Genomic DNA, 144,179 nt, shown 5'->3' with positions numbered 1-144,179 from the left:
GTATATTTCTAACTGAAAATGTTACAAATTATATTGCCACTATGACAAATCCTCTTAGAGTAGAAGTAGTGGCGTTAGGGTGTATAAAATAAAAAAATAATTATTTTTTATTTCTTTTGCTTGAAACCACTTTTTTACTTTACATCCATAGATCAAATAACTATTAAAGTGTTATTTTATAAAGATAAGTATACATTTTATCTATGTATGTGGTTTTATATAGTAACACAATGTCAAAATAACCTTGTGATATCGAACTCACATATTTACATTAATAATTTGAAGCTGTTTTTGTGTCTTAACACAATCATTTAATCTAGTGTAAAATAAAACAAATTAAACAATCAATTCTTCAGTCCAATAGCTGTACACTAATACTTTAAACTATCAGGTGTCAGGTTTAAATTAACTTGTGCCCAATATAGTGGTGCCGAAAAGGCCCAATAACTTCAATTTATTTAATTTTATTTTTTTTAAATCTCCATTGCTGGATGTACAATCGGCCAAGTTCGTGCTAGTACACTTCCAAACACATTTTGCTTGACCGGTCTAATGTCCCGAGATATTTAGACACGCCCCTGTCTCATATTTCACCAATTACGACAGTTTTGGAGATGTGCGAAAGGAACAGCAGATAACTCTTATTGTTTACTTTAGTTGGATTTTACTGATTGATGATGCGCACGCAATTATTGAGTACCATTTTGCTCACAATAATTTTTTCGTTTACGGACACCGATATCTTGCCACTACGTAAACTTATGTTCGTTTACTGGACTCTTGATTACTTAGTCGCCGACCTGTCCTGTGACTACTGCACCATGGATTATATATTCCGTGAATTAAATCTTACGATAAGTAAATCAGTCATACTATACTCGATAAATATTTTAATATTAATTTTATTTAGTGGACGTTAATATGCGTGGGAAAAATATCGTCAGCGCAGAGAACTAATAATTAAAATTTTCCAGTTTTGAGAATATCGCAGTTTATGGTTTTTTTTAAATTATTGGTCATCATAATTAATTATATTTAAAGCCAACATAAACCACCTCCTTTTCAAGCTCTTTTAAATATAATTATAATATTGAATTTTAATGAACCCTTATACCTTTAATTGTGTAAAACAGACTTCAATATGCTACTTATTATATTTTATGTTAATCCTTAAGTTATCCTATCTATCGTAGGGTCAAATATGATTACTGTCATTGGTGTGTTTTTTTTGCCACTATTAATCATACTTATAGTAAATCTATGTAGTATGTTATGTAAGATGCTTTACATATAATCGAATGTAAAAATTTTGAAAAGAAATACAACTGAAAAACTAAAAAGTACTCAATACGAAAATACACTACTTCGGCGGGTATACCCACTATAGTTATAGGTGTTATCTACCTTTTCTTGATCTCAGTTAAGAAGTCAGAGTTTTTGATATTGAAACCGCAGTAGCATTTAGCGTAACTTTTACCGTCGAGTTTTAATAGTAAACTCTAGTTTAATGTTGGGAAGATATTAAGACAGGCCGGTAAGCCTTTTAGTCCAGTCAATGAGCTCAAAAAGGTGTCAATTTATGTATTATAAAGATCCAAAACATATGAGGGATAGCTCATTCGATTTGGATAACATAACGTCTAGAAAAGTAGTCTTTAGGGTAATTGGGACTTAAAAAATACAATTGTTATTAAGAGGATAAAGAGGTTCTTCGATAACTTAAAAAATATTAATATTTAAGAACTAAGGAGGAAATTTCCAATTTCCAAGTCACGACGCCCGAAATTCTAACTCCATTATTAATAATTTTTATTTGATGCCAACAATATAGACGAGTTCAAATAATTTATGTATAGGCGGTAATTTGTTTTTATTACAGTAATATTGCAAAGCCAACATTATTATTGCTGCACATGTGCAGTTTAAAAAGTGTAAATATTTCACATAAAAAGGGTCTTTGTTAGAGCACGAATTTTTTTATCAACCCCGGTTCCACGTCGACGCCTTTATCGGGAAGCGGCGTCCATTGTTTATTGAATTTAGACGAGTTTAAAGATTTTAAGTATTGGTATTATGATTTCTTACTAAAGTAATCAACTATGTCGGCGCGTTTGTAAGATCCGTTTATAGACGTTTAAGTTCTACCCCGAGATTTCTGTTATTACTGTTTCTTTTACAACTACATAATATGTAGCACTGAATTAAAGTAGAACTACAATCCGATTTAATGCAATTTGGGATTTTTATCTCAATAAAACGTGTGCAATTATGGAAAATAGAACTGATTTTTTTTTACTTAATATGGATTATTTCGTACTTAACCCACGTATTTTGTGTCGGCCGCATTGGCGTTCTGCTCCCATATAAATTTTATTGTTTTGGCCTTGTAGTCATTACATTAAAATATTATTATAATAATAGATTTTAGTAATTAATATATAATTTAATTGTATTACAGAGAAACACTGTCTCTCGATGGATACACTAGGATGCGGATGAGAGCTCCATCGCTGACCGATCCAGTGCGCACCCTCTACTCAACCTGCCTACTGAGCGTGTCAAACTTGTAATGAATACAAATAAATCATATCACTGAAGTAACAAAAAAATGTGTTTTATTTATGGCGTAGCGATGTGTGCGTGACTACTATTGAAATAAATCATTTAATTTGAAATTTTTTATTTAATTTTTTTTTATCTAATTTAAATATTACACTTAAAATGAACTCTTTAGGAATATAAACGTTATTACATTTGGAAGGCATACCAAAAAAAGTTAAGTAATCAAAAATATTGTTTAGTTATCTCTGAAAATAATTACTGTGAATAATTTTTTTTTCTAATTTTCTTTTTTTTTAAATTTCCCTTTATATTCGCTAATGATAATAATAACGCTTACTTATGTAAAAAAAAAACAGGTAGTAATATCTTTTGACAAATCGTGAAATTATTGGATGAACTACTCAGCCATGACATTTCTTTCTTATTTTTCTTATAAATAAAGGGTCTAAAATTATTATTGTAACGACTCCAAGTTACTAATTTTTGGTTGGAATTGATTCGAAACAAAAAACCAGCGCCCATACAAAAAGTGGACACATCCTTTAAAAAGTAAATAAAATTTTCAAAAAAGCATAAAAAATTTGGAGAAAAAAATATAAATTTCTAATAATGTAACAAATAACAATGATTTATGATTATGTGAATGATTGAACGAAATAAATAAACTGAACTGTTTAAGTAATTTTTACAATTCAAAATTCAATCATAAGATGCAGCTATTAAATCGATAAAAAAATTCCATACCTGTAAATTGATTATAGATTTTGGGTTTTAACTGAGCGAAAACTAAATAATTGGCTAAAGAAAGTAACTAAAGTTTACAAACTGGACATGTGCAGTAATAAAATGTTAGCCTTGCAAATATTACTGTAATAAGAATTCAAATCAACGCCTACACTTATAATCTTTAAATGCCTCTAAATTCAAAAGCATAACAATAGACTCAGTTTAACGATAAATGCGTCCACGTAAGACCGGTGTCAATACAAACATTCATAAAAAATGCGCTCTTTAACAAACCATTTTTATGTGAAATATTTATTCTTTTCAAACAACATCTGCAGCAATAAAAATGTTGCCTTTTCAACATTACTCTAATAAAAGCAAATTACCGCCTACACATAAAATCTTTAAACTCGCCTCAAATTCAATAAGTAATAATCGCTGCATACCGATAAATAGCCCAATTAACTACTTCAAAATGGTGTTAACTAGTTCAAATTTGGATGAAAAAAGGTATTTCGTTATCAACTTAAAAACGATTCATATTTAAGATAAAAACAGATCATTAAGAGGAAATAAAAAAAAATCAATATCTCCAAGAAGCTAATTATTTTCGGTCAATTATCTTAACTTTAATGTTAATACATATTTGTAAATACAGAGATTGGAATAAAATGTTATCATCTAAGTTTTAGAAATTAAACAAAATACCAATTCAAATAATGAAATCTATAACTATAATTTACGATTATAATATGAATTATTGAATGAATTGAATAAACTGAACTGTTTAATTTTTACAATTCAAAATTCAATCATAATATGCAGCCATTAATTAATTGAGCCATTGAAAGTAATCAGACACATAATATAATATAAAAAAATTACGTAATGTCGTTTCCCATTTATTAATAGATACTCCAATCTCCAAACTATAAAACTTTTGTTATTACGTTCTTTACACTGACAATATGCATCTTACAAGTATAGGAATTATGATCATAGCATAGACGTGCGCGCATCAATTTTAATGTCGTTTTCTATTATACACTCAGCAGCGGTTCGATGGTATTACGTAACGTCATTGCTGGTAGCCAGCAGGCCTACAACTGATATTGATCTATGCATTCAATCCCAATCCCCGCCTCCCAAACATAGTAAAATTTTTGTGCCAAGTTATTTTGGCCCTTAAGGTGGTCGAGCTGGAACTTTGTTGATTGTACATGGAGCCTTATTACATATATAATTATTTGTGTCAGTTTTGGTTGAATGTACATCACCAAATTGATGAATCCACAGCTACTTGCAGAGCCCAAAATAAATTAGACAAAACAAGGTACACTAATTCTGATCCATTGGCTACCTTTTTTAAATAGGCAGCCAAAAAGATTTTTCAATGGAAACAGGAAAACAACACTTTCCCAGAACCTCAAGAATAGTGTACAATGATGTTGGAAATCAGTTTTCTTAGTTTCTTTTATCCTTGATACACTATTTACTTTAAACCGTATGGTTCTTGAGGAATTTTATATGAAATAAGTAGATTAATTGCACTTTGCTCTCAAGTCTTCATATTTGTTAGATAAAAAGACAACCCAATTTCTATCCCTTCTTAAAAACAATCCTCAGAAACACTAGCTTTTATGAGCCTGCTAGTTATAAGAAATACCATATATTTCACATTCATTTGCTATTTTACAAGATCCTCAAAGCTACAGCAGTTAGAAATCAAAATTAATTAATTTTGATACACTAGAAATAAAACATTTTCTGTGTTTTACATTTATAAAAGTACCTACAACATGCTAATTATTATTTTTTTACTTACCATAAGATTCCCTTACACCTATAACAAGTTGTGAATCAAATGATTCCCCATTCCTCTCGGCTTGAACAAGTTTCATAGCAGAGTCTTGTAATCTTTGTTTGATATCAACAAAAATGCTTTGATTCCACGAGTCCAACATAAGCTTGCGAACCAAACTATCCTCTATGTTGTTATTATTATTCTTTTTCTGTGAATTTGAAGTGGCAGCAGTGGTGACTTTACTTAAATTATTTATTGAATTTTCTAACTGGCGAAATGGTGTGGGTAGATAATTACACTGTGTAAAAAATCTGCCCCATTCAGCTATATAAGCTTTCAATAGCGCTTGGTCTTCTCTCTGAGCCAAAACTCGAACTTGAGCCTGTTTGATGTACATCATTATATCTTGTTGAAGAGCATCTCGCAACTTGTATGGACCTCTCTCGTCCCATAAGCACACCGAGTGTACAGCACCAAAAAGATCTTGCCATTCGGTTTGAGTTACCGGTTCCTGCTTCAGTAGCTTCAAAACTATAGGACGCATCGATGGCCATTTGTCCTCGAAAGTGACCTGCCCTTTATCCTGTAAAGAATTTACAAAAAACTATAAAACTGGCCTCGCTTGATTAATAATAAAACTAACAAAAAAAAGCACCTTCAACATGACTTAATCAAATTAAATTATTTATTACGAATCCACTTCTCATATTCTGATATTTTTTGTTAAGATTTTGATGACACTTGCTGTAGGGATGGACTGCCGACGAATAGCTATTGTTTACCGATGTTTTTTAAATAATTCAGATTTTTTTAATGATTTTCCGACATATTTCGATTATGACTATAACGATATTATGAGACCATTATCATTGTTTCCGTTTAGTTACCTACTCGATAGCGTTAAAATATCTGCAATCGATACTCTCAAAAAAAAAATGTTTAAGGCCTGGTTTACACGTCCGAAACGCCATGCTGAATTCAAAATCTGAATTAGAGCGCTAATATGGCCTACAACATCACATACGTGCTGAATTTTCCGGAGATGAACGATTCTGAATTTCTAATATTGATTTGAATAAATAATAAACATTCTGTTTATATATTGGTGATGTGTCGCGTTCCGGTTTCAGCCTGTGTATATCCGATTTCAATAGGGTGGCATAATTGCGTTGACTGCTGAGGGCCAATCATCTCTCGTCAGTCGAAATTCTATTGGACCATACTTCACTTATCGTCAGGTGCGGTGGAATCACTTTGCCGTGCGCGTATAATACATATTATACATGGAATTTTTGTTTTAATTTTATACATACATTCTCTAAGGTTTTTTTTTTACGTGTCTAATATCATCTCCCTTTCGTATTTTATTTCAGCGTTACTTAATACATCGAGTCGAGAAAGTGGCAATCACAAGTAGCATCACTTTAGAATTTAAAAGAGATATGACGCAAGCATTCATGATTCAGTCTGAATTCAGAACGTAATTCCGGATGTATAAGTCCGGGCTTTTAAGCTGTATCTAGGTAGTAGGTATCTATTCAGTCTGCTCTTGCGGGGATTTCAAAAAATCATCTCTGGCAACCGTGTCATTATTGTCTAATCATTTTTGTGATGTTTTGTGATTACTAAAATTTTACCTCAAAAAGCAAATATAAATTGGATAAATCTATAAATTCACCATTCCAAGAATAGCAAGAAAACATTTTTTTTATCAACGATTACAAAGCATTATTTGAATTATTATAACCAAAATCTATTTTCTGGGTTCCATATAATAGGGCTAGAGAATACATAATATAAATTTACTACTTACCAGGCACATACCATGAGTACTTTTGGAGAAATAGTAGAGCCTTCTAGCCGCAATGTTTGGGAAGATTGGGATGAAACTAATGAAGACATAAACATAGTTCAGTAAGTCGTAAAATATTTGTATTGGTTAACGCAGGCCGTACTGTCTTCTAAGATTCTATTAGAATTGCCTTGTCTCCCTGAGGTTTGAAACCTATCACAGCTGACGAAAATATTATGGATGTATGGTGTATGTATTTATGTACTGCTGCCTGCCTGTAAAAAAGGGAAAAGCCAGATGATTTTTGTTGTTATGCATATATTGATTAATTAAATCAAACATTATGCCGATTATTTTAATATTTATATCATAAAATATAGTCACTTATACGCCTTGTCAACCTATAAGTACCCCACTAGCCTACCACTCATATTTTTTCCTAAGTTGCAGTTTCTAAGTAATATTTAACAATTTACATAAAGTATATTTATATGGAATTTAAATAATTTGTTTTTCTTTATGTAGATTACATTGGAAAAGAGAAAATGAACCAAATCACATAGGAACACTAATTATATTGGAAGGCAAATACTTATTTGACTCCCTAAAACAAAGTGAAAATATGGATATGGTGAATTCAGTAACTGGCATTCATATGGACCTGTATAGAATCAAAGCATCAAGTGATTATGTTTGTGTGCTCAAAGATTATGATTTAGTTTTGAGCAGTCAAATAGTTGACCTTATGAAAACTTATATCACAGTGAGTGATGAAGTCATAGCAATATTGATAAAACCTCTTGCCACCTACCATTCTTCAGGAGACCAGTTACAAGACTGCATCATTAGGAGACTTTCCACTAAAGCTGATTCAACATCTATGCTCATGAATTATCTAAAGTTAGAACAACCAAACATAATATCTGGAGTGTCAGCTGGAGGTAAACATTAAGTTAGCATGTGTGATACCATTTGTGGATATACCCCAACAAACTTTATATATTGGTTCCCTAGATCTAAACATATTTAGCATTATTAGCATCTGAACTTGGGTTAATACCTGTTTTTATTATGAGGTCTTCCAGTGTTTCTTATTGCAGCAAATAAATTATTATCAAATCAGTAGTTCTCTACTGTATTTCGTTTTTTGATCGAGTATTGTGATAGCTAAGAACTGGTGCTGAAAGTGGCATGGGACAAGAAGCAAATCCCAAGCTGCATTACCCACTAAATGAATCATAAATATTTAAAATGAGAATTTGAATAATTAAGCATTTCAATATTTTTTTAAATTCTTTAGGGTAAAATATCAGAATTTCTTTACAGCACCAATTTTGTTACTACTGCCTATGTATAGGTCATAATCAACAATTATTACTATAGTTTTACAAATAAAACATTTAAATATGATATAGACACATTCATTTAAATATTTATTTTTTGTTTTCAGCTATTTGTCTAAGAGAAGTTCTCAACCTACCAGGATCAGCAGTTGTATTTTACATGGAACAACTTGAAAATAATGAAGTGAATGAACTTTATAAATTATTACGAAATCTTAACATTTTAGTTGGCAAACAAAAATATAATAGTATATTAAGTTCTAATTTGTATGTTTAAATTAATAACAAATTAAATGTTTTAACCGTTAAGTATATTGATTTTATTATAATCCTTAAGTTTCCTAGAATAGTGATGTGGTTGTGATTAAGTGTGAAATAACGCGACCAGTGTCTACAATGTTTTTAAATATAATACTTTTGGACTGTAATTACAGACTTGACCCCTTTCACATCTTGCGACGAAATACACACGGCGAAAAGTGGGTGCAATAGTTGTTCTCTACCTACAGCCTGCCTCTTCATGGATAGTCGCCATGTGACCATTATTATAGAAAACTATAGCTTCCATTGCTATGCTAGCACTTCCTTGGAGAATTTGGCATTGACCATATAGACAGAATGAGATCCTAGGTGGAGAAATGACAATAAAATATTAAAAACTAATTTTAAAAATACTATTTATAGTCTATTAGTCTTCAAAAGTTTTATGGTAGACGCTTTGGATTTATAAAAACTAAGCCCAATATTCCTGAGATCAACACATGAACAGTCATAGGAAAATCATTCTCTCATGGTAATACATTTATTCAACTTCAATACAAAGTAACATAAAATATGTAATGATTAGATTTTTTACAATTCATAAAGAAAATATTATAACGTAAGAAACTTATAAAATAAAATATGGATACACTCGTAATAATATACAAAAAAATGCACAGCCTATTGAATCGCAGAACAGTAGGATTTGGTTTTAAAAGTAAAAAAAAAAAATAAGTATATTAAGTACAACGTACATTCTCCAATAGTGCCTGGTCAGAAAATATAATATGAATTTGGGTAACATGATTGCAGTTACACATTTTACCTATCAAGGTATTACAGTGACACAATACAAAATGAGTTAGTTACAGTAAACCGTATGTCGAACTCAATCCAATAAGAAAAAGCTTATATGTTTGTTAGAATTAACGCTGAAACAGTTGAACGGATTTAATCCAGTACATAGTCTACCCGTGTGCCACATTTCATCTAAATCCGCTCAACTATTTCTGAGTTTACTTCTAACAAACTTCAAGACATACTTACAACTTTCGCACTTTTAATATTAATAAGAAGTACGATAACATAAGAAATCATAAATGGCCGAAGTCTGGAATGCAAAACATTCTTTGCTATTTGTCAAAAAGCTGTTTTTTTTAATTCGGTTACTATAATATTAAGCGTGCGAATATGATAGATCCTCCTACTCATATTTTAGCGCGAGGCGCTGAGTACGTAGATACCTGATTTTGGGCTGGATTTTATGAGAAAAAACAACCCGTAGTTCCATATAAATTTATGATACAATATTTATTCATATACTTACTTATATAAGGGTCTATCGTGGTGATCTGTAACATAAAAGTTACAAATCAAATGTGCGTTCTTTTATATTATGAACGTACGAATTGTTGTTACCTACATATATGTAGGTATTTCATCATTGTGAATGACAAAGTATGATTTAATAAAATCTCTTTTCAGCAGCAAACTACCTGTATAATACAGAAGTTATCACTCAATATAAAGAACGTACCTACCTTTCGTTACTAGAATCAACACTTGCGATTAGCAAACGATGAAATAACCAGTCAAATGACGCCATAATAATTACGAGATATCGTGGTCACCTTAATACCATCCCAGCGAAATATGTCTTAAATATCAAGCCAATTTTTTTCTGTAACATAGTGAAAAAAAATCACAACGATTGGAATGGAACTCCGTCATCAGGGATCGCACGACCCGAATGGGACAAGACAGACGATTGGTGAATGTACATTGTTATAATTCGCCAAATGTAAGAAACTCGTCCAACTTTCAATATAATTTGATACATTTCTTTTTTCACTCAAATGCCAAAACTATCTGCCATCAAGCCGCGAGTGTAACAATTATTATTATAATTAAAGGCAATAATACTACTATAGTAGCAACTGCCAATTGAAACTACCGACTACAGAATGTCAAACCGTTATTCGAATTGGGCCTTACTGCTTCTATACTGCAATATTTGGTTGTTTCATCTTTGATTACACTGAACATGATCAAAACATAGAGCAGTTGCAGCAATGTGTCCTATTTTTCTGCTTAGACGTAGAAGTCACAATGCACCGATGATTTTTGTAACATTGTGGGTCTTGAACGTATTAGACTTAGCTATAAAAGTATATAGGTAAACAATGAGTATTTTACGTCTGTCTGTATGTTATTACGCTAGATAACTATTAAAGATACCAAAATGTCCTATTATACCTACCTTTATTAAAAAGGGGCCTCACGTCGAAATACTACGTTTACTATAAACATTTTAGGTCTATAGCGCATTGATATTGATCTTACATGTATATATGAAAGTTGGACGTCATATACATATAAAATATTTGAAACAGACACATACTTTAGAAAATTGTATCATTAACTTAAGTTTGATATAAATGTATAACATACAGAATACAACACTAAGATATTTATTTAAATAACAAAAAGTCAACTACAAATATCTATATTACGAAGAACAATTAATTGCGCGTTCAAAATATACTCAGATACAAGCAATTTTATTTTTATTTTTGATATAGACTTAAACATTGTAAACTACCATATTATATTATTTAAAAAATATGCAGAATTTACCATACTTACATCATATTTAACTCAATATTATTTAAATGATTGGCAAAAATATTATTAATGAGGATATAACTACAATAATGAAATCTAATGTTAAATGAATATTTGCAGCATATTATGATTTTTTATAAATTATATACCAAAATATAAACACATAATTATTATAGAACAAATCATGCAAAACGATATAAATGTCAGGTTTGTTAAATGGGTATGTATAAGTTGAAACTGACAATACTTTTGTAAAATAACTGATTTTTAAATAGAGGTAAATGCTATTATTTAAACTTTGAATGTTTAGCAAAATTATACTATTTTAAGATATAAGTAACTGTGATAGTCTAACCACACCTAATAATAACATAAATATTTCATATATTATTGTAAATAGAGATAAGCACATGAGTCAGTAATATGACCGATCATTAAAAACAATATCAATGTAGTATAAAAAATTAAGCTTACAAGCAAATTCCTAATTAGGTACAGCTAATCACATCGTTAGATGTTTCAACACAGCTACAAAAAGTATGGCAAATGTGCGACTCATAATGAATATCCTTACTGTAATAACTTACTATCATTTTACAGTATAAATAAATATTATCAAATATTTGGGACCAAGCTATTTTACATAGGGACCCACAGGGCAGGCAACTCTTAAATTTTAATCTGATAGAGAGGGGGGCAGCGTAAATTTCATAAAGGCAGGCCCAATAGTAGTAGAAAACACATACAATAGTATGTACTTGTGTTTAATCTATAAGGAAATATTGGCTGACAGCCTACCCTACTCCCCCTGGCAACGTCCGTGTGGGTACCTACTTGTTTAATTTGTACTCTATATAGTTATGTACTATCAATATTGTATGTGGATAGTACATGTCTATACATATCCCAACTAACAGGCAACAATAATATCATCAACTATAATTTGCCAAATGAGAAAAGTATTTTATGCAATTTAATAAACAACTATAACAAATTATATTAGCAATGTTTTTTTAAACATTTGCAGCACATATCACGATCCGCGGACAAAAAATTTCGGAGGAAAAATTGTCACTATCGAATTAGTACAGTAAAAATAGGCACGAGTTTTAGTATTGTAATCTGCAAGCTCATGTAATGCTCCGAATACAAATAAATAAACAGATTGACTTGCTAATTGTCCATTAGCGACAAATAATAACTGAAGCTATTATGTTCCCATATAACGGTGTGGTAATCATCTATGCGAGTAACAATTCGAATGTTCGAGTATTGGAGCCGCGACCAGTAGAAATCGCTAGAGATTATAGACAAAGCTGCCATTAGCAGTCTTGAACAGGTGAAAATAGTTAAGAAAGAAAATTCGAGTATGTCGTCTGGAATCTAGATGCTCAATCGAAAGCCTATAGCTATCTGCGATTAAAACTACTGCGAGTGCTCATAATAATATTAGGTATGTAATACGGGTACCTATTTATGTCCATTATGCAGCTGACCGCCCAGAGTAATTCTTACGAAATTTATACATTATTTTTAGTATATTACAAACCCGAGATTAGTTTGTCGAGAATCAGTAGCACAATCCATTGCACAAATTTTTAACATTTGTTATATTTTATCCCAAAAACAAATTAAAATTTCGTCAAGCTTTACCTTTTGTATTAATAAAAATTCGGCGTATGTCGGTCGCTCCCTGATGCCTACTACTACAGAAAATGTTGTAAATGTACGCAATATTCATGTTATGTTAAATATAATCATTCTTTTTAATATAAGTATCCAATAATGCTATGCTTTGAATTTTTCCACATCGGCCAGAGTATTAGGCTTTCCAAGAAATTCATAAAAGGAAATATATACTTATAATTATTTTTAATTGTAATAAATTTACGACTAGACACAAAACACAAAGTATATTAAAAAAATCAAGTTGTTCATCAAATTTTAAAACCTAACAAGCAAACATATTTTACAATAAACTATGCATGTTATAAATATTAATAAATGTCTCAAACCCACTTTACGTTAAAAACTTAACTTTGTTAAATCTTAACATATACCTTATATATCTATTTATACTCACTTGCTAAAATCTAGCTAAGCTAGTCTGCACTGATTATAATTTATTAAACTTCAATACAATACCATGTAGATTAGTATGACCTGGACTCCATTAAAAACTTCATTAGAGACGATAACAAAAAAAAATGTAATTAGGTATGTATATTACCCTATAACATACACCATTATTATTAAAATAATAAATATATTAAATTACTAACAATTTCGGAAACAAAAGGAACCATTATAAAAACTTTTTAACGAAAAACAACTGACCCCGAAAACCACTACAATCCAAAAACTTTACATGAGGATTAATAACATATATTTTTTTTATCCAGTGTTATTATCTTCGTCCCAATTCGTATTTTTATGTCTGCAAAGGTGCCTAATTTGAATTGAATATTTATTCGAGTTTTAACTTCATATAGCTAGCATAAAATTACACCCGACTCAAAAAATAAATTGTGTGCATATAAATATAAAAACACGAATCGAAGAATAAATAACATTGCTTGTGTTTTAGTATTTTTTTATAAATCCATATACATATACAGTTCAATTATTTTTGTACTATAGTGATTTGTTGAGTCGTTATTTTTATATTAACAGGTTTATATTTTTTTCTTTTTTGTTAATAAAAGGAGTATCTCGAAGCTGTTTTGGACCCAAGAATAATGAAAGTCGTTATTATTTTGAGCAGTATCCCGCTGCATCTTCAAAGTCCTAGGTCCTATACCAATGAAATTAAAAAGGGACCATTCCGAACGTATGCGAAATCGAACACAAAAATAATCATAATCGGCCTACAGGGTTACAATTATCGCTGAACAAAGTAAAATAGAAAAAATATGACGAATAGACCTTCTTTGGAGCCAGTTAAAAAGTATTTGGGATATTGATGTATATATAAAATATTATTTAAATCCTTTCCACTTCACCGCTCAATTACCAACTTTTAAAAATAGACGCGCAATCCAACCTAAGCGAAGGGTGCGGCAGATGGTATGTTTGTTCGTTGAACCAATCGCAATTAGGAAAATATTTTTTTTTTTATAATAGAATGTAATTATCAAACAATTTCTAATAGAATAAATATTAGTAATGTTTCAGAATTTCATTCTCTTATACATATCTAGTAATAGATGTAATATTAACCCCAGAAAGACGGGACGACAGAATACCATGAGAGCTAATAAATGGACCGAGTTCGCAGAAATGATCCTACCTAGAAACTGGCAATCTAACTATACAAAGTAATTCTTTCAAAATGTTGATAATGATTTGTTATGTATGCAATAGAAACATATTTTTATTCCTTCATGGGGTTAGAACTGAATTACATTACTAGAATAAAATCACCAAATAATATATGTTATTTTTGATAGTTTACAATAAATATTTGAATTTTGACTACTTTTTGGGTATGACCATTTTTGCACAAGGTCCAAATGACACAGCCGCCTCCCTTGTCGCTCGTATACCTCAGGATGTGACTAGCTTTTGTGCACGGACCACAATATAAAATGAGGTGCACAACTAGGGTATTACAAAATAACACATTTATAGCCTATAGCATAAGTTCTACAATAAGTATATCCTATTTCTCAACTACTAATATGATGCAGATCATGCTGTATGAATGGATCTTATATTAATAATGGCAATTAAAAATATAAATCTAATGCGGTAATTATTTGGAAATATTATAAAACTGACTTATATAAAATATATTATATTTAGGCAATTATATTTGTATAAATATCACTAATTCAGAACTCTAATAATATGTATGCATACGGGCGATAAAGCTTATTAATAATATGAACCTTCAAAATAGACAGTACTGCTATATGCCCAAGACTCCGCGTGTAAAACCATGGTTTCGGATAAAGCGAAAACTATACGCGATTATAGAAATGCAAGTTCGCAATAAGATTTTATTATATATTTTTTTTATAATGTTTTCACTATTCAATAAACGAACCGCAAGCAAAAACTAGTTATACCTAATAAAAGTGATAACCCTAGCCTCGGGACTGTTTGGAACATTTGTTTCAAAAAAAATGGCACACCTTCCTTTATCAATATTTTCAAGTATAATAAATTGTAATAAAAAAATATTGAAATATCAATGCTCCATAGCAACATTTAAAGAAAAATTCGAATTTAGTAGATTTTGATGACTAATTTGTAAACTTATTTCACACATTTCCAATTTGTCGATTGGTTTCAATTGCTATATAAGAAACATTCAAAAAGATATAACTTTTTATCCATTTTACGCAAACAATGACGGTATGTTACTTCGTTTTTTATAATGGCTTCATTACACGATCACAGTGCCATTAAATAAAAATTTACTTGGTAAATTAACTTTTTATTATATCATAATAAGCATTTTTAATAATAAATCCCAATTAAATTGCTTTTTATATAAAGGTAACATGTAGAAACTTCGTTTAGCACGCTGCCGATTACCGAGGCTTTTAAATATATTGCTTATGAGAATATAATATTACATAATCGCCTACAATAAATGCTGGCCTAGTATTCTAAAAAATAATCATTATTGATTAGGCAATTTCGATTACAGTAATAAAGAATTTCAAACATTGTATTACAATATTAAATTTGGAAGTTATGTGGTTTACTCATAACATTAAATATAGTATCTTATTATCTATTTATTTCGATCCCGCGATATACGATTAAGCCGATGGTAGTCTGTAATCTGTATACACATTCAATGTGGGTAATATATTGATGTCACATCATTATTTAATTTTTGTTTCGTGTAGTGTAATTCTATTGAACGCCTACATTTTAAACAGAATATGACTTAAATCTATTTATGGTATTATCATCTATATGTTACAGTTAAAACCCTTTCTCAGAAACAATGCGTTTTCTCTAGTTGTAACTTAAAAAGGGTTTTAACTGTAACATATATAAGATAAAAACTTTAATCGATTTCCTTACAAAATATTATGGTTGCTTCAGTTAAGCGTCTAGTGACTAATTCTATATTACCATACAAAAATAAAATTGTCTTGGACAATTAAGCTTTCATAAGACGTAACATAAAACTCTTTTCTCTAAATAACTTTGGAGGTACATAGAACAGCCTTTCGTTTTTATATTCACATCTGTAATTTATTTTGTTTTACCTTAAATATCATTTATGCCGCCATTATTTTGACCCGATTTGACATTGTCCAAGATTTTATTAACAAACTCCGATGTCTTTCCAGCTATATTTACCTCTGAAATTAAAACGTAGTTATTATACAAGGTGTCCCAAAATAGTCAAAATTGTATGATGTTTGTTGTATACAGCAATTAAATAGTATGGAGAGGGATTATTAGATTTACTACCAAAATGCCAATTAAGTAACAGGAAGAAGAAATCTTGGCCTATGTCCAGCAGTGGACTGCAACATGCTGATGAAGAAAGCTCCACTAGTTGGCATTCACAACAGGATAATGATTTTAAAAAAACTAATCCACATAAAGTTGTCTTTCATAATATTACTAATAAAATAACATTATTCCAATATATGTAGGATATAAACATAACATATAATGCTGGTGCACACTAATGTTGTCACATACATCTATGCAGTTTTTAAGAAACAATCCCCATCTTAATCTTCAATCCGATTCCGAGAATGAACCATTAAAAATAAATCATTTGTAATCATGTTACAAAACCTTTGTTCTGATTGTTAATTTTTGTGTTAGACCAAGAAAAAGCGATTGGGATCGTGTATTAAAAAGGGCGTTTAGATACTAACAAAGTACAGAATAATCACGAATACCAGTGCTTATACAGCTTATTAAGGTGTTTTGGTAACTCGTAATTCATAGTCATATTAATACATTAATTATTCTCCAATAGTGTAATGAGGATAACGAAATACATTAACAAGTTACTGCAATATGTCATTGACACAATTACCATATAACTACTGTTATTAGACTTTAATGAAGCCCTAGCTTAAGAGAATATTTAAAAATAAACATACCTGTTGCTGTTTTGACGACATTATTTATATGGGAATTCCAATCAACATCATTTTGTGAATTAGTCATCCTGTTACTAATAATGTGTTTCATTTGTTTAATACCATGTAAAAGTCGCTCTAAAAATATGAATAAGATTTTGTTACTTAGTGCATCACATTTGAAAATAATAAATATATAAACTATAACATAGGGGAAACTGTAATGAATTTCTTAGAAACTATATGGCTTATTGGACAGTTTGAAATAGGTTTATTGACAACTTAAAATTTTATTTTGGGAACAAAGTGATTTTTAACTGATATGGCGATAGGTTCGCCCCCTACGATTATAAATGGTTATTTATATGGCTTTAGGAATCTACAGCCACATCATTTTAAAGTTTAGAATATTACATTTGCATTGTGCTGTAACTAAGGGGTGGCAAGACAAGCATAATGCCACTGAAATTGTACAGCTTCTGGGACCCCCAAAACGTTAAGTTTACAGTGTTTTGTGTATTGGGACCTAAAAAAATGATCATTGGAAAATCTTTACAAGTACTGATTTTTTATGTTACAAGAGACCCCATTCAATTAATTTGCCACAGGCTGTTTACTGTATAGTTACATCACTGCTATATTGGAATAACAATAATAAACTTACTGTGTTCTTGTTCTAAACCATGTAATTTTATTTTATTGGCCTCATGTTGTGCTTTCTTCTTTAATCTACAAGCACGTGAAGCCAATTTATTTTTCTCTTTTCTTGTTTTTGGCCTTATATTGAAAGGCAGCTCACTGACAGGTATCATATCATTTATTACTTTTCCCAAATTGTCCAACTCTTTACCTATCAAATATAATTTCCTTGGGTTTGGAGTCAAATCATTTCCATCACCTTTCCTTGCTTTGCCACTGAAAAATACACACAGTGAAATTTTAAAAGGATTGTTTTATTAAGATATAAGAAATAAAAAAATATAAATATATACCTAAATTAACAATTGCTAAACTAATCAGTAAACACAATTCAAAAAGTCTATGCAGTAATCTATGTATACACCCATACATACTAACTTAAAATGTGTGTATAACAAACATAAATCATTTACCTGTGTTTTATGCCCCTAACACTACAACTTGGGCTGAATACGGGATCTGTGACTGAATTTAAAATATGTGGATCCTCTGATTTCTTGTTCAAAACCAACCGCTGACCCTTGGGTCCTTTGGCTTGAACATTGTATTGCCAGAAAAATCTTTCTTTTTTGGCATTCATCCGTGCTTGCTTTGTCTCTGATTCATCATTGGAATCTGAAAAATAATAACTTGAATGAAGAATGAAAATTTACATATTCACAATACAATATTTAGCCCTTTACAATTCTTAATAATATAACTTCCAATTTTGGACATAATTAGTATTGAAAGTAAATTATTAAATTGCAAAATATTAAAATCTTTGATGTGCATCTCTATTAATATCTTGCAATGGAAGATACAAAATTAAACAAAATATTTCCATAGGACCAAGGCCTCTATCCTTCATAATAAACCATGTGACTCCCTATGGCTTCTAAGTAAGGAAAGGTTAATAGAACTCATCAAAATATATGATACAGACATTATATCAGTATATTATTACTTATTAGAAAGATAGTTCATTGTGACATTTGATGCTTTTTTACATTTTATAGTAATACTTGCATGATATGTAAGCTGATACACAAATTAATGCCATCTTCCCTCAAACTTACCATCTGAAGAAAGATCTTCATAACGGTCACTGTCATCATCAGATTCTACATCTCTATCATCCTCATCCTGGGAGAACTCTCCTGTACCAGGACTCAATAAGCCACCAGAAAGAGACGATGCAGATCCCGCCTCTGCCAGAGAACTTGTAGATAGAAGATGTTTACGTGGCTCACGACGCTGCCATATCTGTCAAAAACACAACACACACCATGCATAGTCTTAATATTTTAATCATATTACCACTACAAATAAAGGGACTATAATAAGTAAATATAAAATTCTTATTGGTAACATAAAAACTATATAAATAAAAATGATTAAATATGCAATTATTTAATTTAGACACAATATTAGCAATTTGAAATGTTGACTCAATATAATCATTGTTCTAAATATTCTTTATTAGATTGTTAAGGCAAGAGGGAATATAGGAGAGGTATTGTTGGATAATATTTCACTTTACTATAAAATTTTTCATGGTTCAAAAAGTACTATAAAATAAAAAGTGCTATATAATGTTATTTAAATGAATAATCATCAAACCTGTTCCATAGTGAGGTGAGTGGGAGCTGATGAAGACAGTTGTGTGTGTTGTGGCTTTACACTAATAGGATATGGTGGCAAAACTGTTGATGCAGGAACTGATTGTCCCAGTGCAATTTCACCGCTATAACCATCCATTCGTAGCAATAATTCTGGTAATTGATTCACAGGCTGGGCAAAGCTAGAAGAAGCAGAGCTGTGTTGACTTGCAGGAGAGAATGCAAGCTGGGCTCTGCCATAGGGACTGCATGGGCTATCTGCAGGTATTGTATTGTTTATCTGTACATTATTCATGCCACGGGAGCCACTCATAGCCCCACCTATTTGCACACAATACCCACTCTCTTCTGGCAGAAGCAAATCATCGAAATTTAAATCATCTAGAAGTGTATCTGGGTTTGCATTCAATTCTGCTAAAGTTGGCCCAAGAATTAAGTCAGCTTTGTCCACTTGAAATATATCATCATCATCCATTTTAAATGTGTCCATTTTGGAGGATGTGTCGCTTTCGAACTTGTTGTACTGCATAGTTGGTACATTGTGGAAGGAGCCTGTCAGGTTGTCCTGGAGGCAGAGGTCCAAGTCTGTATTGAAGTCGCCGAGATCGGCGCGCCGTTGAGGGATTGGCACCGAGGCGGTCATAGAGCCCAACTCAAAAGGGGACTCCTGTTTTATATCTACGCCTGGCTCGAGTAGAAAGTCATTTGTGTAAATAGAATCCGACATTGCACGTGTTTGCGTCGAGTGACCTTGACGTATAATAAATAGTCTTGTTGATAGACTAGCGCACGCGCCTTGAGACTTTATCGATTAATTCACAACGAAACCCACGTGTCAATATTTTGCTTATATTTAAATTTAATCATCGATATTACACACAATAACTCTATTCATTATCACTATTTTAATTTTTATTGCAGTTGCAACTAGATAACATTATTCTCTGGTCCGATTACATAACTCGAAAGAACACAAATCAAATAAAATTCATCACTTGGATTAATCACAATGACTTTCAATAATATGTATCGTATATAGACAAACAATAGTTTTCTCACTGTTTATTATTAATTGTACCTCGGAACACCACTCTGCTTATATGAAACTGTTTTACACAATAATGTGCAACTTAGAAAGAGAAGTTTGATTTTTGTCAAAACAAATCGAAAGTATTATCACACACAATAACAAAAACATATTTTGCTCGAGATAGTCGAAGTAAACAAAGATTTTATTATTATTATTCCGCAAAACCAAAGGTCATTGGAGTGAGACAATTAATACAAAAACGTGTAGAAAAAAAGAGACACATATATTTCACGATCTGAATTGGCTAGGCGGAACAGGAAGAACTTGAATTCTAGCGTCATGTTATACATTACACACACATCTTGCTCCTATGTATTTTGAACGAATGATTTTTTACAATATAAGAGAATGTCATGCCGTAATTGTCAATGTAATGCATTTTCGTTGTGGGACAAAATGTCCATCGTATGCATCCCCAAATCAGGTGCACCACTTTTTGTCATAAAAAGAAAAGATGAACGTTTCGTTCTTTTTTCTGAGTTTACATTGTACTACACTGAGGTATACTTTGAGCTCAAAATAAGAACAAGCATAGAAGGAATCTAAATTACCCTCATATACTTATCCTATTTTTTCAAATAGGCCAAAACCGTTGAAAAGAACGAGACAAATATTATGTTGCTAAGGTCGGCTTGCGTACACTTTAAAATAATCAAATGGTTACCTTTGGTCCTCTTTATGATGCCGACTTAAAAAGCAAATAAAATGTCAAATGTGCCCACTTGCCAACCTCAAAACAATGTCACAAACGCGCCCACACAATTTAGTTACGTTATACTTCAGCGCGTGCTTTTCAAAAGTGGCTACATGTTTTGTAATATTTTTGTTGTTAATTTTAATAAATACACAGTGTTTAAATAAAATATAGCCCTACGAACAAGCAATGGCTTGCGTTATTGTGGGATATAAATCTCATTCTTCTCGTAAAGAAAATGAAACTGAAATCACCAGCTTCCATCGGTGAGTAAACAAAAAAGCCAATATATTTGCTTAAACCCTCTACATAAGTGCAAAAAGTGTTATTAATTATACTTTATTATGCTGTAGTCATATTATAATCTGCTGTTGGCCATTCGATACAGTAATTATTAAGTATTTTTTATTTTTACCAATTTACGTAGTCGAGTTCAATAGTGTTGTGCTGCATATTCTGTCGATAACATAGATGTTAGTATATTGTAGTTTACTATTTTGCATAAATTGCCTTTTACTTACAATATACGGTGGTGTGGTGGTAAAAGCCACTTGGAAACCGTGCGCGAAGGCTGGGGTCGAGGAAACTATCTGATTTTCATAGTGTTTTTCATACAATGTGTTTCATTGCAGATTCCCCAAAGATGATGTTATGAGGAAAAAAAGGAACCCAATTGGCATTAGAAAAAACAGCACCGTGTTTGCTCTAAGCATTTCGGCAAAGTTTTATTAACATTGAAATAAGTTATCAAACATATGTGCCATGAATGATACCGCTGTGTTTTAATTTTACTGTCCCATTTTAGTAGCTTCTGTCAAATCACACCTCTTGGGTATCTTTTAATCCCTAAGAAAGTCAGAAAAGAACAGAAGGGGTGCTGGCTTTCTCCTAGACGAAATTCTTGCCGATTTCTTGTTTGTTACTTACAGCGGTTTCCATTCCTTCCGAAATTTCTAACATTTGCTTAATTTAATTATCTAAATGCTAAACCATTTTTGTGTGAATGACATTTCGGAAGGCATGAAAACTGCTGTAAATAGCAAATGAAAATTGGACAAAATTTTGTTCGAAGAAAGCCGGTAGTTCCATTGTTTATGTAATTTAACAGCTTCTTAAGTAGTGCTTTTATATACCCAGACTTCTTCTGGTACTTGAATACCAAATCAGGGTTTTGATATCTTTTTTTAGCCTTTATCTAAAATAGCAGCAATTTGCAGCGGTTTGTAGTTGACTGACCGAAAAGTGTTTATTTTAGCAGGTCTGTGAATTTACCATAGCCGATAGATAACACATCTATCGATATCGATAAGATGTCAAAAGGGATCGCAACACAATTAAATTTCTTGCTGTCTAAGACAGAGTACACTAAAATTTCATAGTGTTACTTCTATGCTTGTCATTGTTCTGAGACTTTGAGGGTACAACATGACACATTCCTCTATATATAGTCTATGAAACAAGTAAGTAATAGATATTCTGTGGTTAGAAACAAGAAATGTCGTAAATGTCGTAACCAGCTGAACGTCAAAAAGATAGTGACAAAATAATAGGTATACAATTCAATTATTATGGGCGACGAAAAATTAAATTCCAGTAACAAATGTGAAACAAAATATCAATACAATGTCATAATCATCGGCTGTGGTATAGCGGGACTATCCGCTGCTAATTATCTTTTAAATAATGGTATGGATGATTTTATTATACTGGAAGCTAGAAAACGTATTGGAGGCCGAATTGTATCAATACCAATGAAAAATCACAAGATTGAGTTAGGAGCTAACTGGATTCATGGCGTTTTGGGTAACCCTATATTTGAAATAGCTATGGCGAATAATCTGGTTAATATAATAAATATACCGAAACCTCATAAAGTTATAGCGGCAACCGAAGATGGCAAGCAGGTACCTTTTAGCGTATTGCACGAGATACACGAAGCTTACGTTTGTTTCTTACGACGATGCGAAGAATATTTCTTATGCCAGTACCTGCCTCCACCAGACATTCACAGTGTAGGGGAACACATTAATTTGGAAGCCACAATATACTTAGAGCGCCTACCAACATCGGAGGAAAAAAAACTAAGAAGGTTAATATTTGATTGTTTATTAAAGCGAGAGACATGTATATCTGGCTGTAACAGTATGGATGAGGTTGACCTTTTAGAGTTAGGTAGCTATACAGAACTTCAAGGTGGAAATATCATGATACCTTCAGGCTTTAGTTCTATTTTAGAGCCACTGAAAAAGGATATAAAACCTGAAAAAATACTAAGCAATCACCCAGTAAAAAAAATTATATGGGACACAAATGAACATGATTCAAGATCTCTGGATGATATGGGTGAAGAGTCAGAGGACTCGGACCAAACTGTGATAGAAGACATATCTAAAACTGCCTCAGACAAAATGATGAATCCGGGAGAGGGCACTTCACAAACTGACAATCTACCAAAACCAAAGAAAAAGAATCCTAACTATGTAGAAGTAGTGTGTGATAATGGAGAATCATATTTTGCTAATCATGTCATATGTACTATTCCTTTGGGTGTTCTTAAGGAAAATGTGGCTAGTTTATTCCAACCTGCTTTACCCCAATACAAAGTGGAATCAATAGAGAGATTATTGTTTGATGTTGTAGACAAAATTTTCTTGGAATATGATAGACCATTTCTAAACCCTGATATTACTGAAATCATGTTACTATGGGAAAGCCCAACTGTGCCAGAAGATTTAGCAGATTCATGGTATAAAAAAATTTATTCATTTAGCAAAGTATCAGAAACATTGTTGCTTGGCTGGGTATCAGGTAAAGAGGCTGAGTATATGGAAACATTATCTATGGAAGAAGTGGCAGCTACATGCACAAAGATTTTAAGGAAATTTTTAAATGACCCATTTGTTCCAGAGCCACTGAATTGTGTTTGGTGAGTTCTTGCAATTTTATGGTTATATAGTCCAATATATATGTATAGCAAGTATATTATACTTTTTTAATTTTTTTTATGTTTACTGACAATGAAATGCACATACAATTTTTACAATTATAACATTTTCAACATTTTATGTCGGGAATAATTAGAGTAATTTATTCTTGGGGAGCTTGTGCACCAGGGTCTGAAAAAAATATGTTGTACTTACAGGTTCTATAATTTGTAGATTTTACATATTTGCTAAATATGGAGCTATGTAAGTAAGCATCTACACAGGCCATAGATGTTTACTTAAATTACATACAAAAGTACAACAACCATTATGTTGTCTATTTAAACTAGGCTTTCTCCCTATAAAATCCCCAATGACGCATCATCTATTAAAAAAATTAGATAAAATCTAAAATGATTCCCATAGGAGCTAATGATCATAATAAAATGTTTTTTTATAATAATTCTGTTTCTATATTTTAATCTAACATGATCTCTGTAATAAATTTTATTTGAATCCACTCCATGGTCACTGTGTTTACTACTAACAAATTTCCAAAAATTTTCACAAACATTCATACTTATATTAATGTGGTAAGGAGAAAGATAACAGACAAGAGTGTAATTAGACATTTATCATAAAAAATGACAATATTTCTGTTCATATTGTTCTAGTACTAGTTGGAAGAAGCAGCCTTATACTCGGGGATCTTATACAGGCATCGCAGTTGGGGCAAGCCAGAGTGATGTTGAAAGTTTAGCACAACCATTATTCAGAAATGTTCATGACAAAAAGGTATGTTTTCCTTACTACCAATACTTACGAATGTAACAAAATAATAGGGTTAGATGTAAAAACTTTACCATCATACATACATAGCATCACACCTTTTCCATTTCAGGGATAGGCCAAGGTTTAACACATCTACATTCTGCCAAAAACTGTTAGGTTCCATGTAATAGGAAACAAGTCTTTTTTTCCATTTACCACACACAATTCTATACTCCCTAGCTGATAATGAGCAAAAAAAAACAATATCATTTTGCCCAACCCGGGTTTCGAAACGATGTCCTCAGCGTGGTAGCTATATCGCATACGCCATATAGTTGTATTAATATGTTAACTGCCTTTGTGGCGAAACTTAACCACTAAGGCAGTCACCATCATCATCCCTAAATTAAACATGAATATATACAGAAATAATTGTGTATATATATATGTCATGGCATAATCATATCTTACACATATATTTTGACTATTGTGTGAAAGTCAAGTACCTGATGCCTGAAACAATGATTCTGAAACTACGCCGCGTCTTGTACGAAAATGGTTACAAATGTATGAGTTTGTAACACTCCCCAAGTCTTTGGGATCAACACCTACAATAGGTTTCTATTAGAACTAGTGTATGTAGGGTCATTAGTGACAAAACAGACGGTGACATAAGTATTAGTAAAGCTGTAATGTAACTGGCATTAAAACTAAGATGTAAAAGCCTGATTGTGGGAATCCCCTATTACACACTGACTATAGCTCTTTTTCAAGCAATATTTAAATATTTTTTTTAATGTTTATTATCACTATAAAAGTGCCCCCACCCACACATGTGTTTTAAATGTTATTTTTAGGGTTCCGTACCTCAAAAGGAAAAACGCAACCCTTATAGGATCACTTTGTTGTCCGTCTGTCAAGACCCTTTTCTCAGGAACGCGTGGAGGTATTAAGCTGAAATTTAAATCAAATACTCAGGTCTACTATCCCTTGGAACTGTGAAAAAACCAAACTTCTAAACCGACGCAATCAAAAGATACAGCCGTTTATGTCGCAAATTTTCGAAACTCGCAAGGGATACAAAACCTATAGGGTACTTCCCGTGAACTCAGTATCTTGAAATTTGGTTACGAAGCATCGTTTTATAGTACAGATAAAAGAAAAATTGCGAAAACCGTAATTTTTTAGTTACATCATAATATAATAAAAATATTTTTAATAATTTTAAAGTTACTACCCCTTTCCTCATGAACGCGTTGAGGTATTAAATTGCAATTTATATCAAATACTCAGGTCAATATAGACCTGACCTTTAAGCTGTAATAAAATCAAACTTCTATGTCAATGCAATCAAAAGAAACAGCAATTTAAGCCGCATATTTTCAAACTCGCAACTTCTCGTTATCTAAGGACGGAGTAAAGCTGTGATAACAAGTCTGTTTCTCACTGTCTTTTTCTATTACGCATGTGTGGGAGCCGGTTTAGAATAAATTATAGCGGAAATCAAAAAATGTTCAATATCAATTATACTAGAAAACATAATTACATAATAACAGCTGTTTCTTTTATTAGAATTTTACTGTATGATAATATATGAACTGATCCTTGATAATTATATTTTCAGCAAGTGCTGCTCTTTGCTGGAGAGCATACACATAGTAGCTTCTACTCAACTGCCCATGGAGCATATTTGTCTGGGCAAGCCGCTGCTCGCCGCCTGTTAAGTCCAGAAGAGTCTACTGAAAACTTTCTTGAATGTCCTGGTTCTGCTGATCTCAACTCTTGGATACAGGGTATTCAATTAGAGGGGTAACATACTGTTAAAATTAGTTATATGTTATTACATCTGCTTAACATGCACAGAATTTAGGTACAATTTTAGTTCATTGTATTTATCACATTCATGACAAAGGCAGTGCCTCTTTTGTATGATTAGAACTATTTATAACATTAGGATGTACATGATACTTTATGTATTAATTCTTCTATTCTGTGTCATAAAGGCCTTACGGTACAATCAGTTCTGGATTTGTAAATATGCCGTATAGGCCGCGACCTATGGGTGGCAGATTTCAGAGGATGCTCACTCGATTTAATTAATCATTCGTTTATTTAACTTTATTGCCTTCCATGATACAAACAAATGGAAACTTATTCAGTACGTTAGAAACCTACATATATACATATACCTACCTACACGGGGCGGCGGAAATAAAGTTGCCTACATTCATAAAAAGTATAAATCCGGCACTGGGTACAATCCTGGGACATATAAAAACTAACTTTATAGAATTTATGTCCATAAAATTAGTCTAGATGAAACTAAAGTAAATTTTTTAATTCCTCAAATTAACATAAGTAAACTCCTACAAGCAGTATTGATTGTCTAAAAAGATTGATTGTGTAAAAACACTGCAACTGAATTTCTCACCTTAGTATATAAATAGTTCTAATTGCTCTGTTTCTCTATAATTTTTAAGGTTTCAAATATAGCCTTCAATGAACAGTTAATTATATATACTCTCGCCGTAGGCCGCTTTCAATAAACATTCCAATCACTATTTTCAGATCGATAATAAATATGGATCAATTAGTATGGTTTAGTCTTGGATTGGCCCGAACTTGGCGATTGGTATCGTTTATTCTAATCGGCCATAAGTGATGAGGAAGGGCAAGGAAGGCAATATAATTATTTCATTTTTAATTTGAAAATGACTATATTTATTACAACGACTCGAGATTTCGGATATTTGTACGTTCTGTTACAAAAATGTAACAGGATAGTTTAGACAGTATTTATTTATTAATTACTCTGGCTCCGTACGAAATTATTACCAGTTGGGCGTAAAGTATTTAATAATTCACGAATAAAGGTACCGATTATATATTACTACTGGGTATTGGATAAAGGGTGGCAAGTCGAAGAGCATAAGTTATTATATTATAACAAATACTTACACAAAGTTAATAGCCGCTATTTTGCGTTTAACTTATATTTTTATTTATAGTCGTTCTCAATAAACGGTCCCAATCTTAATCTTCAATTGGATTCTGAGAATGAACCATTAATAATAACCCATTTCATGACAAAAAAAACTTTGTTCTGATTGGTCCATTTTCGAGATAGATCGAAAAAAGCGACCGGGTCGTTAATTGAAAATGTCGGTTAGATTGACTAAAAGATAAAAAAAAAACATTTTCTATTGTTCACATGCTTAAACACGATCACTTGTAGGATGTCATTTCGTTTGTGATCCTTGATCTAGTACATATACATATGTAAATTTATACTTTTATTGATGATTACATAAATATTCATTTGTTTAATACTTATTCAATGCTATCAACCGCTTAATCAGAGGCTCGATTTTAGTGATTATATATTGTAGATTTTTAGAAATATACTTTCCATAAAAGTAAGTGCTATTATGGCACTTTGCAAGAATTTTCCCAAGCTATAAGTAATGCATTAAAGCTAAATATTAATATTATGTTCATGTAATCAAGCAATAAACACTAAAGAAGCGATCATAATTAATTTTTTTTTGGTCTAGGGGCTGATATTTTAATCACTAGATAAAATACAATAAGTATGTCAAATTAAATATTAAGTACTTACAATAATTTTGTGAATAAATTATGAAATTCTCTCCTTTTCTAATTTTGTCAGGTTAAATACTTACCTTTATTTTATCAGCAGTATCACTTTTATCTGATGATTAAAATTCAGCTATACTTACCTAAATTATTGAAATATGATAATTATATAATATGGTTAATAACATTGGAATATTTTTTGTTCTAATGTTAATTATAATTATTTTTTTTTATTTTACACATTAGAAATTATGTTGGTAAAGAATGTAATGTTCATACAAAATATAGTGAAACATTGCTTGCACAAAATTCTGATATGAAATTGTACATTATATTGTGATATTTACAAATTTGAATGGTTGCCAAATTGAATGATGTTTCCAGTGTAAGCACTATGATATTAAGTATTTTACGGAAGCATAACATAGGCAGATGTGTTATATTTGTTATATCCTGAAGTTTATCGGATTTTTGTTTATTCTTATTGCTTTATAGATATTCAATGTATAATATACTAGATAGCATTGGGATCTTTTTACAATCTTGGGTTAAAAATGTAAATAAAAATAGCAATTGAATTTCAATTTGTCATTATGAAATTGTATTACAAATCTGTAAAGCGATATAATTTATCTATAGGTAATATCAATGACACAAGTGAATACAATTATGCACTTCAATTTTACGTTACACAGAAACACTACCTTATTAAAAATGTAATAGATGTATAACTAGGTTGTATTATTCAATTTATCTAGTCAGTGCAATGTTTTGTATCGCTTTAATAAATCATCCAAAATGTTATTTCATTTTTAATACTATAATAAATATGCTCCAATTGCCGAATTTTTCGGTTTATAAATTAAAATGGTGTCTTGTTGTTAGTACATTATACTCTGCTTATAGTTGCTCAGGACGGTATTCAATCGTGCTTTATCTATAAGTATGCATTCTATGAATAACCGCGCACACTAAGCTCGTTCTATATACCTAAGTTTAAATCATTTTCGCTGTTCTGTCTATAAGACAATTTTTTTTCAATATGCCCAAAATGTATTTAATAAATAATAAAATCTTGAAAAGCTAAATATTAATATAGTGCTATCAGTTTTGTATTGATAAAAGCAATACAGTTCACTATGCAATAGATAAAATTTACTAATGCATTATACTAAAGGAAAACCAAAAATAAATAATTTCTTTAAAAAAGTTTATTAGTATAATTTGTAAAACAAAAAAAGAAATACTAAATAGGTATTTAACATATTCTTAAACAACAGTAGAGATTACAATAGGTAAATAATAGTAATTTATATAATTACATGCAGTGTTGACTTTAGGAATGAAAAAGCTTTAGATATAGGGAAAGACTGAATTTCATTTTTAATTTCATGATTCTGTCTTAATGTGATAAGAGTACTGAGCTGGTAAATATAAAAACAAATAGAAAAATATTTGGCATCATCTATTTTATTGATTCAACCTGCAAAATGTCTGTTATTAACAGACCGCTTGTTATTTATGGGACTGTCAATATTTATTATCTGTTATAATATTGCAATCAAGTTTCAATCATAATTTGTTATCTGTCAAGTATTATAATAATTTGCCACAAAAAGCATACTATACAATACTATAGAAGATTTAGCTCTTGGTTAGTTACTGCACTCGTGTGTACAAATTTTATTAAAACTACCTAATTGTTATATATTGACAATAATTATAATTTTAACTCTTCACACTTTGGGTATGGCATTTTTTTAACTTTGAATATATTTTTATGGAATCTTCGAATATATTTTCTTTGAATATATTTAATTTGTGCTTAACGAAACAATTGACTTTCCAGTGTTTTTACACAAAAAAATTAAATGTTTCCTTGAAAAGCTTCTCCTTTGGTTTCAAGTATCCCCATATATTCAAAGTTAAAAAACCAGTCTACTTTTTTTCTACATGACTTATGTATAATATTATGTATCTGAAATGCAGCTCATAAAAAAAAACACAGAAAAAATTTATAATGCCATTCTTATATAAATTGTAAAAGAAATAGTAAAAATAATTCCAGGTACACAAAAAGTAAATTACCTTAACTGATAATAGATTATATATTTTTTTAAATCATAATACTATCATATCATGGACGGATTATCATATTATTAAATAATTCAAGTAACATAAAATAAATTGAGACAAAAATTAAAGCTATAAAATTAAAAATAATGGAATAAACATTTTGCTCAGAGCAAATATTCATAACAAATTATGTGATATTCATATCAAAATAAGATAAGATCTGAAAGTTATTTGTATTAATTTTACGGGGAGTATTTTTGTAACACATTGTATTTTATACAATGTTAACGAACCACATGTAATTCTACTGTGGAATATTTTGTGGTTATCATAGAGAGCAGCTTGTTTTCAGTATCCTGTGACACTTCTTGCCAAACACATTTTCCAATCAATGGCACTTCTTCCAGTGGAGACCTGAATGCAACTAGAAGGGTGAGGCAACAGCCATCTGCAGATGGGTCTGCCTCCACATTAAGCAGTCCCAAGGGCCTATGTTGACTAACATCTGCACCAAACATCTCCACCATAAATCTTCTCAATGTGGAATGTACACTCTTAGCTGGGTTAATTTCACACATCGGAAAATGTAATGCAGCTTTTTCACTTAACAATACATGTAATTTATTTGTACTTCTTTTCTTTATAACAACTATGAGCCTCAATAGATCTTTAACATGTGGAGTTGAAGCTGGCAAAATGTCTTTGTGCCAAGTTCCAGTTGATTTGCTTTGTTTGTATAGACGGGCCTTTTCTATAAGATGAATGATGTCATTTGACCTCAAAGTTATTTCTTGTAAATTACCAATCCATTTTGCTTGCAAAGATTCCTTATCAGCACTTGCAGGTGTCTTTAGTTCTCCTCCAATCACGTCTCCAGTCAAAACAAACCGGTACCACATTCCGCCCGCAGTTTCCACAACCAGGAGAGTTTTTGGATCGCACTGTAATCCGGTTTCTTCTAAAACTTCTCTGATGGTGGCTTGGACAATAGTCTCTCCCTTCTCCATACGTCCTGCAGGTAAATACCATTTACCGGCACAACTTTCTTTCGCTTCCTGCATCATCAAAACTTCATTCGATTCATTAATGATGACACACGCGACCACATAGGTGACGTTGCCGCCAAGGACAGGTTTAAAATTTGATGGAGTTGTGGGTGTTATACCCTGAGATTCTGCAACTGAATTTTGATCGGCAATAGTAAAATCACAAAAATCATGTTCGTCCCCTTCTAATCCGAATCCATCTATTAATCTTGCTAAACTAAGATCTACTTGGCGCGACATAGTTACCCAGTTTCTAAAAAACGTCAAATTCAGGATATCACAAATAAAATAAATGTGTCGATAAAATGAATCTTAAGTATGTCCACAATTTAACACAATAGCAAAAGGTAAAATAAATGTATGTATGAACAATTTTGCGCCAAAAGTATTTTCATTTATTATTTTACGCATTTGTCAACACACAACACCATACACGTTGACATTCACTGCCACACCATAGAGTAAGTACCAGTAAGTAATACTATGTACTATGAGTAAATGCCGAGGTACCTACTTACTCTAAGACTACTTTTCGTGTGTAGTACTAGTATTGTAATCATCGATATATATGTACTACGTACTAGATGTGGCATTCCGAACACTCACTGTGTTCAACTGAATTGACCTGCAATCCACTCAAAGTGACTAGTATCGTCACATCGTGTCAAAATTGACAGTTTTTAAAGCGCTTTAGCGCTGCATGTTTTAAAAGTTTGGTTATACGACATTTGATGTTTTGGCGCTGCAGCGAACTTTAATTCTAACTCTAGATTTTGAACAAATACTTTATATGGACGTCTGTGTCAATAGAATATATTTACGTCAATGATTTTTTTTTCTCTCTCTCTGGCTACGTCAATGATTGTAATGCTTTTTCAACTTTAAAGACTAAGTAGTACAATAAGAAGAGGCGGCACTGTGGGCGGCACTAAAGTTAGATTTTGTTTTATGGCTTCGCTGTTTAATTGCATTCAACCAATATGAAGTTATTTGGACAAGATACGATCTTGAGAAACTGTAAGAATCTTGTACGATATCAATCAAGCGGAGGTAATAAAATACCGAAATATATAAACAGATCTATCCGGATTTTTTCCTTTTTTCGTATTTTTCTGGAGCAACGTGATTTACTATGTATTATGAACCAGCCCATAAACTCCTAATTTTATGGGCTGGGTGATAATACATAGTAAATTACGTTGCTTTGCTCTGTTACTAAATTACGTTAGCGTAATTGACAATATATTCTCAGTTTTTCAACATACAAATACTAAGTCCTTTAGGTTACGAGTTTATTTTTACTTCTACGGATATCACTATTACATCGATAAATGAATAATCTTAAAACTTCATTAACAACAGAGACTGAAATTGAGGACGTAGCCAAATTAATAACCACGACAATTCAAGAATGTTGCTGGATGTCTACACCAGAAGTCACCTAACGCCCATTACAGCGTAAAACTTACTCCGACACTATACGGTCCCAAATAATGGAAAAAAGGAGACTTCGACGAGTGTGGCACACCAGTAGACATCCAAGTGACAAAAAAGCATTTAACAGAGCAATCCAAGATTTAAAAATTCTAATAGCCGAAGCTAATGACATCGTCCTGGAAAAATACTTAGAAGGGTTATCAGCCACCAAAGCGTCTAACTACTCATTATGGAAAGCATGCAAAAATTATGATCGACCTTTATATCACAAACCACCACTTCGTAGACAGGACGGAAAATGGGCTAGAACTGGACAAGCTAAGGCTGAAGCTTTTGCTGACCACCTTAGCAGAGTTTTCATTCCAAATGAAGCTAGACCAAATACAGACGAAACGGATATTAATTATATTCTTGACCAAGACCTTCAATTGGAATTACCCCTACAAACAGTAACTCCCAAAGAGATCTTTAGAAATATAAAGTCTATGGGTAATAATAAAGCACCGGGATTTGATCTCATTGATAAAAAAGTTCTTCAACAGTTGCCGCGCAAATCAGTAGTGTATCTTACCAATTTATTTAACGCCATTCTGAGAGTGGGGTATTTTCCAGACCTATGGAAAGTCTCCCAGATTATAATGATTCACAAACCTGGTAAACCTGCTAACGAAATTACCTCATACAGACCTATTAGCCTACTCCGAGTTATTTCCAAGCTTTTCGAAAAGACCTTACTTACGAGACTAAATAAAGTTCTTAGAGAAAAGTCTATAGTGCCCAATCATCAATTCGGATTTCAAAGAGAACATGCCACTATAGAACAAGTTCATAGAGTGTGTAGGACCCTCAAGGTAGGACCATAAGAAAAGCTTTTGAAAAAAAAGAATACTGCTCCTCTGCATTTCTCGACATACAACAGGCGTTTGATAGGGTATGACATAAAGGGTTGCTGTGCAAAATAAAAACTCTGCTACCACATACGTTTTATGGAGTATTGAAGTCGTACATTTCTGACCGAATATTCTCAGTAAAGGAAAACGACTGCACATCAGAATTCCATGCAATATCTGCGGGCGTTCCACAAGGCTCCGTACTTGGACCAGTTTTGTACACACTATACACATCAGACTTACCAAATACTCAAGACATAACTGTCGCGACCTTTGCTAATGACACTGTCTTACTTGCTTCGAATAGTTGCCCAATACAAGCTTCAGGGATTCTACAAAAAGGCCTAAATAAAGTAGAAAAATGGGTTACCAAATGGAGAATCGCTGCCAGTGTGTCTAAATCGGTACATGTCACATTTACCCAACGCAAAGAAGACTGTGCACCGGTCACACTGAATGGTACACAACTTCCACACCGCAACACAGTAAAGTACCTAGGAATGCACTTAGACCGCAGACTTACATGGAAGACGCACATTGAAACAAAGAGAGATGAAATCAATCTAAAGTACAAAGGCTTGTACTGGCTGCTGAATAGAAATTCAAAACTAGCAATAGACAACAAAATCCTCATCTATAAAACAATCGGAGCCATTTGGACATAGCCCATTTGGACATATGGCTTACAGCTCTGGGGTTGTGCTAGCAATTCCAATGTGTTGATAATGCAAAGGGTGCAAAACTCTATCCTGAAGCAAATCTCAAATGCACCATGGTTTATTACAACAAATGAAGTCCATGAAATTCTCAACATACCACTAGTCAAAAATGAAATAATGCTATGCAGTGCTAAATACAAAGTACGACTACAAAAGCACCCAACCAACTCGCGGTACAACTCACCATACCCGAAAGCATACGTCGGCTAAAAAAGCAGCGTGACATCTTTGATAAGGATAACCAGTAAAACTTAAACATTCCCAAGAAAGTGCTTACTCCACTGGGGGTAGCGCCCTATATTCCTCCGACTCTAACATCTCATCAGCTCATAGTCAAAAGGATTGATCGCATGATAAATAATAAAAAAAAAAAACATCGATAAATGAAATATTGGGGATCATTATTTCCTAATCACCTAACAAAATTGAGAAAATAGACTACGTCGAAGTATGAGCGTCTTGAACTTCCACTTTCCATATTCTACTAAGTAATATTATAAATGCGAAAGTTGTGAGGATGGAAGTATGTATGTGTTTATTCCTCTATCACGCATAAACTACTGAATGGATTTGAATGAAACTTTACAGTAATATTGGTTATACATCCGAATAACACATAGTCTAAAATTTTAATTAATTATAATGATTTTGTGTAATTTTTTTATAATGATTTTGTGTAATTTGGTCATAATGTAATGATACATATTAAGTAAGTCGGAAAAAAAAATCCCGGTAAACTCCTTCGCGCGGGCGAAGCCGCGAGCAAAAGCTAGTATATTATAATTCTCTTTGACTACCACCCATTTGGCAACACTAACTGCATCTGTGATACTGATCTGTCACAAAGAGCATTTCTGAATATCTGTCATCTATGGTAGCATTGACGATTGGCAGACAGTAGCCGATCGAAAATTCATAGAAATTTCGGCAATTATAAGAGGGTTAAGAAAAATCAGAACCATGTCTATGATGAAGGGAAATATGCTGGTAAATTTAATTTTTTATTTAAATATTTTTCATGTTTTTGAAAACTTGGTTTTTATATTACGTAATGTTGTCTTTAGGTGCGTTCCTTGAGCACATCGTCGGCCACCGCTCAGCTCATTAAGCCTCCTGTACAAGTTTTTGGTTTGGAGGGAAGGTACGCATCTGCCCTGTATTCAGCGGCTACAAAATCGAAAGCTTTGGACTCCGTGGAAAAAGAATTGTCACAGTTCCAGCAGTCTTTAAAAACGGACGCTAAACTTAAGGAGTTCATTGTCAATCCTACACTCAAGAGGAACCTGAAAGTGGATGCATTGAAGCACGTTGCTACTAAGGTATTAATATTGTATTTTGTCTTAATAACGTCAAAATTTTGCATATTTTCATAAGAATTTTCAATGTATCTGATATCTACTCACCCACACTAACCCAATTAGTGTAGGATAAACGACGTCTTAAAGATTACTCAAGAGTCAGGAAGTTGTTGGCATGATATTCCCATGCCTCAGAAAGCATGTAAGTCTGTTGATTGTGTACCTGATTTCGTTCTAGTCATGTCAGACTGCTATTGCATTCGACCTTGACATTAAAGGAACAGAGAGTGACTCTGTGCATTCTGCACATACTTTGGCACTATAATATCTCATCAACTCCAAAACTTGTATAAGAGGGGGAAATTATTTTCTAGTTTTCAAAATAGCAATAATTTTGTACACTAATATTTTAGTAAAATTTAAAGAATTTATGTTTTTTTCTTTTATAACATTAATGAAAATACTTTTAGCATAAAATATATTAAGTTTTTAAAAAAATCTTGTATTAAAAAAAATCCAGATCAATCTGTCTGCCACCACAAGCAATTTATTGGGAATCCTCGCTGAGAATGGTCGCCTGGGTAAACTGGAGGCTGTGATCAATGCTTTCAAGATCATGATGGCTGCCCACCGTGGTGAGGTCACCTGTGAAGTCATCACAGCCAAGCCTTTGGATCAGGCTCAAAGGCAGAACTTGGAAGCTGCTCTTAAGGTATTCATTTAAAAGGTGTTGAAATTAATAAACCTTAGGAACATAGTTACCAATAGTGTTCATCATGCTTAGTTTTGTAAGAAAAATTTATCTCAAAATTTTCATAACAACTGCTATCACTTATTTTATTTTGATTATAAATAACCCATTTTTAAGTGTCTGGCATCAACATGAATCATATTAATTTGATTACTTTTTTTTACTTTAACTCTGCTTGCTGTGCTACAATACATAATTAAAGTCAAACACACTGGCAGTATAAGGTTGCTGGTTATATTCCAGGACTGACACACATAGTATATACTGTATATTTCAATATTAGAATTGAGAATTAGTGATTTACAAAAAATACCTGTAAGAAGACATCATCATAAAGACTTTGTTTAATTAAAAATATAATTTATGTGGAAATTAATATTAGTGTGATGTATGAAATGGAATGAGCAAGAAGAAAGAACAGTTATAAATAGATATTTTAATTTTTTTAAAATTGTGTACATCAAAGATGTGGGATTTATTTGTTGTTGTAGTGAAGTTCCCCATGGTAAGTTTTTATATGAATAATAATGATTATAATAAATAAATTTATACTTACAGAAATTCCTGAAAAATAATGAAACTCTGCAACTGACAGCAAAGGTTGATCCTTCATTGATTGGTGGCATGATTGTTTCTATCGGCGACAAGTATGTGGACATGAGCGTGGCCAGCAAAGTGAAAAAATACACTGAGCTCATTAGCGCTGCTGTTTAGACATCTTTCAAACTACATACATTGTGCACTAGTAAAAAATGTTAAATAACTTGTAATTAAAATCCTTGTTCACTAGAAAAAATTTGTTTCAATACTACAAAATATTGTAAATAGGTACACACTTACGAGTGGATAATCCATCAATGCAATTTGTCTAGAGACAGGCATCTTGTCCTTCACTGTCATTGTGAGCCTGAATTTCAGCATGGTACCACACTATTAGCTTATGAAAAAGTATGCTAGAGTCATATCCTGCATCTGACACAATCTTTACTTATGATCAGTAGTTTCTCATACATTATGTAGGTACCAAATGAAAATAATAAAACACATTGGTTTATGAAATTTGATACAATAGCTTAAAGCTTTAGGTTAAACAGAGGCATATGTAAGGATGTTTTTGATTGAAACCTAGAGCTTTAGTCTTTGATACAAGTAACAGTATCAATCATGAGTAAATTGCCTATTGTTTGATGTTTTTTCAAAACTCGGTAATTGCAGATCATGGAGTATTGGAGATTTGGAGTATTACTTACTCTGTGATCTTAATTATACCAAAAAATAATGACAGTTCCTTATAGTTTTTTGTAGCTACAACCTTGATGCTCAATCTTTAAATTGCCATCTGTGAATGATGTGGTAGTCATCCACAATAAATATGTTTTCTCTCTCTTGTAATTGATGTAAAATCTCAACAAATGAGAATTATCATAGGCTTAGAGGATGGTGAGGGGGGGGGGGTATTTTAGTTTGTATGTAGTAGGCTTCTGGTATTCAATATGTTGTGTACTATGGTAGTGCTTCAATTCGCAATTAAAATTTTTACATACTGGACTAGTATTTTGTATTGTTTTTTGTAATAGGGGGATAATACAAGGAGCTAAGTTTGAAATATTTTTTAAGACACTTCACATTTATGTAAAGACAAAATAAAAATAATCTGTATAAGGTTTGTGGGCCTGATAATTTTTTTTCTTATTCCCTACATTAAAAAACTGCAAGAGTTCTAATATTGATATGTTCAAAAAACATATAAACCCTGTTATTGTGTGTAGTGTACATTCTATATAAGTATGTATTATGCCAAGAATTTGTTATATTCAAGATATGATTACAAGTTGTAATAATTATCAACTCAATTTATTGTACATTTAGCAATAAATCAATTACAAATAATTAACCAAAAAATTTAATTGTGCATTCATGCACACACATTAAACATTCTCATCCATAACAAAAATAATACTCTGTCAGTAATTAAAACACTAAGTTCTTCTATAGGAATAACAATAGTTAAGAGATCAATAATATTAATGAGATCTTTTGTTAGGATAACCATGAGATGATTATCCTTCTGTCGGAGCGCTCTCGCCTTTGAGCAGTGCATTTTCGGCTTCGAGTTCTGCAATGCGAGCTCTTGCTGCTTCTAGTTCGTCGTCGCCACTATCAGTGCCCAAATGTTTTCGAACATATTCTAATGCATCTTCCGGCTTATCAGGTTCTTCATAAAGACTGACGAGAACTTTTGTTAGTGCGTCCATAACACCAGCTCGTTCTAAATAACGTCTAAACTCCTCTCTTTTTGAATCAATGGGCTGAAATATAGAATGTATGATATTGGTTAAAATATTAAACTAAGTAAGTATATGTACAAATTTTTGCCAAATAAACTTATTAAACTATATTATAGTGTAACTATATTAAAAAATACAGTTTATTGAAAAATCTAGTATAATCCACATAATGCAAACCGGGATCTAAGATGAACATTGCACAATTTTGATCATCATTTCTTACCTTGTATGAAGACATTGTGTTGTTGTTATGTAATTATGTTAATTTTAATTTATTATCAATAATTTCGTATGTTTACAAATTTTAATTCTTGAAAAACAATGAAAGGACCGTCAACTTCACCGCTGCCATTAACTGTGTTGCCAGATAAATGGCCAAAGAGAATTATAATATATATGGATGAATGGCGGTCCAATTCACCGAAAATTTGTTACGAAGTGTGTAGTCTAAAGTCGGCTAGAGGCCCCTGCAGCTGCTCTGTGTAAAAAGACGAACCAGAAAGTAGGTATTAAAAAAAGGATTTACATTAGGGGACCGGACAGGTATTACCAAAAAATCTGAAATTCAGTTTAAAGTAAAGTTTGTAATATTAAAAATATTATCTCATATTTGTTTTTGTAAAAGAGTTGTGATTTGTATTTTTAAATCAATAAATAAAATACAATAATTATAATATTTTTAGTCTATTCTATACGGCAATGGAAACACCAATCACGGCGCATGACGTCACACGTGGGTAAAATGTAAACAAACAGACGTCATCTGGATGTCATACGTTGTGTTATTTTAATGCTTTAAAGGTGTTTTTTGACACAGAACTGCTCTAATAATTAATATTAATTTATACGGGACGTTGTTACTATCTTCCAGCTTAACGTTTACAGATTGTTTAATCGTTAATCATAATGGACCGCAAAAAATATCGTTGGTGCGTCGTACCTGAATGTAACAATACTTCTATATCTTCACCAAACAAATTATTTATTGATGTACCACGAAAAGCAGGTATACGAATAAAGTGGTTGCAGTTAGCAAGACGAAACTACGACGGAATGTCTGCAGACTCACCGATTTACTTCTGTGAGGATCACTTTGATGTAAGTAAATAAAAATAGTGTTTCGGTTTAAAATAAATCGATGAATATTTCAATTAATTAAATCATTTGTACACCCAGGGAGGTTATGGTCATGAGATGTATTTATTTATGTTTTAGCTGCCACATGATATGGAATAGAATATTTATTTATATAGAATTCTGGTTGCTAGACAGTAACCTGAGATTGCCCGAGATTAACACGGTCTATGCAGTGTTGCCAGATCATAATTTCTCTTTACCCCAGGATTATATTGGAATTTAAAATTTTACCCTTAAACCAATCATAAATAATTCGGTACTTTTTTTTCTATATCCTTATCTATGCAGACGCCACTTCTTTCTTCACTTCCACTTCAATAATTATTAATTTAATTATCTCATTTTATTCGGAACAACTAGCTGTACACGAAAATTGTATTGAATAAAAAATTATAATTGTTTCATGGCCTACAATTTTTGTAGGAAACATCTTTCTCTAAGCTAAATATTTATTACAATACCGTGAAACAATAGCTTTAATACCTTAACTCGTAGAATTACCCCAAAAATTACCATAAAAAAAAAATACCCTGCTGATTCAGTTTTACCCTAAATTTAGGGTAAATAACCCTAATCTGGCATTATTGAATCACTGTTCAAATGACAAGACTTGTCAAGTTGCTTTATCCACGTATGACGTCACACGAGACGAAATGACATAATGTAGCGTTTGCGCGGGAATTATAGCTATTTAACATTTAGGCATGGTTTTATGTACTTTTTAAGCTTTATTTGTGCAAAATACTATTTTTCTTGGCTATTTATATCCACAATGATCAATTTGAAACACCTGAAAATTTGTCCGGTCCCCTTTTCCCAATTTATATGTTAACGCATGGTATGTAAAAATTTCAGTAATAAAAAAAACAGTTTTTTTTGTTGGAGTAAAATATTTTTTTCCTTTTTTGTGTGCAATAATACACATCTAAAGCCAACACAAAAAATCATTATCATCCTATTTTATTTTGTGGCGTTGAAGGTGGAAAAACATTTTTTTTATTATTAAGTATACATACACGAATGAATGATTTTGGTGTTGGCGTGTAGTTTTATTTATATATATTGTAGACAAAGTAGACTCCCTACTTCTTCTAAGATATTTATTTTTATTGTAACATTCTGAGATTGTAACTGTTATAATTTTACACTTCCTTCACGATGGCGTCTATAGTGATGTGCCCACACTACTATTGGTGATGTCTTGACTGCCTCGGTGGCGTAGTTGTAATTGTACACGGTACAAGCACGACTACCGCGCTGAGGTCGTGGTTTCGAATCCCGGGTCGGGCTAAAATAATTGTGACTGGGTTTTTCCATCTTAAAAATTACTCAGTCGCAGCTCGGAGTCAAGAAATTGGCGGTGTGATACTCTCGTGCCTTGGAAAGCACGTAAAGTCGTTGGTCTTGCGCCTGACCTCTCTCCGGTAATGTCGGCTTGCCGTCTCACCGAACTATGAGAGTGAAGGAACAGAGAGTGCACCTGTGTATTGCGCACACACTTGTGCACTATAATATATCCTGCGTAGCTGGCTGATCTCCGTTGATATTGGCCGCCGTGGTCGAAATTCGGCTAGGAGGAGGGTTATTAGTGATGTTCTTATGTTTTTTGGTTTCCCGGAGAAAGTCCCTTATTACTACCGCCCAGCCTTCGCGGGGGGCGACTGAGCGGTTATGCTGGGGTAACCGTGCCTTACGGCCCGACGTTGAGCCGCCCGGATTTGATGACGACCTTCGGGCGACCGCCGGGCCGAGTCCCTAACCATATGTACAACTTAACCTACGCACGGCCAACCAGCTAAAACTCCGCGGTGGCTCTCTTCGGCGCATTTGGGACGGCTGCGGGCATCCTCTGACGTTGTATTGTCTAAGTCTACGACCGCAGCCGTCCCTGCGCGGTGCCGCCTTGCGGCCTGTCTCCTATGGGGGGGCTCAGAAGCCCCCGCGCACCAAAGGACGCCCTCGGCGTCTACGGCAGTATGAGGCCAACAACACACTGCCGTCCATCCCGGGGGTCCACCGAAAAATGTGCAAAATGCACAAAAATGCACTAGGGCGGACAGCCCCCTGCTGCCCGCCGACGACCCCCTTCGTGGCCCCTATTAGTCGCCTCTTACAACAGGCAGGGAATACCGTGGTGGAATTCTCCAAACGCCCTCAAACAGCCTGAAGCCTGCAATTTGAGTCCGATAGGCTATTGCCTAAAAAAAATATTCTTTTCCACAATACGATAGGAGGGTTGCCTCCTATCGTATTGTGGAAAAGAATATTCACAACGAAAAGTAAGTCAATTAGTTGCGCGGTGTTCTTCCTACCTTTTCAGAGATAAAAAGGCATCTATAGGTATGTATATTCGATAAGTATTTTTTAAAGTACCTATATTGTATTAATACCAGGAAAATAAAATAGGAGATTTATAATCAAACCCCCTTATTCATAGTCATTATTTATCTAATGACGAAGTATTGCTGTGATAACAAGTCTATTTCTCAGAGCTGACGGCATGGTAGTGCCTTCGCAGTGCGTAGACATAGGGCCGTTGTGATTGTCTAATATTGAGATACAACTTGAACTAGTTCTCAGATCAAGAACAAGCAACTAGTTGGCTGTCAGATTAACAAAGCTGACAAACAGCAAGCTGTCAGATAAGCAAAGCCGGAAACAGATTTGTAATCACAGCTATGCTCCGTCCTAAGATAATTAACGTCTATGAATAAAGGGGGAAAACACATTATTTTGATTACACACAGTAAGGAAAATAATACAAAAATGTTTAGTGTCATTATATTTATTATTTCAAAAAGGCACCTTATTTCAGTTGCCCTTGTAAAAACGAAAGTAAATCTTCGCATTAATACTTGAAGTTGTAAATATTAATTCAGAAGCTTAAGCATTAACAAAACAATTTGATGAAACTTTTAGTGACAGATTACAACTAAATTGGTATATTCCACCAAGAAATAAATGTTATATGCACATTCAAATCAATATAAGTTAAAAGTTATTTGTGAATGTATATTATTATCTATTTTATTTCATTTTTAATCTTCATCATTATCGGCTGGACCACTCCTAGGTTTCGGGCCGCCCGCCCTCTTGGCCATAATGATCTGGTCTACCTTTAAAATAGTTGTAGCAGCACCTACTGCATATTTAAGGCCCCAGTGCTTCAATAGGTATAAGTCCAAAATTCCTTTTTCTTTGGCATCACAAACACCGTTATTTTCAGAATCAATGTCAAAGCCATCATTCTTGTTTCCATCCTATAAAATACGAATAATTATTTTGTTAACATATAAAACATTTCTTTCTTATTTATATTATGTATAAAAACAAAATATTACTTTGTGTGCTTTATAAATGTTGTTAACAACTTCTGTGGCGTTGGCACCCGAGTTTTCTGCTAAGGCGCGGGGGATGCTCTCAAGAGCGATAGCGAATTTTCTAACGGCATACTGCTCTAACCCAGGGAGCGTGTCGGCATATTGTAGGAGCTGCTCTGCTAATTGAATTTCAGTGGCTCCAGCACCTGGTACAAATCTGAAACGAGAATATGAAGGTCTTGATTTGTGTTTTTTTAAATACACAACAAAGAAAATGTCATTATAATAATGCTACGGTTATTACCTTCCATCTCTTGTGATTCCTTTGAAAGTGTTTACTCCATCATCAATTGCTCTCTCAATATCATCCATGAAGTTATCAGTGGCACCTCTGACAATAATAGTAGACATTCTAGACTCTGAGCTGTCCATACGGAATATAACGACTCGCGTATCGCCTACTTCTTCAACACCGACAAAATCGCAATAACCTAGCTCTTCACTTGTAGGTGTAGTTAATCGAGGGAGGACCTGTAATGCAGTTTCATTATTTTACTTAATATAAATCTTAATAACATAATATGCCCTGACAGGTTTAAATTTTTAAGTCTTTTTAGAATATAATATAGTGATGGTCACTATAGATATATGTATATTATAGACCTATGAAACACACAAATAATGTTATTATGCAAAAGATATCTGAAAGCTTAAAATATTACATTTAAAGTATGGTTATAAAAATAATTTGATTCCTCTCTGGACAACTTTTTATACTATTTGTATTCCTCTAAATAAATATATGCAATGAAATAACAAATTGTTTCGATTTTTTCTATCTCATAGCTTTTTTGTTTGTGTAAGTACATCCTTTCTATCAAATGATATATAGAATTAAGACAAAGAAAAATCAATAGCTCAAACAGAAAAAATCATGATATTATGCAAAAAAAAAATTGTTATGTAAATTTATTTCTAGGAATACTTATATACCATAAAAACTTACAGTAGCATTCACAGTTTTAGCCAATCGTCGTAAATCAAACTTGGAATTCAGACGGACAGCCATAATGTTATATTTGTTCAGGAAGTGTAAGGCCATATCGCCAAACTTGGCTCCTGCCACAATAACCTTCACACCAGCATCTGAGATTGCCTTAATTTGGGATTCCAAGAGTGATTCTTCTCCACGGCTGAAGTTTAGCAATTCATCTGCAGTTTTAATGAGAACTGTGCCCTTTGTCTCAGTCTGAGTGATGTCAATAGGGCAGGAGTACACAGCAACTTTACAATTTGTTGCTGAAGTGACATCTCCTTCAATTTCACGCTTGAACACCATTCCAGAGAGAACACTGGATTGAAGCAATCCTGCTCCAAGAATCTGAAATACAGATAAAATATATTTTATTAAAATTAGATTATAAAAGAATGTATTATATAAGAATATAAACAGTAATGTGTTAGGTAATTAAAATGCCAAATAAATTCATTGAAATTAAATTATATTACTTACTTTGCATATTCTGACATTGTCAACATTGAATGTTGTTTTTTCAGGTAAGATAGCCACACTAGCTTTAGCAACAAGTTTTGAGATAAAATCTTCATATCCATACTGTTTAGACATAATGGAAGGTATGATAGCCTTGGTTACTTCATCAACATTTTTGAAGTCCTTTATTTCATGACAAATAAGGCTTGGGAGGATTTCAATGCACTTATCAAGAGCTCTCTCATATCCATCGGCAATTTCACTGGTGGTTACACCTAAACGAAGAAGCTCTTCGGCAGATTCTAAGAGTGCACCAGACAATACAATTACGAAGTTTGTGCCATCACCAACTTCTGCATCTTGCATTTGACTGGCCAGCACCATCAGTTTTGCAGCTGGGTGTTCAATATCAAGTTCCCTGATGATGGTGCCTGCATCACTGGTCACAAATTGTTTGTCTATGTGATTGATAATCATCTTGTTCATACCATTAGGACCATATGCAGACCTTACACTTTGTGCAAATTGTTTGCATGCATTTATGTTGCGATATACCGCTTCCTCCAAACCTGAGAACATCTGAAATTAATGAAAGCATATTTTACAAGTGAGAATATTCATAGGTGGTCAATCCTAGGAAAGAAAAATATATATTATATTGCAATATTATATTTTATAAAATTACACATCCAAGCATTTAAGCAATTCTTTATTGAGGTAAATAAAAGTTATAGGGTCATAAGAAGCAACAATTGTCACAATAAATGAATTTATGTAATTATTAATTTTAATAAATTCTCTAAGTAAAAACACATTACAGTAATTGAATTGGTAAATCATTTTTAAACATTATCAATATATAATTAGAAACCTTTGAATAACAATTTGATAATTCTATCTTTGTAATTACCAGGCCAGTGTGGTGGATTAAGACCTAATCCCTATCAGTAATAGAGCATACTGCATGCCCAACAGTGGGACAGTATATAATACTGGGCTGATCTTATTATTATTTGTGTAATTATAATAATCACAAGAAAAGTTTTTCCTCATCATCCCCAACTGATTCTGAATTCAAATTCTATGCCTATCACTAAATACTTTTACTTTACTTTGTAATACATTTTTATGACTTGTTGAGGGTAACCTGAGTTATATGGGATTTCTAAGGCACAAAATAAGTTCATTTAAATAATGTTACAGAAAAGAAGATCAATTAGTATTGTATATAAGTAAGTTGCTTAATCAATTATTTTAATGAAGCCTAAGATAATTCTTCCTATTTTTTTTTTAAATTCTATGAAGGAATAGGACTTTACGAGAATATATGATTTTGCCCCTATTTATTATGTTCGGCAATTAAGAGGATCTGATTAAACATTTAAACCACACTTTATGGATATAAGATGAGTGTAACAATAATTAAACAAAAATCCATCATAATTTATAAAACTATAAAATATAAAATGAATGAGTAAACAATGTTGAGTCATCACCAATATTTGGACGATATCAAAAAAACATCATAATTCAAAACCCAAGCATCATGATACATTTATATTCGTTTCCACAAAGCGGATAATGTGCTCATCACAAAATAATAAAGTACAGTAAAAATATAATGTGTTTATTTGTTATCTTTTAGGATTGCAAAATTTTATGTTGTTAGAAAGTAAAAGTGAAATGCGAATGTATTTTCAAATAAATTAAAAGCATTAAATCACAAAAAGTAGTAGCATTTGTTAGTCACACATGACACCGGATAGTAAACTTTGGTTATGTGTAAAATAACTTACCCGGGCACCATCTTTTAACATTTGCGGCACACCCGGCGCTTTCGGTACGTGTAAAGCCATTTTTAAAGTACTTTCAAGTTAAAATTATTAGAAAATTTCTTTAAGTATTCCGCGTGACCACCGATAAATCCAAAAGGCGAAATGACAAATTGAATGAATGATTTATGGATTCTAGAACGAACTACTATAGATTATAGTAGAACTTGTAAAAGTTAGTTCATTTGTCTTAGTAAATACTTTTAGTTCAGGTACTTTTCAATTCTTATAATAACGTTTGAGATGTTTGATAATGATTGAGATAATAAGAGGGAGGTATATGGCACAAATTACGGGAAAATGTGTTTATTTACGAAACATTGACATATTACAAGAAGCACATTTTTTTTATCTCCGAAAATCTAAATATTTCCCCCAATTTCGTCCATTCTCTCAAATCTGGTATCACAGCTCCAAATATTGCCATTTATTATTATTACGAAAATTTTATCGCATATTGTAACAAAATTTCTATTTTGCATTTTAAAATTAATAACTACTAAGTACTGTTTGTGTATCTAATGTAGTATGTAAAATAATTTATGTATGCGTCTGGAGGACTGATATCCACGGACAGGAATAAATAAAAAAATATTGACATTTATTTGTGGAAGGAGTAACGCTCCAAATACCGCACTTTAAGATGGTTATATATTAAGCATAGATGTTCTTTTATCTTAGTCACACCAAGGTAAAAAATAATTGTACTGTTTGAAATAGCTAACATGTTAAGAAATTGAATACTTTCTGATTCAATCTGGGATTGGAGCAGCGTCAGGTGTCTTTGTTTTCGTTATTGCTTTGTTGTTAGCTGTGATTTAAATTAACAATTTCGGAGAATTACAGCATTTACACACAATAAACAACCATGTCGGGCTGTGATACACAGAAAGCAGAGACTTCAAAAGATAATATATCTACTAATTCCATTGATGAAGGTCTACCTCGGGAGTTAAGTCAGTTAAGTCTTTCAAGTGCTTCCAGCCAAGATGAATTCTTTTGTGACAAAGGACATTCGGAGGCAGCTTTAAAAAGTATATACGGTTATTATCAGTCTCAACAACTATGCGATGTGGCACTTATTGCAGGCGGATGCAGGTTAGTTTATTTAAGCTATTTGTGCATATAAAGCAAATAATAATAATAAAAATTGATTTTCACAAACACACCTTTGTTTCGCTTAATAATACTATGAACTTGCAGAAATCATAACTCGCTTCCACATAAAGGCATCCAAGTGACTTTATGTTCCACTCATTAACTTGTGTGTTCTAAGGTAATTATGTTGCATTAGCTTTGTGATGAACATTATGTTGTTTACTTATACAATTTTAGGATCCCAGCGCACAAAGTACTATTAGCGTCATGCAGTGAATACTTTGCAGCTATGTTTACTGGCTCCCTGAGAGAGGCCCAGCTGACTGAGATAACACTTGAGCGTGTTGACTCACAGGCACTACAAGCTCTTGTACACTACTGCTACACAGGCACTATTGGTTAATAATCTTTCATTTATTTTACTTCTAATAAAATACTATTCTTGTTTAAGCTAAATATACTGTTTCTTATAAATTTCTTTAATTATTTTTGCCATCACTGTATTCACCCTTAAATTAATACATGACCATATTGTAATTTGCTTAACTTAGTTTTTTTTTATTATTTTCTTTACATTTTTTTTCTTTTGTGCATGATTCTGCCATCTATGCTACACCTTTTTTAATATTTTAATTCCTCATGACTTGCAGAATTAAGAGAAGAAACAGTGGAGATATTGTTGTCAACAGCAAGCCTTTTGCAATTGCATTCAGTGACAAATGCATGCTGTGCATTCCTTAAAAAACAATTGGACCCTTGTAACTGTTTGGGTATAGCTTTATTTGCAGAACAACAATCATGTTTGGATTTGCACAAAAGTGCTTTGAAATATACATACCAACATTTCATGCAGGTACAGTTGATATATAATATAGGATTAATAGAGTAAATTTCTCCTGTAGTTTCTAATTACTCATTCGAATTACAAGGTTGTAAAACATCAAGAATTTTTGGGATTACAAGCAGATCAGTTGGCAAGCTTACTGAAGTCAGATGATCTTAATGTTGTCACTGAAGAGAATGTGTTTGAAAGCCTCATGGCTTGGGTGCAACATGACAGTGCAACTAGGGAAGAACACTTGCCAACATTGCTAAAGCTCATCAAACTACCATTATTATCTTCTGAGGTATGTAATATGTACAGTTGCATACAAGTTCATCATTATATTCACATCCCCATAATTGATATATTGTGTTTACTATTACATAGTTGACTATAATATCATTCAGATAGATGTGATAATTATAGTATGTAATATAAACAAAAAATCATAATAAGATGGATATAGTGTGATGAAGATTAAAACCTGGATTAATTAAAATATTAACATACATATTTAAAACATATGGCAACAATTCATTGTAGGTAAATAATAATGTAGAACTGTTATATTTGCAGTATTTGATTGATAAAGTAGAACAAGCTTGCGGTAATGTACCTGAATGTCAACCATTGATAATGGAAGCAGTTAAATGGCATCTCTTACCTGAAAGACGTTCCTTGCTGTTCTCACATAGGACAAGACCGAGGACATCAACCATTGGACGGCTCCTGGCCATAGGAGGAATGGACGGATATAAGGTTGTAACTTGTTCTATTTACAATTTTATTATATCCACAAAATCCACCATAGAATGACTTTAAATTTTTTAGGGGGCTAGTAACATGGAGATGTATGATCCACGAACAAACACTTGGACTCCTTTTATGAGAATGGGTGCACGGAGACTGCAGTTTGGAGTAGCTGTGATGCAGAATAAACTTATTGTTGTTGGTGGCAGAGATGGACTTAAAACTTTGAATACGGTAACATTTCATACATTTATTCTTATGATTGAAATGGTGCAAAGTATAAGGTTCTTCTTTATGCAAATCAATTATCCAAAGCAACATACCTTTGCATAGTAAATTATATAAATAATGATAATTCTCTTCAAGATAATATATATTTGAAGGACTTTATTATTTATAGTGGAAGCATGTTTCAGGTGGAATGTTTTGATCTGACGTCACTCAGCTGGAGCACATTGGCGCCCATGAACACGCACCGACACGGGCTTGGTGTGGCGGTACTGGGTGATGGTCCAAACTCCCCGGTGTATGCAGTGGGGGGTCATGATGGATGGATCTATTTGAACTCTGTAGAACGGTATTATATTTTCTATCGCATTATTTACTAAACATAAGACCTAAAATATGAATTTCCCTAAATCTTCTTATTTAAGTATATTCATGTAAACTAAAAGAAAAATAGAATGTAGCATCCCACAACATGGTAGGGAAACAAAGATATTGATTATAAATCAATCAATTGGTCCTTTGTGGTCCCTGCTACAAATGTGTACATTTTATATTAAATGTTTCTTATGGCTGATTCTGATAAACGGTCTTCATAGCGAAAATAGACCAATCAGAATATTTTTTATTGACATGCTTACAGATGTGTTATTTTAATTGGTTTATTATTAGCTTTAACGCGTCTTTAGCGGTTGGGATAGTTTATCGGAACCTGTTTAGAATGTGAATAAAAGTGTTTCCGTAGTTGGGACGCCTGCTCGCGCACGTGGACGATAGTGGCGCCGATGACGGGGGCGCGCAGCACGTGCGGCGTGGCGGCGCTGCGCGGCAAGCTGTACGCCGTGGGGGGGCGCGACGGCGGCGCGTGCCTGCGCTCCGTCGAGTGCTACGACCCCGCCACCAACCACTGGACCAACTGCGCGCCGATGACTCGACGCCGCGGCGGCGTTAGTGTGAGTACAGTCTATACTCTACATGTTTGAGACGCTGCTATTGTTTTACTGTGCCAAATTCAACGACTTGGTACTGTTCATTGTGTTTTAGGCTACGGAATAATAGTTACCTTAATTTAATATTATTATTTGCAACTGACATAAGCCAGATATTATGTTAAGTGACAGGACTGGCCATAATCGTTATGGGTCAAATATATTTTTTTTAACAAAAGACCCAAGACTATTGCTTTTTTGTTATGCGCGACTACTTGTCTTTTGTTGATGATAAGTGATTGACATTCGAGTCTACTTCCGCCTACGACTTTTCGTAGACCCTTCGCTAGACCGTTGGCGCTCGGAGGCCGCTCTCTGGTCACATGGTAATACCTCGTCAACGTCATCGTTCAAAACGGGCAAGATCTTTAGCAAACAAGGCTGCGAAGAATGTTAATACTTGGTTTGTAGGTATGTGCGGCAGGCAGCTACCTGTATGCTCTAGGTGGACACGAGGCGCCCGCAAACACAGTGGGCGGGAGGCTCGCGTGTGTCGAGCGATACGACCCCGTCGCCGACACGTGGGTGTTACTGGCGCGCCTGTCCTACGGCAGGGACGCCATAGGATCCTGTTTGCTGGGCGACCGGATTGTTGCCGTTGGTGAGTGAATCGTTTGTATAATTATTAATTACATAAGTAGAGTGTCACACTTGGGAAATATTCCGATACTTTTTATATTATGATTACGACACAGCCTCTTCTTTTTATTTGTATTTAAGAATTGCGATGGATGTAAGTTTTAGATACGAAATAATAATCTAGATTGTCTCAGTCGGGGGTTCAACCCGGTAAAACTGTTCAGTTCATTATGATAAATAAAGTTTCAATTCAAATCTTATATTGAAAAATATATGTAGATTTTCTAGAAGACGCTTTATAACTTTTAAAACGGTAAGATCGGAATAGTATCGTCAGTAATCGGCGCGCATATGCATGTAATTTGAATTGAAGTATTGCTTGGAGGTGGTTACGACGGGGTGCAGTACCTGTGCGTGGTGGAGGTGTACGACTCGGGGTCGAACTGCTGGCGCAAGCTGGCGCCGCTGAGCACGGGGCGCGCGGGCGCGGCGGTGGTGGCCGTGCCGCCGCCGCGCAACCTCTTCTGATACACTCACCACCAGCTGCTCACATACGTCTTCAGCTCCCTCGACACCACCGGGGCTCAACTTCAACAACACAATGTGTGGGAACACTTTGCTTGTGACGATTTATAAGTGACCATCGAGGACGCGTACTTAATAATATTAAGCAACATAGTTCCAAACCGTACACCTATTGATACGATTCACTTTCTTCGTAAACGTACTTTGATGGTTTATTTCTACGTAGTTACCCAGTGTCGACTACGATGTTCCAGTGTCAATAGAAGTAGAAGATTAATATCGTAAACCGTGCATCATTTACTAGTTATAATCTTTATATTTTTTAAACATGTATTCCACTAATCTGTATCTATATGTTTTTATATACAATTTAGTACTTAACGGTTATTATTTTCCATTTTTTAAAATAATTGTGAATGTAGTTAGTCATTGCAATATACGTACTGTATTTTGAATCAATTTAGTAATTGCAATGGAAGTAAACATACCAGTGGCAAAGAGTTGCTATAACTAACACAATGCCTCCAGCTTTATATCTTTGGAAATTTATTAAATAGTAAATAATATAATTTGCTATTGTATCCTATAAATTATGTACTTAATTAAATATCAATTGTGTATTTTATTACACGTAGGAAAATAAAGTAAGCAATTTAGAAAATAATTTTCTTAATTGACGTTGTTGATGCCAAATTGCATTAATCCTCTCTTATAGTTTTTGATGTTGACTACAAACCTGACATTATCTAGATTCCAGAAGCTCGTCACGTTGGTTATGGCGACAACCAACCGATGTATTTTTTACTGTTATCGGGAATAAAGAAATTATTCACAAACAATTTTGTTTTAGAGCACGTTTCACTTCAACATTTTAAATTCATTTAAATGTCAATGCTAAAATACAATATATGTGAACTTTTAACATAATGTCCGTGTTTGTTCATTTATAGATTTAGATAATACAATTTCAATACTTGTGGAAACTTTGAAATGGTTTTTCCAGTAGGAATTTTCAGTATCTGCTAATGACGGACAACGCTGCCGATAACTCATTGTGTATGTCACAAGTGGGACGTCACAATTATTTCTTTGTAATCCTTTACACGTGTAACATACATCGGCTTCTTGAAGTCATCATTATCAGTAAGACAGCCGTAAGGCTGTTCGGCGTAAACGGCATCCAAAAGAAACACCCGACACTTGAAGGGTGCATTTATAAAATAAATACGTTTTATATAAGAACTAAAAATATTTTTATATCAAAATGAAACACCTTCGACCAGATTGGTCCTTTTAGCGATAAATAATTTCATTCGGTTATTGATCTCAATATGTATAAAAAGTATGTAATGATATGATTAGTTTTAGATTTTTTATCAAGGACTCTGCTAGTATTGGTGTCCAGTATATTCTAGTAATTTTGTATTAGATGTGCTAGAACTTATTCGGTGTAATTACCTGTAAGTTTGTGTCTGAATTTGTAATATGTATCCGTGTAGTAGACAAACTGTAATCCATTAAATATGTTTCAATTGTTTTTGTTTATATAACACGGCACTATTTTTGATGTTATATGGCGTTTATAATCTAGGTGAATACAACCATTTATAATTATTTGTATTTTGACTACCACATTTTCATTTACCATCCGCCTATAATGAGATTTATTAGAAAAAAAATAAAAACGATGTTAAAACTATCTTGACGTGATATTTTTTAGTTTAAACTTATAACAGTCAAGGCTTATATGTTAGGTAATTATATTATAATTCAGCTACTTAATAATCAGTATTATATAACTAATACGTGCATAATATATTACTTTCATGTACTGTATTTTGTGTTAGCGAAGTTTAGGGGACCATCCTGTGATGTTAGTGTTAGAATAACACTAAGAGATACTATGGATAAGTATGGATCATATATATTAAATCAACAGTGAAGGAATTAAATAATTTAGTTATTATGTGTTTTTCTTTTTTACTCCCCATAAGCTGGCTTAATAATACTAGGTCCTATGCTTATTTTTATTTATGTTGTAAAAAAGAGGTAAAGTTTCCATGTTGATAAAAAATAGATAACACACAAATGCCATGGTTCAGCTTTTTATGTATCTTGCAGGGTTATTGGAATTTTTATTGACAAAAATATATAATTATATGATAATGATATATATTTCATTTAATTTGTATAAAAAATATAATATAGAGCCTTGTAACAGTGAGCCAGCCATATGTAATATATATCTAAATCACAATAATTTTGTATTCCAAACACTAAATCAAGTAATGAAGTGGATATCTTAGAGGTGTAGGGTTAATTTCTGTGCATCTACCTACTCTCTTTTGTATTCTTTTTATGTTATGAACGATTTATTTTTCACCTGTTTATCTATCACTAAACTGAGCTTTATCATATGTTATTTATGGCAATGGAAATATGTAAATGTATTGTTACTTATAAGTTATTATCAGTGTCGTAAAATAGTAGCAATTGTCGCGGTTTGAACGAGTACCTTTACTGCGACAAAATTATTCTCTCTTTACTTTTTCTCCATGATGCTTCTTTAAAAGGGAAAGGTTTGTCAGTTTTCAGGGAAAGTCAGTATTTAATTTTATTACTTAGAAACGCCATTGCATATCCAAGGGCATCTACATTGATGCATTTGGCCGTGTTTTGTTTTTTGATCACAAAGTCATATCCTTTTTATAACAGGATGTAAACAAATTGACTTGGTGATAAATAATCAACCGCCATTGAACATCCACTCTGCCAGAAGACTTGTAGTTGCAAATGTTGATAAACTGAAGTTTACGCCTTAATTTCCGCGAGCCATTGACGTGGTGATGAATGGTAGTATTCCGCCCATATTTCTCCGGGCGACTCAAATAATTGACGAGTAATTTTAGTTGCCCTACTTGGGAGTTGAACTCACGATTTACGGTTTACTGCCCGATTACGTTGTCACTAGATAAGACAAAGATATTTTGGATATATTTGTTTATAGATGTAGAGTCATGTAGTTAACTATAGCATGACGTTAAGAATTCTGATAGAGAGCAGACAAAAGTCTTTATAAAGGTCATCACGATGACCTCTCTTAGCTAACGTTCGGTTAGATCGGAACATTTGGCATTACCGGAAGATCATTTATACACACACAACATCACGCTTTTATCCCCGAAGGGGATATGCAGAGGCGCAACCAAGGCACCCACTTTTCGCCAAGTGTGTTCCGTCCCGTGATGTTATAGGGGGCGAGCCTATCACCATACCGGCTACAAATTCCAGACCCCGGGCTGATACTGAGCAGAAAAACCCAAATATCACTTTGCCCGACCCGGGATTCGAACCCAGGACCATAGAGCGCTGTCGTACCGCGCATGCAGTACAACTACGCCACCGAGGCAGTCATTAATATCATTTATGATCAGTATTTATACACCTTATGATGTTTCTAAGCACAAGTTTAGGAACAAAAATTATCGATCTTAAATTGTCAACTACTACATCGTAATATAATATAATATAATATAATATGTATTTTAATAAGCATGGGAATATGAAACTAAGAAATAATTATATTATTTTTTTTTTATAAAGGCAAGGATAGAGGATATTTAGTGAAATCTTGGGCACTATTTTGTTTAAACCTAAACTGTATGATTAATTATTCAAAAGGTAGAAACCTAAAGGTGTGTGATTAATACAGAATTTAATGAATTTATAACTGTTTTTTCCAGCCACTATACTTAGGATAATCTGTGCTAATCCCCCGTGCTTAAATAAATTTTGACGGTCACGAAAAACTACCTTAATTACACGTGCCTATTTTAAAATAGGGCGGGTTCCCTGGTCTAGCTCTGTTAATAAAATAAATAGAATTTTAGTAATTCTCGAAAGCTTTCGAAGTCGTATCGCTTTCGTTTAGGAAGAATTTACCTATTGGTACATTAGTAGTGTGCAGAATCCTTCACCAATATGCTTCCATTGAACTTTTCCCCTTGTCATTAATAAATATAGGGTGGGTAATGTTTTCTAAATAATAGTCACCTAACGGACAACGTTACTTATAGCACGTTAGTCATTAATTAATGTCTATATTGACTGCTAACTGGACAGCATGTTTTGTCTTGTGCCACGTATGTGACATGCCTGTTTTAAGAGAATAAACATAGACATATATACTTGCTAAGTCAATAAAAGGGGCTAACTTTAAAAACTGTAGGTAGGTGTAGTTTTTTTTTATTAATTACAATAAATAATCATTTCGATTAACCCACCTTCCCGCTCGCATCTAAATCGGTCGTTGCGTCCCCAATATCCGAAACTGAGTCATATAAATAAATAAAAGGGACGTACCTAACTTATCACACCAATTTTTACGTTAAGAACGTTTTGCTACTATGATTAATATTTTTATCTTTGTTTTGTATGGTCAGTGCAGCGGCATTGTCATTTCGTGAGGCTCAACGATGTATGCTCACAGATAACCTCCCTGTACTTTTCCTTAATTTTTGTTATAAGCGATTGCGAAGTACGAAACTGGTTCAGTAGTAGCGGATTTGTTTAATGAGCTGTATAGGCCGCAGCATATTTTAAAATAATTAGGGACGGCACAGTTGTAATTATTTATTTTGCTGCCCCTTCAAAATAGGCAGTCGGATGCATACATGTGAATGCAAACTTAGTGGCCTATTTTTAAAGATGGTATAAATCCGGAGGCGTTGTTCAGGGCGGAGTGAGATGTTTATGGGAGTTATTCACTATCACGACCGCTTGCTCTACCCTCAAGTAAAAAAAATGCAGGTATAGGTTCTAAATTATGACACTAAAACAATTTTCCTATCTGGCTGAGGCATTTATTAACATTTATTTTTATTTTTCAATATTTTATCTTAAATACAACATACATAGTAATTAACAATACATAATAAATAGTCCAAAAGTATATTACGCCTACAAAATAGCGTAGTCGTTATAAGATTATCGCCATTTGAGTTGCTCATACATGTTCTGCAAAATGTCAAGGCAACTCCATGACCCGGTTGAAAAAGTGGGAATACTCTCAAAGAGAACTATGGTAGGCATCGCCTGTTTGTGTATAGTATGTTTATGCATTAAAACTATTTAGGAAAGTAGGGACGTTCATATTATTATCCAGATACTGTAACATTCATAAGTTTTAAGTTCATAAGTTATTTTGTTCGCCAAAGATAAATATAGACAAATACTTATGAACGTCTCTTTACATGAGTGAATGAGCAGTATCAATTTCTCTTAGCGTTTATTCCAGTCTGAACGTAAGCTTGCGATGACTGCTGAGGTTTGCTAGTTCTGTCTCCCGGCTACCAACAGATTACGTGTACCTTTAGTATAGTAAAAACAGATAATGTGTGTTTCTTTAAAAAAATAACACTTGGTTTGTGCGGCCTGAAGTGGATCTTGTTTGCAATTTTGGCAAACATAACAGCATGAGAAAATATATATGTATATATAATGTAAATCTCTATCTAGTGGTAGTCAATCAAATATATTTATCTACAAAAATAGTTGCATTTTTAAATTAATATATATCGAGAAAACAATATATGGTGATTACTCGGTATCATTGCATTTACGAATCGAGGTCTTAGAACAATTAGATTCACCATGCAGCAAAAAAATTACGAAAAACTGTACGTGAACTATGTAATTGACCAAAGAAACAGTAAGTATTTATTTTATCTAGTGTTATAATAACTAACTACAAGTGTGATCTCTAAAAATATTATATTCCAACGGTAAATATCGTTGAAATAGTACTTATATAGTACACTCTCTTTTGTGAGCACGGGTTATCATAAGTTAGATATTACAATATTTGAACTGAGTTCGGAAGATCCAACCAACATCTGTCTGTTGTCATATCTTCGCAAAGGACCAACTATTATCCGTTGTATAACACTGCGAAACCGAAAAGTTTCTAGAAACAATTTCATACTCTTTTTAATATGTGGGGTTTATATTTATCGACAAATTGTGCTCATAGTATGTGCTTACATATATGGTAACAATAACTACATATAATATAGGTATAGGATTGTGAGGGGTGCGCTGAAGTGACAACGAGGACGCATGAGCGGTTACAGTAACAGCGACAAGCTGGTCCGTATCATCTATGCTCCAATGTGAGTAAAGAGACACGGTAAACAACGATTAGCATTTTAATATCTTACATACACATAACTATAGGTACATCTATAAAAATTGACCAAAATTGCTAATGTTTCAGAAAATTAAAGGAAAATTAACTCAAAAATTATCGGTTTCAACGCAACAGGTGGGAAGTGTTGAGAGTAGATATAAAAAACACAATATATAGAGGCTAACTTAGTTTGACATAGATGTAATAAATAGATAATTATAATTATATTATTAAATAATAATAATCACATTGATTGATTGATAGTCTATTCCCGAGATCTTGATTTGCACCTTAACCTATAGTATTTAAAATATCACAATAAATTGCAGTGCACATACGAAACAGGCAAATTTTTAGTGCAATTACATTAATTTATAATAGATAGTATAATATTATTTTTCAATCTAATAAAACATGTAGATACTTACACAAGAAATAATTTGTGTACCACAAAACGAGTAAGTACAATCAATAGTGTTGTCGAATAGTTGTAGCATAATTGATCTTTGCGGATTTGAACACGGAAATCTCTCCCGCGGGCGCGAGACATGGAAACGTTATAGTCAAGTTACACGTGTATTGCCTGTGCAAACTGCAGACTATCCACTCGCTCGCTCGGTGCGCGCGCGAACTGCATCCGCCACTGTACGCGGTACGCCTGTCGCCTAGTCAACGCAGAACACGATACTCATCACTCAATATTCAGGCGATATGACACCGCTGCACTGCATGATGCATCCGTGCTGCGGAATGAAACGACAAAAACAAAATTTCACTTTTTAGCATACTATAACACACTTTAATCATTATTAAAATTAAATGCACGGAGCGGAATGTTCATAAATATATTGCCTGTAGGTATTAAATAACTTTTGGCTTATGAAGTCTTAAGATAATTCATTGGCACATAACTTTCATAGTATCTATTCAGCTAGTTTGTCTGTAAAACTCTTGTTTAATTAAAACACAAGTTCATACTAGGAAAATATATAAAATTCAAGATTGAATTAACTATACTGAAATAAATTAGAACATAATATTTTGATGTATTTCATTGACGGATATTGTTTTAAGGGCATTATATTTATATTGACGTCCATGGTTATATAATTTATTTCATCCAAATCAATGTTCTATTAAAGTTACACAAACAATAATACTAAGTAAGTAAGTACATACTTACTATATATTTAATCAATGATAAACAAGTGCAAAGTAAGTACTTATAGTGTTAACTGTATTATGAACACGTTTTTGTAATATATTTAAAAAATGATTAAAATACAGATACCCACTGTGTATAAAATTTATGGTTATGTAATAAATAAATTTTTGGCATAACGTATAACGACAAGAAATTTAAAAAAAATAACTGCTCGCTTCAGATTATACGCTAATAGATTTATTAAATAATGAATAAATTAATAGATAAAACTTTTATGAGACTAAACCATCAATGCAGTAAAAGTAAAGCATTTAATTTGGGATTTATTGCTTTTTTTAATGATTTATCCTTTATTACAAATACCGTAGAGTCTGATGGCTCAAGAACAAATGTTCTAACAGACTACTGCGGTGTTTGTTTGAGTTTAATATCTGTTATAACTATTAAATACATGATTACAATGAGGTACAAATAAAAATAATGCGTTTGTTGCTTTGATGAGCCTCCTAAGTCTCATACTAGATTTATCTCGACGCTACAGTTCACATCCTGATAATTTATTTGCCTAATGTAAATATATTTAACTACACTAAAATCTGTACTAATACCCACACATGCATATAATATTGAAAAGAATGCAATTAATCTAACGATGTTTAATTTATAGTTTCAATTGATCTAAACTACCATATAGATTAGTGCTCAAATCTTAAGTTTAAAGGGATGATTTTATGAAATACGTACCTACATTCTACTTCTAAATATGTGATACATCTATTAATATGGCATTTCTAAGGTGCATCTACTCTACATTAATATCTTATAACACTACTCTAAAGTACATAAACATTTCATAAAGGTAACCATAAATTTTGTGTTTAATATGCACTTTATGTGCATAAATGTGTTACTTTGGTGTATTAATTTTAGTTTTTATGACTTTTTTAGTTTCAAGTATATTCTTAATATTTTGGCTTTAAAATGTACATCGACAAAGTTTTTTTCCAACAATAGTCCTACTTATATAATATTTTTATTTGCGGATGTGTACTGTAGCCATACATTTTAATTTAAAAAATAGCTAGCATGATTAAATAAATATATCAAAAAACAAAACAAAATCTAATTTTATAAACAATACAATAAAATATGCGTAATAATACCATAAATATATGGCGGCATCTATATTTATAATTAAATTATTCGTAATTAGTTATTTTTATTTTCACGTTTTTATAAAATAGAGGATTTAAACGCCTGGGTTCAAATTTTGAAGGGCCTTGTGTGTTAAATTGATTATGCGTAAGTATAATACTTAGTAAGTATATGCCAATGAATATCCTTTGACTGGTTAAAAAAGGAATAATTAGAAATTTATAATACAACGATATAGTATAAGAACTAATTACATAATTGCTTGTGTAACAAAAATTATGCATAAATAAGTATTAATATTATACTAATAAACTTATAGGCGGGCAGTAATTAACCAACATTGCGAGAGAACACAACAAAATAATCTCTGTATCTCTGCAGACAGTTAATAACATAGGAACTGGTTGTGACTAGAATCAACTAAATATTAATGAATTTCAGACTTCTGCTAACGACAACAACAATTATATTCAGTCAAAATGCTAACTTTATGTAAACCTTGCGAAAACGATTGGTAACTGATTAAAATTAATAATAATCCAGGAAAATAAATCAAATAATTTTAGTGACACGTAATATTAAAGATTATTTTTATAAATACACAATAGCTGCCTATAGTTGAGATATTGACACACTTTTTGATCTCACTTCTTAAATTATATTTTTGGAATAACATTCATCACAGAAACATAACATAGGAAAATCGGCTTCATCGGCTGTGACTGAAGATGCGTAGAATCGTCTTAAAATTTGACGCCAATAGCCGCTTAATTATAGGCCGACACATTAATACCCAATTTCTGAAGTTCTTTATCAGTAGTGTATGTATTCGACGGGGTTATTGATTCCAAAACTTTAGTATATGTATTGCAGTTATGAACACTTATCTTTGTATCGAAAGTCTTGTTTTAGCATTGTTCATCTAGCATTGTTGAATCAATAACTAATGAAAATTTGCTATCAGGTTGCTACTTTCAGAAACCGGGCATAAATGAAACATAAATAAATATATTAGGTATACATATGTACACGTTGTAGATATTTCTTATTTACTTTACAACCCTCATTATAATAAGGAATGTTTGTAACTTAATGTACAATTAAATACATAATATGAATAAGTACAGTAACAAATCGACATAAATATTTACGTTCGTCAAATTAAGAACTATTACACTAAAATATTTATGTATATGTTCTAAAGACTAACAATGTCGACTACCAGTCTCACATTTTAGTTTAATAAATGCTAGAAGGTACGAATTACATGGAAAATAAATCAGCTGCGGAGAAGTATAATTGGGACGAAACCAGGTCGTATCACTTCCTATCGTCGACGCGTAGCTGCCGAGTGTTCGCATTTCGGCGACCGGCGTCTGCGTCGCGCCTGTAGCTCTCTGGTCGCACACGCACGCAGTTGGAAACCTTACACTACACTTCACGTGGCCAAGTTTTTGGCATCGGTTGCACCACTACTTGATATGTTTTATTACGTTCAACTCATGTACAAGTAATTATGACTGGTTGCGCCCGAATATTATTTGTGGGAGTTCGCAGCTTTCACTGGTAATTTATGAGCACAAGCCCGACAATTCCAGCATCTGTTTAACTGAAGTCCGTGTAACACTGGCGGAGTATTGGAACGGTAAAGGGGTCAGGTCCGGGAGGAATGCGGTTATTAGCGGCCGCGCGCCCACCGCAACAGCGCGTCAGCCAGAACGTCCAGGTGGGCCTTCGTCTGAAATGTAAGACATTAAGTATTATTATAATGCTGTACAAAAGCCTTTCATGTTAACGGAGATGATTTAAGCAGCTATAGTGAGTAAACTAGTTTTCAAACACGCTAGATTGCCTCGGTTATGATGGAGTAAGTAGTTATATTGTTCAGTTAGTGTTAGTGATTGTTGTTTATACATGATAGACACGAATTACCGTTTTGTAGAACATGCATGCCTGCCGGTCTTCATCCTCGCCGCTGGGACAGTCAATGAACCCGTCGCAGAGCACGTGGTCGTCGATGCATCGATACCGGCCTTGTCGGTCCGGAGTAGGACATGCAAACCGCTCCATGCCGTCGGCCGCCGGTGGGCACTCTGTAAAGGTTATGGCATCTTCAGAGTTGCCTGGCCATGTAGTAAATATACTTGATAATTACATCAAATATATACTTGATAATATATGTTTTTTTAATACTGTTGTAGACTGAAAAGGTTTAACGTCACAAATAAAAGTAAAATTTATGGATTTAAGATTAGTATTGCAGAAAATGTTGTATGTAAATAACGATAGAATGTTCGCCAGACGAGATTCTAGTGTGAAAATACTACAATTTCTATTATATGGGTAGATAAAACAACAAAATGCTTTTAGCTCGTTGCCTAGACTTAAGTTAAAATGGGTAGGGAACCTTAGCGGATTCGTTTTGCAAAGTCGAGCTCAAGGTTTGACGACCTTTGTCCTCTGGGCAGTCATTGTATAGAGTCACTTTTGACTTCGGATATTTTGTATTCATTCATGAGTAGCGTTCCGGAGGGCGGCTTGGCGACAGAGGTTTAATGAGCTGTGTTAATTGTGCCTGTGTATTGTTTTATTTTTAACTTGTGTAATATATTAATACCAGCAAAATCTGGCCAGATATATGTTCCCTAAAATTACAGGGTGCTTGGAATTTATAACTGCAAAATACTCCTAATTTTTTATTCCTTTTATTTCTGTTCAATAATAATAATTTAAATATTTTATTCCAACAAAAAATACTAAAGTGCCGCGAGTATGATGCGTACAGTATCTCAATTGTATGTGTAAATCGCTGTGCCTTTAGACTGTTACGGCAGTATGGCAGGCCAGTCAACGCGAGCTTCTATTTTTAGCTCCGCGCGACGACCGGGCCGGGGAAAGTGAGGCCCGCAGCTCGATTGCGCGCGCCCTTTCAACAGACAGCTATCTATAGCCTACATCTATTCACTTTGTGGGGAGGCAGGGACGTCTTGTGCATTCTTAAGTAGCCTTTGCGATCGTTCAGGTAAATCGGATCCCAAGGATTACCTAGTAAAATAAAATTTCATAGAATTTAACAGCTTAGGGTTTTTAATTGGTTAGATTTGTTTATAATACACGTAATACAATATTTCGGTATATTGCTTTGTAGTTATTTAAAATTGAATCTTATTTATTACCCACAAATTCTAAATTGTAAATGTATCATATACCTATATAGATGTTAGTTCAGAAGCTAGTTACTTCGTATCATTAACGAAGTAAATTTGAAATTATGTACAATTTTTTTATCATCCCTGCATTGCCGAGAAGGAGCGTATGAGATTGCAAGGATTACTGGTCTCACGACACAAAGTGATCCTGTTGTGTAGACGCTGTAAATTTGCCACCAAAAAAGTGATTCTCGGCAACAAGTATTGAAATGCTACAAAACTAAAGTAAGCCATTCAAGAAGGATTTTATTTATATACTATGGCATAACGAGAATAAAGCACTGCGTGGCACTATACCGAGCTCGTCGTCCGTGACAAAAGATGATAAATCTCATGTTCAACTAAGAAAATTTATCCGGATAAAGGATTTCACGGATATTACATTAATATTTTAGCGTTTATAAGGAATATGTAAAAGTATGTGTTGGTTAACTACTTAGTACATTATATTACGATGTTGATGAATACTTGTACAATTTTTACTCTCCATCTTACAAGTAGATAAAAAATAAAAACTAATATGCTTGATTTAATCTCAATAATATTTAGCACAATATGGTTAGCGGTTTCGAATATCAATTATCAAAACCCTCATTGTATTTCTATCCTTAGGAATTGAGATATAAAAAAGAAGCTATATATATACGTACCCAGATTTTAAGTTCCCTCAAACCAAACTGAGGCTACACGTACAAAGTGCTGAAAATGATATTACGTATTCAGGACGAAGAGGGATACAAAACGTCCCAACGAACTTTAAACTGCCTACTTGTAAAATATTTGCCGCAGTTATGCTGTTAGACCTCCTGTTTCACGCATAAAACTGATTCATGTATATTTTCTACGCGTTGAAAAGGATATCACTTGTTCACGTTACATTTTCAACACGTTCGCTATTTTTAGACGTCCCTCACAACGCGCCACGTCCTCCTTTGTGCGCTTTTAGCTCCATCTTTGTTGATAAATAAATGATTGTTACGGTAATATAATAGGTATTAAAGTTGAGATGCTGTTGTATCCTAAATTAGTTTTCTAAGTACGTGCTTTACTGTAGGTGACACTACGATTGCATAAGTCCAACCACACTAAAAACAAAAGCTGTAGCAAATTTGGCTACAGTTCATCACTAGAACTTATAAAATACGCATATGTTAAAAATTAAGGTTTCTGTTTTTATTTTACTGATATTGTTTACATACTAGAATAAGATGTATTTATTACAAATGTTTTAACCTACTTTAGCTTGTAGACAAACAAAATATTTGTTGATCTCAAACCACTGGGTTTCGTCATCTTACTCAGCCAATTGAGGCTATTTGATGTATCTGCTATTTGAACTTATAAGGACATGAATAAATGGATACATAAACAAGATGTGGGCGTTATTCAATATTAGTCATGTCCGTTGGTGATCTAGTAAGCGGGCTCGAGACGCTTTGGCGACGCCGAGCTACGAACACGTCACACTATTGGGACACAATAAATTTTGTTTTTATCTCGTTCTCGTGGAGATAAGTAGTGGAGATAAGTATGAATGAAGAGATTTTTTTATCCCCTAATAAAATTACCTAAAAGGCAGTCTGATTTATTGTAGTATTAAGGTGTGTAGCTTGAGTAAGTCGCAACCCGAATGATACAATATTCAATAATTGAATACATCGAAATAATATACCTACATCAAAATAGTGTGCTTAAATCGATGAGTAAATGACACAATGAATATTTCTCCGTAAAGACATGAAATAAGGAAGACAAATTCAGTGAAAAACATCATGATTTGAAACATAAAACCATTATAACCGGTAAATGGAAATATCTGTAAGTATTTTTAAATATAAAAATCGATATAATTTACGCGCACTTCAACAATCCTAAAGCGTTGTGTTTTGATCTTGCAACTTCGGCACGTAATTTGGCTTTGCAAGAACTTTAAAGTTTTATAAAAGCTCAATAGATGTATTCGCAGTTAATGCTTCTTTAACACCTTATTTTGAATTACTTTTGGTATATATTAATTAAAATTTAGAGCTATGCCTTGAAAATATAGCTAAAAGAAATCGTATGTATTTTTAATATACACATTTATTTACATTTTTGTTTGATTAACAAAAGTAAATAGCAGTTTTAGTACGTATCTAGAGTAGGGTTATTCCGTTTGAAAATACGCGCTTTATATTCTATCGTCTACACATTAAAAATATTGTGTAATATACTGTATAAAAGTAAATTTATTCTACTTTTATTGTTTAATGAGTCTTTGTACATTGCTTCATCAGTTTTTTAGCAATAGATTTTAAATGCAGCATGGAGAAATTCTTACACCGGAAATGTGGCTAAAACTACGCAAGGATGTGTCTAACAGTTCAAATACTGGGTAAGTGTTCGCACGTAGATAAACTACAGGTATATATTATTTAATCTTACTCTATTCTTGGTATAAATATTGTAAAATAAACATTAACTGTACCCCTATTTTAGGTACCTTCAACTTAATTAACAAGATCATATAGAGTAATATTTGTGATAAATAAAAAAATATAATTTATAATATTATAACATAATGATTTTCAAAAACTATTATAGTTATTAATCTGCTGTAATAAAAGCGTTTTTTTTTCTGATAGGAGTGCATTCCAAACGAGTAAAGATTGGAGAATGAATGAGGAGTGAATGAAATTAAAAACGTGTAACGACATTGGAGAAGATTTCCTGCAGCACGTAGATTTATCTAGTGTTTAGAACCTAGATATTGAAATTTAGAAATAAAGTAAGACAAGAAAATAGGCGTGTGGTAAAGGAAAAAAGTGCAGTCAGCGCGCGCAGATTTCGGCGCTGGTGAATGGGTAACATAAGCATGGAGCAATAGGAAGAAACATAATATTATTACCAAGCCAAGTTTAGACTTGTTTGTACCATAGAAGTAACAAGAGTATCTGTTTGTAAAAGTTTGAAATTTTAAAGTCAATATTAATACATAAACTACAACAGTTGATAGTTGTTCATACCATAATATTGCGTTTCAAAATTTTGCGGAGTAGGGTTTTCTTTCTCTATTTTTATCTATATTATGTTAAAGTAAATCTAATTATTATTTATTGGTACAAATCAGTTTAGTAAGAACATCAATTATAAACATCCTACCTACAAATTAATACTTACAGTCATAACGGCTACGCCCAACAGTTATAGGTAATATAGTATTATATTTATTTTTAGGCATACCCAAGCCCAAGTAAAAATGTTATGATACGATTTGTAAAAACGGCAATTATCGCACATATTTAACATAAATATTGAATGCTACGATAGTCGGTTGTTCGGAAGGTGACGTGGCGCTACGAACGTAGCACCTGCGTAGGGCTGTAGACAAAAGTTGCGTAGCAGATTTATAAACAGCTTGGAATTGTCCCTCATATTTGGAGCAATAACAATTTACAGTGCATTATTATTAAAAAACGTATATTGTAGTATTAATGGCGAGTATTTTCTGTATAAAATGGTATAACCAAAAATATTTATCGGAAAATCTATTATTTGCGTGGTTTATATTTTATTAATTTTATCAATTATTTTGTGTATAGAATTCATGTGGATATATATTCATGAGTATAGAGGCGAAAGTTTAAGCTGTGCGTTTCAACGGTTATATCGTTGTATCTAAGCGGTGTTAAACTTTTATTAATGAATCTGTAACACTTTCTTGTAATATGTTCAGTGGTTGCAGAGATATCACTTAAATACAAATGTGTAAACATAGTTCTTAATCATAAAGTATATGACTGTCCTTTTCAATATATTGTAATTTCAATCTTTATCCCCTAGTCCCGCATGAATCAGCTGTTATTTTTAACAATAAATAGTTTTTGATGAATGTTGTTGTTGGAGGTCCGTTTCGATCAAGACTTACTACTAAGCGAGTGGGCGTCGGACGGAGGTTACGAGCCCATTAATCATACTACGTATACTTTATTGGTTCAATGGAGCGCCAATATAGAACCCGTTCAATGTTGCTGAATGGGGTGAACGCGAACTCGCCAGCCCGGCCACCTCGGCCGCCGCGCGCCGCCTGGCCCTCTCGCCTCTTGTGTTCTTGCACTGTTGTATGTATTCACTCACACTTTTTGTCCGCGACCTTTATATTTTGAATAGCATGCCAAAAGAAAAGCTGAGTATAATTCATAAAGTTGCTACTTTTTGGCTGGGGGAGAATTGTTAAATGTGACCATGGTAATCAAAAGTTATGGAATGAAAGGCTCTTGTGGCAAAGAAAGTACATTATTTGGCCACCTGTGGGAAGGGTAACAATATATTATTTTCAATAAATTTCAGAAATCTAGTGAAAAATGAAAAATGTGATTTGCGGTACCAAAGATATGCGTAATAAAATAAAATATTTTTTGTAAAAGTAATATAACGATTAAAGCTTGTTTGATTTTTCAAATAAATAAATTATAATTAATACATATTTTTTGTATTAGAATACTCTACATTAAAAAATAATATCTTAATTTATTAAATACAAAACTGCTGTAATGCATCTCTCAATAATTTTGATAAAATTTCCCTCTTCATTTTCTGATTTCTCTATATTCAATGAAAATTAATGACTACTTTGTAAGACCTCATAACTTGACGTCTCATTCTTCGGAAGAAAAGATTATGTTTTAATCTAGGAACCCCTTGTTAAATTTTGTAATTTAATTGTTTTGCGAGAGTCTCGACCACGCAGTTTTCGCAGAATTACTTATTAATAAAATGTGCCAAAAATTGTGGTATAGTTCAACCAATTCTTATTTATAGATCCTGTTTCCGATTTTCAGAAATGGGAAAGTTTGTCGCATATTTGATAAAATTATGTCAAACAATTTATAAGTCACAACATAACGCGTTCGATGGTAAATCTAATCACTAAATTCTATTGCTCCCAACACAGAATGCCGGAAATTGATTTTAACGGTTTCATGTACTTTTTCATATCTAAGTTGACATGACGGCGAAAATTGTGAATCGAAGTTAAAAAGTTAAAAACAATGTAGTGTACGTACGTACATTACATTCCCATGCAATGTAGTAAATACAGGCGAAATAATTAGTATACTAGTGAATCTAATAAAGAAAAGATCACGTCAAGTAAAATATTGCATGATTTGAATAAAAGGTTATATTATTCAACTTAAAACGAAAATATTATATCCGTTAAAAGGGAGGTAGCTATATAATTAATTATTATTATTAGTATTAAAAAATACAAAGGAGTGATGTGACGTGATTTAAGTATTCTTTTTAGGGTCTGTTTCACAACTTCTGAATACATGCTACTCGTCACATAAATGTACGAGTATAAGCCGACCAAATACAAAGAAATACTCATTATTTATGTTCAAATCAATGGAAATAATATGAGTACTCTCTACGTAAGTTGTTTAATACGATAACTGTCACATATAATTTATTTGTAACTCGTAAAATGGCCTTAAAATTAGTGTAATTAGTGAGTTGCTTCATGGATTTTCGTGCCTTTTTTCAAACAGCTAATTCTTATTTTATTAAGAAAATGCACATGTGTATTGCGTACACACTGGTGAACTATAATATATCCTGCATACCTGGCTGATCTCCGTTGAGATAGGTCACCGTATAGGAAATTCGGCTAGTAGGGATTAATAAATTTAGAACTACTAGTAACTATACACAGTCTGTAGTACAGGAAGCTCTTAGTAAATCTTCATAATCTACAGTGATTTAAATCTCTTAATGTGAGTTTTCTAAAGATACGTTATTATAATACTTATATAAAACTTATATAATACATTGATTTGAGAACTATGCAGCGGACCATATTTTATAGACTTATATACGCTTTTCTCTTATTTTACGGAAAGTTTAGAATGGGAAAGCTTTTGACATCGATCCCCTACCAACGCACTAAATTATTTAGGTTTCTTACAACCACTTGGGGATATTTATATCGACGAACCGAGCGTAGGGTCATGTTAAAAACAGAAAGGTCAGTTTTATTTTGATGCATGAATGAGGGAAAACACGTCAACGATGAACTGTATAGTTTGTGTCACGTTAATACACATTTCATAATTAATATGTGTTGATGGAAATACATTACGCGTTTATCTACAGAGGTTGGGTTTTTGTTGGTGTACCGAGTAAGTCAATACCATATTTATTGAGAAATATCATAAACCTAAGAGTAAACGAACAGCTTACATACCGCTTAATATTATTATACTTATTTGGTTATTACAACGAACTTTCATTAGATAAAATAGTTTTGTCTGAAATGGACTGCTGCACATGTGACACAACAGCACAAAACTCACTATTTATGTTGACTAGCTGTATAAATAGACATAAAAGATGGCTATGCTACGAATATTAAATTATTAAATCTACGTTATCTACGCTTCGTGTTCAGGCTCTTTGAGAGATTTCGTTTCCGTAATGGATTATATTATACATCCATGGATTAGATGTGCCGTACCACAAACATAAGGTTATTTATTTCTCTGGCAATACACTGAAATATTGTGTAGGATTCGTAAAATACGATTACGAGGCGTATCGAAAGACTATACATCAGGAAAATGTTACCGCCGAGTGCTGTAAACCTTACGAGGCTCGAATATATTTGATTGTTCGCAATAATTAAAGTCGATAACATTTGACAAATGTAGACAATTGAATGGTTATATTTGGAAACTGTGCATTATTATCCATATATTATATGGGAAAAGTGCTTAAGCTGAGAGTGCAGTTGTCGGCTTTGTGTTAAAATCCCATGCCAAGAGTCAGAGATGCCAAACAATAGGCAATATGCCGCCGTGGCTCTATATCTTTATTATATTTCCGCCTATTGCGCTGTCGAACTCCTGCGCCGGAAGTCGTTTCGTTGCATGTGGTCGCGAGCCGCGGCCTCTCCCGCCCGCCGCCGCCTCACCCGCACACATGAGCTGCCTGCCAGAGTGCCAGCTGTCTGCATTAAACTGCGATTACATTAAGAGTCACTGACACCAATAGTAGCCATTCCTCACAATAAAGTATTTTTAATTTCGCCTTTAAATATTTTGTCATAAAACGAAATGACAAAATGTGAGAGTTGATAAGTTACAGTCTGCCTCTACACACAAACATTAACGCATAATACTTCGTAAATACACGAGGTCTAATACCGTGTCGGTCGGTGGGTAAGGTCTTAAAACGGGGCACGCACACTGCTCTTGCAATGCTATGAATGATTCGGCGACTGAAGTATATAATTTGGTATTGTACGAAATATAAAACCCTTTACTGCTGAAATATATTGGACTAATTTTATTAGGACTAAATTGCTGAATGATACATGAAAAATGTATGTAAAATAATAGTATTTAAACATTGTGATTTCATATTATATTGTTTTACTGAAATGTACCTACCGACTTAGTTTGAAGCCTGCTATCGTTTTAAGACTATTATTAATATGAGGAACAACAAAGAAACTGTCATTAATGCTGCACTGTGCCTGATTACTTACTACACGTTTTAGTTTTTTATGTGATTATGTTTATTTAGGGAAAAGAGTTGCCCACGAGCAGTGCGATGAACAATATCAAGTGTTTTTTTATATGTTGTAAGTATTTAATTATGTATAGCAAGATTTATTTTTCAATATATATTTACGTCAGACGATTAAAACCGCAACGATCTACCTATAGCCTTGTGATTATGGGGTCCGAGGGGCGCTCTACACCAGCAATCAGATGTCGCGCGATCCAACTCGTCTGTTGCCTCTAGGATGCCTGTTTCCGATTGGATCAAGAAATGCAATATCTTTAGTATAAAATAAATATTTTTCGAATTATATTGTATTCGTTAGGCATGTTATTGAACACTAGAAGTTGACGATTTTTTATATAATGAATAAATCATCTATACTAATATATAAAGCTGAAGAGTTTTTTGTTTGAACATGCTAATATTAGGAACTTCTAAACCCATTTTGATTTTTTTTTACTATTAGCAACCTGCGTTACTCCTGCGTGCTACAGACTACTTTTTATCTCAGAAAAATATACATTCCGGAAAAAACTTCTTCACGCGAGTGGGGTCGCAGGCAAAATACTTAATAAATAATTATAAAACAAAGTTCCCCGCTGCGTTTGTGTATCTGTTTGGACGCGATAAACCCAAAGATTACCAATAGGATTTAGATTAAATTTTGTTCGCATATATTTTGAGAGCTCGGACCCGACATATTAGGGTACTTTATATCCCAAAAAAACCTTGTTTATCGGGCGAAGCCGTGTGTAAAACCTATTCATATTTATAGAGATTTGTTTGTTTCGATGTAGGTTTCATTACTCATGATTGCCTATTCGGATTATATTTTATAATTTTATAATAGTCTTAATGTGTATAAAGAGTCATTTTTTCATATACACGACAATAGTATAGGCATTAACTCTGACGTCTTCATAATTTTGTAACATTATATAGAAAATAGTAAGATTGTTATAGAGTTGTATTGTATAATATGTTTTAACAGCTGGCATTATGTATAATTGGGGGAAAATGTAGTCGGATTAAACATTAAGAATCAACCAAAAGGATGTCCGAAGCATCTGGCACGGTACCATAAAAATAGTGAAGCGAAAGATTTATTAATAAGAGTAACTGTAAGTGAAGTTAAATAGCACACTTATTATTCTTGTTGTTAGCGAGTTAGAGTTAACGTCAACACTTGTTTTCACTTTCCCGCGGACTCAGTGAGTATAAAGCGAGGGCAGTGAGTGCATGGCAAGTGAGTGCTTCACCGCAATTTATGCTCGGCCGCGATTCACCGCCACTGGCTCCAGGCCAGGCGGCGGCCGGCGCGTTCGTTACCTCACCGACTCTGGGCAAACCTAACATCTAATAGTTTTGTCGTCTTTCAAATAATATTTAACCAGCTTGTGTGGATTTATCACTGGAACTGAAGCATGTGATTAACAAACTTTCTGATGATGTTTATAACACATTATTTCCTTGTTTCTTAAAATATTTTTGCTCTGTGTTTATTTTATAACGTAGTAGTTGTTGCAGATCATGGACAAGAACTTTTAGGGGTAGGGAAGCAATCGAAACAAAGGTCATTGCGTCTCTGGTAGACTGTTGTTAATCTGATTTACCTTTATTTCTCGTATCTAGTACTATTTCTTGCAATGTAATGCAAAATTGATAGAGCTGATGGATCCATTATTTTATGTGACAACTGCAAATTAAATATATAACATGGATCATGAACATGGCTTAAGAATATGACCTCTCTAGGTATATTGTTATTGGTACATTTTTTAACGGTTTGCATGATTGTATAGATTGGTGACAGGGCTAGGGCCTAATTTATCGGAGGTTTTGCTCGCTTACGGCCTCTAAATCGTGTAGTTAATTACGCAGATCGCAGCTTACACCGTTCTGTCAGGATTTAATTGGGGTTTAAGGTGTAATCGTCGATCGCGAGATACGTGCGCCACGCCGCGCCGAAAATAAACTTTATGGATGCGTGCGTGAGAACGTTCTCCACAACAGAAACGGTATAGAATGAGGTCGTTTCCCTTTCGTTGCTATTCCTACATTTATTTTTACTTCAAAACAATAAGTTTTGAAACGAGGGCTACGAAAAAATAAACAACATAAATGTTGCTCTACTAATATAACATCGGTATTCGCGGCCGTTTATCGCTCTTATTGCACTTAATAACTTATTCAACGAATTCGTAGCGGAAAATCATATACCTATATATGTATATTCATACTATATAACTCTGAGTAAGTTGCTAGAGGTAGGTAGATGGTTTTATATCTCGACATAAAAACAAACTTACGCATAAATAATTTCATATTGTTTGCTAAAATATTCTAAGGATAACACAAGGATAGATACAGCAGTACTCATGTCTGGGTCTTATATCTCTTATAGACTAAAGCAATTACCAGCAAAAGACAATAATTGGAAACGACACCCGAAGTAATGTCATGAAACGTAAAGATTTTATATCAAAAGACGTCGACGACTACCTGTATGATACATGGTAATATCTTGTTTTATATACGGAAACCAAACGTTACGCACTCATAAAAGTATACAGAAACAAGTCGAGTGGTCTCAAAGTTTTGTGAAACGAGGCATTTTAGGAAGAAGTAATGTTTACCGAATAAGAAATAAGCAGGCGAGAGCTAGATTAAGAAGGGCGAATATATTGATTGGGGTAAGGCGAAGGATGTAAACGTAGCAAGATAGAGTAAAAATTCATGACAGCCCACAACTAAAAATGTTTAGATCGTGATATAATCCAAAAGAATTTGCTAAAGTAGAGATATACAATCGGGTAGTTCTTATTAATTGCTGTAATCAACTACAATAAGACAGGTCAACTTTGGCAAAATAACATCTACCGTATAGGATAAAAACTTTCAATAAAAATAAACATTTAAGAAATTTCGAACGAGAACAAACAAACTAATATAAAATATCCACCCATATTTCAGTTCGGTGCCTCTGGAGATGCAGTGCTGTTTACTTGACGTGCAACCTTACAATGTCGCGGTAAAAATAAAGTTGAACCTTATTTTATGATGCGCACGATAAATTATGAAATGTTGTCGTTTTTGTAATAAAGCCTTGTCCGTAATATAAAAGTATATGTTGATTATTTATTGATAAAATCCTATGACATTATTATTATATTAAAGTATGTGTTGATTATTTACTAAATAATTCCTATAATTATTTAATGTATGGAAGAATTAGAATGTAGTGAATTTTGATTCCGTGAATCGATTTGAGCGCCAACTGTTGAATGAATGTATATATGTTTTACATATTGTATTTGCTAGAAAAAACGTCGGTTACTTCAGTCATTACGAGCTAAGAATTACTTAGTTACGAATACAAATTTTATCGACGTGTGACTATGTGTGTACCGGACTTTTTATAGGACTCACGTATGACTACGACCTTGTTACCTAATTTCCATAGGGACTATTTATACTTTCGAAGAATTGGATTATTAAAATGTGTCGTCGACATTCAAAATTGTATATAATTATGTTTATTAAGTCCTTCATTCAATTAGTGAAGGCCGTGAAGTTGTAAAAGCCATATTCATGTTTAAGTGTCAGATTAATATTAATTTATTATTAAGCTGCTATGGCTCGGTGGAGCATGAAATGGATTGCTTTTACAATGGTCTTAAGTTTGTTTCCGTCACTGGTGCTGGCTCTCAGTTCAGAGTTTTTGAAGTAAATGTGTATTCATAATTAGTAATAGTTTTAATAGCAAAGTGACACATCGTGAACGTACATATTGTCGACCGATAATGTGCTTAAGAAGGATCTTCATAAAAATTCAATGAGTAGTGGTGACCAAGACCATCTAGCACCAAAATCTATACACACGTCAAATGATGTAATATAAACATTAACATCATATCTAAAACGTCGGAATTTTTAAAGAGCGAGAAATTTCACTAAAATTTTGAAATTCAGCTTTGAAATTGAAATGAGTAAACTGATAAAAAGCGCACTGGTGCGTGTGATTCATATGGGGCGCTAAAACCGCATATTTCGATTGTGGTCGCTGGTCATCATAATGATAATACGTGTCGATAATTTGTTTAAGTTGAACGGGAATGTCAGTAGTGGTACGAGCGGCACCCGGGCTTTGGCTCGGGAGGGTTTGGGGGGTGGAGCACCTGCGCAGGATGCACCCGCGTGCAGCCGCCGCGTGCAACCTCCGCGCCAGCCAGTCTGGCGCCCTCTAGCCGCCCAGCCCTGCCGTCGCCACCTCCGCCGCGCCGCCCCCGCGCGTCGCCGATATTCGCCTCCCTTACTACTCCCACGTTTGTTTTCAACTTTGATTGATAATAATTTGTTATTGAAGTGAGTCTAACATTTCGAAAACAGCAGTTAAGGCGTTATTTCATTGTAACCAATCTCTTTGACTTATAATTTGTAATCTTAAACTTAGTGTATCTTATGTAAAACCTGCGTAAGATATGAAGATTCAGGTTATTATAAGATACGCAAATTGCTCGATTGATGAATGATCCATGTATTTTTTTATATTTACCTATTTGATGACACTACAAGCATTATTAATATTTTGTTCCTACGAAACATTAAAATGTATTATCATAATGCTTACTTTAAAATAATGCATAAATGATACTAACAAAATACTTACGAACGGGTAAGTAATGTATATCAGATACATATACAGGTACTTAGAAATTTCTCGTGAAGGATATAAGGTAAAGATATTATATAAGGTAACAACCTGTAAGTTAGTACATGTGTTATTATAATCTAAGGCGGACAGGTGGTCTAAAATAGATAGTAGTACAATTACTTTTATCTTATGAAATAATTCAAACAAATTATTTGAATTGGTGCGAAGAAAAGTAGAGCCATGAAAAACAAAAATACAATTATTTTGTGTGTCGTAAAGTATTTTTAAAAGAACATTAAATAAGTATTTATTTTGTTTTAAGTAAAATGTATTTCATATAATGAAAATAAAATGCTTTACCTAAAACATCATTTTCAGAAAAAATACGACGATAAAAAGTAAATAAGCACGGTATTATTGAAAAAAGAAATCTATTTCTATTTCGGAGAAATATATTGTACTACTAAAATAAATTGCCTCTTTTGGCTTTCATAATACAGCGTTCTTTTAGCTTTCTTCGTAAACGTACCCAACTTCAAAGCTTGTACTTTCATATGGTTCATTCAATATTGTGCAATGTGCATACGGTTCCACCGGGCGTCTATACTCTTTTACGAGTATCAGTTCTATAAAATCTCATTCGTGACTCATCGTAAGAGTACCTGACCTATTTATTCTGATGTTGGAGTTACGTGATTCATTTGTTATGATACCGCTGCTTAGCAAAATATTAATAAATACATCTACAATTGCAAGCTGCGGGAAGTTATTATCTTGTAGGTTGTTAGGGTTTCAATACATAATCTTTAGGTCTTCTGTCTGTTCATTCGCATAAAATATTTCGTCAACAAAAATTACTTATCTTTGCTTTATGGAATCGTGTATCGACGAACATTTCTTAATTGGTGAGTGGAAGGACTAGTGTAAGTATATTAATAACATTTTGCTGATTCATACCGGTTACCAGTAATACGATAAATTAAATATCTATACAAAAATTTAAAGGACTATGTAGCTGTATCAAAAACATAAACTAAAACACAGCAGAAGATAAGTATCCAATGTCACTACTGTAATCACTATGGTAAGTACGTTATTTTCAACTTGAGCATATAATGAGTCACTGAAAATATCTTAAACTGTAAGGAACGCTTTTCAAACTTAATCAACTTATTTTAGTAGGTATACTGCAGAAAACACTACAATTTGATTAATTAAATTGGTGGTGGTGTGGGAGTCACAGTGTTCCAGTCAGGGTTAGAATAATGACGATCGATAATTTTGCAATCCCTAAAAAGTTTGTTTTTAGGTACAAGTTTTAGTGTTGTTACGCATGGTAAGAAAGTTTTAGTTTTTTTAGTTCCACAAGTGCTTTGTCTCCTTGTAAAGATTTTAACTTGGGAATTCGATGTTTAGTCACTCCCAAAAAGGGTACGTAATTTTAGGAACTACTTAGTTCACAGCACCTAAATTTACCAAAATATAGTCTCAATATTTCTACACTATTTCTTATGAAGTACGAACACTAACGTTTAGGGATCGTTTGAAACAACTGATATTTAATGTTCACTCTATGCCGTTCCCACGCCACAGTAATATAGTAGGCGGTAAATCCTTATCAAATGGGTAGTTTCATAGAAAATGGAAGGCGAAACGAGTTGCACGTGTCGGTCGCTCATTAAACGTGCACGCGCTGGCAACTTGTAGTGGGCAAGACAGGGCTTAAAATGGTAATATCATATTTGATTGGATTATAGTAATATTACATGTAAAGTTAAAAATATTACGTACATATTGATTGAAGTAAATTATTGGCAGGATAGTCGAATTGGCCTCAAATTTTTAGGTTCCGAGGGCGTTTCTGTACTTGTCGCTGTGGACAGACGGCGTTCAATAACGGAAAAGGAGACTGATCTCGAAAGTATGATCATTTTTCCATGGGCCCACGATGGAGAAAATACCTTATTGTTACAGATCAAAGAGCCGACAGTGTCAGTGCGGCAGATCTACCATCTCACAAATAGAAGAACTTTATACTATGGTACTAATTGCACAGTCCCGCAACAAAAATCCTAATCCATGTCCGTATTCTGCTGTAATTATTATCCTTGCTAAATCGGTACTTGTTATTAAAAGGCAAAATTGCTACAATTTGACCTCTTTTAGTTCCAATTAATTATTAAATCCACACTGGTGTCTAACATAGAGGCTTTGTATAGTACGAGGCCCACTGTTAAATAAAATTTTAAAATTTCAGTGTAAGCATAAACAATTTTATGTCAAAGTTAATTTCATGTGAAAAATATTGTTGCTTTTTCATTGTTGTGTGCCAAATAAGTGTTATTACCTATTATTATTGAGTGGATGCAGAAATAAATCAGATATGTAATAAAATTATAATATTATGTTTAGAACCAATAACTATATAACAGTTGGGGGATAGCGTTGGAGGTTTTACGTATGAATTTTTGTCAAAGATATTCCTATAATAATTGCCTCTAATTTTTTTAAAGAGGTATTAATAAGATACGTATGTAACGAAGCATTAAATCACTGAACACGGCGTGCGGAAACGTTTCACTGATGAACCCTATTTGGCCATTCATCGGAAACCGGTGTTTAATCATTTAGACTTCTGCGTAGGTGCGGTCCCGGGATAATGGTTTCGGGGAAGTTTTCACAATGCCTAATAACTACGAATTATTAGCAACAATTCATCTTTGTCTTTACTATCTTTCCAGTGAGTTAGAACATTTTTAATGATTGAAAATATACCTCGGATTATAATAAGACGAAGACAGATAAAATGAAGGTCATATCTTAATTTTGCTTGTAGCATCCAATTTTTTTAAAGGCTTATAATAGCAGTAATTTAAAAAATATACATTTATAATCTTAGGGACGAATCTAAAATAATTATACGATATTTGCCATTGTGCACATTTTCGGAATAATTATAATTCGCTTAATCCTCCACTTGGTCATTCTTTGTACCAAATGTCAGCCGAATGCATTATCCAGTTTTAGAAACATACAAATATTTTTACTTCTTGCGTTTCAAACGGTGAGTTAATTTTTAGAAGGTGAAATCTTTCTGCTTTACTTGTTAATCCGTATTTACCAGTACTTGTTATGTGACATCGTGGCTGTTTAAATGTCGGGGTATCATTTAATACCAGATAAATTACGTGCCTGTTATAAAAGCAAGAAGTAAAAACTGATATTGTTTTGCTGGAGAGCGTACTGAAAGGGCGGCGCGGCGTGCTGTCACTTCACCTGTCACACATATCTCAAATAATTATGAATAGTAAGAGTACACTTTCAAAACAAGCTTTTATAGTCAGACATGTACGTAAAAAGTTTGACAATATTCTATTTTCATTGGTACAGTCAGCAACAGAAGTCCTTGAACATAATTTGTTTCCAATATTTCCTAATCATTATCATTTACCATAAGTTACTGATTAATTTAAATACAAAACAACTTGACATAATTGAACTACAAAAGTAGCTGAACGCCGTCAAACCATTCACTGCTAAACATTACTAGCAATTTTTTATGATCTGTAATAAATACAAATGTGGCTGAAATTAGCAAATTCTTTGTTTTACATACAAACTTTTTTCCAACAGTCCAGAATATCAATTAAATTGTTATTTTATAACATACTAGCTTTGGCTCGCTACTCCGCCTGCGTGAAAAAGTTTTTCAAGGACTAAAGTCTTGCTTTATATGTACCTGGGATAAAAAGTAGCGTATAGCGCTGTAATGTAGCTTCCTATCAGTGAAATATTTTCAAAATCGGTTAAGCAGTTCCTGAGTTTAGCGCATTCAAATAAACAAACTCTTCAGGTTTATATTATAGTATATATTGAAGTTAATAACCAGAATTATACATTTTTAAGTATGGACAAAACATCATAATACTTTAGTAAGTAATATCATAACATTAATAGGAATAGGTTAGTTACATTTTAAACATCCTATTTTATAGAGCACTGGCCGGTTTAAGGAACAAATGTGTAAATTCAAAATTATTCTGGCAGTAGATTCTTTTCGAAGGATTCAACGTAAACGTCAGTTTCTTTTTCATATTTTTTCAGCCAATCCTTTACTTTGGAATCCATATTGAAATGATAACCTTAAGGTTATAGCTTAAGGTCCATTTTTCATACATTTTGTTTCACCTTTAATCTGGGTAACTAAACATGTATTGACAAGTAAAGAATTTAAATTCACGTCTAGTTAGTGATTAGTTCTCGCAGTTGAAAGAAAAACGTAAAAATAAATAATAATCATGGATATTTCGGCCTTTAAAATTTAATATGACGAAATTTTAAAGGCAGAAATATCCATGATTATTAATTATTTTTACATTTTTCTTTCAACTGCGAGAACTAATCACTAACTAGACGTGAATTTAAATTCTTTACTTGCCAATACTTGTTTAGTTACCCAGATTAAAGGTGAAACAAAATGTATGAAATATGGACCTTAAGCTATAACCTTAAGCTGTACTCTTCTTTGGTAAGTGATTTATGGTCCGTTTCAATGTTCAGGTGTTTTGTAAATTAGTACTTATCTGTTCATCGAATTTTTTTGCTGATCGTACCGCACACACGGATGTTGACCTTAAAGTGAAAGTATGGCATGTTGTCTTGTATTTCACATATAGAACATCGTTTGTATATAATATGCTAGTATAATAATCTCTTAAATGCCGTAGCGTATTAGGATTTGATTTTAATAAGGTATTATGATAAGGTATACAATCTACACAGATTAATGGGAACGTAATTAATATTGTACCTACATCATTTAATTATGAGTTTGAATTGGTTCCTTAATCCCGTGATGGTTTAAGGAACGATTTAATTTGACTTTTATATTTTGTCTGTGGCCCCTTTCGCGTAATACTACGTTTATAAAAAAAGGTTAAGCACATTGGACGTGAAATATATTTGACAATTATGAATCAGTATTAAGGGCGGTGTAATAAGAAATTAAAGTAACCTGTTTAATCAATTTAATTAAACTTTGCGCATCCATAGGTTTGATGTGCGATACCTGTTTTTATTAACGGCTAAGTGGCAAATATACGATGAAAGCAAACTGATGACCCATTTTTATGAAATTGATTACTGAAGTATTGAAACACCTTTATTATGAACGGGGTCCTTTTATCCCCTAAGCAAATGCGCGTGCAAGGTTATGTAAACAATTACAGAAACTAAATCTATAGTACTTGGTAAGAACTTTGTCAAAATTTTTGCTTATGTCACGTGTATAATATAAATTATGCCCTCATTTCTCTGTGTAGGCGGGCAGAAAATTATTATACGCATCTTGTTACCATAAATTTACATTTGTAGACTACTGTATCTTTTATTGGAACAAAGTTAGAAAAATAGCATAATATATTTCGCGGTCATACAATAAATGGAATTGCTTATTAGTTCACTCAAACTGAATCTTTAGATGACGTCACAGAGAGTGACGTCAGGCAAATATTTTGTACTCATTGCCAAAAGTGTCTCAAGCTATTGAGTCTGTAAAGTATATTTGTCCAAATGATTACTGTATTATCTCAAATGTACTCTTAGCTGTTTAGATGTTGAGGAAAAGTGCAAGTCTTGTAAAACGTCTCTAAATATGAGTTTATAAGTGCGAAACTGTGTTGAGGATTCTTAACCTTGTACGGTACCTTTACACCTTTCTGTAATATAAAGTTATACGAGTATATAAGTTTTATGACAGGAGCTACATGTCCATTATAGGGCAATTTTATAACATCAAGTAATCAATTGGCTGGTAAAAGAGATAACAGCGCATAACATTTCACTTTATGGCCGTATAAATGGCATTGAAAACTCATTTGCTTTATACGTTAATGTATTACTTTTTTAAATATTAAACAATACGAATGCGTTGAGTATTTTCGTATCTATGCATATGAAAATCAACCACTAATTTTTGACTTTTATCTTAAACATATTCATTACATAAATTAACAGAAGTCTTAAATATAATTTAAACATATGAAAATAAATGCTAAACTTCAATTTGCTACGTATTAAGTGTTAACATTTCATAGTTGTATAAGAAAACCTCCAACGCAGTCAGTGCACTCAAATACCAGTTTCTGTTAGTAAAACTTTGGTCAACAGCGCTGTACTTGAATATCAATTTAAGGTTAGAGTGAATAAGTCGTTGACTATGTTACCCAATTTTAGTTTGGTAAGTTAAATAAGCGGTTTTGAAACTAAACGTTTCAAAACAAAGCAACATGCAACCGCTGTTAAGTCTGTAACGGATTAAAGGTAATAGTGCAAATATGCTACGGGGCTTGAATGTGTTATTAAGACCCGTATATTAATTGCTATCTGTATATGCAAATTAATGTTAACCTTTAGTAATTTTAACTATCCTTACTTTATGTCGCCCACTAGTCTCCCTGCGTAGGCAATATGTTTAACGTAATAATAATTTTGTCAAGATAAAACGATACCATGTGATTGACGCTAGAAAGTTACATTTAAAGAAGGAGAAAACTTTTTGAATATTTAAATACGCGCAAGCTCGTTTCATTTCAAAAGTAAACGATGGAATCGTGAAGTTTCTTCAAGAATTGAAAATCTTGTAGCGGACAGAATCTATAACTATGACATGAGAGAAATTGTTTTTTCTTAGCCGCTAATAGAGAGTGACAGACGAGTTGCTTGTTGCAAACGTTTTCCCGCAGGATATATTTCTTATAGATTTTATTTATTTTTATATTATTTATTGACTAAGATAGTAGTTTTTGGTGAAAAATCTACATGTGATTGACTATCACTGCTTGGCACACAAAAATATTTCGCGGCAAATTGAAATAATTAAATAATTTTTGTTCGGTTCTTCATATATGTGATCTCACACTTATAAGGATTAAGCTAGGAAATATAATTTTAAACAGTCTTTAAGATGCCAAGACACTTGAGTAGACTGCAATATCTGTCTATTAAAGCTTAGCGCGCTTGAGTTTGGAAAGGGTAACCAATAGGATTGCAGAAAACATGTGTCATGTGTGTTTTGTGAAAACCTTTTAGAATACACAGAAAAACACTACGCTCTTTTCTATGTGCAGCTGTGTAGAATGATTTATAAAAATTATAACTTGCAGTTTAATGCACATGACATGTTTTTTACCTAAATAAATAAGTTAAATAAGTTAGGTGTATTATTTATCAAATATGTATGTGTTGTTATTGCCATTAACAACATAATATTTTCTTTAATTTCTTGAAACAGAAACAAGTCTTATGAAATGGTATATTTATTTTTTTAAGAATTTTTATCTTTAGGCAATCCAAGAATTAAAGATGATTATTTTTATTTACAGTTAATACATTACTCTTTCCCGCAATAAGCGCTGGCTAATTAGATAGACGAGTTTCTTGTTACTAATAATATTTAAATAAGACAATGATATTGAGTCGACAATGAATAGAAGTTATTTGTTGAGACAAAAATATGAATGGTTGTACAATATACACGTACAGCTGTTTACGTCTAGTTTATCAGAGACGAGAATTAATTTGTGAATGAAACCTCTACATCGCCTTCCATTATCTAACGTAATGTGAGTTAATGTGCATAAGCAAGTTCTACTTGTTTGTTTTTAAGGGAAACATGATTTTGTGTAGTAATTATTGCTTTGTGAAGTTTCTATTTCAAATCGTAAAACACAAAAGCGTAGATGGAAATGATGGAATCCTATTATTTAACATTGTCTTCATAATTGAATAGAGAATACTTTAGGGTTTAAATATGTAACATACATATGATATAAAATGTAAATATAGAGATATACGTGTCATCGTCTTCTCGATTTCCGTTGCCAAATAACAGTGTAGGTCTTCTATTGCGCTTTGAAGGTCATTGTTACCAGAGTAAATATTGGACATTGCGAGATTTAAGAAAACGTGTGGGGAGGTATGCAGCTTGAAATCTAGGTGTAAAAAATATTCCTTTGAGAATAGATAAAAATATAAGGAGTACCTTCGTACGTCACCGACATTTTTGTTCTATGACGTCATAAATAACAACTGGTCGTCACATCGGATATAAAATCCCGGATAAAATATTATGTTTTTATAACTGAATTATATTTACTTTATTGGGACGCCAATTTATTTGGGATCAGTGTTGTATTTTTTTGCATTCATTCTCTTCGGTCGTCATGTTTAAATACTCATAATGACTGAAAAGCTTCCCCATTCATAAATACTTTACCCAAAACATTTTTTTTAACATAATAGTGTTGAGAATTTATTTGAAACTGTGATCACGTGTGACCGTTGTAATCTACTTATATACGTGCGAAGAGTACACGCAATATGACCTCAGGTAGGCAAATAAGGAATTAATTATGAATTAATGTCGTCACTACGGTGAGGACGGAATATACATTTAATATTTATGAAGCTAAAGCGCGCCACTTTTACTGGTTTTCTAAATGAAGTTGTAAATTTAATAAATCATTACATTTAATAACTGACGAATTTTAGACTTGGTTTGATGTATAACTAGGTTTTGCTCGTGGCTTCGCGTGAATGTTTATCCGGGATAAAAGCCCCGTTATATGATTTCCCCAGGATAAATAGTAGTCCATGAGAAGATGGAAGAATCTCAGTGTTTTGAACTAACCCCATAGCAAATTGAATCAAAATCTTCTAGTTTTCAGATTTATCATGTTCAAACAGACAGACACAAGGGGGATTTTTTTTATACAGTATGTAAGGTTTTATGTATTGGTATGTGTTACTTTTTCTTTGTGCTTTAATCTTATGATTATGAAGATATCTATGCGTATAATATATAATATTTTATATTTAAATAAAACTATTTTCCGGATTTTATCGTGGTTTTTTTAAATTATAATTTTCTTCCCTGATGGAAATTTTATTCCTCAAGGGGTCGGCATCTGCGCAACTGGTGCACCAGTACATAAATATGTATTCCGCCCTATTATGTGATAGGTAGTGAGCCTATTTTCATATCGAGAATAAATTTCAGACTCCGTCTTGATAGTGAGTAGAAAAATCCTATATCACTTTGCCCGACCCGGAGATCGAACCCGAAGCCTCAGCACTGCAGTCGTACTCATTTTATTCAAGTTATTTGAGTAAAGGCAAAATAATCATTGAAATAATTTTCATTTTCAACGACAGGCATGTAGGCAGCTATATTATAAACCCAACGCATTTCATTATTGGACTAAAGGAAGGTTTATTTTTCTCATTCTTCTAGCTTTAGCCGTAATATATTCATATTTTCGGAGTAACAGCAATTTTGAGTCTCTGAATGGTTAGTTAGGAGCTCGGGTACTTTAAGATTTTATTTCAAATTTTAGAAATGTAATAGAAAGACTGGGAATGAAACGAAAACGTCTTATTATGAACGCAATCTGGGATATAAAATGTTACATATTATTATGTAGTAATTTTCATCTTATTCTTTGGAATAATATTTTGTATTCACAGGCATATTATGTATCAGTATTGTGCGTGATATATTATTTCCAAGATTATGTAAAGGTTTAAAACTTTTAAAATATGCAACCTAATATAACTCAATAACATTAATCAATTATCACCACCCCGTAGCCGCATCTGCAATGTAGTACTGCCTACCCTCGTTCGATATTGCTACAGTTGAGACGGCGTATCATGTGATTGTTATCTGTAAATTCATTTTATTAATCGGTTACAATACCAACACGATCAAGTTGCCGTCGTTCACTAACACGTAATATTCAGACATTTATCCAATTTATACATATATGTATATCTATTATAATATTGCTATCTCCAATCATTAGAAAGAAAGAAGATAATTAAACTTGATATCCACAGATCCTTATCTTCATCATCATCATTTCAGCCCTTAAATCGTCCACTGTTGGACTTAGGCTTCCCCCATTGAGCGCCACGGGGACCGGTTTTGGGCCGCCCTCATCCATGGGACTCCAGCGACCCTCACCAGATCATCGGTCTATCTCGTGGGGGGCTGCCTACGCTGCGTCTCCCGGTTCGTGGTCGTCACTCCAGAACTTTTCCGCCCCAAAGACCATCAGTTTTACGAGCTATGTGCCCTGCCCACTGCCACTTGAGTTTCGCAACTCTAAGGGCTATGTCGGTTACTTTGGTTCTCCTGCGAATCATCTCATTTCTGATTCGATCCCGCAAGGAAACTCCGAGCATAGCCCTCTCCATTGCCCTCTGAGTGACTTTCAATCTTCTGACAAGGCCCATAGTGAGCGACCACGTCTCACTTTCATATGTCATCACTGGCAACACACACTGGTCAAGGATTTTTGTCTTGAGACACTGAGGTATTCGGGACGAGAAGATGTGCCTCCCGAACGCTGCCCAGCCGAGTTGGATTCGACGAGTGACCTATTTCTCGAAGTTGGACCTACGTAATTGGACTGTTTATCCCAGGTAGACGTACTCGTCGAAAACGTCAAATGTAGCGTCTCCAATCTTGACAGGGATGGGTCTGACATGGTGGTTAGACATGACTTTTGTCTTATCCATGTTCATTCTGAGACTCACTTGTTGGAAAACGCTACTGAGGTCATCGAGCATTGCGTTAAGGTCTTCTAGGGTCTCAGCCATGACTACAATATCGTCGGCAAATCGAAGGTGATACTTGCCGTTGATGTTGATGCCGAGTCCTCTCCAGACCAGAAGCTTGAAGACGTCTTCCAGTGCAGCGGTGAACAGTTTCGGAGATATTACATTTCCCTGTCTCACGCCATGCTGCAGCTGGATAGGTTTAGAGTACTGATCCTGGAGGCGGACTGACATGGTGGCGTTTTCGTACAGGCACTTCAACGCTTCAATATACCGATACTCAATTTTGCACCTCTGGAGAGATTGAAGCACTGCCCAGGTCTCGAATCGGAAGCTTTCTCATAGTCCACAAACGCTAGATAGAGGTGCCGTTTATACTCCTTGGACTTCTGTATAACCTACCGCAGCGTGTGTATGTGGTCTATGGTAGTATAGCCTTTTCGGAATCCGGCTTGTTCGTGACGCTGGAAGTCATCGAGACTGTTAGCAAGACGATTCGTGATGACTCTCGAGAACAGCTTGTAGACGTGACTCGGGAGCGAGATGGGTCTGTAACTTTTTAAAAGGGTTTTGTCGCCCTTTTTAAAGAAGAGGACCACTACGCTCCTGTGCCATGCCTGGGGCGTGGTACCCTCGTGAATGACGGATTGAACAATTTTTGGAGAGCCTCTAATATAGGCTGACCGCCCGCTTTTAGAAGCTCTGCTGTTATTCCGTCATCACCCGGAGTCTTGTTGTTTTTCAGCTGCCCGAGAGCCATACTAATCTCGCACAGATCGATGTCCGGGATTTCTTTGGTATAGTGTCGGATTAGTGGGGCTCTTGGATCTGTGGCCGCACTGCAAACAGGTCGTCGTGTTGACGTGTATAACTGTCCGTAGAACTTCTCTACCTCATCCATAAGCTCTGGTCGGGGAGATATAATCCTGCCGTCCTCGGTCTTCAGTTTGGTCAGGAGGCTTTGCCCAATGGACAGATCCCTGGCGAACACCTTATAGCCCCTGTTCCGCTCAATAGCCTCTTCAACTCATTTAGTGTTGAATTGGCGTATATCACGATTCAGGGACTTAGAGATCTGTCCATTGAGCCTCCGGCAGACTGCCACGTCACCAGAAGATTGCAGGACCATCTTGCGTCTTTCTACCATGAGCTGTAGGGTGGGATCTGAGATCTTTTGAGTTCTTTTCGGACGCTGGGTCTTAAAGAACTTAGACCCAGTCGTCTGGACAGTTTTCACGAGCCTGTTGCTATACTCATCCACATCCCCGCACTCACCTAAGCACTCGAAGCGGGTCCGGAGTTCGAGCTGAAAGCTCTCGGGGTTTTTGATATGGGCCGATGTTGTCGGAGTGTGGACTTCATCAGTCGAGACCTCTCAAGCGATATGTTAAGATTCAATGTGCCTCTTACCATTCGGTGATCACTCCCCGTTTTCACCGCATTGATCACAGAGACATCATTGAAAATACGCCGTTTGGTCGACATGATGAAGTCAATCTCATTTCTGGTAGCACCATCGGGACTAAGCCAGGTCCACTTGCGCTGACTACGCTTTTTGAAGAAGGAGTTCATCATAAAGAGTCCCTTCCTCTCCATGTAGTCGGCCAGCAGCTGACCCCGCGCTTTCCGTTCCCATACCCAAATTTCCCCATTTTCAACTCGTTGCCGCTACGTGTGCCCAGTTTCACGTGGAAGTCCCCCATAACAACGGTGAAGTAGGTCTGGGAGCTATGTATAGCCCGAGATATATCCTCGTACATAGCAGTGGCGAAGGGTGAAATTTTACAAAAAGGAATCCGACAAAACATAATATAGGTATTAATATGCATAAATGCGATCTGTAATCGTTGTAATGATACTTACATTTTGCATAAAATACGAAAGGGAAGCCGGTAGGAATCGGGTTGTATGAACTCTTCGCCACTGGTACATAGCCTCCACCACATCATCGGTGTGTGCCGAGGTCGGGGCGTAGACCTGAATAACTTTCAGCGAATACCGTTTGGTGATTCTGAGTATCAGGTACGCCACACACTCGACACACTCTCGATCTTCACGACGTTGTTTACGAGGGATTTGTGAATGATAAACCCGACATCACCTTGGGACTGCTGGTCGCCCTCCCGGAAATAGAACAAGTTACCTGACTTGAGAATTATCGAGTCCTCCCGGTGCCTTCGGACTTCAGATAATCCTATAACGTAACCTGCTCACATCTTCTTCCAGTTCGACTGACTTCTCGTCGGACCGCAGTGTGTGCGTGTTATATGTTCCCAGGGCCAGTTTTCGTCAGTTGTGGTAGCCTGGTTTCTGCCGGGGATTCTTAGCACCCCTTGCCCCGCTGTTACCATGACCGCTACCGTAGCCAGGAATAGCGGGGCCGCCGGGGACTAGGGGCCAGTTTTTATGTGGCCTTACCATAGGGGGGGTTTTGCTGTAATCGCCACGCTTGGCAGGCGGGTTGGCGATCGCAGTGGCGGAAGTCTCATCACAAGACGCTGCTGCCCGTCTTTTGTCTTGTCACTTCCTTCCGCCATGTTGGAATGGTTTTACCGCCATTAGTCGGTGGACTATTTGCACTAGTGGTAGTGAGTACCACTAGTGCAAATATCCTTATCATATTGTTAATTAAATTTCTATGTACGGCTAAGTCTGTGTGTAAATCTAATTCGCCTTGTTAGCAATCTTTCGTTTCGTGCACAAAATATTTACGTTTACGGTGTAAGGTTCATTTATTTTGTGTATTTAACGCATTACCCAGCTTCATAACAAAATCCAATCGTGTCCAAATGTTTACCGTATCAAGGAGTTTGGTATATTTGACATACATTGTCGACTACTGAGAGGACGAACTTTGAACTTTATTTTACTGTGAAGTGTTTCATATAGTACGTATTTCACGTTAAAAGCATTTAATCGCCGTTGACATTCATGGTTGGTTTATTCATATTTTCGATCGTAAATCACGGATTTTTTATTAACGCGTTTAATAATAATATTTTTTTCCATATAAGTACAATGCTTATAGATAATTATTTATAAAAAAGCTCTTTTTTACTTATACCAAAGTTGATACGTGAATCATGTCTAAGGAATATAAAAATGTAAATTTGAAAAGCACAAACAACGGACATGTACTTAGGTAAATTTTAAAATCTGCGAATTTCCGTTCCATCTTTGCTACGTTATTCATAAAAATTTGCTTTTCATAACCAACGACCGATTTTGCGGCAGCGGACGTGTAAAAATATTGTATATTTTACAGTTTTATGCATTTTGTATGTGGCCTGCCTTTTATTTTTCTTTTATATTTGCGATATATTTTTGATAGGTTTACCAACAATAAAGTGAACTCTGATGGCCATTTTAAAGAAACAATGTATTTTCATTATGTACATTCTCCTTAAGGGGGCATTTTTGGCACAAACAGGTTTTATTTAGGTGTAAAGTAATGGAACCACTGATGGCCCACCTAATTTAAAAAATTCAAAAAATCATTGTTGGCATAATATAAACAAAAACCTTTAATTTTTTACATACGTATTTAATAATGAAACCAATCAACCAAAAAATCGTTACGTGTTTTTATATTACAAAAAAAGTAAAATTTTCTAAAACATGACTATGTGAAACACCTTCGTGTTTAACATGTCCCGCAATATTATATTTACGTAACGATATTTACTATCGACATATATTGATACTCAGTATTAATTTTCATCGTATAAAATGTTGTCATACGGTTATATTTGAAAAAAAAAAACAAATAAAATAAACAAAACAATTAAAACTTGGCCATGGCCTATAAAAATTCAATGAATTAAAAATATTAGGCAACGATAAATCGGATGAATATTCGGTCATTCGTCTTTTGTTTGTATAAAAAACTTGAGATAGACCATAAGTAACATACTTCACCAAAGATCAGTAAAATCTTGTGAAAAAGAATAATAAGCAAAAGAGGATAAAACTTACTTATAGCTCAATGTGGAACAGATTTGATATGTTGTTGCAATAGTAAAAATAATGCAGTGTGCTTTTATTTTATTTTTTATTTTAAAAGTTTACTTTATATAAATATGTAATAACTTATCTACTGTCACAATCCTCTTGAGAACAAAATGGCAGATATTTTCAAAATAGCTATGCTTTTGGAAGTAATAGAGGCAATTTCGTTTCTGATCGCAGACGCATAAAATACATATTTTTAAGCAATAAAATCCGGGGCATTTTAAAACATCTCGGGTAGACCACATCCTGGATTAACACAAACTTTTTATCCTAATAATTTGCTCCCATGGGAAACAATGGAATTTTTTATATAAATAATGGATTTTTAAACAGATGATGCTGGCGTCCTACATGTGGTGTTATGAATCACTAATAGTGCTTTAGGGTCTTTTGTAGCGGGACAGGCTTTTCACACAAACGAAGTCGCGAGCAAAATCTAGTTGATAATAAAATCTAAGAGAAAAATAGTCGGGAGGCTGAAGCATAATCACAATAAAAAAAATGTGTTTATGGGCGACAAATAACATAAATTATGCTAATTTGGTATCTAAATGAATAGAGTGGAAGAACAGGAATAAGATCGTTTATTGTGATATGGGATTTTTCTGCTAAGAATCGGCCCAGAATCTGAAAATGTTAGTCCCATATTATATGGAACCTAACATAGCTTTGGGTGTGTTCACCATCTACTTATCTTTAAAAGGGGTAAGGGTGTGTTGCTTTGTAGGTTTCTATAATATGAATAGAAAACAAAGTTAAGTTTGTCACTTATTTTTACAGAGGCTGCAGCTACTGACTACAATAACGATATTTACAATAGAAATGAATTCTAAAGTTTCAGATTTCTATCTGTTATGCTATTGTTTAAGCAAAATACAAAGCCGTTTCTCGTTTAATTTCTCAGATTAAATCTAAGCGGTTGCAACTTGCAGGTATTCTGAGCTCGCGATACCGCCGCTTTATTTAATATTGTGGAAAGCTGAGACTTTAACTAACTCGTTAACGGGGTTAGCTACAAAGGTCAGATGCATTTTTTCACAAAACACACTTTTAAAAACCTGTATTTACAGAAACTGTATTTACAGTTTACGTATCGTCGTTGCGCCTGTACAGGATTATCCATTAGCAAAATTGACCGGGCGTGACAAACAAGGTTCCCGGTTAGCCGTTGTCAAAAACACAGCCGTCAATCCATTTCGATTCAGTTAAGCGTAAAATATATATTTTTGAATATTATTATGTATAATTATTGGGTTAATTTAGTTCTTATATATAACAATTAATTTATTTAAAGTAAACACAATATAAATAAAGTGTTTATATGCTACGCCGCGGGAAATAAAGTCTTATTACTGTTTGAATTAAAATAAACATAATTGTCAAATTAAGACACAAAATATATTGTTACTGATAATATTATACTCATAATACCCATGCCCGTTCAGAGGCGTAGCATGGCTAGGCGCCATTAAGAAAAATATACGTTTGTATAATAAATATTTTCTATGAACTAGGCTTTACGTCAATTGTGGTGCTTATCAGTCAGTTGTCAGTCACGATTCATAGAAAATTATGTGCGATACACATCGTTTGGTTCCGCCACGGCAAGGCGCTAGTAGAGCGCGAATGTGTTGTGAAATGTAGGTAATATAATTAAAAACCAATTTGGTAACAACGATACTTTCATTGAAATGAATTATTATAAATAAATGTACAGCTATATATGAAAAGCGTAACTGATCGAGTTGAATGATTGAATAATTGTGACCATTTAATATATATATTTTTATTGCTTTGAATTACGAGACGAGCTTGCCGTTCTCTTGATGGTAAACGATACGACCGCCCATAAATAGTAGAAACGCCATCCAACACCTTGATTCAGTATATACTGTTTGGTATTCCACTGCGCTCGCCATCCTGAGACATGAGATGTTATTCTTATTTTTTCCAGTAGTTACACTGGCTATAATGTCTTTCAAACCAAAATACAACAGTAATTACACACTGCTACTAGGCGGCAGAAATAGATATTGCGGTGGTACCTACCCAGGCGTATTCTCACATATGAGCGACCAACAAACTAACAAATAGAATTGTTTAGACGAAACACTATTAAATTTTCAATGTATAATATCGTAATAGTTATACCGCGTTTCATTTTAAACGATAGATGGTTTGAGTTGCGGTCTTAATGCTGCAATTTCTCATTGTAGTAATACTATACAAAGGAATGAGCGTAAGCAGGCCGGTGGTGGCACTCGCGGCCCGTAACAAGTGGTCGCGTGCCTGATGCAGCTGGGTCCCGACGCGACGGTTAGTTTAAGCGCTCATTTCTGTTAAATTTACTTTAGAAGATAAAATGTTAATGTAAACCGGTTTTATTTTTCTTTGCGTGAGGTATATAAAATGAATATACATATATAGTACATACTATTTGATTTTATTGTTGTGCAGAAAAAATCTTTTGTTGGAACCCAAAAATGTAAAGGCGATTTGACGTTTTGAATTTGTTCAGCTACCCATGTGGGTGACAGAACCTATCTCGTTTCTTCCCGCTTGATTATTAAGAAGTGGAACTACGTTATTTTTTTATCTGTCAAGCGCTCATTCCAAAATTATGCATAATATATTTCTTGTTTTACTTGCAAAAAGTTCAATCCTAAATAAGCTATGTTAAAACCTATGTTTTTTTTCACATAATAACTGTCGAATTCTTAAAATTTAAATTACTATATACCTTCTTCTAGCAAGAGCACAATGTCTTTAGGATTATGATTTTTATTTGTACCCAAATTACTTATATTTCATTGCGTACGTAATTTGGTAAATATTGCTGCTCAACCATCGTGTTCAACCCAACGGGTGATGTACCGATCACGCAATGCGTGACCGATGCCATCCGCGAAAAGGCGAAATTTTGTCACCACCGAAATTAATGGTCCTGGCAACAACGCTACAGTGAGTTTCAGCCGATTATTGTGGATTACTGTGTAATATGTTGACCAAATTTTTAGTTGGTACAGTTACTATTTCCTATAGGTTTCGCAGTTTACAGGTAGCATAGGAATTGCGATGTAAACCAAAGAATCCTCAATGTACTTACGAATTTAACAAACGCGTATATTTAAATTTGCAAGATATAAATATCTGTGGATGTATTGGATATTATTTAAATTTAGGTAAAGTGCAGTTCAATCTAAGTAAAACATAAAACAACGCGTATTTATTATTCCTACAATTTACTTTCGTAACTTTATATCATTCTTTCAATTGTTGTGTCTACTTTTTCTAGTGTCTTCGTTGGATAATGAATAAGAATTCAATACATATACAATAGGGAAATCCAGTGTACTCTATAATGGCATCGTTCGTAACATTTAGTGTACGAATCACTCAGCTCACTCACTCCTATTTGTGTTACTGTAGTATTTTTCGTGCGTTATCTTTCACCTGTCGCAAAATAATAACTCGTGCGTCACTCAAATGATCTTACAAGTTCAGTAATATCCCAAATGTTTGAAACTTACCAATTACCAACTGTTCCAAAGTAATAGCTTACAATGTTCTTTAGTCTGTCTGGTAAAAGTGTAAATAGTAACGCCAATTTATATTCTATATTTACATTTACAACTATGGCACTTAAATGTCCTTTTGATTCAGATATTCTCGATTCTGAAGCTGATGTACATAACATTATGTTTGCGTTTTATCTTTTTTATAATTGACATGAAGTTGTCATAAAAATAAACAACGATTATCTTTTTAAGTTATTTTGTTCTCCTCTTAAAAAAAATCCTTATAATGAAAACAACAAAGTAGTTGTCTATCACATCAGAAGCATAGCCTTGTTTATACATTCAAGCGGAAAATATTTGGTTCTTACAAAATTTAACCAATAGCAATAATTATACTGTTGTTAAAATTCACTTTTTGCAAAAACAAATATGTGCATGACAATGTTAACACATTTCTAACGATCGAAATATAAAATCAAAGTTTAGGACTTATGCCTGCCATAAAAGTGTTCATAGGACAATGGCAGCATTTTACGAAGGAGACTGTTAATGTCAGGTACTGTGTGGCCTCTAGTCTCTACACGCACTAAAATATTAATGTCGCAGTACATCTTGTGGCGACATTTTAAACGCTCGTTTTGTAAGCATATATGGAACATGTGAACACCCACACAGTTGCTGCATAAAACTTGAGGTTAGTACAACTGCATTCTTTAAATAAATAGGAATATAGGACTTATTAACATGAAATAAATACAATTGACACATATCTGTAATAGGTATCCAAAGGGAAAAATGAGTAATCTAATGTGGTTTGTATGGTATTTGGGTCATACAAATATTTGTCCGGTCATGTGCTTAGTTTTCCTATTTCTATTTCTACTATTGCCGAATAAGTTCCATATTTTACGTTATATCTTTTATAGTGTTCACAATATTTTACACAGCTTCACGAATTTCTTGTCGTCATATTTCAGCACCGAGTTAAGCATTACATTCATATACTTTCGACATAGGCTCTATGTTCATATATTATGCTAGACTTCATAATACCGGTATGATAAAATGAAAAAATATTTCATTCGTGTCGTATATTGTTCTTACTTCCTGCAAACAGTTTGCTCATTTCATAATAGCCTGTGTAGCTTTCTTGTCGTAATATTGTATGGAAGCATGAAAAATACGTATTGTTTTAACTTGACGTCCTTCAAAATGATCCTCTTCCTTTCGTTTGCCCTTTGACATTAAACGATGGTTACACTATCAGTTAATAATATGTCGCAAATATGTTTTTGTATATTTTTAATGTAATAATAAAATAATTTTTATATAAAATTGCATGAACGATTCAGATTTTATCATCCACGCACAGTTGACAATTCATATAAAACAGGTATTTTCGAAAAAAAATACGTATAGAATAACGCTTTTTATACTAAATACGTCTGCAATAAGTACAGGCATGACCCCGTGAACTTATATAAATAAATTGAATCTAGAAATTGAGGATTAATAAATGAAAATATCATAATATTTCATAAAAGTCATTGATATTTTTCCTTTGTCATATGATGTGTCACATTATTCTCTACATAAATGAAATATCAGTTTCAATAAGGTGGTTCACACTTCACAGGAAGATTGACATCGTATCAGTCGACTTCGACGAACTTGACATCAGAATGACATTTCCATTTACAAAATACCGATTCTATTTTAATATGTGTCCTGAGAAAATGTTATAAAATTAGAGGTCGTCTTACGTAGGCGGCGTGACAACTCACAGACGGATATTTGAATAAATTTGAAGTCAAATCACGTAGTGTATGTTAATTTGATCATGTCTGGATAATCGAACATCATAAAGGTTGCGTAAGTTTTAACGGTCCACTTTAAAGTATAAAGTCGCTCAACAACTTGAAGATTCTTATAGGGCATGTATGGCATGAATGATGTATGTGCGTTTTACATGACACTTACCATTTATTGTAATAGGTCGCCGTTGACCATTGTCAGCGATGGATGGGGAGCAGTTTGCGTAATGCTGTTGGGTTACGGGTCGTGCCGACATAGTGTTCGGTGGTTACGCTTCCGGCTTTGATAGACACCGGGAACGTGACTAAAGACCGTAGCAATCCTACCGCAATTTCCCTCATGCCTAATCCCCTGTCAATAAACGTCTACTGAGTCTCTAGCCTCGTTGCTGGCTCCTTTTGTAATTGTCACATCGATTGCAGGTTGTATGCATTAATATTGGCAGCGTGGTTTGAATTCATTAACCTTTCAGTTCATCAAGGACGATTAAATATAGCACTCCTATATTGGTTTGGACGTATGGTATTTTCAGAGGAATAACGAGGTTCATATCCTCGGAGTTAAAACGGCATGGAGATATTTGTATAGTGAGGATGTGTGAATTTTTTGTTAATGATAAGTACGTATGTGCGGGAATGTCTGTGTAAGTGTGTGCGAGAGTGAATGGGCGAAGGTACATAAATGACACCGGGCGGGGATTAGTGGGGAGCGGGGCGCGGTATCGACGCGCACGCCGCGCATGCGCCAAGCCACGCACCTGTTGCCGTGAGGCCATGGAAAGATACGCTTTCAAATTAATGCGGACACCTGATACCGAAATAAAAGCAAAGTTTTGAGCCCAAGTATAGCAGAGCTTCTTAGCCTTGAATTTGAACTATTGTAAACTGGCGTTGTAACAACCTTTGCTAGCAATTTACACTTATATTGGCTACATGTTTAAAAATATTTTATCAAGAAAGAATCATTCTGAAAATTATGACTTCGAAAATAAATCTAAATATATATAACTCAAAGGTGACTGACTGACTGACACAGTGATCTATCAATGCACAGCCCTAACCACTGGACGGATCGGGCTGAAATTTGGCATGCAGGCAGATGTTATGACGTAGGCATCCGCTAAGAAAGGATTTTGATTAATTGTACCCCCAAGGGGATAAAATAGGGGATAAAAGTTTGTATGAAACTTGGTCAATTTTAAACCGATCGGGCTGAGACTTTGCATGCATAAAGCTACTATGACGTAGGCATCCCTTAAGAAAGGATTCTGATAAATTCCACCCCTAAGGGGATAAAATAGGGGATGAAAGATAGTATAAATCTTCTTAGATTTTCGACTGATTGAACTGAAATTAAAGATTGGAGCTACTATGATGAAGACGTTCGCTTAAATAGGATTTTGATAAATTCAACCCCCATGGAGATAAAATTAGTTTGAACCTATCAGTACCGGGATAATATGTAGCAAGACTTTTATCATACAGTGGACTTTTATCCCGGAAACCTCCTTCACGCGGGTGAAGCCGCGAACAAAAGCTAGTAATAACATAAAATTATTAACAAAGGAGTAACTAATACCTATAGGAATTTGAACTTCCATAAATCATGTTGTTTACTTATCTATTTCTACATACTTGAGTCTCTATTCCCGTGTTTTAAACTTTTGCACTTGATCGCAGTGAGCATCAATTGGCAAGTGTCAAGTAACTAAACGTGGGTTCTATAGTTTGATTGTTATTTCACGATTAATTAACGAGTTTTAAAGCATCACTGAAAGTTCGGATTTAATTGGTCAATAATATTAAATGATTACTTTAAATAAAGGTTACTTAATTTTTTATACGACATATTAGTCATTATAAAATTATTGAACAAATAATTAGATTTCTTGGAAATTTAATAATTAAGTACAAATGTTACTAGCCTAGTTGGGCGTGGAACGGACTGCCAAGACGAATGTCCGCAGGTTCAATCCCAAGAGCACACACCTCTGACTTTTTTAAAAAAAATAATTATGTGTATTCTTTGTGAATTTATCGTTCGCTTTAATGGTGAAAGAAAACATCGTGAGGAAACCTGCACACCTGAGAAGTTCTCTATAGGAATTTCGAAGATGTGTGAAGTCTACCAATCCGCACAAGCCCAGATTGATGGACTAAGGCTAAATCCCTCTCAGTAGTAGAGGAGGCCCGTGCTCAGCAGTGGGCAAGTATATAATACAGGGCTGATATTATTATTATTATTATTTATTTATTTTAGGAATCTCGTGGTAGCTATTTTAGTTCACAATACGAATGAAAAAGATCAACCAGTGTGCTTAGAAAACCTTAAGTATTTGAATTAATTCAACTGTGCAGGTTCGAAGACATCTCAATCCGCACATATATATATTTTTTTTAAATTATGGCAGTGTCATAAACACAAAGAATGAGAAGTGGCATCTTTTCGAACCAACCTCAATCCTCCCCCGTGATCATGAAGGCTGCAAAATCTTAGAAACATCGGTAGAAAATTATAATATACAAAACCCGATAAAATCCGTAAAACAGTTTTATTTCAAGAACTTTTTAGCCAGCGTAGTTACTTAGCATTATATGACTTAACATCTTATGTCACAGAGCGACGAGCACAGTGGTCTACGACACAGTACTCTGTAATTCAAATTCTTTATAGTATAGTTGCTGTTTATGGGCGGTCATAACGCTTACCATCAAGGCGAGCGACATGCTCTTTTCGTCATACATTACAATAAAAAAAATGAGTTCAAAGTAACATCGCAACGCAAATAATAGAGACTATGCGGTAGAGCACTTTTTATGCAATAATATTTTTATAATAATTAACTTATAACTTTTAATAGAATGTTACTCTTATAGTTCGCTGGTAACTCTTTTAAGTTGATATTATCTAACACGACATTTTAATTAAATTTAACAATGCTTTTCAGGCTGGATCAAATTTAGATCTTAATGGATGCAGTGAGGCCGCACTTTGGAGGCTTGGGGGATCACAGTATAATGCTTTCTATTAACACTAGGATTTTATACTCGTTTTCTACTAGTTACCAGAAAATAGGAATAATCTGGTTCCAGTTAATTATTGCCGGAAATGGATTAATAAATTCAATTCAGTAGAAAACTAATAGCAACCGCTGTCATGTGGTGTTATTATCGTAATGAATAATTTCATTAAATAATTATTCGAGTCATTCATATGTAAAAAACAAAAACGAAAGGCCAGTGATATTTTTATTTATCAATTCATGTAGATATTTAGGGAATCGGAGTGTGGTAAGACTTTAAAAGTCGTCAAGCTTCCTAGTTTATCCTGAATTAGTAATCATCATTATGCTATGTTTACATATATTTAGTATTGGAATAAATACAAATGTCTTGTTAAGTATTAAACTGTTTTTTACCATTAGGGAGATAGCTGTATATCTTTTAATTTTAGCTGAACGGTAATAAAAAAAGAAGACACAGCTAAGTAAACCATATAAAGTCCGTTACACATAAATCTTAACTCCAAGAAAAAAATGCTTCTAACAATTGTTTAACGTTTTAGACGCCCGACATTGCTAATTAAATAAAGCGGAAAGTTTAAACTAACGAACACAAAGCAGTTAGCTATCTAGTAAGAAGTTAGCATCAACCAAGGACTCTCTAAGTAATAAAATCATTAATAAAAAAGGCATATAATTACTTCTTTTCTTTAAAAATTGTTATTTTTTTGAAGTTTTTTTATTTTTATTTAAGTTAGTATTGATATACTTACGCTCAATATGTGTTTCGGTGGATTAGGCTCTACCCTATATATGTTTTGTGTATCAACAACGAATCTATAATAGTATATTAATAAAATCTATCGAACTGTTTTTTTTTCTTTGTCTAACATAATACGTAACTAACAACGTAATATAAACATGCAGCCGAAAATATTTTTTTATTCCGCCGTGCCGAATAAAAATAAATTAATTAGCTTGATTTTAGAGTAGAGTGACATACACTTGTTTAAACCAATTTCGTGTTATATTTTACTTATTGATTAACCCATTTTTAATGTGGTGTATAAAATAGTCGCTTCATGAGTTTAGTTTCCAAATAATTATTCTTTTTAATCCATTCCCAGAGTGCCTAGGTGTAGTCGGACATCTGGATGATTACGGTTCTCGTAAATGTTTTCATTATAAAATTCATGTGATCTCCAAACTAAATAGGTAGTAAAATAATAGGCTAAAATTGGCCGTAATATGGCTTAGAATCTCTTATTAATTTTATAACAAGAAACTTGTAGTAAGTAGATAATACAACGGTTAGCGACCACTATGAGCGCATGATCGCTTGCAATGACAGCTCAGGAGTTGTGAGTGGGGTGCCCATTCTGGTCAAGAATAAAATAATATAGACATTGGGTTATGAAATAATAATAATGACAATGGGTTAAGAAATCCACTATATTCACGGATTACACGAAACAGCTCTTAAATTTATAGTGCATCACCATAATAACTTTAACTCGCACTAACTGCAAAATTGAATATAGTTTATTCTCTGCATAGTCCTCTAAGCACTAATAAAAGCTTTTGGAGCTTAGCTTAGGGATAAGAAACATACAGGCAAAACAATAATGCGAAAAGTCTGCAACATCGTGAAAACAAGTTTGAAAAATGCTTTTTAGTAGATAAACACGTAAGTCGACTTAATTCTTTGAACCTAAAGATCTTGTATCTAAATGTAACAGGAACCCTCACAAGATGTCTTTAGTCTATCTATCTGTTCATTATGACTCTTCTATCGTCTAGACGTTTCAGGTTAAAATTAACAATAAATATCAAGGTCTATCGCCGGAAAGTCTGAATATATTCAAGCTTTATTCATTCAGATTATCGTCTTTTAATATAGTGGTAAAATTTATCTTCAAGTATCCAATATTTATATTATGTAGTATATATATTTTTTTAAATTTATTTGTTAACGAGTGCCATAGATACAAAACTAAATGTAGTGTATGTCTTCGAAACGTCAGGAGAAAAAGTTAAATATTAAAACCGCGATAAAATCCGTAAAATAGTTTGATTTTAATGTTTAACATTCGCGTTAACATAAGAAATCATTACTGGAATAGTGTTGAGTTATGATAGGGTATACCCCCGACTTATGCTTGTGGCTTACGCTTGTGCTTACACGTCATGCCTTCTACTATAGCGCCTCGTTCAGTACAGGTTCAAGCGTATAGCCATCAATGCGCCGTGAATCGTGTTATTTGCGTAACCTGAATTTATGCCACAATTTCCAGGTGTCGAGTAGCCTATTCTGTCTTGTCGATCGGAATAGAATTCTGTAACTCATTAATTATAATATCGGTTAACGATATTCATGAGTAACATATGACATTACGTAGGTTGGAATCAAATTATTCTATCAATTCGCTGTCATGAATTAGTGCTCGCATGATTATTAACATGCCTACGTGGTTTATACGAAAACTTATTTTTGAATTGATATTTATAAACATTACGTAAGTAGAAATGTCCCACTTGTTATATCTAACGACTCTACCAATTCTGCCGAGCCAGCGCTCCATCGGACCTTAAACTTATAACACGCAATAACATGTCGCAATTACGGAAGTGCTGACACCGCTCCACGAGATGGGCCGTCGAGTCCGCGCCCTCGCACGCACTTGGATTCTAGTATCGAATTCAGTCTGTCACGATCTAGTTATAATTGAGTTTTATTTATTTTTTGTAACAATAGAAGTTATGATTAAATGTATAAGACAATTTTCGTTTTTTTTTAGAAACCCATGCGTCGTTTTTATAATTCACTATTAGCTTTTCGATGTTTGGATTCAATAGTTGGAATCGACAATCGTGGCACTAGCCGCGCCACTGATAGCACCACCAGGTGTCTATTTCAGAGTCATCTTATCTAACTTTGTTTTATCTAGCTGGCATTCGTTTTCGGATTCCGTTCCTGTAGTATTTATTTGTTTATGAAGATAGTTTGTAAGTTATATCTACAAATATATCTTGTAGACTTGTTTTAGAACCCTTACACATTAAAAAATGAGACGCCCACCGCGTTCGTCTGTATATGCAATAAACTCAAAAACTATCAAATGGAAATAAATTTGGTGTGAAGATAGTTTGAGTCCCTGGGAATGACTTGGACCTCTTTTTATCGCGGGAAAATATGTAACTTTAATTCCGAAAAAACTCATCGACGCAGGCGAAGCCGTGAACAAAGACTTGTAAAATATAAATTCTGCTCAAGTTATATACCATCGCCCATAATTTAATACGTTAAGTCAAGCTGTATATATCAACAGAAGTTAGCCAGCAGAACTAATCGAAAACGAGTTATAATGAAAAAGGATCATATTACTTTTACTGAGAATGACAACAGATCGCCTACAGTTAATGTGAATTTGTATTTTAATGGCGAAATGGATTTCACGATTTTCTCTCAGTTTGAGTTGTACCGTCCTAGTCATCCATAATCCTTACGTAGTAAGATCACGCTGTAGCTTTATATAGCAAATAGATTGATCATAAAATATTGTCCAATGAGAACGTTCGTACGTGACGCGATGAAATGGTGTAGTTTTATATGGCCACGCTCTGCTGGTGGGTGTTTACAGCTTATAAACTACTACAGGGGAGTATGGGGTATTCCGCAATATTCCGAGAAAAGGTTAATTATTTTATATGTCGATTCTACTCTCCTATGCGCGTAACTTTCCACATACTAGGTACTAGGTATACGTAACTTGTATTGAAATACATAGTTTTAAAACTAATGGTTTTAGTTAACAATTCTTTACATTACACTACTGAATTAGGTTATAATGTAGACCGATAAAAGAACGATACCTACAATAATACATTATGTTTCTGGTACCTATTTTTTGCATTTAAATTAGTTTCGATTGCTAATGTCTGATTTTACTTTAGAAAATAAGGTTTGATCACAATTCTTTGTATAGTGTGTATTCATTTTGCCCATCTTTTGTCTATTCCATGATGTATGATGGGATGAATCTATTACCATATCAGGCACAAATTGCAATCTGGCGCAACTTGGATATGTTTTCTGAATAAAAAGCTTTAGTTTTCTGGAAACCGAATCCAATGTCTCACGGATGTTAACGTAAAATCATGTTGCTACTAGACCTAGAAAATAATACATAATTTATATAAGATATCCATACTTCACAACCCTATTTTGTTGATGAAATGACAAATGTCTTACATCCAGTATGCTTCTGAAAGTTCGCTACAAATACAATTATGAACTTCTTATGAAGTCTGAATTAATGTTGATTGATTTCACAACGCTACCTTTAAAGCAAGCAGTGATTTAAAAAAATACCCACTTAACTACTCAATAGGATCGATCCAGAAACCTTCCTTTCGTCTTGTCGAGACTCCTTACTCAGTTACACACCCACATTTCAATTCCTTGTTTTAAATACGAGTTAAAAACGCTTATTTTTAATTTTTTACTAAGTTATAGGACTTTTATACACGACAGTCTGTATGAGTGGACTCCTACGCATTTTTTATCCCTGTCACTAAATAGAAGTATACAAGCGTTGTTATGTTCCGGCAAGGATATTGTATTAACAGGATGTTATGAGGGTTAACATCTAATGTCTCAAGGTAATAATCGAAGTGGAGTGCCACACTGCGCTTTGTAATAAAAACAATTGAGTAGAGCTGTTACAATTAATTGGCAGTTGTGTCGCGAAAACTCGTTATTCATTAATAGTGCATAACTGGTTATAATGAAGTGATATATAGGGTTTAATATGAATGCTGTAGTTGTGTTTTGCTTGCACGACTTAAATTGTATTATGTATGTTTATTGGCTCATTTAGAACAATATGTTTCGAATATAGCGTACGTAATCCCCATGAAAAAATCTTTTTATTGCAAATATGAAATACTGTTTGCAATATAATGAAAATCTTTTTATAACTCAGAGATTATAATATTGGTATAAAAGTATAAAACTGAATTGTACATATATTTATGCAAAATATATGAAAGAATGGTTAAAATCTGTATTTTGATAACATACTTATCGTATATGGAACAGCTTTTTTCACAGTAAAAATATGATTCATTTTTATAACGTTACGGACTTCCAAAAAAAGGAGGTTTTCAATTCGTGTATTTGTATTTTTTATGATAATATTATGGAGTTAAGGTATGTGGGACAAAACCGATTTTTCTTATATTCTCATTAAAAGTATTGTTTTAATTTACATAGAAACATAAAAAAGTGTAACGCGACGATATGCTGGCTATGTCATTAATTGTGATTTCATTTTTAAATAGTAAAAAATAAGAATAAGTTTGAACTGTTTATAAATGTTAGATAGCCTACGTATTAGTAGTAGGGTTGCTCAGCAAAAATCGATTACCATTGGAGTAGAGTCCAAAAATAAACTAGCAAAGTTTAATAGAAAATACCTAACTTTAACTCCAAGTTGTAGTATTTAAGGTCTAAGAGGACCAACCAAAATTCTATTTATGGCATATTATTTCGTAACTTTCGTAACGAGTTAAAAACATTTAATTTTAAATGCTCTGGAATTATTTTGTAATATCTTCAAAGCATTCGACTGTGTCCACCAGCGTATTTTTATCATTAAATTAATAAAACCAAATTTATTGAACTACACTTGTTATTTATTATTATATGCAGCTATTATTGTTCGGTTTCTTGTAAATTTATTACATAATTACATTTGCGTAAATTTTTTACCATCGTAAATACAAATGATAGTCTGAATTCTTGGGTATAATTTGTAATTAGAGTCTTATAAAGTATTAACATGTCTTTATCTGGATTTGTAACTTATCTACATAAATCTCTATGTTACTCTACGTCACCATAATTTTCATATGATATATACATAATTTTTTAATTAGTTTTTTAAATTATATTACACGTAATTGAAACCTGTATTGAAGTAAGCGGGCCCGGAGCATAGTGCGGGAAACGACGGTTCCCTGATCTACCCAATTGTTCGATCGATACGCCGCGCCGTGGCACTGCCCGCACTGCCCTGCGCTCATCTACATTCAATAGATCAAGTTGTTTGTCGACAGATATCAGCAGTCAGACAGTAGTCAGTCGCAGTGGGATTACTTTGTTTCGCCTGTATAACAATCATGTAGCCCCAACTACAATATCGTATACTGTGGTTGATAGATTATTCGTAATGATAAAGGCGACAGAAAATTGTAGTATTTTTTCTCGCAGCAATAACCGCGCGAAAATTCTACATAATTAAAAAGCGTATAGTGCATGTTTTCACAATGCAAAGTAGTAGTAAAAACAGGATTATTCTGTTATGGTTGCCCATCGATGTAGCGGTTAACCAGTAATGCGTTAAAAACTTCCCTAATTAGGTACGATTTCTTTTTTTACTTAATTCAGAACACTACACAACATTTCTCTTATGTATCTACAATTACATACGAACCCATATGAAATGTTATAATAGCTTATATATTTCTTATTGTCAGTGGCTGGTCATAAGAAATTTGATACGAGCCAAAAAGCTTTTGTGTGTTCATATTAGGTCGCTCGCATTGGTGCTTTATTCCAATTTGCAATTGTTGAGATCAAAAGCATATGCTCTTTGACATATACACAACAATGTACTTAGGTATATTTTGTAAAGAGCGTTAAGAAATTTAAACGTGAAATGATCTTAATGAATTAGTAATGGATATTTAAAAAGGAATTATTAAATCCCTAAAGCCATTTAGGTTTTATAAGATAAAAAAATATCATGATATTCTAACGGTACCTATTAGGGTGTAAAGTGAGGTATGAAAGAACGATATTGTGTTTTCGCAGTGCCGATTAGCGACTGATTGACAGCGGGTGAGTTAGGAGCCGGACATAAGAATGCCAAGACCTAGTGCCCATCAGTCACGAGTCACGACTCACGGGCAACAGGTCCATTAACCACTTCCGCTGGCTAACCTCGCACCACCTCTGATATTTAAAGAGAAAATATTACTTCAAATTACCACAATATAAATTATTCATTGGGATAAACTCGGCCATCTACAATTTTTTGGCAACTTAAAAACTGTAAATACTTAATTATGTTTTATGAATTTATGCTAATTCAACGAAACATTTGCACAATTTAAATTTCTTTATAAGAAATTCATTTTAAAGAGCATTCCATTTCTAAAATGTCTTTGTAGAATCTAAAAGCTTATCAATGTTATATTGGAATATCAAAATATCATTGTTCATATACATACATTTCCGTTACCAAATTATTGTAAAATATGATATAATAACCATACCACATATTGGTCACGACGCATGCTTTAAGTAGAACCTACAATGATTCCTCTGAGAGTTGTAACTTGTAGCAAGCGAGCATACAGATTCACCACAAATTACACAGCGCAAACCATGCTATAGTTGGCATTGCTACGATAATTTAAGTGGATGTTACCGTTTAATCCAACAACATACGATTATCGTATGCGTTAAACCAAAAATAAAAACAGGTTCAGAATGCGCCATTTGGAACCGCTACTTTAATTTTAGATCCTTCATAAGTTACTTTATATATTCTTACCCTTTATTTTCGGCCCAATAAACGTGTTATTTTAGTTAGAACTTTATTGAAAGGGATGCAAGAGTGAAACATACATTGTCCTTACATCTGATTGTTAATAGTTATCAGTATTTTTTGTAATGCAAGCTAGCTTTAAGTAACAAGTCGATCGGTTCATCTATTACCTATTTACACAATTACAATACACACAAATTTTTAAATTGTCAATTAATAATAGATTGCTCAGTTTAATGACAATATAACAATAAATCTTTTTGTATATGACTGTATCTGCGCCCTCTTCCACCACGCTGTAGGTGGGTCAAGTTGTTTGACGACAGTTATGAGTAGAGTGGACTTTAGCTGATAGAACCCAGACCTATTTATCTTTCTACGTAATATTATGTTGCCTAATTAATGAATTCTAGCTATTGACAGGTATTAATCATTATATATTTCCATGATTGTAGAAAGATTAAAAAAACTTTATCGTTCAACCCGAAATAAATGATTCGGCTTTGATACGATTATTTCTCGCAATTTATATCAATGCGGTGGCTTATTTGAAATTTTTGATGAACTGATGAGTTGTAAGTACCTACGACACGTTTTTGAGATTTAGATTTACTTTTGTTATTCTACTGTGTGTTTTAATATGTCTTTATTTTTCGTTTTGATAAATTTGTTCTCTGTATCTGATTCAGTGTTTACTACAAGTAGTTTTAGATCGAAAGCTTTAAATGTTTTACCCTGAAACGGACCAAGTAAGTAATGATGTAAACAGTAATAATATAAGGGAGGAAACCTTGTACAGTCAGCCACAAAAGTAGCTAAAAAAACTCAAAACTTTAAAACGCTTCTACACATTAACTTCAATCGAAAAATCATTTATACGGAATAAAGTAAATACTTTAAAGTTTATTTTAGTAGAGAAAAAATTATTACTGTTAAGTATACAAAAGTTTAAAGGCGATTGAAAATAAAAGATTTTTCAAGCTACTCTTCTGCCTGGATGTAACATCGGCTGTCTTCAACACATCACACATCCGAACTTATAAAGCGTAGTTATAAAGCATTAATAATATAATTTTGCATACATTTTGAAAGCTCAATAGTTACCCAAGTGTAACATAAAATAAATTAACAAATTCAATTAACTGTATAATGAGAAAAGACCTTGACAGACTAAAAGGTTCGTTAGAATCTGTTATTTAAAGGACGATGTTAAAATAATCAAGTTTATAAACGTATCTGATAATTGAATGTTACATTTTATAACTTACTTTCGGCCAAATTAGTTAATCACTATTTGTAAATTATGCCATGTTTTACGCTTTTATTGTATGCCTATTTATAATGATTATAATCGCGTATTTATGAACCTAGGTTGTAACTTAACATCCTGAAATCCCAACAACATATTGTAAGGACAGCTTTTATGAGCTTCCCCTGAAACTGCTTAATTTCTGGACTTCGAACATGTTGTGATAACTGTAATAACAAATAATAGGAAATTGAACTTCGGAAGGCAAATTACACTCTTATAAAGGTTTATTTCGCTACAGAACGCAAAAAAATTCCAAATTAAATATAACTATACTAACACTCCTAATGTAGCTTATTTTTATATTACTAATATAGATACTTTATCTCATTGTATAAAGTGTTTCGAATCCCCAAGTCTTCGAATGCCTGGGCGAGTCGAAAGGGAGTGGGAATAATGCAATTTACGGGTGGATCTTGTTACAGTCGGCACTATTACGCTCATCTGTCGTCTGTTACCAATCGTCATTGCACATTTTTCAACTTTGTTCGTTTTGAGTGGCTTTTCTTTTTACAGAAAATCGCAATCATACTTTTGGTAGATTAGAGTTCATACTCATTGTTCGCTATCGTTACTTAAATTTAGACGTTTATTGACCACAATAAATGGTATGAGGTTTTGAGTTATAAATAACAGTTGTTTGATCACGTCATTGGTTAGTGCCAGTATATTAAAACTGTGAAACCGGTGTAACTCCTAAAGACTTGGGGTCGATCTCAAAGTGGAGAACTCCGTATATAATTGCCTTGTTTCAAAAATTGTCGTAGCCCAGTATGGCGATAAATTTTGCGAATCATAGATAAGTATATATTATAGGTAGTTGATATATTAAGAATACTATCAAATGCGTGGATTCGCAGCCAGCCGAATATATGTGACACGTTGTCATTTCACACATGTATAATATCTATCTACATTACACGATCTGTTGCTGGTATATGGGGCCGAGACCAGGACGTTCACAAAACAAGTAATCTATAATCTTCAAGTCACTCAGAGAGCCATGGAGAGAACAATGTTAGGTATTTCTGTCCGAGACAAAGTTCGCAACACGGAGATACGGAGACGAACTGGACTCACTGACATTGGCACAGTTGTTGCTTGACGGAAGTGCAAGTGGGTGGATACATATGCCGTAGAAATGATGGGAGATGGTGTAAGGCAGTTCGAGAAAGGAGACCAAGAACTGGTCATAGGAATCGGGGCAGCCCTTCAATGAGGTGGACCGACGAACTGGTCCACGTGGCAAGACGAAGCTGGATAAGGACCGCCCTTGACCAACCTGGTGTGCATTGCAAGAGGCCTGAACTCAGCATTAGGTGAATATATAGACTGAATAAGAAGAAGAAGATTGTAAGATCTGATGGCCTGTTACAGTTTACTGCCTTAGAAGGTGTTGACATTATTGTATTTTGTTTGTGGTTGTGTATGTTTTTCCACACAAAATGTATTAAATATTGCATTTCTGCATTAATAATTTAATCCATTATAATGTGTATTGTTTTGTTAATAATAATTTATTAGCACTTTATCTACAGGTGGGTTTAATACCTACGGTATTTTCTACAAGACGCCTTCAGGTAATACAACGATGAGACAATGTGGGTGTAAATAAACCAAAGAGGCGAAATTACTACATAAGGACGAAGCAAACGAGACTAATGTACAATGTATTCGGTAAAATATTTTTTTATAACATAGCGTGACAAAAGGAAGCCCGGTTCCTAACAAGGCCCACCATCCATGTTTTTGCTATATTTTGTATTGTAGTGCAAAAACATTGTACTTTTGAACCGACTTCAAAAAAAGGAGGAGGTGATCAATTCGACGTGAATGCTTTTTTTTTTTGTATGTTTGTTACCTCAGAATTCGCTCATTTACGAACCGATTTGGAAAATTATTTTTTTATTCGAAAGAATATCCCTCCAGATTGGTCCCATAATTTTTTTTCCAACATCGCTTCAGTAGTTTGGTTTTAAAACTACAAAAAGTAGAATAATTATGTCGTCCAAGAAAACGAAATCGCGAATTTAGCTTTCCTGTGACGTTATTAGTTATGTTTTTGCATTGAGTTTGGTTGGAGTGTACTTCTGACATACTTATACATATAGCATAACACCTTTTCCCCATGTCAGGGGTAGGCAGAGGCGTAACATTTCAGCGCTCTAGTCGTACTATGTGTGGAACATATCAGTTGTGTTTTTGGGTTGGGTTTAGTTGACTCTACTTACATACATACATATATGTATATAGCATGACACCTTTTCCCATTTTTAGGGGTAGGCAGAGATGTAACACCACAGCGCGATAGTTGTATTATGATCGAAATATATCAGTTGTGTTTTTGCGTTAGGTTTGCTTGAATCTACTTCTTACATACATATATATAGCATCAAACCTTTTCCCCTTTTCAGTGGTACTCAGAGGTGTAACTCCTCAGCGCGATAGTTTTGAGTGGTTTTTGAAGGCGGTTTAATTTTTTGTTAAAATTATTTTTATTTTAGTTATATTATGATAAAATTTTATAATATGTTGGAATTTAATCAGAGGTTTTTCTTTATATTCTTTAATGAATCGATTTTATGAAGATTTGACATATTATACACTAGCATTTGCTGGAGGCTCCGCCCGCCTGAAACGGATCCACCCCTGGGTCTTAAAATATCTCCATACCAAATTTCACCGAAATCCGTTAGGTGGTTTTTGAGTTCATCCCCTTCAGACACAGACTATACGGCGGGGAATTTTTTATAATATATTTTTTGGAACTTTTTAAGAGGAATAATTCTGTCAAACATGTTTGTTGCGTAACCTTAACTGTTTACGCAACGGAAATTCCAAAAGGCTAGCTTTTCTCTATTTTTGCATTATTTTTCATTGATTCATAGCTCCTATTAGTCATAGCGAGATGTTATATAGCCTATAGCTTTCCTCAAAAATATGCTATCCAACACTAAAAGAATTTTTAAATTCTAACCACAAGTACATGAGATAAGCGCGTTAAAACAAATACACTCTTCACCTTTATATAATGGTATAGGTTATAATTCTTATTATTATATATTTTAAATGAATTCAAACTATACTTTGTGTGTAGTGTATTCTTGACTCTATAGTCATAACTTGACTATTCAAGAGCTAAGAAGTTCAAAATTAAAAGAGTAAAATACATATTCTATTGCACTTAAAAAGTTTTATTAATATATTGAAAAGAAAATCGATTTCTTAACTAAATATATAAGTATACACTATCTTTATACTCGTAAATTATTATTTACGTTATAGCAGGGGAATATTGTGGCGAAATTTACGGCGCGGCGGTCAGATCGATTGGGTTAATTGAAGACGGCTTAATCATCTTAATGAACACGTAACGACCTTGAATGACATTAAGTTTGTTTTGGCTTCTCTTTTCTAAAAATTGTACGGCCGTTTCTGGAAAATATAAATCGGTCATTGATAACAATTATTCATTTAAAAGGCTGGCACATTTATTCGTTGAGTCTTTGTATAAATGAATTGAAAAGTATTTAGAGTATAGTGTTTTAGTTTATAGCGTGTCCTTATTTTATTTATTATAGACCGGAGAACTGGCAGGCGGGTCACTCGGTGTTAAGAGATCTCTATCACTCATTTGCACTCAGGAATTCCCAAAGGATTATAGATTAGCCTTTGGACTTAAGAATCAGAATAGAGCTTCGGGAGAGGAGAAACGTTTTTAGATCTATGGAAATCTTACTCACCACAGAAAATTTAAAAGTAAGCTATATTACCTTGGTCGGTACAGCCCATTCATGCAGTTAATACATTTCGCTTTATAATTTGTAAACGCACGTCTGCTTTAGTGAGATAAAAACAGGTATTTAAATGTAGCTACTTTATGACCACAGCGTTTAAGGTTCAACTCCAAGATTCATAATTGGCAAATATTTTAAGAGTTTAATTTAGCGTTACGGAAGGCGTTACGCAAGTTCGTTAAAGGCATTGATTAAAACGGATTTATAAATATTTACTTTGCTCAAAATAAGTTTATTTTTTAATAGGACCGCTTTAAATTTTGTAGTACTTGGCTCAAAATTTTATACATATTGTATGTATCTTACCATGCTATTAGGTATTATTTTGTATCGAACCTAGTACAAATTTGCTATATGCAAATGCGTTATTTAAAAGAAACAATAAAAATAAAATTTACTACAGGAATGATTAATGGTGTTTTATTTGCTTTTAAAGTCTCTTAGTCATAATTAAATTTAAAAAAATACTCGAAAACAAAAAACGATAGGATGGAGTCTCGATATATTTCTATTACCGATCCGTGCATAAAACATTGTAAATAGTATTATTTACAATGCTTTATGCACGGATCGGTTTCGTGTAAAATTTCAACCAAATCTATGACCATTTTTTGTGAACCATTGTTGTTTATCCCGAGGTGCCTTATAAAGGGATATTCGCGAATAGCTTCACAACCGCAACGGTTTTAAAGGAGGAAAAGGGGGATGTAGAGAAGAGGTCAAAATTTTCAAGATGGAATAAGGAGAGGAAAATTTTAAGTAAGCTCTTTAAACCTCAATGTGTGGATTATTCGTAATAAATTTAACACCACAGTTTGCTACTATTTTTCTATCATACATGAACGTTCAAATTCTATGCAGGCAGTATTACTAACCTAGGCGGATTCATTCACCATTTTACGCCTTTACTGAATAAACATCTTTACACACTTTAACATTTATAATATAGGATGGCTATAATATATATTAGTTGAATGGCGTGAAATAGAATAAGCTTGTAGTAGGATGCCAATACGTAGATGGTCGAACAGCATTTAATATTACACCGGACCTAAGTTTCGTAAAGTTGAAGATGATGGTTCGCCTTGAAACACTAGTCTCTTTGTGCTAAATATTAAATCAATTAAAACCCTTACAAATCACTAACAATATTTTAAATGCATTTTACCTTTAGTTGCCACGGCGTGCAGTGATATGTCGGAAATCAAATAAATAAAATATGAAATAATATGTATTAATTACTTAGTATATATTAATTATATTAATGTTTTAATGTTGTTACTTAGTGTATTACTTTCTTTTGAGGTTATATTTAATGGATATGAATATGGATTTCGATTACCCGAATTACTTCAATTTACACATTATTGATATTAGGATATAAGTTCAATATTACGTTGTTCCTACGTACAATTACTGCAATTTATGATTATTGTTAGATACATTATGTTGTATTTGTAAATATAAAGTTATAGAAAGTTAATAACTTATTCACGTAATCATATCCATACGGCGTTAATGTCACATCAAGTTTGTATCTACGACTCTTTCCTTTAGTTTAAGAAAAAAAAAATACATAAGAATTTGCTAAAACACCGCGTCTATATTTGGAAGGAAGAAAGTTCCGATAAATACGGATAAATATGGACGTGTGTTGGTAAGAGTAGCACGTCTCAGGTTTGTACGTGGTGCGTTGCTCACAATCGAACCGTCTACGTGCCTACGAGAGCCAACAACCCTCGCCTCCACGCCACCCTTCCCAACTCCAAACATCGCTACGAATGCACAAAGCCTAATCTAGACGCCGGTCTGCTATTGAGTACGTTTCTTGTCTAAATGTGCCCTCAACCTAAACTAAACAAGGTTAAAGTCGAGACGTTTCGTTACAATGTTAAATTGGCATGATATGATAAAGGAATTTTAAGACGTGCGTTCTTCTTAACTTCGAAGGTCGATAACCTTTGTAAATGAAAATATTAAATGTATGAGTAAAGTAACACGCAAAGAGTTCATAAATGATTAAGCTGTTCTTGCGTAAAATAATAAATTCGTTTCGTTATATACTGTGATGTACTGTAAATAATTACTTAAGTTGTATCGTTGTTGTAAATTTGCATAAAAAGTGTGTTTGAGTATATATAAATGATTGACAAGACGACCAGGTCGCTTGATTTAAAGTATGAATTAGAATTTGATATATGAAGTTTAGCATGATTTCGTACTGTGTCCGATGGATTTCACAAGTTTCATAATGACCAGTAATTTAATTACCCAGGCAATGTAAATACGAAGCGCAGTGGAATCTCCCAAGAAAGGCTTTCGTATAAATAGCGCGTGTATTCTAGTTCCTTGTTGTAGATATCATTGAAGCTTAGTGTTTAATAAAATATGAATGCAAGCGCCCAAGTCACTAGCGTCTAGCAAACCTTTGATTGATTTTTCAAAGGATGCGCGTTAACGAGTAATGCGCACAGGACTGCGGCTGCGACCGATGCATAATCGGCGCAATTACTCTTGATGACATACTGAATCCCCAGATTATCTGACAAAGGATTTTAAATCCATCGGGCAATTGGCAAAGCATTTATAACTACGCACGTAAGATATTTAGGGGCTTTACGCAACCTCTACCTGTCAATGTAAGCCTAAACGGTCTTTATGGCGTATTGGCGATTTGGACAAAATACAATAACATAGGCAGTATTTATATATAATTATCGTAATATTCATTGGTAGCACAGTTTTACATTCTGTATCAACTCTTAGGGCTCTGCTGTAGAAAAAGTCCTATTAGATATGAAACAACCATCAGTTTTTATACTGGTTTATCCGGTCTTCAATATTTTTAATTATAAAATAATAAACAACTCACCTATTTGGGGTACGTCATAAGGTCGGCCGGAGCGAGAAGCTCGTAGCATCATTTGACTGGCGATTTCTGAGGGTAGTTGATGCGGAGCTCGTTTATTGTTCCGAACCCGGCGGCGTTCCTTGTGCAGCGCGCCTGGCGGTAAGGGCGGAGGCTGTCGTGGCACATACGGCGAGTCCGCTTCGGCGGCCAGATCAGGCTCAAAGAGGTCGTGGAGCGGAGCTGAGTGAGTGAGTTCCCGGCTCCGGGCGCCGGCGCGCCACTCAGGGTACCGGCGCGGCGACTCAGCCGCGGAGCGCAGCGCGAGCGCCGCCAGCACCGTGGTCACGCAGCACACTCGCATGCTGAGCGCTCGCTCCCGCGTCCCCCACCACACGGGCATCTCCTGCTACTAAGTACACAATTCGACGATTACGACCAACGGGCGCGTGCCCGACCACATTATTCGTTCTCTGCCACTTATTCGGAAGACCTTTTTCTTTTTCTTCGCTTCAGGTCTACACCCCCTGTCTAATTTGAAGAGTTTAAATGTCCGTCCCACTTGATTACTCGATTCTGTAATAAAAAAAAATATTTTTTAAATCGTATAGATACAAATGAGACCTTTGTTCATTTATAATATCATACAAGTTTACAGCTATATACTAATTTAAAGAGAAAGACTGAGTTACGACCACCGTATACATAATGGAAAACTCGCTATTGATTATTATGTAATAGTTTTTACTAGTAGCCACGCCCATGAGAAAGTCCTATAATAGAACAAAGGTCCGCCGTTAACGTTTGTTGACGTATGGTAGATACGGAGTAGTGTAAATTTCAATTCAGGACTAGGTCTATTTGTGCGCAAAATTACAAGAAATTCAATTCAGCGGTTTGTAAACAAGAATCAGCAACTCGACACATCTCCAAAATCTGTTACATATTTGTAAGGTTAATAAAAATAGGATTACTGTCTTTGTCTTGTCTGCGCTTTTTTCGCCGCATTTAATCATTTGTAAGATCGCACTTCAAATGCACGGCTGTCCATCGCAGAGCGAAGCCTTAGATACATGGAGGTAGGAGAACGGTTTAAAAGCAATATAAATATTTAATTTAAAATTTTAGTTAAGCATTGTAGCCAACGAAGCAGTCAATATACCCCGCTACGATTACGGTTAAAAAGGAAATGTCAAATAAATTTACATTTTCTTCGTAAAGTAAAGTGAGAATTGCCATTCTTTTACAAATATACGGCAATGTTCTGCTTCTTCGCTAAAATTAAACCCTGCGCAAGTCTGATATTTCATACACTTAATTGACAAAATTTCAACGAAATTCTCTCACGCCCCACTTACTAAAGGTTTGATAACTTTTGAAGGAATTTGGACGAAAATGGCGTCTTAAAAACCATTTTTAAGGAATTGTAGATGTACGCTCTAGTAAAATATACTGAATAAAGTAAGTGTAGTGTAACCGAGGTCCATGAAAAATTATAGGCAGGGGTCACTTTGTGCTATAAGCCAAATTTTGTGACACAACTAGAATGAATAGAACGCAACTCGATGTTTTATTTTATTATAAAACATATATAGCCTGAACGCGAAAGCCTAGTTGGGTGTGGGATGGACTGACGATACACGAGTTCAAAATCCGAGTGTATGCACCTTTAACTTTTCTAAAGTTACTTGCGTATTCTTTGTGATTTATCACTTGCTTCTACGGTATCGAAACACGATATTTTTATTACTAATGTAAGTATATACTACATGAACGGAAAATTTCATGACAAAGTTATGCATACCCACAGCGTAGCCAGGTTAGTCCTAAATGATTCAGAAGGCTAGGAATTCGCTGAAACGTTAACCTAATTTTATTATAAGACGCATAATCTGGCGATGCTAACTGTCAGTTTGTCACAAACTCACAAGATTTCCCAGTTTACACGGTAAATGTCAAAAAATATAATTTTTATGTAGAGATTCCTGGATTTACCCATTATTCCTTTAATCTGGTATCAAATCAATGACTAGTTACACAGGCGAACCTATTTTAAATAAATATATAAATTTCGGTTTCAATATAAAAAGTTCAATAGCTAGAAAGTATGATCTCTGAAGGACTTTTTTAAACAAATATATTTACTGAAATGATTTGAGACGAGAAAAATTCAGGATGACTCCGAGATAAAAACCTACCTAACTTCTACTACTTCCAATTCTGGCAGACTCAACTAACGCCTTAGCAGTCTCCATCTTATATTTTTATGCGGCCATAACTGCAAAATTTAAAAACTCTCAAGCATGTATTTTAGAGGGAATAAGTAAAACATGCATCAAGCACATTCAATGGTCCCTTATTTTCTCATCTCAATACACGGCATATTAGGTAGTACATAATAATTACTCAAACTGAAGAACAACTCATAAAAGCGGCTCACTAAACCTCATTAGTTTGAATGTCTAAGTACGCAGCCATTACCGACGACCAATGAATTGATATTATTTTTTAAAATAAATAATACGTTGACAAACGATTCTAAAACAACAATAAAGTAAAGAAATACCATCTTACGTAATAAATATCAGCAACAACACATACCATTCGAAGTTTTTATTTGTGTATCAAATTCAAAAGCGAAACTTTGCTATGAATTATGTTCTTTTCTAAGAGTTTATGTACTTGAAGTGTTTCCATAGAGATCTATCTACCTTTTGTTGTGATACAGCACGCAGTGCTTGAATATTAAATGTGTTTTCGAATTAAAAATAGGACAGTTTTGTATCATATATTGGTAGGTACCCATAACGCAGGTAACGCGCTACAAAGTATTCGTAATAGTAAAAACGTGCTAATGGACTGCATAATGCATATTATAAAGGGGAAAAAAGGTGATAATCATGATCTAAATGATTGTAACTAGGCATCACAAATGTAAATATTTTATCCCGTATCAGGTGTGCATTGGATTTACCTAAAATAAATAAATTTACGAATTTCTACTCGGGATTAAACGGGTACATTTTGTAGCTCCCAGTCAGGTTAAGACCAGATGTTTCGGTCACGAAATGATCCGATGTAATTTTTTATTGAAGGTTACTATTTTAGCTAAGAGTTCTATTTTATTGTGACAAAAAATATGGATTCCCAGTTGGTCAAGGTCTAAGATCAGACAATATTTCGTGGAAATTTAAAAATTTTAACGGAACAACTGGGAATTGATTTTATGTTTTTTTTTTTTTTTGTAGAAGCCTGGCAAATAACCAAGTAGGTCAGCTCATGGTAAGTGATCTGCTTCAATGCCAGAAACCGCGGGTACGTTGTCGACCTTTAAGGAAAGAAATTAGGCGAGTATATGTTTGACGTCTTGGGAAATGTAGTATTTTAAAAGCACAAATGTAAGTATGAACGAGTTTCTCAGGGTCGTGTGTAAATTTTAGATAATGTCGTAGCGATTTTACGTGCTCGTAATTTTGCTTTTGTGTGAGTATCTCTTTTCAAGTTATTTTCTCACATATTGATAATCTGATAAACTTACACTTGATTACTATCTCATCTGACGGAGGTGGCAATGTAGATCACATTGGAGCTTGGAACAATAGCTTCTTAGAAATGTATTTACTTCCTTAAAACTCCTCATTTATTTGTATTTACTGCCCTACCAGTAGGGCATTTCATTTCTTTTCAGTTGGCATTATAATTGTTGCTAAATATGGAACCGATATATTTGTGGCGGTGCAATTAGTGTATACACCGCCATTTTGTCAACATCACTGGGACTGTAAGATGAATATTGAAAATTAGGAAATAATGCTCAATAATCACACTAGATGGCGATAGAGGAATCTGAGTTGCGACGGCAGAATTTGCGCGGCGTGCAGTATACCACCTCTCATTTGGAATCGGCAAGAGCCGCGGTCGGTCAGGCGCAACATTTGCCTGACTGGAAACCTTCCCCATCCATAGAGGAACGTGTTCCTGTACAGTGACGGCAACCTGCCTTTAGATGCGGCTACATATTAACGATAATAAAAAAAAGCCAGTCAAACCTTTGCCACTAGTAAAAAATACTGTCACCAATAAAGAGGTTGCAGTGCCAAATAACACCGGACGTAATCTCAAACTTACTTTACGTTTTATTTTTATTTTCTTTCTATTTGGCTTTTGTTTAAATCTTAAATTTCTCAGCGGTCAGTTGAGTTGCAAACTTGTGAAGGATCGAAGAATGAAAGTCACTTTGTTATATTAAAAACACAACCAATTGTGTAGAGTAACATGGTAAAATTCGTTGAGTTCTCCTCTTCATGGTTTCGATCGCATCTGATCAACTGATAGAGCATAAATAGCGTGGAAGAAATAATACGGCACCATTTAAGATTTATACTTGTGAGAGATACGATGGAAAATACAATATAATAGACCATAGATTATGCAACGAAAAAAAGGTTAAAAAAACGATATAAAGGCTTTGCTTAAAATCAATACAGAACTAATTTATAACATGTTATTGAAGCGCGGATAATTTAGTTAACTCAGTATAGATCCTTGCCTTACGACATTGTTTGTTACAGCTTTTTAAAACCTTATCAGGTAACATTATTCGTTGTTAGAAAACTTGCACATCTGAGAATTCTCTATAATTATTTTCAAGGCGTGTGAAATTTATTAAACCGCATAAGGGCACTTTGGCGGAGTGAAATAAAGGTCGTAGATATGGCTTGTACCGTGGCAATATTATTTGTGTTATTATTGAAATAAATGTAACTAATTATATGGACACTCCTTAAGTAACTCCTATTATTTAAAGGCTTTGTCAATGAAAATACTTACATAAAGAAACTAAATTGTAACAAAAAAGAGTAATATGTATTTTGAACCTACAACGGTTTAAAATACGTATTACTCTTTTTTTGTCCTCTATATAATTTTTTACTTGTCAAGGAACCTTATAAACATAAAACGTGGTATTGTTATAATGCTTCTCAAGTTTTACTGAATACTCTCTGTAGGTAACGATTTTTTCCGCACACGAAGCACTAAAAACTAAGCATTTAGAAATAAAATAAATAAATCCGTGTCGCCCGCTTTCCCCATGAATGAAATCGGCAGAAACATACCGACACGCACAATAATTCACATTTCTCAGAAATTATTATTTTAAATGAATACGGTTATAATTATAGGGTACTAGCAGTTGTGCGCGGCTTTACTCGCGTGACAAAGTTCATTATGGCTTTATTCATTGTATTTTAATTATAATTATATTTGTTTGCAATTCGAGTTTGCTCTAATTCATTATTATATTAAGCTGATTTTAAAAACGAAGAATAATTGAATATACTGATTTTTATTACAAGTTTTTTTATTACTATCATCTTTTAAATATATACAATTACATAGGTAATTTTTGGTAAGGAGATACTCTTACTTCATATTATATTTTTTCTTTCCTGAATTATTGAATTAATAGGTAAATAAATACAATATCTTTACTAATATAACTATTTGTGAATACAATTTTACAAAGAATCGGCTATTCAAAAGTAATGTACATTACTTTATATTCTTCAAAAGTAAATAAATGTTTCCCTTGGTTACATTTTGGCTAATTATAATAATTTATATTAAGAGTACCTTGCCTTCAAAACCTTGCGATCTTCCCTTTCTGTATAATGAAATCTAAACCTATTCGATATAAGTATTAATATTTAATTTGTTACATAAATTTCATCAACTCTTAATAAATATTATTTGCACGTTTATATTGAACTTTAATTGATGATTTGTCTGTGGTGTACCTAATTCGATGTCCATATTAATGTATTGCTGTCACATCATACACGATATGCAAGGGAGATTGATTCAATGGAGATGCATGCACGCCGCTTGTCGATCTGCTGTCACTGCTCGTTAAGCTGGCCTTTAGACGCGTTTCACAGTCGCCTGAGTGCTTCACTAAAGCGTGCAGTTCAAGCGATCATTATTCAGCAATAATGTTTCTCTTTGATCTATACTTTGTAACTACACAAAATGATCTAGCACAATAGTTGGATAAGGCATTAGTGCATAAAGTGGCTACTTACTTAGTACGTACTGACAACTTTCGACCTTGTCCCGATGCCATATTTTTTATGTAGGTACTTATATCCTATTATTTGTTCTTTCAGCGTTGAGGTTGGCGAAGATATTTTATTTAATTTGACCGCCCTTTTGACGCCGTCCCGAGATCCAGTCCCGGGTAAACTAGACAAAAAAACAAGTGGTACCCGACCTGGAAATCGAACTCACTATGGGCCAAGAGAAGCGTAAGTATTCAACGACTAATATTCTTTACTTCTATATTTTTATTTCCAATGAATTCGATTGGTGATTATAGAGGCATTTAAAATAATTCAAATGTCTCAAGCCAGCTCTAACACGCCTGGTCTTTCATAAAATCAATGTAAATAATTATTTTAGCTGACGACGGTGGCAAGCGAAGCTAGACAAAAGTAATTGAACTAAATTATATTATGGCTCTGACGTAGACCTAACCTAGCTCACCGCTGGCATTACCGTTGAGGATACTGAAAATGTGCAAACTTTTGCAATAAAAACAAATCAGCTGTGGTCTAAGTGTAGCATTCGTGTCCCTTCAGCGTCGACTTTTGGTACGCACAAAAGTTTTCCTTAATCTTATTTGTTACTCGCAATGACTGAACAAAACGGAAAAATATTACAATTCATAATGCCAAATAAACAGTATCGCTGATCGTCGAGCGACAATAATTGCACGCTTTGTCGATCCGGCGATATCTTAGAAAACATTTAACAATCTACAAGAATTGGATTAAGCATCCGCTCTTTACAAATATTTTTGTTGATTTTTTACGGTTCAAATGAAATGCGAGCCATAGTTCAGACTACGCTTGAATGAACGAATCATAAATTAAATTTTATACACTTAATTTTTTAAGGTCATTACCTTTTTTTAATTACGCGTAGGAAGGCTGAACGGTATCCAGGTGTTAATATGAATTAATGAAATGATTTGATTAATTTATAGCTTAAATTTGTGGGAGATTCAACATACTAAGTAACGATTTGTTCCTTTTTTCGCGTTTCATCATGATTAATTAAATTTTGGGTTCACTGTTAAAACATTTAGGTAGAACATCTATCCATCAGTACTAATTTATTATTAGCAACGTTGTTCCCTCTCGCAATATTCGCGATGAATGTTCCAAAGAACTCTGTACATTTCAACAGATAACACTTCTGTGTTTAAACATAAAATATGATCATGATAATACAAATAAATAACACGAAGTTTGAATGACTATGCGAAGTTATATAATAATATCTAAAATATATTAAAGCTCCGAGAATTTTTAAGGTTTTGTCTCTACTTAGCGGATTTTTTTTTAGAAACAGGTATTAAGTTTTGTGACTATCGGTAAACATGAGATCTATAACAACATAAAAACATTATTTTTATCAGTCAGATAATTTACATGTTTATTTAAATGTCGTAAGAGTCGTGAACATTTACATTTACATTTGCACATTTCTCAACTATTTTAAAACCATATATCTACCTGCAATAGGTAAGTATATTGTACGGTGATCACATTTTTACATACGAGAGTATTGATCAGGCCAAATGGATTATAATACTTTCCCCCGCACACACGAACGACAACCTATATTTAACTACTGTAATGAAAAACTACTTAACACTTTTCATATAAGAATACTTAGAACTGGAAGGCCCAAAACCTGTGGCGTGTTATCGGCGTGGCTATATTTATAAAATCGGGTGGCGCGGTGGGCCGTTGACGTCATCACAGGGCCGCGTACTCCGAGGGCTCGGGCTTGCTCGGGGCTCGAGGCTCGGCGTTCGGGCGAGCGGGCGGCGCGGCGCGGCGCGGTGCGGCGGCCGGGCGCTCGCCGCCGAGGACGGTCGTGACTCGTGAGGCAAGTGGGCGGCGTGAGGCGACGCGCCTTCCGATACGCACTTGCAAATTCGCACCTTCATGAATGGACGAATTAAATTATACTTAGTCGAGCGCTGAAAGTGTAAACCTGACCTGAACGCCAAGTGCCTTTTCCAATATCTGTTTCTTTCTACTTTACGCATCGCCCCTACTTACTTTATTCTTGACTTAAGTCTAATCATTACCATGAAGAAATACTTTCTTTATTTATATAATTTTCGTGGTAAGAGTTATCATAAAACATAAGCAGTTCTTATTATTCATTTTGGATGTCACAATTTAGTGTTTGCATACATGATACATAAGCCTATTTCCGTTCTATGATGTATTAGAGGTCAAGGGTCCTGCCATATTAGCCATTGATTTTAATCCCAGGCAATTCATTGGAGTTTTAAAACAATCTAGATGGTGTTGCTCTTGATAAGGGTTATTAGTGGTATTCATCTGTTCACCCATCTATTTTTCTTACTATCTATTATCCAATGATATAAAAAGTCAAAATACTAGTAATTATTAGTTTCAATTTCGTATTTCAAATAGTGTTTAGCGTGGTTTATGACAGATTAAAATAAAGTCAATATAAATATAATAATTGAAATACTTGGTGATTCTATTCGATACATCTCAAAACCCATATTATTTTATTAATGTGTGCCTTTCCATGCCATCGATGTTAAGTGATCAGAGAAAAACAATTAAACTGCTTCACAGTTCTCTGTGATTTCCAACGTAAAATAAAGTACAAAAATGAAAACAAAATACCTTTAGGAATGAAACAAGTATAATATAACTACAAAAAAAGACATGTGAACACGACAAGTGCGTTGTAAATCAAAACAAAGAAGGCGTCGGAACGTTGCCCAATATTATGTTTGAAAAGGTTTATGAGGAGACGAAGGGTGACGTTGTAGATAGGAATACGATACACTATAATGGCGTAATGTTTATTTATACTATTATATAAAGTTGAAAAGTTAGTTTGTTTGTTTGAACGCGCTAATCCCAGGAACTACTGGTTCGAACTGAAAATTCTTTTAGTGTTGGATAGTCCATTTATCGAGGAATGCTATAGGCTATATATCACCACGCTATGACCAATAGGAGCGGAGCAATAATGAAAAACAAAGATCCCAGGCAAATCTGTTTGCCTGACTGAACGCGATAAACTCAAAAACTACCCATCGGATTTCGATAAAATTTAGTATGGTGTTAGTTTGAGACCCTGTAAAGGACATAGGCTACCCGGTTTTATCCCGGAATCTATACTATTGTATAACGCTGAAGAATTTGTTTGTTAATTTGTTTATTTGAACACGCTAATTTCAGGAATTATAGCTTTGAATTGAAAAAATATTTTAGTGTTGTAAAGGTGATTTATCGCGGAAGGCTTTAGGGTGTATAACATCACGCAATGGCCAATAGCAGCGGAGCGTCAATAAAAAATGTTGCATAAACGGGGAAAATTGATTCCTCTTGAGAGCTTCCGTTGCGTGCGGTCATTAAACTGTAAAAGTCTCTATCCCGGGAAATATATAGCGTGACTTTTATAAAGGAAAAAATTGTCTCGAAATGCTTTCTTACGCGGGTGGAGCCACGAGCAAAACCTAGTCTGTTTATAATTATAGTTAAGTTGGACTTTACTTTGTGTTCCTCTACATTTTTTTTTAATTTTTGCAAGTTTTCATTATGTGTCATGTTACAGTTTATATCCCCGAAGTTCTAGCCTCAGTTCTAGTCAGAAATGGAACTAATGCAGCCATGGTTTGTTGACCTTATATCCAACTTATAAAGTAGCAGATTATCACCACATTGCGCACAAAATATATTAATTATACCACATTTCAATTTGGCGTTATAATTTTACGTGCAAACAAGTTCGACAAGTCGGATTTCTGCACGACATTGAATTATGTCAAGGGGAAATAAATTATACCGCTGAGGACGATATCTGAAAAAAACATTTGTTGAGCGTCATTATGAGACTTGTATCATCATAATTATCGTTCCAAATGATGATGTATGGTTGGTATTTTCTGTTTCTTTTATAGTGCTTCAGGTGTTGCTGGCGGTTCTGCGTGACTGACCTTTTCCTGAATAAATGCTGTGTACTATTCCAACACAAAAAGTAGTCTATACTAAGTTAATAGAGTATAGCATGATCTTATAATATTATTCAAATGGAAGATCTAATTAATATTACGCTGTTTCAATAAATTCATCTGTTTAGGTGTGTGTGTCATCTGTTTGCAATGTGCATACAGAAAAAAGACAGTAAGGTATAATAGGCGTCAAAGTGTCTAAAAGTATCGCAGTCGGTCTACTATTAACTAAAGGAAAGTTAACAAAGAGACGTCATAATGTTGGAATATTGTAGTATGACACGCAGGCCGATGGCGCGAGACCGCCGATTTTTCGTTGCAAAACCGCGTCGATTTGCTGTCGAGTGCTTTGGAGCACACAAAAAGCAAAAATGGGTGTCTGGTGAAGTGCTGTTATCCGTGTTGCAGATAAATCTATATTGATAAATGTATATTTTATTATTTGTTTCTTAAAAGCATGCTAGTACTAAAATGTATTGTTAGTAAGGTACATTTAAGCTAAGCATAATATATTTTTATAACCAAACAATTCATTTTTAAGTTTTTAAAATTACTCAGTACATTATTAACATGACGTCCGACAGCGAAAACTATATCCACCATTAAAATTTTATTTTTGCGATTTAAACAGCAACTCACTATATAAATATATAAAACGGTAATAATTTAGTAAATCCAAGTGTTAAATTAAAATAACATTTTTATATCATTCATATAACAAAATAATTGAAAACTACACAAATTCTGAATAAAACACGTGAAAAAATTTAAGTCTATTAAAACGATGCAGTCTCTTGCCTTCTTTAAGCGTTCGTCTAAGCCGGATCCATGAGCGTCACTTTGCTGCGTTTTCCACAAAATTCCCTTGAGTCAGTTTGACCGACACTCTACCGCGAGTTTTAGATGCTAGTTTCCTTTTAAGATGGTAGAAAGTGGTTGGTCGTGGAAAGAAGGGATTATTATAGTTTAACTAATATGTAAGTCTACTTAAGCTTTATCACATCAGAAATGACACAAACTCGTTTAAATAATCCAACGTAAAGGGGATGAAAACATATCAAAGCGACATGATGCTATAATATTTGTAGCTTGGAGCAGATAACTATACCGAGACCAAACTTCATACAAACTTGCTGCGATACGCAGATATACTATTATAAAGCGCGTTGAATCACGAAGTCACTCACTGCACCTCACATACTCAATTCATGTAGAGTTGCTAGCTCAAACATTGGACAAGATAAGGGTTTGCGCGGCGAGCATCTGGTGGAAAATGTTATTTTGTTTTTTTTAACTATTTTTTCTGACTGGCCTAATGAACGCGTACTTGACTGCACGCTGGCGTAGTTGTAATTCGTACGTGGTACGTGTACGACTACGGTGCTGAGGTTTTGGGTCGAACCCAGGTCGGGCTAAAAACAATTCTAACTTTTATAATATTCAAAAAATATTCAGTCGCAGCCTGTGCCTTGAAAAGCACGTAAAGCCGTTATTCCTGCGCTTGATCTCTCACCGGGCATGTCGGATAACCGTCTCAGCGAACTATGAGAGTGAAGAAATAGAGAGTGCACCTGTGTATTGCGTAACACATATGCACTATAATATATCCTGCGTATCTGCCTGATTTTCGTTGAGATTGGCCGCCGTGGCCGAAATTTGGCTAAGAGGGATTCACTTGAGCTGTGAACAGCGAGTTTCTAGTTTTCATCTCAGATTTAACAACTGAAGATTTAGTGAGTTTTTGATCACTAAAAGTGGGTGTTAAGATACCTATTTTGGATTAGGATTATATATTATATAAGCCATAACACCAGTTAAGGCCGATACTCACTTATTGAAGACGGTTACTCTAGAGTTACTTTTACTTAGCCAAAATTGGACATAATTTTTAAAAATGATTTAGGAACCTGAAAATGAATTTTAAATTTCTGTATTTACAGACGTAACAGAACATTCTGATACTCTACTTGTTATTATAACAATGTATGCCGAAATTTGTTTTCAAAGGAATCGCCCACGGATAAAGCAATTAATTAAAAAAACCGTAGAGCAGATTTCCACATACACTTAAAATCTACATGATCTTTAATAACAAAACGGATTTTAATTAGTTACACGGTTTATTTTATATTGCGAGCGGTCGTGGTTAATGTTTGAATATTGAAGTTTAGAACATTTACACATATTTATAACTAGTTTCCGCCCGCAGCTTCGCCCGCGTGGATTTCGGACTTCAAAAATGGAGGAGGTGCTCAATTTGTCGGGATGTTTTTTTAATGTATGGTGGTATGCAGGTGATCCGATTGTCCGGTCAGGGTCTGATGATGGGATCCTGGTCAAATCGAAAGAACTTTTAATCATTAAGGTTGCATACTTAAAAAATGGAGTAACTTCTCCCGTTTTCCCAATATTTCCCTTCACTGCTCCTATTAATTGTAGCGTGATGAAAAGTATACCAGCTCAGGAGTATGAAAAATAATTGTACCAAGTTTCGCTAAAATCCGTCGAGTAGTTTTTGTTTCTATAACGGTTATACAGACAGACAGACAGACAAAAATTTTACTAATTGCATTTTTGGCATCAGTATCGATCCCTAATCACCCCCTGATAGTTATTTTAGAAATATATTTCATGTACAGAATTGACCTCTCTACAGATTTATTATAAGTATAGATATAATGTATTTACTACTGTTATTTTTTTGAAGCAACGTTTTGCAGTGATACATTAACATGTATGCTTTGCGGGCTTATCTTCGAATATTGTTGAATAAAGCTTATCCTATCCATATAAAAAATATTACGTTAAAAACGTTAACATGATTACTGTAAATGGTAGTCACATGGTAGATATACTTGTCATATTTGTTCGCAGCATGACCGGGATGGCCCCACTGGGGTAGTATCACTATTTCCCAGAACACCGACGCTATGTGAAGTGACAGCTCGCTGTTTCATATTGTAGGTGAGATTTCTAGAGGCCCCAAGAACCCTTTCACCTTTCTTACACATAATACTTTTCTTAAAGGTCAACAGTTTTACGATTTAACTAAAGGAAGATTTCTATGGAAATTATCTCGTCAGGTGACTTACTCGTTTGCTCTCCTGCTATAGTAAAAGTAAAGTGATTTTGAAATATTGAATTACATGCCGGAATTTGCTTTTGATGTTTAATTATTCAGGATACGTATAAGAACATATTGCAACTGTTCTGCGCAACGGTATACGATGTTCAAGCAGTAATTCAAATAAATTACCTTTGCATTTTATAATCATTACGAATAAACAAAAGGTTAACCTAAAGCAACCATGTCAGAATAGGCTTACATAAAAAAATGAGTGTTACAATTTAATTCCCACCACGTAATTTGTACGTTAATAGAATGTATAAACATTATTGTGTTATTCGAAACCCTATTATGAAAAAATGAATATTTATGGCTCGAAATCTATCTAATGAAGTTAAAAGCACATTTCATAATAATTTTGAAAAACTAATTTTGCGATATTTTTTACAAGGACATTCTGCCTCATAAAATTACTTATAGCATGTACCTACTTGTTTAAAAAATATTGTGCCTTTATCACCGCAAACCATAATTAGCCTTATTATAGCGAGGTCGTCACGGAGACATCCGTGTTGTATTTAAAATACCACTGCGGGGTATTCTTTGGTATAATATACTATAATGCTGGGAAGTTAGCATAGCGGTTGCTACGAAATTATATAGGTACTCTTGTAATAAAATCAGCCTTATATTATATTATACTGACCTACTGCTGGGTACGGGCGTCCTCTGCTACTGGGAGGGATTGGGCCTTAGTCCACCACGCTAGCCTAGCGACTTGACAGACCTTACATACTTTCGAAATAACATCATATTATACTCTTACACGGCACGAAAGTTGAATCGTGAGACGGGTAAGCCTATCATAATCATTTATCTCCTAGGAGTAGGATAGGTTCATTAAAAGTTTTTTAGAAAACGTAGGAACTAAACTATAGTACATCTGGATCTGTACACAACTTTGTTTTAATAATATACTCTGTTGCTTAGTTTACTTTTATTTGAAGATAACGAACCTGCAACCTAGTATGAGCTAATACTACAATTGTATTTACCAGTACAAAGTTTCCTGTAAACGGTACATGTTTATGTGGGTTTTAAATAAATAGGTTTTTGTTATCTAATATTCATATCCTCAGGAATACACTCGATGTGTCTTTAGACTTCTGTAGGTCACTAGGTAATTCCTATACATGGCGTATTAATATCATATTTTTTTGCTTAGAGGGATACATTAAAACGACTGTTCAAAAAAAAAAGAACAAAAGAAATAAACATTTCTATTTGTGAAGAACCTAATTAAAAATATGTCCTACACTATCATGTTTGTTTGGTTTATTGGTAATGAGTTTCATGTTCGCAAATATTATTGTTGAAACGCAACGGTGTCGTCGATTTGGAAACTTATCTTCTTTGAACAACTATGATGACGATATTTAGCAACCTTCACCATCTAAAGGATCGTGGCGGACAATATGTCGCCGGGGAGACAGTATACATTATTGTTTAACGTCGGATAAGACACATGGCCGGTGCCATAACTCGCTGCTAGCCGCTAGCCACACCGCCCGCATTATCCCAATAAACTGTCGTTACGGTGATACTGTCCGCACAAGCGACAAATTATGAAGATCCCGCCTCCCGACACCAAATGAATTCAGTTATAGCTTCGATTGTATGTTCTGGTTATTCGCTGAGCTTACGTTTCAGTTATGTTATTGAGTATTCTGAATAAATATGAAAATTTATGTGAAGTTAGTTTTACTTCTTCTGATATTATTAATGTTAAGTTGAATATATTCGTATTTTGAGATTATTATACTTATATTATACATTTGGCACACATATTAACCAAGTTCATTACCAGGAGGAATTTTTATATGGGAGAATTGTATAGTAGAATTATTAATTCAGAAAGGATATTCACGTGGGCTGAACCACAGGCAAAAAACAGCTAGCACATAATAAAAATTAACAACTACATGAACAACTTTAACTTTGAAGATATTCATAAATTTTCTTAGTATAAATACAAACATTTGTTTCCACAACAAACGATAGCTTTCAGGGATCACATGTATATCTTTCTGCGTGTCAACAGTGTTTTATTATGAGTAAATAAATAAACATATAACGTGTAGGAGATAACTTAGTCGATTTTTTATATCAAATATGCGAGAGTCCGTCTGGCTAGAAGTACTACTACCATCATTAACTTGTCTTGCCATTCTCTGCATTGTATAATTCTTAGTGTCTTCTCGTTAAAATGATATTAAAGCAGGTTTATTACTCATTATGACACTTAGGGCTTGTTTCAAATTTCTGAGTAAATGCTACTCGGTTAAATGAGCATTATCTATAATATTTATTTAATACGATAACCGTAAATGTTATTTGAAACTTGTGAAATCGGCCCTAACATCCGATGTTTCGGAAAAATCAGCGCAACGACGCGACTTATTATCATGCAATAAATTATGAAAGTTTAGATTTGAGGATGATTTTGCTATTGTTGTTCGGGAAGGCGTGTTTGATTCACTCCATTTCAGTTCGTCATGCCTTGTAATTGAAAAATTATATGCAATTGAACAGTTACCTAATAATAACACTTTGCTTTATTCCTATTTCAAAAATATTAGCTAAGCCTTTGTCTTGCCCTACATTGCAATGAATCGTTTTATTATCTTCGTCCCCAGATAAATGATTAAAGTACTTATACAGAATAAAATATTCACAAACGTCTTATACAATCACCACAAACAAAAAATCATTTAATGAATAAAATAGACTCTTTATATTAATAGCCAGTGGTTACATATATTATACATTTCATTATAATTGAATTGTATAAATGTATGTATGTATAAATGTTGAATATCAATGGTCGCTATTTGCTGCGTAGCGTATGTACACACGTCATAAGAAAATATAAAGTGTAAGAATGTACTTGCATCGTACATGGCATACACAAGGGTAGTAATGGAGAGTATAATTGCCAATGTTCGTCAGTGTATGATGCAAAATGTGTTGGATTGCAACCGAGAAAGCAATTAAGGCTACCACTGTAGCTTCGTCTGCGAATTAACTCGGATTGATGTTCAAATAATCATGTTGAAATAAAGATATGAAGAGAGCGACGGCGAGGCGACAGCTTGTAGACTGTGCCGTTAACCTAATTGGCGACGAGAGTTCGGGAAATGCTAATTTTATCACCATACACCCTTTTGTGTAGATAGTAAGTAAAACCGAGAATGAACTTACACAGTAGTAACATTTTTTGTGACGTTTGTGTCAGATAAATTATTAATTAAGCTTCTAAACATAATATTATAGGTAGGTCTATAGTAATAGAATATGAAATTCGAGTGAATGTTCCTAAAGTTTTCTGATAAACACTAATTGTTACCTTTACATGCGTAAAACTGTTCTCAAATTGAATCATTATCTAGAATTAATTAACCATAATTAAACAGACATTTCGTTACTTTGCCTCTTCCAGTTGTTAAAATAATTTAGGCTATTATGAGAGTCCGAGACATTTTTATTTAATTTATTTAATCAAATATAGCGTTCGAATTGAATATGTTTTAACCTAATTATTTTTCAAGTAAATAAATAATTTTATTTTATTCTTTTATGTTTAAAGACGAAAGCTACGAACGGGGTAAAAAGAACTTTATTTTATTTAACTACCGGAGGAATTCGGATGTGCTTTGACTGTTAAGAAATCCAGTTCGTTGTGACTCCACTTTTCCAAGGAGTGTTTATGCGTTCAGTTTAGGTTACATTTAAAAGCAATATTCAAACTAGAAACGTTTTGAACAAAGAAAAGCGGTGCTTCACATGGGGTCATTAAACCCATATAAGGCACAAATTCATGTCAGGTAGAGATTTGTTGTCATTTACAAATTTTGCTAGCTGATTTTTTACTGGAGTTCACAAAGGCGGACCGATAAAAAGGTTTTAATCGTAATTAAATTGCGAACGTATTATTTCTTAAATTACACGTGTTTTCCTAGAGTTTTTGTGTTTACTTTTTGGCAGATAGTGGTTTGACTTTGCCATTCGTAATATATTTGCTCGTGAGCGATAATGGCTGATTACCATTAAGTAATTCCTTGGCTTGAATGTTTCTACAACTTCAAATTCATACCAAAATAGTAGATAAAAAATTGTGAACTGTACTAAGTAAAACAAAAAATCTGTGTTTAACAAGGCTATTTTTGTTTTCATTAATCGTTCTTGAGTTCAGCTAGACGTGGTATGAAAGTGGGTGTGTGAGATATATTTTAGAGTTTAGGTTGATGAGACGTGGGCGTCGGTGTGTGCGGACGTCACTGCGTCAAATAGACCCCGCTTTGTTTGCACGCGAAGCTAACCGCAAAACATGTTACTCTCCGACACCTGAATTCAGCTTGAACACTGTTGAATGTTTTATTCGAACGTGCCATATCTCTCTAGAAACCTTTACATTGTGCGTAAACCTTGATTTATATTCTAACATCAAATATGCAGGTGCCCTAAAAGTGACGAACGGAATTTCAGAGGTTTCTCTACTAGTAGTATTACAATCATTTTCTTGCCTTTGCCGCGATTTTATTACGCTTTTGTGATATTAGCCAAATTCAACAAATATGATACGTATATGTGTAAGGTATTTATTTAATGTTTATATTAGTTTTTTTTAAATAATATGTTATATCAGTATAGAGGTCCTATCATGACTCAAATAATGAGTAGTTGCTGCACTCTGACGTAGAAAATATTATATTTCATTATTTATCTAAGAAGACAGAGTAGATTGGTCTGACGGTGAGCATATGATTGAATGGCGAAGAAAGAATCGGTAAATTTTTATTTATAGAACACTTATGGAAATATAGCTATCAAATTCTTCTCTCTAGTTAATCTCGCTCCTATCAATAACTTGACTGTAGGCAAGGTACTTCTAATGAAGTAGCGAGTTAAGTAATTGGAATAGGAAGCATAAGAAGCGATTAGATTTCTTATTTACATTATTTATTCTTTTTGACTACTTACCTGTAAAAATAATGTACAATTATTGCTACAAACACTTAAAATAAAAAACCTTTAAATTAAAGAAGAATTATTCGAAATATGCAACGTTCAGTAATTACAACTTATAAGTGATTAATGTTTCGTTTCCGTTATTGCTGTGATAAATCTTTGTATTGTTCTGTAGGAGAGCGTAAACATGGATTACAAAGTATCTCATTCATTTCGATCTCGGCGTGAGTGTAGTACTGGCTGGTATTCTCGTCCAGTTGTTCTTGTTTGCATACAGTTAAAAACCACAAATCAAGCCGAACTGTCCCGGAATTAAACGCTCACAGAGTGCTCGTGACAGCGCTATCTATACGTGTTTGCTATCCAAGCGATATTTATGAACATTCTGTGGAAGTGCAACACTCACGTTAAACGTCAAACAAGAACTATACTTATTCGACGTTAATGGATCAATTGTATCTTTTTATATTGGAGAGGACATGCCTATTGCATCCAATGTGTAATCGCTTACTATTTTTGTTTCGCTATCATTATTTGAATCTACTGCTCTGGTGAATATTTTCTTAAGTCATAAAAAGCGAGCACGAAAACTGATGAATTTTAACATATTCTTCAGGATCGAGTGCTTTGCTTTGATAGTCAACCAGCCCATTAATAATACCGATATTTGGTTGCACGAGGTGAAAAAATATTCACGTCGAAAGGATAAGGTTAACGCATACATTGGTTTGCTAGTCGCTGCATGAATAACAGTATTTGTGTTGCAAATTTTGCTTATTTAATATGTGTCTATCAAAGTAAAAACGATCATCAAGATTAATCTGTAATTTTCTGCCGAGGTTTCGAAGAAAAAAAAGAAGTATACAGACCTGCGTAAAAGAACATAAAACTAACGTGAAACCGACGCTCTTTGATGTCTGCAGTTGCTCAACACTCGGAAGAAGGCTCCAATCATTATCTGCCACCAACAACAAGCCACAAACGACAACGAACGAATACTGATTCCTACCTAAGATAGCTATTGAATTAAAAAACAAAAAATTCAAATTTCAATAGAGAAGATGTTTGGAAGCTTGGACAAGTTTGTGATTCTGTTCTACATTTTTTAAGTCGGAACCCAAAAGACCAGCTACCATACTTCAAGACACTGTGAGCTCATTCTGCGTCATTAACAGTTAAATATTGTTACTTTGACTGTTTGGACGACCAACTCTTACCCTCCGTGACCATGAAGGCTGCAAAGTCTTCCAAACGTCGGGAGACAATTGTAATATAAAAAACTGTTATAAAAATTCAAAAATATGTTTATTTCTAGCTATCATCCACACTGAGTATCTGTTTGCTTTGTCAAATAATAACGCTTTAGGGTAAATAATAAATATATGTCGAAGAAGAAGTTTCAGCGCCGTTTTTTTGTGGTGCAGCAACACCGCCCTCTATTGACAAGAGTTCGGCATTGCTGTTATTTTCTAGGTCCATCCTTTTTATTTGTGACGACAACCAATAAAACACTTAAAACAGTTTGACAATATAATTTTTCCCAAGAGAACTTTCTTACTCGAGGTCTGATTATACTCTGCCCTGTCCAACAGAAAACCTTGTACAAGAAAACTATTCTAGCGTTCCGATTGGCCAACCAATCCGGCGCTCTGATTGGTCAATATTACACAGAGTCTATTGAATTACTTTTAAATAGAAATCCTAAAGTAACATCTCCTAATAAATCTCTTCATAATAGTAAAGTAAGTTTACATAATTATTAGTGAATATTAATAATAAATTTATAATCTAGAAAGAATTTAAACATTAAAAAGGAAACAGTATCGCCGTAATGATATGCCATCTATTGGAGATATTGCGAAACTTAAATAAAAAGCAAACAACAGTTTACTATTTGCAATATTCAATATTGCAAATTTGTAGTTTGAGCTATAATAAATAGTTAATGCAATATAATAAATAACATATGGTTAAAATCAATCACTTAACCATTGTTATTGGACTTTGCGGCGACATATACATTACAGAATATGCTTGTAATATAATGTTGATGTTCTATAAACTGTTTGTGGCAGGTAAGTGTTTGCTTTTATCATTTCTTTTTGTTTTATACTGTAATATTGGATCCGCAGTTCACATGCTTGCGTATTCATGAGATGTAATGTTTTATAAATTCGCTCAAATTTATTAAAATGACTTTGTGAAGTAAATATCGAGCGTCCTCTGTTTGGTTTAATCATAGAGTGTGATACGTTAGAACATTTTAAAATACGTGTATAAATAAATGTGCGCTCGGCTTTAGGGGCGTCGTTTTCTTGCAAAGAGATTAAGTAAAATAAATGTGCAGAAATTAAAGGTATTATGATTAAGGTGAGAAATGCTCTGTAGTTAGTGCAGTCTAATCCAAGAAGCGTGCTACAATATGTAATGTTTAAAATCGTGTAATATATTTCTGCCAGAATACCTGAGCCTATAGGTAGTCCTTTGTCAGTGTAGTCTATAAGGAGATTAGGTAAAAAATATTAAACTTTTAGAAAAGATGTAATATTATACTTTAAAAAAACTAAATTATGACAACTTTTCTTCATTTTTTCTGCTTACTTAGAAAAACTCAAGAAACTACAACAGACGTTTTACGTTACTTTTTAATTCTAACCTCACGGCCTTGGATGAGAACGTCTAAAGATAAATTACGTAATATATTTGACGTAAGCAAGTCTTTTCGCAGGTCCCCTTTAAAAAATTAGGTAGTTTTATTTATTTTTAAAGATGTTTTTTAGTATTCAAATAATTTTTACTCTAGAATATAATTCCCCTTTATTAGTTCAGAAAAGAAGTTCAAATAAGACAAGGTAGGGTTCATGGGGAAAACGTGTAAAACATTAGGTTTTCATTAGCACTATGATTAAACTTAAATTTAGGATAAGAAAGTTCATAATCCGACGGCAGCATTACGAAAAGCTATCAATTACATACAAACGGCCACGCGGTAACGTGCACAGCCAGTGCCCTTAAGGTTGAAACACACTAATCGCCCCAGCATTAGATAGGCGCGGCTGCGACTCATCGCCTCGCCATTAAGTGCTTAAATTGCCTTCACCGGAACGGCTAAGCATGTCCGGCGCCATTTCAGTGCGGCGAGTGGCTACAATTGTATGACGCTGAGGGTTGCCCACTGTCATATCGCGGCGCATCGCACATCGCAGTCGAGCGGACATTTCCGTAACTGCATGACGTCAAAAGTGAGAGCGATAATACGGTAGATAGTAATATTATATTATTATTTGTACGAAAATTATAGCTCTAAGAGGCAATTTTTGGGACATAATGATGTATTCTACAACAGAGCTTTGGGGTTATCATGAACGATTGTAGGAGATATTTTTTGATTTCATTGCCTTTTGCCTGCTTCTAGTTTAAAAAAAACCGGACAATTGCAAGTTGGACACGTGCACCCAGGGTTCCGTGCAACCTTGTAGGGAAGGTTTTATCGTTTTCATGTGGTGCAAAACATTACTTCGTCCTATTTTAGGTAACGGGAAATACCCTTTTATTGGTTTTGATAAACCTACCGATTTTATAACGATTATAGATTTTGATTCCCTTGTGAAATCGAAAAATATGTGACAACATCTTTAACTTCTTTGACTTAGAAGATAGATTTTTTCACACTTGAAAGAGATTGTTGACTCGAGTATGTGATATAAATTACAATTGATTACCTCTATGCGTTCTTGAGAAAAAGAATCTTGGCAGATACAGGCCCTAAAACGTACAAAATATTGATGGGTATTTTCTAGGATTAAGGCTTTTTTAAACAAGTATAATATAATTTATTATGGTAAATTACACAAAAATTAAAACAATTCTTTGTCATACATACAAAGTCATAAAGACAATTTCATAGACCATAATATGATTACATTTTAATTTACCTCATATATTATAAATCCCTCTCAGTGGTAGAGGAGGCCCGTGCTCAGCAGTGGGCAAGTATATAATACAGGGCTTATATTATTATTATTATGTTGTATCTTTCCTGCGGGAAAACACGGCATAAAGGCCGGTCCTTTTGGAAGGCTTGCGTGGGGACATGGATCCAACACGTAGAGGCCCCTTTAAGATACATTACTCTAGTTGGGCTTTATACACCTTGCGAGTACTCTCTCTGTCTATACTTATGGAGGAAATACAGCCAAAGACAGCGCTTGCAAGGTGCAGGGACTATTGCAGAAAAGATGGGAATTATACTGGGTCTGTGGATGGGATCTAGCTGGACTGGTTGCTGGGCTATTGATTGAGACAACGGGACGCCTGCCAAGTAAAATGTCTCAATCTTATGTATTCAAGGCAGGCGGTGACTTGCCCCCCACTAGATGGGCATCCCATACGTGGCGTAAGCCAAGGACGCAACACCGGTGTGGGTGGCTTAAGGGTGTCGAGAGGTGTGCACCGATTTCACCATCGCGGGTCGCTATCGCGACCCGGAGCGGGTTGCCTCGCTATTACGCGGATTGAGCACTTCCACGCTGGAGCTGAGGTTCTTAGCTCTTGCGACTTCCACCCTAGCCGGCCAGTTAAGGCAAGCCAAGGGTCAGGGGGTCTCATTTAGCCCCCACGGAATCAGGGAACTCGGTGTCGCCACTCACCGTCGGCTCGCCACAAAGCCGCCCCTGCGGGCTTATTATTATTATTATTATAAATACATAGACAATCCGACCCATTCATTGTTAATCGTTTAAAGTCACACGCCGCTGGAGAGCGAATAATAAAAGTTTACGTAGGTCATTCAATTGCTAGGTAATAAGTGGGAATCTACGTATTAGACTAATGCCATATTGTCCGACGATCACAAATTAAACATTTCATACTTAATAAGCTGTATCTTAAATGAAGTTCCGGTATAAAATTAGTTCAAATTTCTTTATCTTTCTTGGCTTAGATACTGCGGCCCCAATTTCACAAAGGAGTTGAATATAGCTATTAGAATTTGTGTCATGCTGAGAATATGTTGTCAACTTATCAAATGGGTAACTGGATGTGTTAAAACATACTTTGGACTAACAAGTTCTAAATTTAAAGATTAATATTCTCTGTGAAAACCTGGTCTACGAGATCAACGTAACCAGCCTAGTTAGTGGAATTATATAGTTTTGTTATTGGTGTAGTCATTCTTGAGTTATTTCCAGTGTTAGTGCATTTTATGATAGGTGCTTTTTAACGCCATGTGGGCAAAGTATTCAAATAATATTGGAGTCCAATGAAAGATTTAGCGCCAACACCCGATCGTTGTAAAAATTTTGGCAGTACTTATATTACATTATCGAGAGTTGAGACATTTTAAATGTCAAATATTTTATACTTGTTCATCGACATCTGTGGGTTTCGATATCGATTGATTGATTAATAAAACTTAATTAATTAATATTTATAGTTATGCTTCTCTTTATGACTCTCTGTTTAGATATAATGAAAAGTTAAAACTTGAGCAAGTATTTCAGAGCGAGTTAGCTTTTATAGGGTTTCGTAAGAGTTATGGGTAATGGCTTTATTTAAAGAATTTTCATTATTCCGCCCGGCATCGAATAACTCAGAGAATTGTTCAACCATTTTGTAATGCAACTACAAGTTATGTTGAATCCAATAATTGTACTGGTTGAGGTTTAAGTTAACTAATTTTCATTTTAATACCTCTCAGAATAAATGTTGTACGTACGTTATTCATTTCTGTTAAAATATTAGCAACGACGAAATTTACATTGATAAAGATATTTTGCTTGTTACCCGTCTAAATCCGTCCGTCCACTAACCTATATTAGGAACGTGATGGATTAAAGCCTTAACTTGCGAAATGCGCACGGCGATTTCCCGTAAATTAATTTATACGTACACAAGTAATTAAACACCTGCAAGTTTATGTGAAAGTTTTACATTAAAGTAATAAGCAAGTGAGTAATGGACCCTTGTTGCTAATTTTTGTGTTGGGTAACCTAAAAACATCGAGATAAGTTTTAATTGGTCTTGCGGGAGTACCTCACGAGAGCCATGGGAGCGAACTACTGGTTGAAGTGACTAATATAAATAAATGTTCCATCGACTATTTCTTTTACTTAAATATCTGCCCATATATGAGTTGTCTGGTTGAATTCGCATCATCATTGAGCCTTGTCTTGATTTTCTAGACCATGCATTATATTTTTTTTAAATGGCATGTCGCCTGAGTAACTAAACACCAAAACTATATGCTGTGGATAAAAATGTCCATGGACCGTGAGAAAACTTCTTATATTTCTGTCTGCCCTACCGAAAGTAAATACAAGCTTGAGCTTCTAACTAACACTGTATACTTCTAAATTAGAATCTTGTTTTATTGCAAACACATACAATTTAGAGCGAATCTATATTTAGATCGAGTAGGTACCAGTATTTGTTGCAAGATCTTGTTCTTTATTTTTACTAAATGGTACGAAACGGTAACGTGATAACATTTTAAACAAACAAAACACACGTCACGCCCTTACCCTCGAAGGGGTAGGCAGATGTGCAATCAATCCCCCACTTTTCGCCATGTTACAAATTTTTAGTATATTAATATTATAATTTTATATCACTCTCTCTGCACCTGTATCATTATTCATTTTGTTATGTTATATTTCGTTGCAAAACAATGAGTTATAACTGATTTTATTATGATGTTGAAAGACCGCGGGGCATAAAGTTAAAAGTAATAAAAAATTTAATGATATTTTATTTAGGAAATGTTTACCCACGATACACGGTCGCCCGTGGCGTTTGGCCTAACTGCAGTATAACTTTCTAGTGCTCCTCAAACATCGCCTCGTTAGCATCAAACAACTTTGTTACTTTATTCAACGCGCTTTTCCTTCTGTCCAAATTTTAGACGTAATATATTTAATTGTAACACATCCATTTACTAATTAGAGATATACAATGCATACGCATTATCTATAAATAACAAATGATAAACCTGCTCCAAATCCTATACAATCCAAAATTTAATTAAACTTTAGGTACGCACAAGCAATTTAATCTTACCTATTCGTATTTTTATGTTTATGTGCACATAATATATTTTTTTGGAGTCAATGCCTTTTTTTTATTTTTTGTTAAGTATAAAATACATCTAATTAAACCCATTAAACCCAATATAAAAAGAATCATTAAAATCCTATTTGAATTGAAGAATTCCTTTCAGAATCTTCAAAGTTCAATGTCCTTTAACAATGAAAATAAATTAAAGCCATTTTGAGGCAATGCGAAATCTAACTCAAAGAGAATCATTTAAATCAGATCATAGGGTAAAAAATTGTTGCTGATAAAAAAAATCGACAAGTACTTAGTCTGGCCATAAATACTGTTACACTTAATTATAAAAAAATATTACATTTGAATTTCGAATCTGTCATTTTTATACGATTGTTCATTGTGTTTTCTCATTTTGGCGCCAATACATTGTAAAATATTTTGCGATATTAAAATGGTGTGGGGTGATAAAGAGAACCGAATCGCTGTGATAGCATTACACAAAGTAGGTATGGAGCCAAATGCAATTTTAAAACTCTCCATACACTTGGTATTAGTAAAATGTTTGTGTACCGGGCTATTAATAGGTACAATGAGACCTCCTCTGTTTGTGACAGAAAAGATCTGGCCGTCCACGTAGTGTTCGTACGAAAAAGGTGGTCAAAGCAGTAAGGGAAAGAATTCGAAGAAATCCTGTCCGAAAGCAAAAGATTTTATCTCGGGAAATGAAGATAGCACCTAGAACCATGTCGCGTATTTTAAAAGATGACTTAGGACTTGCAGCCTATAAGAGACGCACTGGCCATTTCTTAACTGATAATTTAAAGAAGAATAGGGTGGTAAAATCGAAACAACTACTGAAGCGGTACGCAAAGGGAGGTCACAGAAAAATTTTGTTTACGGATGAGAAAATTTTTACAATTGAGCAACATTTTAACAAACAAAATGACCGTATTTATGCTCAAAGCTCTAAGGAAGCTTCCCAATTAGTCGACAGAGTGCAACGTGGACATTATCCGACTTCAGTGATGGTTTGGTGGGGTGTTAGCTATGAAGGAGTGACTGAGCCATATTTTTGTGAAAAAGGTATCAAAACATCGGCACAAGTGTATCAAGATACCATTCTTGAGAAGGTAGTTAAGCCCCTTAACATCACCATGTTCAATAACCAAGTATGGTCCTTCCAGCAAGACTCGGCGCCGGGTCATAAAGCTCGGTCCACGCAGTCTTGGTTGGAATCGAACGTTTCGGACTTCATCAGAGCTGAAGACTGGCCGTCGTCTAGTCCCGATCTTAATCCGCTGGATTATGATTTGTGGTCAGTTTTAGAGAGTACAGCTTGCTCTAAACGCCATGATAATTTGGAGTCCCTAAAACAATCTATACGATTGGCAGTGAAGAATTTTCCCATGGAAAGAGTGCGTGCTTCTATTGATAACTGGCCTCATCGTTTAAAGGACTGTATTGCAGCCAATGGAGACCACTTCGAATAAGCTTTTTATATTTTTAATTGTTTTATATTTATGTATTAAACTGACACACTGTAAAAGTAATAAATGTTATTTGCAGTTAACAATTTTCTTTTTTCTTTATTACAATATTTATGGCAAGACTAGGTAAATAATTTTTTTTCTCTTTTGAGTCGGTTTAAAAATAGTAATTGTGAGTTAAATCTTTCTAAAAATCGCAAAGCAAGGTACATAGGTACAGGCCCATTACTGTACCAAGAAATCCTTTAGTATTGAATATTACCAGCCATATAATTATATTTCTTGTTCCTTCTGACACATCATTCGCAGGAATATGTCAATGTATTAATGTGAAAGTGTTATGAATTAGTTATTTGCGAGGGTAGTCTTCGAGATACGCTCACCCGCAGGCTACAATCGAATATATTCTCCAAGGCCGTGCTAACAATAGCATTATAAAGCTAAGGTTCACTTGCCTTCGGCAGTTGGCTCCTCTCGGTCTGTGTGGGAAAGTTGTAACTAAATTAGATTGCTACTTCCAAGGACTTACACTCAGCGTGTACGTTATCTACGTATTTTGTGCGAATTTCCCGATTTAAAGTTTTTTTTTTGTAAACCAACAGGCAATCTTATACATTTTATATTATATTTACTACTAGCTTCCGCCCGCAGTTTCGCCCGCGTGGATTTCGGACTTCAAAAATGGAGCCGGTCGCGAACGTCCGAGAATGTTCGTTTTACGAAGCTACTCGCTAGGTGATTCGCTAGCCTCTAGGTGCCAAGTAAGCCGCCTGCCTGTGCGTTCGCGACCTTATATATATACAAAAATAATCCTTATAGCATGATTCAGTATTCACACGTGATGGCTTATTATTAGCGTATTTCATGTATAACATTGGTGTTTCTATACCGATTTCTATGATTCTTTTTTATGAAATATTTAATAATGTTAACTTTTTTAATTAGGGATGACTGAGAGTGTTATAAACGTAAGAGTAGACAAATATAATGAGAAAGCTTCGAACTGCTAAGCTATCGGGAGTTACACGTGTTACTGTGAGTCAACCATAAAAGATAGACATATGTTGTCGTGGGATATTTTTTACATAATTTTAAGGAAAACATTTCCGTCATACATGATGTCTGTGTAGCTTTAACCATTAAGGTTGCACACGCGACGGAAGCTTAAAAAATGGAGTAACTTCTCCCGTTTTCCCAACATTTCCCTTCACTGCTCTGCTCCTATTAATTGTAGCGTGATGAAAAGTATACTATAACCAGCACAGAAGTATGACAAATAATTGTACCAAGTTTCGTTAAAATCCGTCGAGTAGTTTTTGTTTCTATAACGGTTATACAGACAGACAGACAGACAGACAAAAATTTTACTAATTGCATTTTTGGCATCAGTATCGATCCCTAATCACCCCCTGATAGTTATTTTGGAAATATATTTCATGTACAGAATTAACCTCTCTACAGATTTATTATAAGTATAGATAAGTATAGATAATATTAAATACTGAATAAATTATGAGGTTAAATAATATTATAGACTCAAAAAGGTTAAAGATGCATTAAAGGGCATAAAAGAAGTTAGCGCCTTAGATAATTATTAACGACTAGCTTCCGCCCGCAGCTTCGTCCGCGTGGATTTCGGACTTCAAAAATGGAGGAGGTGCTCAATTTGTCGGGATGATTTTTTAATGTATGGTGGTATGCAGGTGGTTCGATTGTCCAGTCAGGGTCTGATGATGGGATCCTGGTGAAATCGAAGGAACTCCTCTAATATTATAGGCAAACCTATGACGATTTCGGTATTACGGGATAGTACATGCCGTTCGCGATCAGCTGTGAGACGTAATTCCCTCTCAGTGTAGGTTTCGGACTCGCGAGATAATGTATGCCGTTCGCGGTCAGCTGTGAGCCGCAATTCTCGTTGTGAAGCAGTTTCAGCTTCTCGGGATAACACATGTTGTTCTTGGTCAATGGTAAGCCTTAGCTCTCGTTGAGAAGAGCTTTGAGACGCCCGTGATGTAGCTTATCTCGCTCTGTCAGCTGCTAATCGCATCTCTCTCTCGGGAGAGCTTTCATTGGCTCGAGAAGTTGAGACACTAACTCTCATACAGTTTAACCGATGTGCTCTTTCCTCTGCCGATTCTTGAGAACGCCTATTTCTCATTCTCTTAGCTTCTCTCGAATTTCGAGATAAAGATAATCGTTTTTAGGTGGCATTGATGCAGGCAAATGAAAATAAAGCTAAAACGTAAATGAAAATAAAACTAATATAAAAAAAAGTGAACGTAAATTAGCCAAAACTTACCTATCAATATCTAAAAATCTATGCGTACCTACTACTACTTCACCTAAAATGAAATAAAATGTAAACTATTAATAATTTGTAATTTGAACGCCCAAAACAATCTATAAATTGAAAACAAAAGCAATCTAAAAATAAATTGACAAAAACTAAAATTCGCGCTGATATGAACGGTTTGTTAATATCAATTAAGTATTCGCATCAACAGGCAAAAATTGTATGAAGCTCGCGCTCGGACGCCCCGCCTTTTTTATACCTTCGGCCGCGAGACGCGTCGAGCGCGGCGACCGATCCTCGAAGGTTCGCGACCGGCCGCACTGCGCGCTTGGCGCCTAACTGCTAGGCCGGACGCGAATGTTTGAGAATGTTCGTTTTACGAAGCTACTCGCTAGGTGATTCGCTAGCCTCTAGGTGCCAAGCAAGCCGCTTGCTTGTGCGTTCGCGACCTTATATATATACAAAAATAATCCTTATAGCATGATTCAGTATTCACGCGTGATGGCTTATTATTAGCGTATTTAATGTATAACTTTGATGTTTCTATACCGATTTCTATGATTCTATTTTATGGAATATTTAATAATGTTAACTTTTTTAATTAGGGATGACTGAGAGTGTTATAAACGTTAGAGTAGACAAATATAATGAGAAAGCTTCGAACTGCTAAGCTATCGGGGTTACACGTGTTATTGTGAGTCAACCATAAAAGATAGACATATGCTGTCGTGGGATATTTTTATATAATTTTAAGGAGAACATTGCCGTCATACATGATTTCTGTGTAGCTTTAACCATTAAGTTTGCACACGCGACGAAAGCTTAAAAAATGGAGTAACTTCTCCCGTTTTCCTAACATTTCCCTTCACTGCTCTGCTCCTATTAATTGTAGCG

The 144,179-nt window shown here is 33.9% G+C and overlaps 10 protein-coding genes across 11 annotated transcripts in view; 4 read left to right on the top strand and 6 right to left on the bottom strand.

The window, feature by feature from the left end:
- LOC115444007 (cullin-5) overlaps positions 1-5,936 on the bottom strand; it is an 8,499-nt gene extending 2,563 nt beyond the window's left edge. The window contains exons 1-2 of the mRNA XM_030169615.2: positions 5,748-5,936; positions 5,114-5,675 (exon numbers count right to left, since the gene is read on the bottom strand). Of these exons, the coding sequence (XP_030025475.2) occupies positions 5,114-5,675; positions 5,748-5,756 (571 nt within the window). The 5' untranslated portion in view covers positions 5,757-5,936. The remainder of the gene's footprint in view (positions 1-5,113; positions 5,676-5,747) is intronic.
- Positions 5,937-6,649: 713 nt separating this feature from the next.
- Positions 6,650-8,534, top strand: LOC115451310. Its single transcript, XM_030179597.2, has 3 exons — positions 6,650-7,006; positions 7,410-7,825; positions 8,335-8,534. The coding sequence occupies exons 1-3, from the start codon at positions 6,918-6,920 to the stop codon at positions 8,502-8,504; spliced, it is 675 nt and encodes a 224-aa protein (XP_030035457.2). The 5' UTR covers positions 6,650-6,917; the 3' UTR covers positions 8,505-8,534.
- A 479-nt stretch (positions 8,535-9,013) lies between these two features.
- On the bottom strand, positions 9,014-20,837 carry LOC115451302. 2 transcript variants are annotated; one of them, XR_005112596.1, is made up of 7 exons: positions 19,483-20,208; positions 18,939-19,125; positions 18,294-18,495; positions 17,846-18,096; positions 17,203-17,319; positions 16,139-16,440; positions 9,014-16,062 (listed from the first exon to the last, which is right to left on the bottom strand). XR_005112596.1 is itself a non-coding variant. In XM_030179588.2 (6 exons), exons 1-6 carry the CDS (start codon positions 20,206-20,208, stop codon positions 16,346-16,348), a joined length of 1,578 nt encoding a protein of 525 aa, XP_030035448.2. In that variant the 5' UTR covers positions 20,209-20,837; the 3' UTR covers positions 9,014-16,345. The 2 variants fall into 2 exon arrangements, 1 of the variants encoding a protein (XP_030035448.2); XM_030179588.2 differs by having other exon boundaries at positions 9,014-16,440; positions 19,483-20,837.
- Positions 20,838-22,746: 1,909 nt separating this feature from the next.
- On the top strand, positions 22,747-29,361 carry LOC115451303 (spermine oxidase). Its single transcript, XM_037440359.1, has 3 exons — positions 22,747-24,191; positions 24,864-24,984; positions 26,585-29,361. Exons 1-3 carry the CDS (start codon positions 22,834-22,836, stop codon positions 26,771-26,773), a joined length of 1,668 nt encoding a protein of 555 aa, XP_037296256.1. The 5' UTR covers positions 22,747-22,833; the 3' UTR covers positions 26,774-29,361.
- A 387-nt stretch (positions 29,362-29,748) lies between these two features.
- Positions 29,749-32,230, bottom strand: LOC115451304 (8-oxo-dGDP phosphatase NUDT18). Its single transcript, XM_030179591.2, has one exon. The coding sequence runs from the start codon at positions 31,917-31,919 to the stop codon at positions 30,918-30,920; it is 1,002 nt and encodes a 333-aa protein (XP_030035451.2). The 5' UTR covers positions 31,920-32,230; the 3' UTR covers positions 29,749-30,917.
- A 3,303-nt stretch (positions 32,231-35,533) lies between these two features.
- LOC115451307 (ATP synthase subunit O, mitochondrial) lies at positions 35,534-37,570 on the top strand. Its single transcript, XM_030179594.2, has 4 exons — positions 35,534-35,712; positions 35,790-36,044; positions 36,544-36,735; positions 37,333-37,570. The coding sequence occupies exons 1-4, from the start codon at positions 35,686-35,688 to the stop codon at positions 37,486-37,488; spliced, it is 630 nt and encodes a 209-aa protein (XP_030035454.2). The 5' UTR covers positions 35,534-35,685; the 3' UTR covers positions 37,489-37,570.
- Positions 37,571-38,609: 1,039 nt separating this feature from the next.
- On the bottom strand, positions 38,610-39,533 carry LOC115451308 (c-Myc-binding protein). Its single transcript, XM_030179595.2, has 2 exons — positions 39,286-39,533; positions 38,610-39,083 (listed from the first exon to the last, which is right to left on the bottom strand). The coding sequence occupies exons 1-2, from the start codon at positions 39,298-39,300 to the stop codon at positions 38,835-38,837; spliced, it is 264 nt and encodes an 87-aa protein (XP_030035455.1). The 5' UTR covers positions 39,301-39,533; the 3' UTR covers positions 38,610-38,834.
- A 3,435-nt stretch (positions 39,534-42,968) lies between these two features.
- On the bottom strand, positions 42,969-46,987 carry LOC115451306 (T-complex protein 1 subunit theta). Its single transcript, XM_030179593.2, has 6 exons — positions 46,808-46,987; positions 45,033-45,590; positions 44,526-44,900; positions 43,824-44,050; positions 43,541-43,736; positions 42,969-43,459 (listed from the first exon to the last, which is right to left on the bottom strand). The coding sequence occupies exons 1-6, from the start codon at positions 46,865-46,867 to the stop codon at positions 43,238-43,240; spliced, it is 1,638 nt and encodes a 545-aa protein (XP_030035453.2). The 5' UTR covers positions 46,868-46,987; the 3' UTR covers positions 42,969-43,237.
- A 596-nt stretch (positions 46,988-47,583) lies between these two features.
- On the top strand, positions 47,584-53,798 carry LOC115451305 (kelch-like protein 5). The gene is made up of 10 exons (XM_030179592.2): positions 47,584-47,941; positions 48,179-48,339; positions 48,592-48,794; positions 48,871-49,068; positions 49,341-49,523; positions 49,596-49,748; positions 49,931-50,091; positions 50,485-50,692; positions 51,140-51,329; positions 51,693-53,798. Exons 1-10 carry the CDS (start codon positions 47,712-47,714, stop codon positions 51,833-51,835), a joined length of 1,830 nt encoding a protein of 609 aa, XP_030035452.2. The 5' UTR covers positions 47,584-47,711; the 3' UTR covers positions 51,836-53,798.
- A 7,202-nt stretch (positions 53,799-61,000) lies between these two features.
- LOC115451309 lies at positions 61,001-114,855 on the bottom strand. Its single transcript, XM_037440546.1, has 3 exons — positions 114,310-114,855; positions 62,272-62,432; positions 61,001-62,077 (listed from the first exon to the last, which is right to left on the bottom strand). Exons 1-3 carry the CDS (start codon positions 114,686-114,688, stop codon positions 62,018-62,020), a joined length of 600 nt encoding a protein of 199 aa, XP_037296443.1. The 5' UTR covers positions 114,689-114,855; the 3' UTR covers positions 61,001-62,017.
- Between the last annotated feature and the right edge of the window lie 29,324 nt (positions 114,856-144,179).

The sequence above is a fragment of the Manduca sexta genome, chromosome 19 (assembly GCF_014839805.1).
Source record: "Manduca sexta isolate Smith_Timp_Sample1 chromosome 19, JHU_Msex_v1.0, whole genome shotgun sequence".
NCBI classification, from domain to species: Eukaryota; Metazoa; Arthropoda; class Insecta; order Lepidoptera; family Sphingidae; genus Manduca; species Manduca sexta.
This window is presented reverse-complemented; position numbering and strand designations above follow the sequence as displayed.

Bases quoted from the DNA above. Each gene is read 5' to 3' on its own strand.
- LOC115451310 (XM_030179597.2), top strand. From the start codon at position 6,918: ATGAGTACTTTTGGAGAAATAGTAGAGCCTTCTAGCCGCAATGTTTGG. The intron at 7,007-7,409 runs GTAAGTCGTAAA...TTCTTTATGTAG, and splicing joins GAAGACATAAACATAGTTCA to ATTACATTGGAAAAGAGAAA. The intron at 7,826-8,334 runs GTAAACATTAAG...TTTTGTTTTCAG, and splicing joins ATCTGGAGTGTCAGCTGGAG to CTATTTGTCTAAGAGAAGTT.
- LOC115451302 (XM_030179588.2), bottom strand. From the start codon at position 20,208: ATGTCGGATTCTATTTACACAAATGACTTTCTACTCGAGCCAGGCGTA. The intron at 19,126-19,482 runs GTTTGATGATTA...TGTTTTTGACAG, and splicing joins CTCACCTCACTATGGAACAG to ATATGGCAGCGTCGTGAGCC. The intron at 18,097-18,293 runs GTAAATGATTTA...TGTATTTTTCAG, and splicing joins GTTAGGGGCATAAAACACAG to TGGCAAAGCAAGGAAAGGTG.
- LOC115451303 (XM_037440359.1), top strand. From the start codon at position 22,834: ATGGGCGACGAAAAATTAAATTCCAGTAACAAATGTGAAACAAAATAT. The intron at 24,192-24,863 runs GTGAGTTCTTGC...ATATTGTTCTAG, and splicing joins GAGCCACTGAATTGTGTTTG to TACTAGTTGGAAGAAGCAGC. The intron at 24,985-26,584 runs GTATGTTTTCCT...TTATATTTTCAG, and splicing joins GAAATGTTCATGACAAAAAG to CAAGTGCTGCTCTTTGCTGG.
- LOC115451304 (XM_030179591.2), bottom strand. From the start codon at position 31,919: ATGTCGCGCCAAGTAGATCTTAGTTTAGCAAGATTAATAGATGGATTC.
- LOC115451307 (XM_030179594.2), top strand. From the start codon at position 35,686: ATGTCTATGATGAAGGGAAATATGCTG. The intron at 35,713-35,789 runs GTAAATTTAATT...TGTTGTCTTTAG, and splicing joins TGATGAAGGGAAATATGCTG to GTGCGTTCCTTGAGCACATC. The intron at 36,736-37,332 runs GTATTCATTTAA...TTATACTTACAG, and splicing joins ACTTGGAAGCTGCTCTTAAG to AAATTCCTGAAAAATAATGA.
- LOC115451306 (XM_030179593.2), bottom strand. From the start codon at position 46,867: ATGGCTTTACACGTACCGAAAGCGCCGGGTGTGCCGCAAATGTTAAAA. The intron at 44,901-45,032 runs GTAAGTAATATA...TCTGTATTTCAG, and splicing joins ACAATGTCAGAATATGCAAA to ATTCTTGGAGCAGGATTGCT. The intron at 44,051-44,525 runs GTAAGTTTTTAT...ACTGCATTACAG, and splicing joins CTAAAACTGTGAATGCTACT to GTCCTCCCTCGATTAACTAC.
- LOC115451305 (XM_030179592.2), top strand. From the start codon at position 47,712: ATGTCGGGCTGTGATACACAGAAAGCAGAGACTTCAAAAGATAATATA. The intron at 48,795-48,870 runs GTACAGTTGATA...TCGAATTACAAG, and splicing joins CATACCAACATTTCATGCAG to GTTGTAAAACATCAAGAATT. The intron at 50,693-51,139 runs GTGAGTACAGTC...CTTGGTTTGTAG, and splicing joins GACGCCGCGGCGGCGTTAGT to GTATGTGCGGCAGGCAGCTA.
- LOC115451309 (XM_037440546.1), bottom strand. From the start codon at position 114,688: ATGCCCGTGTGGTGGGGGACGCGGGAGCGAGCGCTCAGCATGCGAGTG. The intron at 62,433-114,309 runs GTGAGTTGTTTA...TAACCTTTACAG, and splicing joins TTATGACGTACCCCAAATAG to AGTGCCCACCGGCGGCCGAC. The intron at 62,078-62,271 runs GTAATTCGTGTC...CTTACATTTCAG, and splicing joins CATGCATGTTCTACAAAACG to ACGAAGGCCCACCTGGACGT.